Source organism: Elephas maximus, chromosome 7 (genome assembly GCF_024166365.1).
Source record: "Elephas maximus indicus isolate mEleMax1 chromosome 7, mEleMax1 primary haplotype, whole genome shotgun sequence".
Taxonomy (NCBI): domain Eukaryota; kingdom Metazoa; phylum Chordata; class Mammalia; order Proboscidea; family Elephantidae; genus Elephas; species Elephas maximus.
In genome coordinates this window covers 89,258,091-89,379,986 of record NC_064825.1, presented here as the reverse complement: position 1 = coordinate 89,379,986, position 121,896 = coordinate 89,258,091, and the positions used below count along the sequence as shown (strand labels likewise).

At 41.7% G+C, this 121,896-nt stretch overlaps 2 protein-coding genes across 4 annotated transcripts; both read right to left on the bottom strand.

Moving 5' to 3' along the window:
• Window positions 1-1,656: 1,656 nt before the first annotated feature.
• Window positions 1,657-37,796, bottom strand: NAT10 (N-acetyltransferase 10). Of its 3 annotated transcripts, none has more exons than XM_049890868.1 (29): window positions 36,687-37,796; window positions 34,521-34,643; window positions 34,244-34,335; window positions 30,816-31,038; window positions 28,963-29,085; window positions 27,939-28,000; window positions 26,041-26,155; window positions 25,837-25,944; window positions 22,516-22,649; window positions 20,875-20,968; window positions 20,646-20,744; window positions 17,568-17,704; window positions 16,783-16,907; window positions 16,214-16,364; window positions 15,844-15,940; window positions 14,872-14,988; window positions 13,893-13,994; window positions 13,722-13,796; window positions 12,988-13,104; window positions 11,716-11,849; window positions 11,451-11,499; window positions 10,097-10,193; window positions 9,911-10,021; window positions 8,814-8,986; window positions 8,152-8,271; window positions 7,673-7,771; window positions 6,973-7,046; window positions 5,704-5,787; window positions 1,657-3,409 (listed from the first exon to the last, which is right to left on the bottom strand). In XM_049890868.1, the coding sequence occupies exons 2-29, from the start codon at window positions 34,626-34,628 to the stop codon at window positions 3,298-3,300; spliced, it is 3,132 nt and encodes a 1,043-aa protein (XP_049746825.1). In that variant the 5' UTR covers window positions 34,629-34,643; window positions 36,687-37,796; the 3' UTR covers window positions 1,657-3,297. The 3 variants fall into 3 exon arrangements, with proteins under 3 accessions (XP_049746825.1, XP_049746826.1, XP_049746827.1); XM_049890869.1 differs by having other exon boundaries at window positions 30,816-30,987; XM_049890870.1 differs by lacking the exons at window positions 34,521-34,643; window positions 36,687-37,796 and having other exon boundaries at window positions 30,816-34,158; window positions 34,244-34,262.
• Window positions 37,797-41,505: 3,709 nt separating this feature from the next.
• CAPRIN1 (cell cycle associated protein 1) lies at window positions 41,506-80,107 on the bottom strand. The gene is made up of 19 exons (XM_049890872.1): window positions 79,919-80,107; window positions 79,171-79,380; window positions 63,411-63,473; window positions 63,214-63,300; window positions 60,067-60,305; window positions 59,895-59,977; window positions 56,669-56,806; window positions 55,439-55,491; window positions 55,275-55,361; window positions 54,272-54,427; window positions 54,076-54,184; window positions 52,440-52,501; window positions 51,770-51,880; window positions 51,402-51,551; window positions 49,671-49,821; window positions 48,400-48,594; window positions 47,836-47,936; window positions 47,361-47,424; window positions 41,506-45,820 (listed from the first exon to the last, which is right to left on the bottom strand). The coding sequence occupies exons 2-19, from the start codon at window positions 79,378-79,380 to the stop codon at window positions 45,756-45,758; spliced, it is 2,124 nt and encodes a 707-aa protein (XP_049746829.1). The 5' UTR covers window positions 79,919-80,107; the 3' UTR covers window positions 41,506-45,755.
• Window positions 80,108-121,896: the final 41,789 nt, after the last annotated feature.

Here is a 121,896-nt window from a genome sequence, read left to right as displayed (position 1 = left end):
TTCTCCTGGTACTTTTGCTTTCTGCCTGCTGCCTGTTGCCCTCCCCCGCCGTCCTGCTAGCAGACACCAGGATCTTCACAGCTTTATCTCAGAGGAACCGGCAACAGCACTGCAGAAAGCCTCCAGCCTTTCCTGTGCAGGCCCCCTACCCTCTTTGCAGAATCCATGTTTAACTGATTGTTTATAGAACCAAGGGCACACACAGCTCCACCTCCCTTGTCCCCGCTGTGTGAAATCGCCTATTCAGGCCAGAGGGGACCCCAGCCCTGCCCCCTCCTCCAGCCTGCAGACCGGCTGCCGGTGTGGTAATGGCCTTGGATAATGAGTCTACATTTTTCCAAGGTGACGGTCACTTATTTCTTCCCCTCCCCCATCAGCAGCCCCCTTTGTGTCAGTCTCCTGGTCACTCAGGGTCCTCTGGGGCTGCCGGGGCCAGATGAGCAGTGGACGCACTGAAGCAAGCCAGCATTTACCCTCTCCTGGCTGGGGGGCGGGGGGAGGGAGACTATTTAGGAATCTTCTTTGTTCGGCTCCTTCACCCTCTTCCCCGTCCTGGGGACAGCATTCATACCCGGCCTGTCTGAATTCATTTCACAAGTGAGATTTCCTGAGCCAGCCGAGCCTTACAGATGTCACCGTGTCTGGGGACCAGATGGCGAGGTCTGGGGGAGGCCATCCTTCTTCAGGTTTGGAGAACACAAGCCCATCAGGACACAAAATGAAGAGACCTGTTTAGGAACACTGCAAATTAAAGGGCCAGGGCTGCACACAGTAGGTGAAATACTAGCTTCCTTTCTGTGGGTAGATGGAAAGAGTCCTAAAAGAGCCTCGTCCAAGGATACTTAGCTCTGAAATCGAGTCAGACAGCCCTGACTGTAGAGGGCAGGTTTTTTGCCGCCCACATGGGACTCTTGTTCTAGCTCAGGTTGTGGCTTTAGGACAAAGCCAGTCCTTATTCAGGTAAGGCTCAGAGCTCACGTATAACCGAGCAGCTCTCTTGGCTATACTCTAATGAGAGCGCCCCAGAAGCAAGAGAGATTTGTGGGCCATTTGCTGTATGCCAAGTACTAGCCTAAACTCTTAGGTGCCCTGGGGCACAGTCCTGGCAGTCTGCTCCCGTAAAGATTACAGCCTAGGAAACCGTTTGGGGCAGTTCTGTCACATAGGGTCACTGAGTCACAATCAACTCACCGACATACAGTGGTCAAAGCTCTTTAACAGTCTAAAAAAAAGCAAAAAACAGTGTACACCACTTAATTCCCAGTGTCCCTGTGAGGTAGGTATTATTACCACCATTCACTTTTTACAGATGTGGCATGGAGGGCAGGTGACCTTGCCCAAGGTCACACTGAGGGTCAGGGCAGATCCAGCACAAACCAGGGAGTCTCGTTTCAGAGCCCTTTACCTTCCACCCTAGAACAGAACCCCTTTGGGCCTAGACACTGAACAAAGGGCCAACCAGCTGGACCCACATCTTCATCTGTGGGACAATGTGGTTGGATTATCTTTGATACTATCCAGCTCTGACCACGTGAGATTCTGACTTTGGGTTTTGATGACATTCTCCTAAGAAAATTCTCATCTGAAAGGCAAGCTCAGGCATGCCCCACCGCACACCGCCCCCACGCCCCCGCCCCCAAAAGATCAAAGGTTATTTCCAGCTCCCTCTCAGCAAACGTCCCTGCAGATCCAGGCAATGCTCAGGCCCTGACAGTCTTGGGGACCAGGCACAGCCGTCCAAGGCAAAGCCCTCCAAGGCACAGGCAGGCAGGATCTGCTCCTCTCCTTTGAAGAAGAGTCCTGGGAGTTGTGCGTTTACTATCTTCGGTCCAGGAGCTCCTCTTCCTTCCCCATTCTTACACTAGGAACCCGGAGCGCGTATCAGGATTGGGGAAAGATGCTATAGACTGAGGATTCTTTGGCTTCAGAGAAGACCATCCATTAATCCAAGAGCAAAAAGCCAAGGCCGATTAGTAAGCAATGTCACCACATGAATCTTGAAAGATAGAGTACAAGCTGAAGACTGAGGCAGCCAGACTGACAAAGATGGTCACCCACTCACACAGCTGTGGCAGGGACAGGGCAGATGGAAACGAGCACAACTGTGCGGGCTCCCACCTTGTACTTTTCTAGCACTTACATGACCTGGATGGAACATTCCTCTAGAAACCAGCAGGACCTTCAGGATCATGATTTCAATAACATGGCATGGAATTTGGGACTGAAAACTGGATACCACCAAACAAATGTAATGAAGTATGTGTGACACCACCAGATAATTCCTGCCCCCAACAAATGGAAGGGACCAAATGACCTGGCAGGAGCTAGGGAGGAAACGAGTCACAGAAGCTAGCTGGCTCCCAGCCGCCACACCAAGCCACTCTCAGTGGCTGCCACTTTCCCACTGGGTTCGTGGTTGGTCAGCCCTAGCCACACTGCCCACCCTTGGCCTTGATGCCAACACTGTCCAAATTCTATCTGGCAGCCGAGATTCACCAGATGAAACAAGGTACAACTTCCACATCCGTGGATTTAATGAGCCCACAGGCAGTTGGTCTTCCCTGGGTGTTTATTTAAAATAGATTCTCTATCCCTCCTTCAGCCCTGCTAGCCAAAGGGGCCTTTCCCAGCATTTGTTTCCAAGCTGATGGAGTAACAGGTCTTGGGGACTCAGATGTCACAGCCTACTTCAATTAAGGCCCAGGCTCTTCTGGGACATGGGGCAGCGGGCCTGCTGGAGCCAGGAGGGGATGGACACAGCATCAGCAGATGATGTGCACTCCGGCAACAGTGGCCGCCATGGCCGCCTGGCTAGAAGAGTTGCTGCTGCTGCTCCAGGCTGCAGGGTCAGTTTGTTTGTCATCAAGTCCATGATGAGAGACCCAACAGTCCATCAGCAGCCCCCTGAGCATCACCAGAAAGCTGTGCACTTAAGGGTAGGAGGAGGGACAATGGTTGGCATGGGAATGAGCCAGAAAAGCTGGGCCTGGAGCAAAATATTAACTAATGGTGCCACTGGTAGGAGAGGAGAGACAGATCCTTGGCAGTGCTAGAGGAGTCTGCCCAACCCACTGAGTCCTAGGCAGACCACTCCCTCCGGGAGTGACATTGCCTTAAGCTGAGCTCGGCCCACTCAAGGATGTGCCCGTAAACTGAATTCATGGCCAGCTTCCTGGTTTGATGGGGGCCCTGGCTGCTCTTAACCATCAGGCCACGACCCACTCCACTCAGGGACAGTTCAGGAAGCCAGGCTATCTCCTTAGGAGTATGCCGACTGATGTTCAAGTTTTATCTCCACTATTTCTTCCGCTTCAGTTTCATATCTTTTTTGTTCTTTGTATCTCTGTTTTTCTTCAACTTTTTGATCTGTTTGGGTTCTTGTTTGGCTTCCAACTTCCTTTTCTTGTCGCTGGAGAAAAAAACAGGAGTAGAAAGAGAGAGGATGAAAAATGCAGAGATCAAAAACATCTTTCAGGCTACTTTGCTTTGTCTGAAAAGTCAGTATTTCCATCACCTACAACTTGAGGTGAAACTGAACCAGACAAATGTCATCTGCACGCCTATTAAGTGCCAAGCATTGTGCTGGGTCCAGTTCCTGCCCTCACCCAGCTCTCAGTCTGGAGGAACAAATCTCTATCTTACACCTGAAATCTGAGTTCTCTCCAAAGTACTGTGCATTCCCCTCACCCAAGACCTCAAGAAAAACCTGAAGCATCACAGAGAAGAGTCCTTCCCACCACCCTGACCACTCAGGGCTGCCCTAGAAACCAGACATATTATTCCAATGATCCTGAAGACAGCGCCTTCTACAAAGCATGAGACGCCAAGGAAAACCTGGCAATGCTTTCTGTTGTACTGCTGTTTTTATTATTTTTCCTAAATGAACAGAAGAAACACAAAGGAAGAGCAACTCAGGTTACACATTTCAGGTGGCCATTGGATTCCAACACTAGGAGTCTCTCAGCAGGTGGCCACATTCCTTTCCCCCTTAGAGGTTAAAGATTCTCTCCAATGGCCTTTTGCTCTGGGAACAAATACCTCCCTGTGAGAGGGTGAAGAGTTCAGTCCAGAGGCGATTAACAAATCCCATGAATAAAATAACCTCTCAGAAAAAACAAGGACTCAAAGAATAAGGACAGATATTAGTGCTTTTGCCTCAAAAACCGCAAACTTTCACATCTACTCAGAGCCTTCAGGTATAGGAACTACCACACGTGCTGGTTTCCATTCAGGAGGCTCCTCACTGGCAGCAACAGTCAAAGGAATAGCTGGGAAGACCAAGCTCTGGAAAGAGTACGGAACTGGGCCATCTCAACACCAGTCAAAGCCACCATGTTCCAGATTGTAGCCACCACGGGCCCTGTGCTGCATTAACCAGTCTACAGACCACAAATCAGAACACACTGACGATGGCCCTTTGCGTCACTTCAGAGAGCATCTATGACACGAGGCAAGCACCGAGGCTGGAACTTTCAAGATCCTGCAGTGGCTCATGGAGTGTCCAGAAGAGAATATCTGTGTGGTTCCTACAGTCACAAAATTTCTTCTTTCCAATAAGCTCTTCAGGAGACCCTGTTGGTAACTAGGACAATGCCAAGAACTCACCCTGCCCACCAACCCCTAAGCCAGCTATGGAAGCCTCAGCTCCAGGGGCTCAAGAGCCTCTTTCCAGGGAAAGCGTCAATGAACCATTCTGATCCACAAATTTACCTCTCTGCAAATAACAAGCTTAAGTGAAAGTTTTCAGAGAGGGCGGCCCCCAAGACCTTTTCAGAAGGTTTGGAAGGTCAGAACTATTTTCATAATCCGAAGACATTATTACCTTTAAAACTTTCATTCTCTCACAAATGTGCAGAGTCCCCGAGGCTATGAGATGAGTGATGGCACAACCAACCGAATGTAGAGGCAGACATGCAAATCCAACAGCCTTTGATGCAGCCAGGCAGTAAAGGGATTTGCAAGTATGTAGCTGAAACAGTGCCACTCTTCTCATTAAAATTTTTATGAACAACAAAGAGCCATGAGTCTATATAATGGTTAATTCTGCATATTTTTTAAGTTTCTCAATTTTTAATTTCTAATATGGAAAACAGAAATAGATATAACCCACATAAACAAAAGCTTGTTGGAGTCCTCAATAATTTTTAAGAGTATAAAGAAACTCCAAGAGCAGAAACGTCGAGAGCTGCTGGCTAAGAAGGATAGTGTAAAACAATGGCTTTGAGTTGGACAAGCCTTGGTTCCGATCCTGGCTCCACCTCCTACTGGCTGTCTGATCCTCAGACAAGTCATTTAACTGCTTAGAGCCTTGGTTCCTTCATCTTCAAAGTGATGGTAACTAATGGCCACCTCCTGGTGCTGTTCTGAGGATGGGACGGGACAGCACACGGAAGGCACACAGGGACGTGCTCAGTAGATGGTGGCTCGCAGACAATTCTCTCAAACCCGCACTGACAGACCCAAGGCCCCACATGTCTGGTCAGTGTGTGAAAGGCAGAGGCCCAGGCCTAAGTGATGGTCCTGCCTGACCTGTGGGAGACATGCTGCAAAAGCAGAGAGCTGGGGACCCTAAAAGGAAGAGACCGTGACTTTTGTTTCAAAGCTTCTGCTCCACCGTCCTACTTCCTAGTAACATTGCCTCAGAGAAGCAGAGAAGCTGGAAGGCCTCTCCTGTCAGATGTACAGCAGACTTGAGGCCCTCACCTCTTCAGGCTGACAATGGAGGCATTCTGCCCAGCTTTGTTCAAAACTTCATTCCACTCTTCGTCATCCCCACGGATTATGTATCTAAAAAAAGAAGGGAAATATCAAAGCCTGTGTGAAAGAAGAGGGAAGTGTCTAAAAGAAACAAAACATAACAACATTCTTATCAGACACTTCCTGCCATGAAGGCCTGCCTGGGCGAACCATGTCAGCGTTTGAAGAGCAGAAGGAACACAGGCTGGTGGAATGGTTGAGAGATATGTGTCTTAGCTCTAGGTCACAGGACAGAAACTTCACAGGAGCGAGGATGGTCACCAGGACAGCCAGCAGGAAGTGAGAGGGCAGTTGTGTACAGAGGCATTAACGCCCACCAAAGCAGCCTTCAGCCACCACCCCCCACCCCCCACCAATCTCCTTGCTCACGCCTACCTCCAGGCCTTTGCCCACATGCCCCCTGAATCATGCCCCTACCCTGCCTCTTTCTGATCTAGCAACTCCGGTAAGTCAAGATTTTAAAACTGCAAAGCTGAGGGCAGACACTGGAGCTCACTGCCCCAACCAAGGACCTCCTCGGACACCTCCGCCTCACTTGTCCAACAACAGTCATCACTAACGACCTACTGAAAGAGGCTCAGAGGCCACTCATTCTGGAGCTATTACTCACATCAATCCATGGGGGTCGGGGGACAAAGACAGTTCAGAGCCAGGGTTTTTTCTTCTTCAAAAAAATTCACACACAAAAGCCAAATATAGAAAAACCAAAACCAAACCCATTGCCACCCAGTCTATCTGTGACCATTAAAAGTGGGTGCCCGTTCACTCAGCACCCCCTTTCCCAAGGGACCCCTGAGGCATGAGTGTGGAACCCTAACGATCTTGGGAACACAATGTGAAAATCCAAGTGGCAGAGTTGATTATTCCAATTCTAGGAAAACCAAGTCCTCCAAAATCATGCAAACAGTGAACTAGGAAGTTTTTAGCTGTTAAAAACCAAAAAACCAAACCCAGTGCAGTCGAGTCAATTCCGACTCATAGCAACCCTATGGGACAGAGTAGAACTGGCCTGTAGAGTTTCTAAGGAGCATCTGGCGGATTCGAACTGCCAACCTTTTGGTTAGCAGCCATAGCACTTAAACCACTATGCCACCAGGGTTTCGTGCTTCTAAAACCAATCCCATGAAACACAGCTTCCAGGAAACCCAGGATGTGGATAAGAAGACAGCTGCAGACAGATCTGAAGCCAAGGCCGAGCACCGGAAGGGGCCTTACTCAGAGAGGTCCATGTTCTTCAGCTTTCCCACTTCTTTCTTATGTTTCTCCTGGAACTCCTTTGCTGCTTCATCCTATGGTCAAGGACCCCATTGACAGAGTAAGTCAAACAGTGAACCAAAACACAGAAAAAAGTGTGGAGGGGAGTGGGCACAGAGTTTAACAATGACAATAAAACATTCCCTTCTCTTCAGTTTACCCTCAAAACCACTGTAAACCAGACCAGTTGCCATGGAGTTGATTCTGACCCGTGGTGGCCCCGTGTGTCAGAGCAGAACTGTGCCCCACAGGGTTTCCAATGGCTGTGAACCCTGGAAGCAGATCACCAGGACTTTCTCCCACGGCGCCTCTGGATGGATTCAAACCACCAACATCTCAGTTAGTAGCTGGGGGTTTAACCATGTGTGCCACCCAGGAACTCCATCAAAATCATTATAGGCAGCTCTTATTGTTTTAAAGTATAGAAGCATGTAAAAAATGCACCTGGAAAAGTCTAAAGGACGAAGAGAATGCTGACAGCACTGCACTCCCACACAGGGCAGGGGGACAGAGAACCCGCAGTGACGTCCCCGGAGCATGATGCCCACTCAGACCTCTGAACACCACTCAGCTCCGTCCGTGCAGAGGACAGGCTGCATCCACAAGCCAAAACTGACTGAGGGGCCCGCTGGGATTCTCAAGGCCTACGGCAGGATCGTACCAGGTCATCAGTCAGTGTCTTCATTGTCGGCTCCATGACCACATCCTTCACGGCCACCATCTGCTCCTCAATGGCCTTTTCTTGCACTTCACTAAAGAGCTACAAAAGACAGGGCCAGGAAGCAGAAGATGAAGGAGAAGCAGGGGCCCAGTCACTCCTTGCCGGGTCATTTAGTGTCTTAAAGGGAAGTGTGCATTCTAAATACACAAAGCACCGCTCTACATCATCTATGAGGGCACGCATTCATAGTAAAAGAATAAATGCACGGACTGGACACACATCAAATTCCTAACGGTGGGGGCCTCTGGGAGAACACAGAACATTACGGATACAGGTGAAGTCCCCTATTCTGGGGGGACGTGACTGTGTGTGAAGATCTGAAGCAAGTATGGCAACTGCTAACATCTGTTCATCTCAGGGGCCGGAGTTTATTATATTATTTAAAGCAGACCAAGATCCTGCCCTCAGGCAGGAGTTACCTTCACGACTTTGCGTATGATCCGGTTGAAAAGTCCCATCAGCTGGCCCGACGGCAGGTCAATCTCCTTCTCCAGCTGGTCCACAGACTTATGCTGCAGGCCAACCCCCAACAGAAGGGCCTGGAGGGTGAGAACCTGCTGCAGCGGCCGCCAGGACAGGCTTCCCCCATCAAGGGGTACTCAGAACCAGTTATTCTCTTTTGACCACAGCTATCTGGTACAAAACAAACTGGCACTGCCTATTTTGGAATCTTCTCTTTTATCCTGTTACTGAAAATACCAAGAAAGGTTCCCACTTACTGAGACCCACGAACTAACTTCTTTTATCCTCACAAATACCTGCTTCGCAACGACATTAAGAGTTCAGCGTGTTTCTGACCCTCTACTAAAGGATCGGAATAAGTATCAAGGCAACGTGGTGGGGTGGAAAGGATATGGACTCAAACTGCAGCTCTCCCACTCACTCACGTGTGGCTGGGGCACATTACTCGACTTCAGACCCCAGGTTTCCTTATCTGTAAAACAGGCAGACCACTACCCACCTAAAACTGTTAGAAATTAAACACACAGCACAAAATTGTGAAAAAGCACCTAATCCAACGAACACCAGCTCCACAAACACCAGCTTCTCTATTCCTCCACATAAGCACCAGATAACCTACCGACTGGGCAGCAGACAGGGACAGGTCCCCCAGCTGGTTCAGGAAGTACATCCGTGAGATGGCTGGGATCATGTCCATGATGAGATGGTAGTCCACCATGTTCCGAGAATACATCTCCAGCCTCTTCAGGTCATAGGGGAGGAAAAGCGCCTCCAGCTCCTCCCGCCTCAGGGCTAGACACACAACACTGGTTAGCCTGACACCCCAGGGCCTGACGGGATGCATGACATTGCGCACATAACAGCCCCCCAGACGGTACCTTAAAAACTGCCCCTACACAGGGCGTTCATCCAAAGGAGGGCAGCACGGCAGCCGTCAGGCCTGCCCGGCGATCTAACAACCCCGCCCCGCAGCACACCACCCCATCCCTGCCAAAGGGGGAGGCAGCTCTGGGCACACAGGGAGAGGGACAGCTGGCATGTGACCCTTCCTCAGAGCTCTCGCACCAACACATCAGACAAAGGAAAGGATGCCCATGCTCCAGGGTCAGAGGAACACCACGGTACTTTTCCCCACTGGGCCACTTCTCCTCAGGACCCAGCTTCACGGAGACCGTGTGTGCTCTACAGAGCTCCAGAATCACAGATTTTCCCACCAAAATATAACTGCAAAAATACATGCACGCACACAGACAGCAACACAAAGAAACCCACGTTGTAAATACTAATAATCCCTAACACGTTTGTTTGTACTTAAATATTCAAACACAGTGTACACGCCCAGGCCACTTCGTGTGGCCACAGACAGCTGGCATCTCCTTACTACAGTTTCACAGATGAGAAACCGAGCCTCAGAGATTCAGTGAGTCACCCAAGATCACAGGGTTTAAATGGGTTCCAAAATGAACCACCTTTTTGAACTTATTTAACATCTCTGAACTCAAATCACATCCCCCAAGGCTTGTCATGAAGAAGGGACACGGGTGACAGCGCATCTCGGGCCAGGTCTGAGCCACCGCAGGGGGCTGATGAGCAGGACGTGGTCAGTGAAGGGGCAGGACCAGAACCAGGTCCAGCACTCTGCCTAGAACACCAGGCCTGCCTTTCGTAGAACCAAGCCACCACCAAGGCCTCCACCACAATGCCTAGCCAGCTCACCTGGCTGGGCCGGTTTCCCAATATTCCTGTTCTGAATGATGTTCAGAGCCAGCGCAGGAGAGAAGGTGCTGAACTGGTAGGAAAGCAAGGACAGGAAGCGCCTTCGGAAATCTGTCAGTAGAACCACGCAGAGTTAGAGGTCTGGTGACCGCACCCATCACCACGCATCCCCCACTCCTCGGTCACCTTTCCAAAAGGCCGAGAGCCAGGCTCCCTGGTCAGTCTCGTCCTCTTCGGTCAGTGTCTTCAGCATGATGCAGGAGTGTTCTCCGGTCAGGTCATTCTGGGAAACACACATTCCTAACTGGCACCAAAAAGCCCCTTCTGTGAAAGCTCCCTCACTGGGAAAGGGCAAGCGTGCCGAGAAGGTAGGCTCAGGTTCCACAGCCTCTCAGCTGGAGACACGCCCTTCACAGGACAGCCCTCATCTTCACACTCCCACTGACTCACTTCAGACACCCTGCAGCTTCCTTAAAGGTGCTACAGAAACGCCATGTAGCTACTCTCATCTTCAGGGCGGGACTTTTGCCCTGGACCCAATGAAGGAGCCAACACGGATCCCAACTCTGGCCACTTAGCTCCATCTTCTCCTATCCCAGCCCAAACCACCATATCTTCTCTCACCCATTGTCCCACTGGTCTCCTTGCCACCACTCTTATGCCACGACACCCATGTCTACCCAGGAGCCACAGGGTCTCTCCTGTGTCCCCACCTACACCCCTCTGCCCCTTCCATGAACCACCCCTCTCCCTCCGAAGGACTCCCCCCACTGGCCTTTTGTTCCCTTCAGTTCACCAAGTTCATTTCCACCTCAGGTCCTTACATGTGCTGCCCCCTCTGCCTGGAAATGCTCTTTTCCTCAAGACTGTCACATGGCGGGTTCATTCTGATCATCCAAGTCGTGGTTTGAAGGGTCACCCCCTCAGAAGCTCAATCATCTTGTAATTTTCGTGTTTTTTCTTCATGGCACATATCACTATCCATTCGTTCACCTCTGTCGTGTACTTCCGCCCGTGAGGAAATAAGCTCACGGTTTACCTTGCTCACTGCCTGATTCACTGCAGGTGCTAAATATTTTTTTAATGAACTGCAAGTCACATGACTCTTACGTTCCTTCAATAATCCTCTGTGGATCTCTGTCATCCACATATTTATATCCCTTCTTCAGATACTAACCAGTCCGCACAACTGACCTCCTTGCCTAAATCCACCTTTTTACAAATTCAAGAGAAGCCTCCAGGCCCCAAGATTCCAGAATCTCATGAACAAATGAGTGCATGTGCTCCTTGCCACTCTGTAAGGAAGCACCAAGCCCGGCACACACCAAGCACGCGTTACCCAGTTGTGGAACAGATGTGTGGTCAGGTGGTCTTTCATTGAGGATGGGTATTTGGGTGTCCATCAGAATAACCCTCTTCAGAGGCACAGGAGCCATTCCTGCTTGGAGCAGCGCAGGAGAGAGGCGCCAGTGCTCCATGTAAGGGCAGACCTATCAGCAACCGTAATTGCAAACCCTCCTCTGCCAGACGCCTCACTCACCGGGGTCTGCCTCAGATACACAGGAACAAATCCAGCTCGTTTCCAGAACCTGCGAAGATGCAAACAGAGTAGGTCACTGTATGTGCCTTTGGGAGGGGCTGGCAGGTAAAGATGACAAGGCCCAGGAGGAACAGGCAGTCAACAGAGAGCTGACAGACACACCAGCTAGAAAGGGAGCCCCAGACACAGGTCACAGAACTCTTCTTTTTCACGACACCAGTGCCAAGGGGTGGAGCCAGGGGGAGAAGGGCTAGCAGGCACTTACTTGAGGAGCCTGGGGGTCAGGCCATAGGAAACACCCAGGTAGTCCAGGCGCTCGGCAGGCCTCTCATTCAGCTTGAGGAGTAAGGGAGGCAGGTCCTTCCGCGGAGTGATGACCTCTTCCAACAAGCTGACGGCCTGGGAGATGCCAAGGAGAGAACACAGTTCACTCAGCAGGGGGTGAGGATGGTTAGGGACAATCTCAAGCACCCGTGCCACACCAGGCTCTGAACTAAACACAGCAAAAATCCAGCAGTTCCTTGGTTTGTACCCGTGTTTTTAACAATGTGAGTCAAGGTCCCTGGGCGGTACAAAAACCAAAAGGTTGGCAGTTCAAACCCATTCAGTGGCTCTGTGAAGAAAGAGGCCCTGATGATCTCCTTCAGTAAAGATTACAGCCGAGAAAACCCTATAGGACAGTTCTACTGTGTAACACAAGGGTCTCCTGAGTCACAAATCGGCAACAAAAATGTGAGTCAAGTGGCCACTGCCAATAATACCAAACACCTAAACACTCATGAAATGACGCTGCTCTGGCTGTGGAACGCAGGAAAATGGCTACACAGCCGAGAAAAGCTTCATAGATTCCCAAAGAGGCAGAGGTAGGGTTCTGAGGATGGAATCTGAAGATCCAGCATTAAGTCCGGTTTCTGTCCCCCGACAGCTCCGTGACCTTGGGAAGTGGCAAAGCTCTGAGCCTGAACTTAAATATAAGCCCCCTCCTCTCTCCCAAACAGGCACATTGTGAGAATCAAACGAAAGAATGCATGTGAAAAGCTGCCCCACTGTCACAGCTACCAGAGCTCTCCATTCCTATACCATCATCCTGTCTACCCGCCCAAGGAAAACAACCCCTTACTAATGACAGAACTGCCTCAGTCTGGGCCTCTGACTAAAAAGGGGAGTGACTGTGGCAGTGGCTTTCAGAGTCAGGTGAGCATCAGAATCGCTCGGGGGCTTGTTAACACAGACTGCTGGGCGCCACCCTACAGTTCCTGATTCAACAGGTTTGGAAAGAAGTTCAAGAACTTGCATCTTCAACATGTTTCCAGGGGACGCTGGGGATGCTGATCTGGGGCCACACTTTGAGAGCCACTGGTCTAGGGATCTCAGCTTAAGGGCTAGGCTGGAAAAAGGACAGCTTCCCCCGAATGGGAGGAAACCTGCTACTGCTCAGAGGGTCCAGGCCACAGGACAGTTCTTTCTGATGCTCCTCAAGACAGAGAATGAGCCTCCCAAGAGCCAGGAAACACGAGTTTTGCCAAAAGACACTTACCTCGCTACTTATGGTGCGAATTTCTTGTGACGTCTCAATGACTTTCTCCTCAAGACAAGGGAATTTGCCTTCATAGTACATCTGCAGCAGCTGCAGGGCTCGACTGCCATAACCCATCTATGAGCAAACGTGGAGGGAAGCAAGCAAAGGCAGAGAGATGCTCTGAGTCTGCCTCAGCCATTTCTGCTCCCCTAGATTACTTCTAGAAAGCCTTCACTCCATGTCAAACTGCACTTGGCAAAGAGAACTGATGAAATCTCTCAATGATGTCAAAGCAGAGACCTCAAAATGGAAAGTAGTGTGACCCCAGCTCTTACACTTGTCCAGCCCAGCAAGAAGAGCCTATTTGGCACTCGAGGGCAAGGATGGCTGGTTGAGCTTTCTGGTTCATCTATCAGCAAGCCCCAAAGAGGAACAGTTTCTGTGCCTCTGTCAGGAACTCAGGTTTGTACACCTGACTCCTCAGTGGGGATTTCCAAGACATAGAGAGTAACTATGGAAGGTAGGTCTGGCTCACAAGTCCCCTGTTCTCACAAAGGAAAAGTGTCTGCACCATCATCCTCTCCACCCACCCACCCACCCCGGCCGAATTCTCCATGGCAGAGAAGTGCCTGCTTGCTCCTCAACAGGCTTCCTGGTCAGACAACAGAGTGTGGCTGCCCCCAAGAGCTGACAGCATGATAGCGGAAGCTAATGATGGCATGCCCAGTTCAAGAGGCATGAGGACACGTTACCCCTTGATAATCTGGGTGAACGGCGATGCGAACAACCCTTCCACCAGAAAGACCACCGAAGTCTGGGTCTTGGAACTGTGTGGGAGACATAAGCCAGTAACTTAGCATCACAAAGCATCCTCTGACACCGCCAGCTTCACTGACTCAGGCAGGCCTGGGAAAGGGCGTCACCTGTTCTGACACCGTCCACGGGATCAGGTCCCCCGAAGCCTTCTTGCCTCGAGACAAACTGCTCAGGATGGACTGGCGTGAGATCTCCCCTTCGAGGCACACCTGCGGGGGAAGCAGGGCAGTGCAGACCCCAAGGTGGCTCCAGAGCAGATTTCGTCCCCGTTTTGGTTTTTCTCTGACTAGGTGGCTGTTTCCACCAGCCTTCAGGCTTAACCCTGTAAATGACCCATCCATTCCAACAGAGGTCCCCTTACTAGGTCTTGTGGGGATCCTGACCACTGGTTACTAACAAGGCAGAACACTGCCGTCCTCCTGGCCCAAAGCGTGAAAGCCTACATTGTGCCTCTGTGCCCAAGTGGGATGCCCGGAGGCTCACGCAGCTCTGCAGAGTGGAGGTTCATAGTAACTTACACGTCCAATGGGGGAGAGGTCAAACAATTTACAGTACTGCATATATATCAAACACCGTGCAGCCTTTCAAAATTACGTAGATAATATTTTATAAACTTTTTTAAAAAAAAGGAAGATTATAAAACACTATGCACCCATATTTGTTAAAATATATATATATAGAAAAGCATAAATACATGTATGACTATACTTAAAAGTAGGATTCTAGGTGTTAAAAAATTGTTTTTTCTCAACTTTACCTTCTAATTTTACAATAATCACGTATTGCTTTTTTAACAAAGGGATGAAAACAAACCAATACAAAAGTTCTGTTTGTGCGAAGAGCTGTTAAGTCAAAATTAAGAGTGGCCAGTTCTGATTTTAACCATCAATGAACAGTGGGGCTTTGGGTTTCTGTTGGTGGTGGTTTCCTTCAGCATACCCTAATCACCTGCCTAGATAATCCCAGCCACATGGCTTCAAGCCAGGTATTGACAGCTGCCCATCCCACCCTGAAGTTACTGTCATTAATCCTTTATGCATAAGTGGGTCCCAAAATCAATGCCACAAGGAGGCCCTGCTTCTGTACCTGGATGACGGCCAGCACCTCTGGCAGGGCATTCTGGGTGGGGGGCACAGGAGGCAGAAGGCAGAAGAGGTGGTGGGCAGGTGCATCTGAGAGCATCTGGAGGTCATTGGGAGAGTTCTGTGGGGCACAAACGCCGGTCAGTGAGAACCTTCTCTTGTCCTTTGGATGATGCAAGAGGCTGGATTGAGACTCATCTGACACCTGGAGGACCGCCTTCCCCGAAACCAACTGATGAGCTGGAGCCCAGCAAAGCGCCTTTCTACTACCTTGGCAAGCCTGGGATTCTTCATACTTGCTTAAGCGGGACTTAGCCTCAAATGCTACTGTCATCTCACCACGGGGCTGAGGCTGCAGTGGTAGAAGAGAGCATCTTACTTAGCACTGCTCATTTCACAGCCGGGAATGGAACTTTGTCCAGATAAGAGGCTGCTATTTCAGGAAAAGCTGTCACCACTTCTAACACCAACTCCTTAGCCTCCCGCTAAAGGCTGTTCATAAAAATGCTACTTGAACACTCAAAAAGTACCCTTTCCAACATGCCCTTTAGTTTTCCAGAGTTTTAGATACTCTAAACCATCAAACTCGTTGTTCTTTAAAAAAGACTTAGAGGCCCAAAGCTGGTCTCGGGCCACGCAGCATCATGGGGTTGTGACTGATGTAGCTCAGTCTAATGGTTTAGTGGACAGGCAAGAAATGCAAGGATGCCAGGAGGGGACAAAACTTCACAGTCTGTACAGCTAACACACACAGAACCACATGCAGGAGTTCCCTGCTCTGTACGCAAAGCTGGAAGCCCCAGACAAGCCGAAACAACAGGAAACGCAACCCCTCCAGCCAGGTCACAGCCCTCGCTGTAATTACAATCTTCAAGTCCCAACCAGCAGGTAACGCAAGATGTGAAAGCAAGTAAAAGGGGACTGCCACGTGCGGGAGCTCACAGCTGAAATTCACCCAAGGGTGAGCTGCAGTTACCTTGTAGTGAGAAGCCACGTACAGGGCCATAAGCCGTTGGAGGAAGACTTCGGAGGCCTTGTGGTAGCAAAAGAGGGTATCTCTATTAACAAAGTAGCTGGGTCTAGAGTTAAGCAATCAAAACAAACCAGAGAAATTCCGAAACAGGACATAGCATTTCCAGTGGTCACCAGGATGTGTGGGCTTCCCTCAGCTTTGGAGGAGCACAGTGTCCTAAGCAGAAAAATGACACTGGGGCAGGAAGAAATGGGAAACTGAAAAGGTTTGACTCTCCCCTTTGTCTTATGGGACAAAGGGCAAACCCCTTTTGTTTAATGCTTTCATCGCTCCTCTCCCTTCCGCAGGGCAAGTCAGACTCAGAGGAGGATACAGTTCACAGGCTTCAGGCAAGGGGCAGCCTGAGATGATCCGAGTAATGTTGAGACAGTCCAGGCACAACACGTCATTGAGCCACTTCTCCACCGCATCCCCAGGGGCATATCGGATTGACTCCTGGAGGGAAACCTCATGCAGCATTCGCACTGTTCCACACACACACACACACACACACACACACACACACACACACAGAGGGGAAACAATTATTAAGTATGTATTGTCTAAACTATTCCAGTTTATCTCTGTCACATGGCACCCAGATAAATACAGCTCCAAAGTATAAACAGGGCAGTTTCAGACTGTTTCAGTAGATGTGCAACATGTTACCAACCCCACAGGGACCTCACTAAGTCAACGCAACCACACCTAGAGACAGTGACAAACATGGGCTTGCAGCCCCTGTAAGAAAAGCTACTTCTCCTACTGGGGACTCAGCCTTTGTGCCTGATGGGGGGAAGGTTTGGTACCACCCGCTGCGTCATGAGGGGCAGCAAGGGTCCAGCAGGAGTCTGAGGGGACTTGCTGTGAATGGCAGGGCCCAGTTCAGAGGTCAGGGGGTACCTGATGCCAGTCTGGCTGTTGTCGTGGTCTTGTTCTCAGCCGTTGTGCTGACCTGGCTCTGGGCACTCTGTTGGCGAAGCTGCTGAATTAGCTTGAGGGACAGTGACCGGCCAGTGCCCTCATAGCTAGGAGTAAAGGCAAAGGTAATCAGGCACCAGGTCCCAAATCCACTCTCCAGGAGGGGACAGAGCCTCCGTTCTCATCCTGCTGACACACCAGACTCCTGCTCCCCAAGGATAGCCTTGCCCATCTGAGGACTACCAGCACAGCACACACAGGCCCTATGAGGTAAGGCGGTGTGGAGCCTCGGCTCAGATTTCTCCTTTTGCTTACTGGATTTTTTTTTCTTTCTAATTTTCTATAGCAAACATGAACTAATTATTTCAAATCAAAAAAGATTTTGTGCTACTATAAGCCTGCTTCCTTACGTTAATTAGTTACTTAAACACTGTATTTTCACATAACTCTAAGATACAAGACATTGGTACTGTTGCCATCCACATATGTTAAAAAACTTGAATGCGGCCTAAAGACAGAAGGAGAGACATTCAGCACATGGGTTACGAAACTTTTGGTCTTATGTTGCCCATTTCATGTCAGGCCAGAGGCAAATTACAATTTATTATGAAGAGGCAGGCTCCTATTTGCAGAAGGCCCAGGAGAGACTGAAGCCACCCCAAAGAAGGGTTCCAACTTGCCTTCCCCAGCCAGGCCATATTCATTACATGCCACCTAATCTGTACTAACCAACCATGGGATCAACAGCTCTTGCCAGAGGGCCTTACCCATTGATGGTGGATGCCATGAAAACGAGGTATGGGCCAAGCAGGCTTTTTACCAGGGGGAGGGGGATCGCAGCTGCTTCATCGATCACAACAAGTTCAGCCTGGCCCAGTTTCACAGCATCTGCAGGGTGTATATACTGCAGGGAGGAAAAGTTTAGATCATTAGCTTGGCCAACAAACAGCATGTCTGTGACTACTGGTGACTCATCATAAAGCCTCTCTCTTTCCTCCCTCTCCCCTTTCCCATTTCTTCTTTCTCCCATTCCTCTTTTCCATTTTTCCTTGCCAGGGCAAAATGGAATGGGCTTGGAGTTAGACACCAGAGTCAATCAGAGTTCAACCACTTATTGTGTGACCCTGGAAAGGTCACTTCATCTCAGAGAGCCTTGGATTCCTCTTTTGTACAACGGAGGACATACCTATCTTATGGTTGCTACTAGAGAAAAAAACAAGGTAAATACAGTCATGTGCCACATACCATCCGTTTGGGCAATGTCCATCTGTATATACACTATGGTCCCATAAGATTTTTTTTAAAAAAAGGGGAAGCAGTTCTTTTATTATTTCCTCCTAATGACTTTAAAGACTCTAAACCCAGAATCTTGCAGCACTGGACCACAGGTGGGACACAAGCAGGGAAGGCAGAAGACAAGGTTCTGGGCGCAGGCACAGGCTCTTGGGCTTTGTCAGGAGGGCAGGCAGGCAGACAGGCGGCAGCAGCGCCCTGCAGAGCCAGGGATGCTCCTGTTCCTCAGACAGGTATAACAGCTGGCGGGGTGGGGCGCGCTTGGCTTCCTCCTCACACACTTTCTCTTGCTCCGCTCCCGGAGGCTGCTGCCCACTCCTCCAGCAGATCCAGCAGCAGCAGCGGCAAAGGGGACAACTGGAAGGAGGCTCCCACAAGGTTTTAATATAAAAGGCTTTACAGGGGTTGGTTCATGACTACAGGTTTTACGTAAGTCGGACGTTCTTAACCCAGGGATTGCCTATGTATAACACGGTCCTCACACAACAGCCACATCACATGACATCCTATTTCACAAAACGTATCATGGACGTTAAGTGACACATGACTCTATATAAAAATGCTTTGCCCAATGGCTGGCTTTAGTGTAGCTAGATGGTTGCTCCCTTTCCTTTCCCTCTTCTTTATCCTCTCTCATGTTTCTCCTCAACCTCAGATTAGCTGCTGGTGAAGACTTGGGAAACAAAAACTCAACAAAACAAAAAATGCTGGCATTAAGGTAAATCAGTACAAACACTTGAAGGGGCAATTTGACAAAATCCAGGAAAGCTGGAAATCTGCATATCCTAAAACCAAACAATTCCACTTCTAGAAATATAGAAACAATCTGTAGTATATTTATCTAGTGCTTACAAGTCAATCAACTAGATCTACAAACTTCAATCTGGACAAATCTTGAAAACAAAATTTTGACTAAAAAAAGGCAAGCTGGAGAAAGGCAAGTATGGTATGTTACCATTTACAGATACATAATTAGTAAGAATATAAACAAATGGATTGGAAGAAACACATCAATCTCAAAATGGCAGCGACCTATGAGAAGAGAGAGAAGGAATGCGACAGGGTAGGGTACAAGACGGACTTCAACTGCATCTGTGACACTTTAGCTCTTTAAAACAAAAATTAAATGAGTTTTTAAAATATGAAACGAATACAGCAAAATGTCAACATTTCTTAAATCTGAGTGTTGGGTGCCTGGTGTTATACTGGTCTCTGCACCGTGCATTTGAAATATTTTGCTACAAGTAAGATTTTTTAACTGCTTTGCTAGAAATTGATGCATCAGGGAGGCAGCAGCCTCACTCATTTCTTGAAGCAAGATACATATCCTCAATAGGGCCCCACATCTTGGATACTGATGGGGGAAAAACTAAACAAGCACCTGACAAAAGCAGCAGAGAGCAGCCGTCTAGGCGAGGCACTGCAGACTTTAATCTAATATTCTTCTGTTTTTCAATCTCCAGCAAGAAGAAAGAGGCCCCAAAGGGACACAAATGGTGCCTCATAAAGTAAGGTCACCTCCTCTCTGTTTAAACTCCAGTCTAGAAACAAAAGGACTCTGGTAATACGAGAGGCCATTTGATTACAAATCCAAGGAGGAGAGAGGGCTGAGCCAGGGCATTTCAGGCAAGTGTTTTCCTTCTTCATTTTGTATATTTTTCTTGCGTTTTAACAGGTCTCCGTATTCTCGTTGGCCTCACCCCCACATCTCCTTTCAGCTGAGAAAATCAGGCAAAAGTGGGAAGAAATGTACAGAATGAAGAGATTCTAGAAAGAGACCTTGAAGGAGATTAAAATAAAAAAAAAAAAAAAGGAAGATTCTTAAGGTCAAGGGCATAGACATTCAGCATTATTTTTAATTTGGACTCCTTGACAGGCACATCCACATTTAAATTGTGAGGGCAGAAACTGCCAAGTTCCCATGGCCTACTTCCCACCCAATCCGAATCCAAAAATAATCAATGAACCCACTCCAAGGGCACACAGTTCTCAGTCCCTTCTGCAGGCCTGTCACACTGATGCCTCTTTTACAGATTTAACCAAATGGAGCCTTTGGACAAGTACAGACCGTTCAGGCTTACACAGCACTGGAGATTTACAGAGCTTTCAGCAAAAAAAAGCAAAGCACTGTTTAAAAAGGAAAATGGGCCACTGGCTGAAGCACAAATTCAGAGAATATTTTGCAAAGCTTTTTTTTCTTTTAAATGGCGAGGTTAATGTTCTAGTTATAGACAAACCACTTTAGAACTTTCAGTAACAAAGCAAAACTACAACTGATGTGAGAACAATGCCTTTTAAAAAAAAAAAGCTAATCAGCACACTCACAATCCCACTTATTCGATTTTAGAGGGACAACCTTTTAGCCTGGCTACGTGCATTTCTAGTTTGCTTGAAAGGTTTTCTTTAGGAGAGGCTGAAAATCAGCAAGAGGTCTAAAGGAAACCAACAACACTCTCTAAAGGGCATGAACTTACATGGGACATAACATCTTAGAACCACTTAAATACAGCAGGACGCAGGTCCACACCACAGGGCGGCAGAGCAAGCCTCACCTGAATAGTCTGCCTGTGTTCCCGGAACACGTTCACTCTGATGACTGCTTTGTTAAATTCAGGGTTTAACGACTGAACAATCTCATAATCCAGGTGCTCCTGAAGGGCAGAGAGTCAAAACAATGACAAGCTTTAGAACCTAAATATTAAGAAAAGTAAGAAGGCTCTCTAAAGATTTCACCTGGATTTAAACCCAGCACTGAATCCAAGTAAGATCCTCGTGTCCTACCTGATACTGCAGGGCATCAAATCCTTTAAATACAAATTCAAACAGAGTGTGGAGATTGTCAGGGCTTGGGGAGGTTACAAAGACATTGGAGTACCTACAAAAGAAAAGGAGGATTTTTAAGAAATTAAAAATAAATAAATAAAAGTCTGCTCCCTTCAAGCAGAGCAGTGGGATGCAGGCCCCAAATTCTCATAAAAAGACTAGACTTAATGGTCTGACTGAGACTAGAAGGACCCCGGTGGTCATGGCTTCCAGACCTTCTGTTAGCCCAAGACAGGAACCATTCCCAAAGCCAACTCTTCACACAAGGATTGGACTGGACAATGGGATAGAACAAGATGCTGGTGAAGAGTGAGCTTGTTGGATCAAGTAGACACTTGAGACTATGCTGGCATCTCCTATTTGGAGGGGAGATGAGAGGGCGGAGGGGGTCAGAAGCTGGCGGAATGGACACAAAAAAAGAGTGGAGGGAAGGAGCAGGCTGTCTCATCAGGGGGAGAGCAATTAGAAGTATATAGCAAGGAGTATATAAATTTTTGTATGAAAGACTGACATGATTTGTAAACTTTCACTTAAAGCACAATAAAAATTAAAAAAAAAAAAGTCTGCTCTCTTCACACAGGTTAACCTGAGATAATGGCAGGAAATAAAGTCAAGGTATCTTCTGAGGAGAAAAAGTAAAGTAACTCCAGACCTCCCTATATTTTTCTTCCCAAAGAAACATGTTAACAACTTGAAGGCAGCAAGTCCCAGCAATTAGCTTCTGATAACTGTCAAAGCAGATTGCAGAGAGGAGCTGAGGGGGCAACTCCCTCAGTCTGCCCTGCTGGCAGGCTGCTCACCAATCCAGGGCCCTGTTACAAGAGCGACTGCTTCACAGTCATCGCCAGCTATGTCAAGAGGGTTTCAAACCAGGGAGCCAGAGAGCTCAGTGGGTCCGGAGGCCGAGGCCACAGCTCCACGTCCAGACGATCCATGTTAAGTGTAAAGGACTGCTAATGGCTAAGAGGCTAAGTGGTAGCTACTTCACTGGAGTAGCAGAAAGAACAAAGAACACACTCAGCTCTACTTGTGGGGGACCTTGGGTAAGTGACTGGAGCTCCCTGATCCTAGACTGATCCACCTACAAAATGCTCACAGAGCTATTAGGAGCAGCGAGGGAGATAATGCATACAGAAGGAATTACTATATCTACAAAGTTGGAAGCACGTACATTTATCGATAGGTGTGTAAATCTGCCCAGGGCAAAGAACAGAGAGTAACAGCACACTCAAAGGCAGCTTGTGAGAAGAAAACAAGGCCTTCTATATTGATCAAAATGATTAAGATGTCAAATTTGTACTTTTCTCAGTCCACAAAGCTGATTGCATACCTTCTTATCCTCTGAGAGTTTTAACATTTCTTAACCCATTTCTTTGCTTTTGTGTGTGTCTGTGTATGTACACACACATATCTGTGCATACTTAGGGTGGGGTGGGAGAAACAGTGTTGCTGTTTCCAAGTAGGAACCTGAGACCCAGAAAAATCACACAGCGAGCCCAGTCAGTCAGGAACCGTCTTCCAGTCTCCTGACCGCTAGCCCTGCACACTGCCCCCCTCAGAGCCCAGAGTTTCTAAAGGTGGGGAACTGGACCCCCTTACCCAAATGCCACAGCCCCAGCAATGGCCAATCCCAGGGCCGCAGATTTTCCCCTTCCTCGGGCAGCTGTGAGCGCAACGGTACTCCTCAGGGTCTTTTCAGAGATCCCTTCAATGAATTTCAAGATGGCTTTGGCCTATAAAAAAGAGAAACGCTGTTAGGTGAGCCCTGAGAAAGGCTCGTTTCAGCCATTTCTCACCATTTCTCAGCACTGTCGCTGTGGAGAAGTGAGGTTGAGGCCAAGGCTAATTAAAGGAGGCGATTCTTACAGGCCAGGAAGCAGTGGTCAGTATTGGATTTCCCAATCCCCTGGTGATAGCATCTCAATCTCAAGGCTTTAAATACCCATATATGCTGAAAACACCCAAATTTCCATCTCGAGTCCAGGCCTCTTCCCCTGCACACCAGACTTGTATATACATCCACTGCTTTCTGTACATCTCCACATGGATGTCTAACAGATATCGCAAACTCAAACGAATGTCTAATGTTCCCGCAAACCTTCTCCACCTTCCCCATCTCAGTTAACTCTGTTCCACTGCTTAGGCCGAAAGCTCCTGTGTTATCCCCATGCCTCGTTCATCAGCAAATGAGGTTGATACGACCTTCAAAACACACAAAATCCTACCACCATTCCTCACCATCTCCTCCTCTCCCACTTTGGCCAAAGCCACCAGCCTGTCTCGTGTCAGTTATCATGGCAGCCTAATTAGCCTTCCTGCCTCCACTCTTGTTTCCCTACAGTCTATGCCCAATACTACAGTCACGACGATTCTTTAAAAACCAGGCCTGGCGATCCCTCTGGCAGCCGTGCTGAGAAGAGACTACCAGCATAAAACCCTCCACCGGCCCCGTCTCTCGCTACATGGCCTGCACAGCCCTGTGCTGTCTGACCACCATCCTCTCTGCCGCCTCAGCTCCTCCTATCCATCCCCCCACCCCCCCACCCCCTCGCTCTGTTTCAGTCCCATCAGCCTCCTTGCTAGCCCTGGAGCACACGAGGAACACTTCTACCTCAGGCCTACGTGCCTGCTGTTCCTTCCACCTGCAACATCTTCCCTCCCCAGAGAGCCACATGGCTGAGCTCCTCACCTCCTTCAAATTTTTGCTCAAATATCACCTTCGAAGTCAGCCTTCCCTGACTGCTGTCTAAAACAGCAGTGTCTCAGTTTCATCTTGGGACTCTCCTATCCCTCTCTGCTGCTTTCTCCTTTTCTCCACTGTACACACCTCCTTCCACTACACCATGTAATTGACTTGTTCACTTTATTCCCCGCTTGTTTACTGCTGGAGCCTGGTGCCTGGCACCTAGAAGGGAAAGCAAATGCCAGTGGCACCGAGTGAGAGGCTGAGCCACAGTACTGCTCAGGGGCCAAGTTGTGCCCCCTCCTGGGAAGAGGCCTTTGAGACTGGGAAGGCGGCCAGATAGTCCATCCTGGCTTGTTGGGTCCTGAAGAAATTAAGTTGCCCCACTCGCCTAGGCAGTGACAGTCAGAAGACACTGAAGAGATGCAGCCCAGAGCGGATGGAAAGGAAGGAAAGGGAGAAGCTGCAGGAAGCCAGAGTCTCTCCAGATGGAAACACTCAAAGGGATCCAAGTCCTACTTGTCTTAACTTGGCCTTTATGGAACACTGTATTTCACCCTTTTGTTTGTTGCTTAGAGTAGGGAAGTTATAAACTCTGATAAACTATATCTGAAAAAACTCACTGATGTCACAGAAGGATACCACATATGAACTAAATTTCCTAAAATAAAAAGTCAATACAGAAAAGACAAGCAACCCAAATAAAACATGGGCAGAAGAGCAGATTAGTTCATACACCCAAAAAATACAGATGGCCAACAATTACATGAAAACAGTACCTGGCTCTCTCATATTTAAGGATACATAAAACAACAATGTTATGTTCTCACACTAGATTGGTGAAGGTTTAGAAGTTTAATAGTACCCAGCATTGGCAAGGCTGCAAGGAAAAAGGCATTTTTTTCATGCATTGTTGGCAGTTCCAGACTGGTGGGACACTCACTTTAATGTAGTCACTCTCTGATCCAGCAATTCCTGGACACTTATGCTAGATACACTGCCCAAGTGTCCAGATATGTACCTGTAAGAACGTCCTAACAGCGCTGTTTGTAACAGCAAAAAAAGCTGGCATCACTCCAAATGTCCGCTAGGGGACCAGTTACACCCTACACACTGTGGCCTCTTCGCATGTTTAAAAAATATCCATTTATAGGCATAGAAAAAGATTCAGAAGGATAAACAGTAAGCTGTTAATAGTAGTTATCTCCAAGGAGTGAAACTGCCAAGTGGAAACGTCACAGTTTTCCATTTTTTCCTTTTGTACTTACTACTTTTTGTTGTTGTTGTTGTTAAACCACAGGCCATTTATTAGTTTTATAATAATACTACTAGCATTACAGGTTCTTCTCCTCTTCTCTCACCCCTCTCTTCTCTGGTGATGAAGAGAGCCCCAGAAAATAATTTAAAGCAGCCTAGGGACCGCAGCCTGACTACATCGAGAGCTGTGTAGCTGGTGATTATGTTTCCACATGAAACGGGAAACCAGCCTGTTGAGAGTCAGCCCCGAGTGCGACGTGTCACTACAGCTGTTTTCCATCATGAGAGCAGAGCCCCAGAGCCCAGAGGCCTGTGCTACTCATCTGGCTGAAGCTGGACCAGAACCCTGAACACACCTAGCAGCCTCAACAGCCTCTGAGCCGTGCCCAGTCAGGTCCTGTTATGGCCCAGGAACCAGAGAGGCTGAGCTTACCAGCACCTGCCACCTCAGGTGAACACTGAAAGGCATCCTGGAAGCTCCCACCCAGCCTGCTGCTGCTCCCAAAGACCAGGTACTGACCACCACTGAGGGCCCTCATGTGACCTCACATGGGGACTGGGGCAAGTACAGGAAGCCTCAAAATCTCACTTCTGTAAAAGTCACAATCAACTGGGGTTTAACATGTATCTTTATGTCATCAAAGTTTATCTGAGACTAGGGCATACTAATATATCACTTTCTCTTAGGAAAAATGCTGATGGGGTTCCTCTCCAAAATTAATCCACGTCTCCCTGACCCTCAGCATCCTGAGCTGTTAAGTTGAGGTGGGGTGGAGGTCTTTCCTGGAATTCTGTGAATCCAGACAACACTGAGGAGCCCTACTATTGCCGGGCAGGCATGAGCGCAAGCAAAAGAAAGGGGCCCTTTCCCCAGGCAGGATCCAAGTCTTGTCTTCACTTGGCTTCTGCTGCTTTCTGCCTGCTGCGTTTTACTTGTGTTGTCAGTACTGGGGATGAGGAGTTCTGAACACCACCCTCACCTGGTCTAGGGTCTTGCAGCAGTCCACAAGCACACCCACAGGCTGGGTGTCCTGCAAACTCTCCTTCAACTCCTTCAGCTCCAGATCAGAGGGCCCGAGACTCTCATCCTACCAGAGAGAAGAGAAAGAGAGGGTTTGCCACAGGAGCATCAACACAGCAAACACAGCCTCCCCCAGATTCCTGGGCCTCTGAGACAGACTCACCGGAGTCTGTGGAGGTAGTGCCTCAATGCTGGCGATGTGGGAGGACAGGGGCAGAATGTTGAGCTGGTCATCGATGACAAGACACTTCTTACAAGAGGCCAGAGACAGAATAAACCTGAGGAGCAAAACCACCGTAATGAGGTGTGGATGAAGGGGGGCAGCAGTGTCTACACAAGAAGGGTGTTTGTTTTTCTTCAAGAAAATCATTTGGCCCCATATGACTAAGAAAGCCAGCATGAGGAGTGAGAGATGACTCAGCCTCCTCTGTAATGAACGTGCTTCATAAAGCAAACAAGAAAACCAAAAACTCCTCACAAGAGACTGATTACAAGCCTTCCTGCTACACACAACCGCCTCAGTTCTCGAAGTCACTTGGCCCTTCCCACATCCTCCCAGGCTCACCCTTTAACACTAAGGTGTCTCATTTTGCTGTTGTTAGCAACCGTTGAGTTGGTTCCAACTCATAGCGACCCTATGTACAACAGAACAAAACACTGCCTGGTGCTGTCTCAGGCCATCCTTATATGGGGAACTCCAAACCCAATGGCCACCAGTGACATGGGGAAATAAACACACAAATGGATTTACCTTCTATCCCATGGAGAAAAAAACAAGTAAAAGGGAGAAGGGGAGAGGAAAACCCCCTTCGGAAATATAATACAAATGTTCTCACCTGTAGAAAAAGGCGTGTTTGGATGTAAAATTCAAACATCCTCCCACAGCTGCAAAAAAAAGTCTCACCGGCTACTTCCACAGGCTTCTGTTCTATTCAGCAGCACATGGCTTCTCCTTTGGTCTACTCAACCCACTGAGTTAAAGTATCAGATTATTAAAATTAGAAAAAGCTCTAAGGTTCATTGAGATCAGGGTTTCCAAACCTTAGAACTACTGACATTTTGGACCAGATAATTCTTTGTTGTGGAGGAGGAGGCGGCTGTGCTGTAGCATTGTAGGCTGTTTAGCAGCATCTCTGGCCTCTACCCACCAGATGCCTCTAGCACCCCCCAGCCCCGGCCCTCCCGCCACTACCCCAGCCATAACAATCAAAATTTCTCCAGACACTGCCACATGTCCCTACGGGGCGAAATCACTCTGGTTGAGAACCACTGATCTAGGCCACAGTTTCTTAAGGTACTGGGGTACTGGCTCTGTGGTCAATTAAAACTGGGTAATAGTCAGTTAAACAGGTCTCTGCCTCTGCAACGCTTTTCAGAAGCTACAAGAGGATAATGAAACTCTTCATAAAGGAAAAACAGTAGCAGCGTTTCCTAAAGGTATTTGACTAGAACACCCTTTTGTAACAAGGTCCCTCTTAAAACACTAGTGTTCTGTGAAACACATTTCAGGAAGCAGAGCTTGAAACAAATCCCCCCTTTAAAAGGTAAGCAAGCTAAGAGCAGGGAGGTAAAGCGACTTAGTTAAGGCCTATGAACTAGCCAGCACCAGAACTAAGACAGAAAGATCTAGGTCTCTGGTTCCAACTTTCCACTCCATCTCACCCCTTCCAGCTAGCTTCCCAACTACTGCTGTCAAGAATCCCACCACTTTGGACTCCTGTACCACCTTCCTCACACAAAAACAAAGCTTTCAGTTGGATCCAAGACGAAAATATTCCTCCCACTATGGCTGATGGCACAGTGATTAAGCACTCGGCTGCTAACCAGGAGGTTGATGGTTCAAACCCACCAGCTGCTCTGCAGGAGACAGATGTGGCAGTCTGTTTCCATAAAGATTTACAGCCTTGGAAGCCCTATGGGGAAGTTCTACCCTGTCCTATAGGGTCGTTAAGAGTCAGAATCAACTCAACGGCAACGAGTTTGGCTTTTTTTTTTTTTTTTTTCATGGCTCCCCCACAATTGTAAGGGACTGAGAAGTATGCCACAGACCTAGAGACCTACCGCTCATTAAATCTTCCCACCACATCCTGATGGGCCTCAGTTCTGTATCTTGAATGCACGTCCTAAAAAAGCAAGGCGATACCCGTGAGCATCCAAACAGTGCTAAGGCTCAGGTTACAAACATGAAGATGTTCTGTCAAGCAACCCCGGGAGAAAGGGGATGTCAGAGATGCTGCTGGAAACAAAATCCACTCCTACACACCATGCTGTGCTAACACAGCCAAAAACCATTTGCTGGAACTGGGAGCAGAAACATCCATCGGGGGGAACAGCAGGTGCAGAGGCCCCGAGGTGACAGCAAGCAGGGCGTAACTGAGGAACTTCAAGGAGGCCAGAGTATGAGTGATGGTAGAGGTGGTAGTGATAGGAAGCAGCCACTGAGATGTGAGGAAAGTCCATCTCATCAGATGAATGCAGCTCATGAAACCTTGAGCCCAGTTCTAACGCCACTGCCAAGCGGCTGGGCCATGGGCATGACCCAACACCTGCTTCTCAGAGCACAAATGTGGCAGGGATGATGGAGTCAGCAGACAAGCTCCCCATCAGGGGAGACATGCCGACCTCTAACCATGTCCTCAAAGTGGCCCTTGCTTTGGGAGAAAGCTATTTCTCCCAGAGTCAAAGTTCTCTCTTGCCGAACAGGGAGTGGAACTGCCAAATGTTTCTTCATTATCCATTAAGATGAGGGTCAGCGCAGAAGTTTGCACAGGGTCTCTCTTTTTGCAATAAATACAATGCAGAACACCATTCTAGAAAATCTAACTGTATAAAAGCTGCATCATATCTGAATCTCACTGGTGTCGGATTTGCAAATGCCTGAATGCAAATGAGAAATTCAGATTGTAGGCAGGCTTGGTGCCACCGATACTCATCTGCAGTGACTTTATGATTACCTGCAGTCAGTGAGCTCCAAGTCCAGAGACTGTACTGACTGCCCAACAGCAGTTCTTACAAGAAAGTGGCCTGCCACAAAAATACACATTGACTTGAACCTCCACAGTTAACTTAAAAAACAGACACTTACCATGGTCATCGTGTACAACTGCCTGAGTGAATTCATGGTCCGCAGGAGGATGACCACCAGCCCACCGCCTTCTACTGTTTCTACAGTCCTGGCCAGCAAGTTTGGAGTTAAGGCTTCAAAGTCCTAGAAAACGGAGGCCTTAGAAAGGGCTGGTCATGCATATGGTACCCCCCAGGGACATCAAAACAAGGACATGATGATAAAGTAAAAAGAGGGCTTCAGTGCACAAAAGAAGACCACGTCTTCTCACCCGCCAACTGACCAGGACACACAGAAAACACATTCATGGCCCTTAGTCAGGGGCACTACAGAAGACAGCCTAGCCCTTGAGTACAGGTGTGCCTGGTTTTATATGTCAAAAATGTTTCTACTCAACTCCGATAAAATCCTACTTGGAAACAAGTCCTCCAAGTCCATCATGGACTCAACACTTGAATTTCAGATACATCCCACGTGCATTTTCTGACATGTGCATAGATCTACCATGTTTGACAAAACTATACCACATGTGGGAGCAACTGCTTAAAGGAGCCCATCACTGAGGTAACAGCTAAGGGCAATGAGTAAATACTTCCCACCAATCAGTGATCAGACCACATTTCCCTGGATGAAAATGAGGAGGCAAATATTCTCTTTCCTGGCCTGGGGGGCGCGGTGTGCAAGCCAGCACTGTACCAGACAACTCAGGAATAAAACACTGGAACTTCTAGTCATAATTTACCCCCTCATTTCTTAATTTGTATTTTGCAAAGGTATGTTTTATAATTTACATAATCATGAATACATTAGTACATATATACAACACACACAAAAAAAATTTTAGGGTTTATCTTTAATTTTTTTGGTCTTTTTTGTGGAGGGTTAGGTGTCAAAGTAGGAGCCCTAGTGGTACAACAGCTAAAGGCTCAACTGCTAACCAAAAGTTTGGTGTTTAAACCCACCTAGCAGTTGCAGACCTGGCAACCTGCTCCCATAAAGATAACAAGCTAGAAAACCCAATGGGGCAGTTCTATTCTGTCACATGGGGTCACTGTGAGTCAAAGATGGACTCAAAGCCACCTAACAACAAAAGGTGTCAAAGAATAAAACAAATGCGACCAGAGCTGAAAACAAGGACTAATGCAAAGCTTCCTCAGTTAACTTGCCAGGCCAGAGAATACTCACCAGTGTATGTACTCTTAAGGACAAGAAAGTGAGTGTGGGGGAGTGGGAATGCCCTAACAGTTATGCTAATGAAGCACTCTGGATAGGCCATTTGCATCCACAGGTGTGTACCCAGTTGATTAAAACAAATTCCACTGCTCATTGGTCAGGAGTCTTTGGTTAGGTCCAGTAAGGGTCTGGGGTCCTAGGGTCACTTAAAGCTCAGTCCCTGCTTTATCAACTTCAGCTGGCTAGAACCAGTTCTGATAAAACTTACACCATGTTTAGTATCTCCAGGAAAAAGCCCTGGTGGTACAGTGGTTAAGCTCAGCTGCCTAACCGAAAGGTCGGTGGTTCAAACCCACCAGCCGCTCTGCAGGAGAAAGATGTAGCAGTCTGTTCCCATAAAGATTTACAGCCTCAGAAACCCCGTGGGGCAGTTCTACTCTGTCTTATAGGGTCACTATGAGCCAGAATTGGCTCAGCAAGAGTGGGTCTGGTTTTGGTTTTCAGTATCTCCAGACAAGTGCTGCCTTAAATACAATGTTTTGCTTTCATATAGAAGTAAGTGATCAAGTATCCTTTGGAAAAGTAGCCAAGTCTTCCATTAATAATGCTGCGGACGGGGATGTGCAACCTTTCACCTTCCTGTACCACCTGAGTGTTCTGGGTCCACCTGCTGGTCCCACAGGCTGAAGGAGGTCACCCACCTGGAGGACACACATGCCAAAGGTATTGCCCAGGATCTTGTGGGTCTCGTTGTAGTAGCAGTAGCGAATGTTTGTGGCTGCTACAAAGAGTTCGAAGGGGTCATCTTGCTTTATGCTCAGTGTCCCATTCTTTATTTTCTTCTGCAGCTGTCGCATCCTTTTCTTCCGGTGGCTGCAATCATCCCCATCCCATAAGAGCCAGTTAGCCAGAGGGGCTGGAGAGCTGGGGACAGGGTAAAGCCTCAATGATCACCCAAATAGACCTTCAGAGCTAGTGGGGAACTTGGAAACTGTGAGGCCAATTCCCTCACATGAAAGCTGAAGAGATATTACAGCAGAAAGGTTACGAAGATGGGCTTCAGAGTGAACAGTGACGTGTCCGTGTGTAAACTCTACTGTTATGCTCTGTGACCTTGGGCAAATGTTTCACTTTAAAAGAGGAGCAATGGGAGTATCTAAACCTCACAGCATTTGGCCAGAGCCACAGCTTGAAACCAAACCTAGGTAGCCTTGTTTCCTGACTCTCAAGCCAGTGCTTCCACTACACCATGCTGCTCCCCAGAGGGCTTGGGAAAAGCAGAGAGATGATGGAGTCCTTTAAGAATGAAGATCTTTTCTGAATACATTCATCTCTTTCCTGACTCAGACTGTGGAAGTAAGTCCTCAAGGGCAGCTCTGACCTTGATAGCACTGACAGAAGATACAAGTCTGCAAAGGAATTGGTGAGCCTCTCAGAAATCCCTGAAGGTTTTATTTCGATTTTTCTCTTAAAAACCCTGAATCTCCAACTGTTATTTACCTTTTTCTTTTACAGGAGGAGAGAATAAGAGTGCTCTAGAATTAAGGATTATCACTGATCAGAACTTTACCATAATTTTCTAACTTAATAGCCAGAACCAAGGCTCTGCACACCCTGGGCCTTCACTTCTTCATCTGTGAACCAAGGCAGTCAGTGAATTCATCTCTACCATCCCTTCTGGCTCGCACCTGAAGTCCACGACTTAGAAGGCAGCATCAGCTTTACCACGATGCACTGCCAGCTCAAGGACCTGACAGTAATGGCGTGGGAAGGCCACAACAGAAGAGACCCTTCAAAGTAAAATCAGCGGGTTAAATTCGAAAGGCAAGTCTGCCCAGGGAACTGTGAACTGCCTACTTCTGCACCCATCTCACATTTACCAAGGGGTCACTAGTGAGAATCAGAAGCCTGAGGAGCATTAAATTCTGTCAACAAGCGAGAGGCATTATTCTCCATTTATAGTAAAGGTGCTCGCGTGCCCAAGTTGGAAAGACTACATACCACAAAAAAACAAATCATGTTTTAAAACTATGTATCAGTGATAGACACAGAAATGCTAACAGTGCCTGGGTGCTGAGATTACAGGTTATTTTATTTTCATCTTTGTGATTTTTCTGTATTTTTCATATTTTCTACAATGTGACATTTATATTTGTTTTACAGAAAAATTATTTACTCAAAATCTGGTTTATTTTAGGCAGAGTCAGATTTCTTTCAAGCTGGAGGATAGGCACTAGCCAAGTTCAGCCTTTAGTGCCAATTAAAATCAAAATAATTTTAGAGTCTGTTAACAACACACTCAAATCAACACATACGAACTGAGTTATCTACTATAAACATGCTAGAGCATTTGAAAGTATAGAAACAAAAGGACAAGCAGGAGAGGCCTCCTAACTAATGGAGCTTACCACCTGGGCATAAAAGCCCAGTACAGAGGCAACTACATCCCAAGGCAGAGTGTCACCAGCATCATATGAGGAGGGCAAGTACAAAAGAGGGTACAGGAGCCATCAGGTATGACTGAGGGGCCTAGGAAAAGCTTCCTAGGGGAGGCAGGCCCTGAAAATTGGGGAGGATTTCAGTAGGGAACACAGAGAGGAGAAAGGGGCATTCCAAGCAGAGTAGACAGCAAGAGCTAAGACACAGAGTTGAGCCAGAGCACAGGGTCTGAAGCTCTAAGGTGGCAATTCCAGGATGTGAAACGGAGAAGACGATAAAAGAAGAGATGAGGAATGCATATTTAAGGTGTGTTAAATATGGGCAACTGACTAGTCACAAAGGGAGTACAGAAGCTGGGAGAGCAATCAGAGCAGGAGACAGACACACATTTGGGAATAAAGGAGGGTGAAGAGGGCCACAGCTAAGTTTAGGGACAGAGATAAGATCGAGGGAAAGCGAAGAGCTTGGAAAGGTGGTCTGATCGTCACAGAGGTCAAGAAAGAAGACTGTTTCTGAGGTGGACACATGGTGAGTTACAACTCAAGGACTAGCACTAGCCCCCGTCCCACCCAAAACTCCTCATACAGGGTTGTAGGTAGAGATACCAGGTCCTTTCATTGAGAATCTGGAAGAAAGCCAATTTCCAGATGTTGGGGCCTGTCAGATGTAAAACTCAAGTGCTGTTTCTGCCATGGGGACAACGGAAAACAGCCTGTCTGCAGTGAGAAAGAATGGAGCAGATATGTAAAGAGAAGCAGAGATGACAGACTAAGAACTGGGAACATCAGCAAGCACTCTGGCTCTAAATCACCTGAGGTGGAGGTGAAATTATACTCTTTTGGGTTTCATGGACTATTCCCTATATACTTCAGTAAACTTCCTTTGTGCCTAAGCGTGTTTGTGTGGGAGGTCTGATACTTACAATCAAAAGTCTTGATTACTACAACTTCAAAAAATGAGACAATAGCCAGCTGTCACAGACAGCAGTGAACTGTTAGAGGAAGAAGACAGGAGACAAGTTTTTGCATCAGGCACCACTCGAAGAGCACAGCTTGATCACAGTGGTAGAAGCAGAAGGCAGACAGTAACAGGAGTGGCTAGGAAGTGTAAAAGGCTTCTGTCTTAAGGTGTTTAGCAACAAAAATGAGAAAATACTAGCCTGAGGACAAGGCTGGATATGCAGCTAATCATTTCGAGAATGGGGAAAGCTGAGGCATGCTTATATGAAAAAGAAAAAAGTTAAAAAGGTGTATAGAGTGGTCAGAAGAAAGAAGATAGAAGTCTGAGAGGTGACAGAAGAGATCCAGAGTAGATAAAGGGGTATGTTTCAGACATGGGGAGGCAAATCCTTCTCAGACAAAAAAAAAAAGGGAAGAATGAAAACAGAGTAGGGAAAGGCAATTGAAATAATTTGCATAACATGGGCTTGGTCAGCTTAGACAAGTAGAAAGCAAAACTGTGTGCAGAGAACATGGCAATGGGCTGGGGACCCAAAGAGCAGGAAAATGATGCGAAACTTACTGCCAAGAATAAAGAAGGGATGTCAGTTCTATTTATTTCTCCATTTGGAAGTGTCCTCAGAGATAGCACCTCCACTAATGATCCCTAAAAAACCATCGAGGAATCATTTCCTGGCACTTAACGGGCAGGAATTTTAAGCGGGGTAAGACACACAAAGGGCCAAGCTTACCTGCTAAACCCCAGCTCTTTCTTATAACACCACAGTACTGAGGGACGAGCCTTCACAGTTGCTTTGGACAACATGTGATGGAGTATCACCACCTGCCAAAGAAAGAAGTTACAGAATCTCAGAACCAAAAGAGAGTATTCATCATTTCCAAAAAACAAAGGAAGGTTCCCATTAGGCATTTTACTTAAAGAAAACCAGCTCGAGGGGCCTTAATGTCACTATAGGCTGAAACCCCAGAGGGACACAAAGTAACACAGGTGTGTTTACCAAGTCTTACCTGATCCTTTCCTCGATCCCCGACTACAACAAAAAGAGACCTCTGCCGCTCAGCTACCCCATTCTCAATGAGAATCCGGATTCGGTTATCTACCTTCTTCCGATGCATGGCGAAAGGCTGTCACTAAAACGGACAGAATGGAAACACAAATGGATGTGAACGCCAGATTCTGGATTAGGAACGTTAACTGGCTTCCTCCTGTGGGGCTCAGGGGCTGTGCTAGGCATATGTATAAGTTTCATCTTACTTAATTCTCAAAACAGTGGCATAGGGAAGAAATCAGCCTCACGTTGAAAATTAGGAAACTGAGGTTTGGGAGGTGAAGAAAACACTTCTTCAGCCTAGGAAGTCGGCAGGGAAACTGGAATTCACAACTCTACTGAGAAGTTAAAAAAATCGGAAACTTAAACATCAAAAAATATGTATATGTAGGAGAACGACTTAAATGTATAATGGTATATCCATGAAATAATAACGGGCAGTTATTCCAAAAACTACCTAAAAATATTATATAGATGCTTAGAGAAAACAACACAGCAAGAGAAAGTATGATACTTTTTTTTTATATACATATATATACAATATACAGAGAAAAAAAAAACTGTATAAAAATGCCACAATGTTGTTATTTCCAGATGGTGGGATTGCAAGTGATTTTTATTTGTTCTTTTGGTTTTTTAATTCATGTTATTAACAAAATTAGGAGAAAAAAAGCAAAGACTATTTCTGTGATGAAATGTGTTTCACTGTTTCTTCAAGAGAGGGAAAACCTAATAAAGACTCATACAAACAAATCTCTAAAGTTAAGTGATTATACAAAAAAAAAAACTGCACAATTACTATAATAAGTACACCAAAGAGACATCAAGAAATCAATTCTATTACTGCAATATAAAGGTAAACATAATACACTTCTTAAAACTTACAATTCCTGCTGCATTCTAAGTGTTGTTGGGTACCACTGAGTCAATTCCAACTCATAGCAACCCCATGTGACAGAGCAGAACTGCCCCATAGGGTTTTCTACGCTGTAATCTTTATGAGAGCAGAGGTCTTTCTGCTGAGGAGCTGCTGGGTGGGTTTGAACTGCCAACTTTTCAGTTAGCAGTTGACCACTTAACCTAAACCTTAACCTTAACCATACCTTAAGTGTCCCCTGTAGCCTCCCAATCCAAGTATAAATCTTTAGCAGCTCTGTCTTTACTAGAAAACACTATGTCACCACCAACAGTCCCTGCTTTATCAGGAAAGATTCAAGTATAAAGAATTCAAGCATCACAAGGCAGACAAGTGATGGAGACAGAATCACACTCAGGTATGCCTGACTTCAAAGCCCGAGCTCTTTCCTGTTCACCACTTTGTCCTGCTTGGAGATCTTGTGTTGAGGGCCACAAAAAGATTCCACAAAACTCAGTCAACACCTCATTACAGAGGACTGCTTTTTGCTCTAGTTGCTGTGCTTCAGAAGCAGTACCAGATAAGGTCCTTAGCTTCAAGGTACTTTCATTCTCCTTGGAGAAGGTATTTAAGAGAAAGAGATGAGAGACAACTGAAGACACATAAAATAAGATGTAAAAATAATAGCTACAGCCAGCGGTCTGATGAAGGAGAGATTAGTGTGGATGGAGTTGCCATGGAAGGCTTAACGAACAAGGAGGGCCTTGAAGTAGAGGAACGATGATTATTTCTCCTTCACTCATCTATCGTTTAACAAATACAGATGACACACCAGTCTAGAAGTACTAGTAAACAATCTTGAATGTGACTACTGAAAAAATGATATAAAGAACAAGCGGAGTAGCAAAGGGCGCGAAATCAACAGACCGCCTCAGTTCAACGTCCAGCGCTGCAACTAGGAACTGTTGGAACGCTCCGCGGAGGGCGAAGTGCTGTCACCCACCTACCTCGCTCCTCCAGCTAATGATCCCTTAAGGATAGGATTCTAGCAGCGCTGCCTCCCCACCCCCACCCTCGAGCGACAATCAGCCCGCCCGAGAGTGGCTACACTTTGGGGAAGAAGGGATCCTGTCATCTGGAAGCGCCCGATGGTCGGCGTTGGCCGATGCTCGGATACAGGCTTCGTCCTCGGGACGGTTCTCTCCCGGCTGCGGGAGGACACGGACGCCGACCTCGGCACCCCTCCCCAACCTTCCCGTGATGGGGTACCTGAGGCTGCAGCCCAGAGGATCCTAGTCAGCGGCGAAGCGGAAGCACGTGAGAGCAGTGCAGCCCCAGAAGTGAGGAGGGTTAGCGGATGCCCGGCCGCCTGCTCTCGGATGTCAAGAGCGACGAACATTCAGCTCAGGCGTTGGAAGGCAGTAAAAGCACGCGAGGTAACACGCGGAGAGCGAAAGGGACCTTCCTCGAACCCTGTCGCAGAGTGATGACGTCAGAAACCAGCGAGACGCTTCTGCCACGCAACTCCCGCTTTGCAGTTTGGGCCACTTCTCGCGATAGCTGTGGTGCCGAGGCAACTTGTGTCTTTAGTGTGTCATTCCTAACTAAACCAAAAAAAATCTGTTGCTGTCGAGTGATTCTGATTCATACAGACACTACAGGGCCGAGTAGAACCGCCCCATGGGTTTCCTAAGCTAATCTTTACAGAAGCAAACCGCCACATCTTTCTCCCACGGGGCGGCTGATGGGTTCAAGTCTCCAACCTTTCCGTTAGCGGCCAAGAGCTTTAACCACTGTACCACCATGGCGCCTTATACCCTAGCTACTAAGGGCAAAACACAGATGTGAAATTTAGATTTATCTTCCGCATCCCAAAGCATGTCGTTGTGCTGGGGCTAGTGTGGGTGTCCTGACACGGTTGGGTGCAGCACCCGCTTCTTGTGACCCAGGGTTTCACTGTTAACCTCATTGTGCGAGACGACTGGCTCCAAAAATATGTGCACCATTTTTTGATCCCCTTATTTCACCTCCCATTGTGACGTGAGATACGGAAACTCATTGATTTCACCTGATCCTCCCTCTACCCCGCAATATTGACACCTTGTGGAACCGTCTGGAATTCGTAGTTTTCCATCCATTACAGCTGCTATACTTTGCACGCTTTCCTTAGAACTCAAACTGGCCCTCAAATGACGCGATTCCTCTGAAAGCCAGCTCTGGGGGTATTCCGTTGTACAATTACTTTCCCCAGGCAAACTCGTTGAAGCCCTTGACTCAAAGTGCCTCCAACACATATTCTGTACTTTTACATTTTTGTCTTCGTCAGATTACTCAACTTCAGTTACACATATCCAACTGCTTGGATACTTCAAACTCATAATGTACAAATAAATTCATTTTCCCCCCTCATCCCTGTAAACCCCTTCCCCAACCACCCACACCCCTAACTCTTCATGTATTTGTGGCCACCACTCATCTAGTCCAACTCCGTTATCAAACTCTTTTCTAATCAATTGTCAGTATGCCAGATACTATTTTGTCCACGAGATAGTGACCAAAATGTCCCCGCCCCACCCCATACTAGGTTTACATGGTCCTACTTTTAAATGCTATTAACCAAGTACCAAGTAAAATGCGAGATTCTGCAGAGGGGCAAGAAAGGCCCCCAAGATGGTGACAACGGAGCAAAAGACCTCAATGAATAAAGGAGCCCCAAGAATATTTGAGTGAAAAGCCTTCAAGGCTTAACAGACATATGACAAAGGCCAAGATGGGAAAAATCTTAACAATGCAGCCAGTGCAGCCACAGTCCAGTGAGCAAAAGGGAAAAGGGCAGAAAATTAGGCCACATAATACAAGGCTTTCTTGAACACAGATCGAGAACTTATTCTAGATTTGATGGAAAACCACTGGCGTTCAGGGAGCAGGTGTGACAAGACCTAATTAGCCCTCTTTTAAAAAGCTTGCTCTGGCTGTGGTATAAAAACTACACTACAGAAGGGTAAAAGTAGGAGCAGGGAGAACCAGAACCATTTTAAGTTATTGCAGTTATCTGTTCTAGGATGGTAATGCTGTCTGGCAGTCACAAGTGCTACATGACACCCCATGTATTTTAAAGGTAGAACCATGTGCTTTTGATGGCAGATTAGATACAGGGTATGAGAAAATCAGTTTCAATCTGACATCCTCGAACATTCTGATCAAGATGTTGACTCTGGAGTTCAGGGCCTAGAAATATTTAGAAGTTGCTAAAATGCTAACGAATTCAAAGCCATGGGATTGGATGACATCACCTAGACAAGTCTGACAACCCAGACGTTAAGAATTCAAAGGATAATGAGCAGTGGCCAGGTTTGAGGCAATTTGTAGAATCCATTCACCCCACCCTACCCATTTGTGTTATAAGCATCTCACATGGGCTTCACTGCAACAGCCTCCCTACAACTCCTACCCATACACTCAGTTCTCAACACTACACCATGTTTTTTAACGGCAATTTTATTAGGTAACCCATCAACTTCCCACCCGCCACAGCTTAAAAACCTTCGTTTCCAATTGTTAAGCGACAAAACTTAACATGGAATGTAAAACATAAAGCCCCGATTGCAGGCCTTACCTGTTTCTCCAGCCTGTTTATAATCTTTACTTTCTTTCCACTTGGGCCAAGTAGCCTTCCCAGTCACTGGAGATAAGACCTTTGGACATGTTCTTCTCTTCCCCTCTTTGCTTAGTTTATTACATCTCTCCTTCAAGTCTTAGCTCAATTATCCCTTTCGACCAAGTCTTTCCTGATCATTTTAACATTGTGGTCTGTAATGTCATGGCCTTCACATCTATCATAAACCATTTTTTGTGTCACCAGTATCTCTGAGCAGGAACCACCGTGATTTTGTCCACTCAATGTCTAGCACTGAGCCTGACTGGCAAATAGATAGCCAAAATTGTTTAAGTCTTAGTGGTTCATTACAAAAGTTCCCGAATATAAACACTAGAAAGAAAACCAGTACTTAGAAAAAAGGAATATACTAAAAACTTGACCACATCAGGGACAAATCCCTGATCTTTCACAGCCTACACTCAAAAAGCAGGCTGCTACGTGGACTGGATTGGGCTTCAGAACAGTTTAAGAAGATATTAAAATCCTGACTGAGAGAATGTAGTAGGAGCCTAACTTTCTCTTGAGACTAGGCTACCAAACAGATTTCTTTAATCCTTTTCTTCCCCCCTCAAAAGTAATATTACTTCTTAAGACATTTGCTGGTTGGTTGGTATACACAATTGAAACAGCCCTCTCTCAAGGACAATAAGGAATCAGATTTTAACATGATTTAATGTAATGCGCGAGTCCTGGTGGTGCAGTGGTTAACAGCTCGGCAGCTAACCAAAAGGTCGGCAGTTTGAATCTACCGGACGCTCTTTGGGAACAGTATGAGGCTGTTCTACTCTGTCCTATGGGGTTGCTAGGAGTTGGAATCAACTTGATGGCCAACAGGTTTGGTTTTATATGGGGGGTTTAATCTAATGTGATTTAAAAAATTGACTAGTTTTTTCCAATACTTCTGCAGAATTCAAAATGTGAAAAGACACAGAGATGAGTCTTAACAACTTAAAATCATTTTCCTAAGCTTTCTTTCCTTTTCCATTCTATATAAGGGAAAAGCTCAAGGGCAATACTGATTCTTTACAATTTATAGTTTTTAAAACAAAGTGCTTAGTAAGAACTCAAGTGGCATGTGGATCAGGAGCTTAAAGATGAAGTAAAAGGTTTGAAGTTAGTGCTTACCTGCATCCCATTTTCCCTAATACTGATATGTTCTTGAAAAAATAGTAAACAACCCAAAAAATGTTAAGACACTTAGGAGGCCACCTGCTCCACTACCTTCTACATTTTATGAATTGGTTGTCAACTGCATCTCAGTTAATGAGCCTTCTGAGAAGCAGCCCACATTCTCTTGTCTCCTCTAAATGGGAAAAGTCTCCATGCAAAAGAGCTGCATGTGTAAGAAGACAAAAGAACTATATATGCTAATACATTTTAAGGGTATTTAGTTTAATAACAAGATATATTAACTGGAAAAAAAAACTTATATTCTTAGGAATATTAAACAAAAACCAAACCCATTGCCTTCAAGTCGATTCCAATTCATAGCGACTCTACAGGACACAGTAGGACTCCTCCAGAGTTTCCAAGGAGTGCCAGGTGGGTCCGAACTGCCAACCTTTTGGTTAGCAGCTGTAGCTCTTAACCACTACGCCACCAAGGTTTAGGATCTGGAAATAAAACGGTCCTAACCAAGATAAATGATGACGTCCTATCCTAAATTTTAAAAAAGAAATTCATTACCCATGTGAGATGATTGATACTGTGCGTCTATAAAAGTCTTCTGTATGGGGAGTCTTACTACAAGAAGAAGCTACACAGACATGTGTGACAATTACTCCCTTACAATTCTGCTAAAATATGTATTTGATCAAACAAAGGCTCTCTGCATCTAGGATGAGCACTCACATATTATAAAGGACACTTAATACCAAGACTCACATCTTGATGAGATAAAAAGTTCTCTGCTCCATAATGAGGCACTTCTTTAAAAAATATAGTCTGAATTGAGACATAAAAGCTTTACATTTAGACTATGATGACAGAATGCAAAAAAAGTATACTATTTGAAAAAGAACACTTCTTTTAAAAATTCACATAGAAATAAATCAATTAGCTACTAAACTTTTACACATTCACATCTTCACTAAGGTACAGAAGTTTGAAAGCTGGAAGGAATTTCTTCCCATCCCACCTTGAAACTGATTCATAAAGAACGTCACTATATGAAGAACTTATTTACTTCAACTTTGTAATGTTAAATGTAATTATTTTCTACACAGACAATTAGCATAACATCAACTAGAGATTACCTACTAAACTACAAATATTTTATCCGCCCCCCTAAAATACAGCTAATACATGGTTGTGGTACATCCCAGGCAGATGTCATATAAAGCACGCAAGGGGAGGTGCTAGCAAAAGAAATACTCATTTACAAAAGTAAACAGAAAACCCTTCCAATATGATGTACCACAACCACACAAGAAAAGTCAAGAACTTATTTTATTTTAAAATAAACATTGAAAGATCTGCCCCCAACTCCCCTACAAAACTTTTGAATGTGGAACGTTCAACAGCCTATCATTTTAATAGGGTATAAAACCAGCAGAAACTCCAGTAGTCTAATGGTGAGTATATGAGAATAGTTTTGTCTTTTTAAAGAAGCTAGAAATGGAAAACCATTCCATGCTCATGGATTGAAAGACAACAATACTACCAAAAAATCTACAGATATAATGAAATCCTGATCCAAATCCCAACAACATCCTCTAATTGGAAAAACTAATCTCCAATTTTATATGGAAAGGGAGGAGGCCTTGAATAGCTAAAGCAACACTGAAGAACGAAGTAGGAGGCCTCACACTTCCAGAACTCAAAATTTACAGCCAAGGTAATCAGAACAGCCTGGTACTGTTTCCACGACAGACACACAGACCAAGAGAAGAGAAATGAGAACCCAGAAGTAAATTCACTCATCTATTGGTAGCTGATCTTCAACAAAGGGTCAAAGTCTTTTTAACAGGGGAAGAACAGCCTCTTCAACAAATGGTGCTGGCAAAGCTGGATACCCATATGCAGAAAAATGAATCAGGGTCCACACCTCACATCATGCACAAAAACTAAGTCAAAATAGATTAAAGACCTAAATGTTAAAGCTAAAACTGTTTAAAGTTCCTGGAAGATAACAGGGTCAAAGCTAAGAGACCTACTTTTCAGCATAGTTTATCAAACAAAACTAAAAATGCAAGAATGACAGAAAATAAATTAGGTAATTGTGACCTCCTAAAAATTAAATATTTATGTTCATCAAAAGGCTTTACCAAGAGTAAAAAAAGAACCTACAGACTGGGAAAAAAAATTTGGTAACGACGTATCTAAAATACATAGAAAACTTCAACAATTCAACAACAAAAAGACAAACAATTCAATCAAAAAATGGGCAAAGGACACGGACACTTCGCCAAAAAGGAAGTTCAGGTTCCAACAAATACATGAAAGGATGATCGCTATAATTAGCCATTTAAAATGCAAATCAAAACTACAACGAGATACCATCTCACCCCTGCAAAAATGGCAATTATCAAAAAAACAGAAAACAACAAATGCTGGCAAGGTTGTAGGGGGATTATAACACTCTTATACATTGCTGGTGAGGCTGGAAAATGGTACAATCACTATGGAAAACAGTATGGCACTTCTTCAAAAAGCTAGAAAGAGAAATACCTTATGATCCAGCAATCCTACTCCTAGGTATATATCCTAGAGATATAAAAGCAGTAACAGGAATAGACATAAGCACACACATATTCACTGCAGTATTATTCACAATAGCAAAATGATGGAACCAATGTAAGTACCCATCAACGGATGGATGGATAAACAAACTATGGTGCATACATACAATGGAATACTTCACAACTATAATGAGGTGTCCAAGAAACATAACATGGATGAATCTAGAGGACATCAGGCGAGTGAAATAAGTCAATCACAAAAAGAGAAATATTGTATGGTCCCACTATTATAAAAAGTCAAGAATAGATATACACACGGAAGCAAAGTTCTTTGATGGTTACCAAGGATGGGAAGGAGAGGGAGGGGGAATCGTTTTCTAGATAGTAGACACTTGTTACATGTGGTGATAGGAAAGGCAATCCCAAATATGGATGAAGTCAGCACAACTTGACCAAAGTAAATAAGGACACCAAGAGGTACACAGGAAAAAGGGACAATTTTGGTAAATGCCATAACATATACAATTTTACAACAGTAAAAACAACCAAAAAATATGGACGCATGTATGTGTACAGGAAGGCATATGCAAGTAAGTGTAGGTGCATATATAGGTGTATCTGTAAGCATATGTATACACACGTTTGTGTGTGCTGCATATATATCCACATATATAAAAAACCACATATGGGGCACAGTTACAGAGGCTTCCTAGACACATCTGAACAATTCACAAGAATGGTTTACTGGCATAACATAATTCACGAAGATAATGTTCTACATCCTAGCTTGGTGAGCAGCATCTGGGGTCTTAAAAACTTGTGAGTGGCCATCTAAAATACAACTATTGGTCTCTACTCGTGTGGTGCAAAAGAGAATGAAAGAAATCAAAAGCTCAAAGAATAAAACTAGTCCACGGGACTAACAGCCCACACGAAGAACAACCTCTTCTAATCTGAGACCAGAAGAACTAGATGGAGCCCAGCTACCACGACTCACCGTTCTGACGAAGGACACAATATAAGGTCCCAGACAGAATGGGAGAAAAATGTAGATCAAAACTCAAATTTCTAAAAAACACCAGACCTACTGGACTGATAAGAGAATAGAGGAACCCCCAAGACTATCACCCTAAGATACCCTTTGAACTTGGAATTTAACAATATCACCCGTGAGTAATGTGCTCCCTTCAACAATTAACTCTATGAGACCAAGCGGTCAACAAATCACCCAAAAGCAAAGATGAGAAAATGAGGAGAAGGGAAGCTAGGTCAACAGAAACAGAACAAACAGAATGGAAAAAATGCGAATGTCGACACACTGTAAAAACTGTAACCAATGGCACGGAACAATCTGTATAAAAATTCTTAAAGGGAAACCTAATTTGCTGTGTAAACTTTCACCTAAAACACAGTATTATTAAAACAAAATAGCTGAGCATCTACTGGGAAAAATCCTTAGCTAAAGGCTGAAAATAAAATTCAATTTCTGCACAGAAAATAACATTATCTTAGTAGCCTTTCCTTCATAGATGGGATTCACTCTCCACGAAGTCCAAAGGGGATTCAACAAAAGCAGCATCAAGTTCATAGGCACACAGAACTAGTGCTCAAACTGCTAGCACAAATTCCAACACAGTACATAAAACTAAACTACTGAACTGTCCATCTTCATCAAACCCGTGATTCTCTCTATGCATCTAAGGAAAAAAATGACCACTTTGAATCTGAATGCCTCCACAAGAAAAGAATTCAATTAGGGTTAAATTAGAGAAAAGATAATAAGCACAAGTACTACAGGAAAAAAAAAAAAAAACAGAAATAGCTGCTAGAAATAACCATAAAATTTGTGACACTAACAATGCATGGGGGTAAATCACATAAGCTGCTAGCTGTTGAACACCAGTGTTTCAAGATACAACTTTTATAAACATGTTTTATTTGTTTTGCTTATACCATCAGAACTGAAACTACTGACTTGTCATTTCCCTAAAACAGGGAAACCAATCTAAAACATACTGGTGCTTTTCAAAAGATAGCAATTTAAAAGGGTGGTAGCAGCAGGCATTTGATATCTCTTTCTTTTAAAAACCTTCAGGCTGCAGGAAAGACATGTGACCAAAAGGGTTATGATTATCCATCAGAGATTTTCATCAGTACCTGTACCAATTTAGGTGACATAACAGCAAGATTCAAGGATTAGTGACAGACAATGTGCATGTCATAAGGAATGATATAAAGTACCAATCCTTACAAAAGTCATTGTCAAAGAAACTGTTAAGTGTTCAAAAGGTATCTAAATACTTCACATTAAATACAGAAGAGGCCATCCAGATTATATCCCATATTTGTTGCATATTTTTCAAAAAGTGCCAATCAAAGCCTCATTTTGCATTTTGGCTTTGTCTTATACAATACCAGCTGTTAAAAAGCAATTTACATGTTTCTGTTTTTAACCACAGTCGTTTGGCCAGATGATGAATAGTGCAGTGTCAAAGCTGGGAGCCAGCCTTATGTGTGTGATTAAGGGCCCATGCATAATTTGGTATGCATCTAAATGTCTAGCGCTCCAATTTAACTGGAAAAGTTCCTTCCATCTTCCTTTCATAGGAAATGTTTTAGTTTTGTCAATTACCACTGAGCAACACTAGGGCTGATTTGTAGACTTTATCCAATGTCAAAAAAGTCAATCTTGCTTTTTCCACTTCTACTATGGAGATATTATCACCCTGTAAGGTGTATGTTTTACTCCTAAGCAAGGGTGAGGTGTTTAAGACTCAAGATGACGCTTAGGACAGAACATGCAGAGTAAAAATAGTTTCCTTCCATATCCAGGTAATATAAAGCTGACAATTGTAGTAGTCCTGTCTTTATGGGATGAAAACAGTCCCTTTACAATAAGTTTCCTGAAAGGGAGAACAAATAGATAATAACTCTTCTGGTAACATTATGGTACACTGGCCAGTGTGTTTTTGGCGATTAAACATAATCCTGTGAATCAGATTAATTCACTTGCTGAGTGTTCATTTGCGGCATCCCTCTGTTGGGTCTTGGGGGCCCTCCACGACCTAGAAGACAAAAATGGCATTTGGTTTTTCTTTCAAATATTACTTGTTTTGCCTTCAAGCAGATTTTCATCTGAAGTCAAGAAGCATGTGGGCAGCCTGTCACCACATTATTAGGTTTAAGAAGTCAATTCTTCAGTGTTCAAGTTTCACCTGTCCTGGAAGTTGTCATGCGTAAATTTGCTCATGTTCTCTACTAAAAGAAGAGTAGAACTAATGGAGTATTCCACCAGTACTCATTCATTCATTCATTCAACAAGTATTTATTGAGTGCCTACTATGTGCCAGGCACTGTCATCAGGCGTTGGGAATAGATACAGCAGTGAAGACAGACAAAGTACCTGCTCTCATGGAGCTTACATTCTAGTGTACACTCTAGCTTACATTTCAGTAGTAACACCATACTATCAAAATTAATAAAAGCACCAGAATGAAAACAGACCTTATTATCTAAACTGTTAAAAAGAAACTACATAACATTCAAAATTGTATAATGACTTGTAACAGATAAAATAACTTTTTACATGCTGTTAAAACAGATTTTTCGCTATCAGTTAACTCAACTTTCATAGAATATGCTACAAGGTGGGAAAGAACATAACCTACATTCACATGCAAGTATTCTTTGATACTTCAAGTCAGTAATTCCGAAGTGATCCATTTAATTAAAAAAAAAAAAATGCACCTTTTTGCTGATCAATTTCTCCTGGTATTCAAATCAAAATACTTTGTAATTCCTCCTTAATATACATTGTATACATGTTATGGCCAATATCTAGAGGAATTCTGTTCAATAATTAACTGCCCACAAATCAGAGAACCATTTAGAACTTTAGATTATGAAATGCTAGCTCTGTTAAGTAGGTTAACTTCGTTCCCAAATAGGAAGTAGTTTTCCTACCTCAAAAGGTAAACAAAACAAAGCAAAAAGCTCTAAAAGACTACAACTTTTAATTATGGTTCAATAAGTTAGTTAGGAAGCTGGGAATTTTGTTTACAAGTGAGAAATAACTTGATACTTATATCACTAATAATAATCTAAAAAGCAATGAAATTTCAATTTGTTCTATCACTTCTAAATGGTTCTCTAAATATAACTACACCTTATCTGGCCATTAATGGGTTTCTGGCCCTAAAATATGCATGTTTCAAAAATGAAAGAGGAATAATAAATTTATATAAATGTTCATTCTCATTCCAAAAATGTCTTACAAAAATGTTTAAGTACTTCCTAAAAACATTTAGCAGGTTTCTGGACCTGAAAAATAATTTCCTGTTGGAAAAACACTTTTTCTGACAAGAAGAAAATGTTTTAGTTTTCAAGACAGTTTATATAGTAACAGGGAAAATCATTCAAAAAATTAAAATTTGGGTTCGAGATTAAGTTTTAGAAACAGATCATTTCATTTTATCCCTAAGCAACAAATGTGGAAAGGATAAATGTACTCCTAACATGTAACCTACATGCAGACTATGAACAGCTCTTCCAAGGCCAGAACAGAAGCTCCAGTTAGGAGCTAGGATCACCACCACAAAATATTACCTCGTGGGGCTCCCCGTGGTCCACTCTGCCCAGAGCCTCGCTTGAAATTCTGCTGATATCCATCCTAAAAGACAAACTAGTTAGTACTGAAAAGAAAACCTTATTTTTTTTTGAAAGCTTACCCATCTATCTCTATTCTTAAGAGTTACACTTACAGAATATAGAATCATTCTTCCTTAATCTCCCAGACATTTCAGTTTATTACAGATAAAAAGCTATTAATTGTACTTCTATTATGCTTATGAACATTTATTTTTCTGCTATTAAAAAAAAAAATTGCTGTTTAAGACTTCATTATGAGTACCTACTGAGTGCTAAGAAAAGGAAAAGCCATCATTTCCCACAACAAAATATCATGTAAAAGGTACAAATTTAGTCCCAAGTTACTTCACGTAACTGAGGTCCATCATGCAACATCATTCTTGTTCATTAGAGTATGCAGGTTAGATTTATATTTTAAAACTGCTTCACCTACCCGCTGATAGCCAGAGTAGTCCCGGGGAGCACTGAATTGAGACTGCGTATAACCACTGTTTGGAGTGTTAGAGAACGATGGACGGTAACCATCATATCCTCCTAAAATTTAGGACAAGAAAATAATTTTCTTATCTTCACAAAGATATTGTGCTTTTTAATTAGTAAGCAAAGGAAGAACCGAAAAATTTTTAAGTCATGCTCATTATCCAAATTAATCTGTGATTTCCTATCCTGAGCCAATCTTTATAAATTTCTGAGTACTATCTTAGAAAATAAAATTTTCACCTAACCATGTACACATCAAGAAAAAAAAATTAAACCAACCAACAGAAAATACAACCCCTATCCCCCAGAGGACAGCAGTAGATGTTTGACCCTAAATAAACTTACCCCCAATATTATCATATAAGCAACTATTACAACATACCAAAAATACTTAGGTTATACGTAAGAGACTAAGGCAGAGATACCTATCTTTCCCCAACATAGTTCTATTTATTTTGCAAATCAGAAAAGAAATTGAAATAGTAAAAGGTCATCAAACTTGATTTTTTTTTTTTACCTCTGAATCCATTGGCAGGGCCTCGGTATCCATTCATCAACCCTCTAGCACCACGGGAGCCTCCACGAGATACACCACGGCTATTGTAATAGGGCTGATTGCTACGTGGAAATCCAGTGTTCTGCTGGGGAGGCTGCTGGTGGTTACCAGTCACTTGGTGGGGCTGGTCCTGGGAACCATGGTAAGTGCCAACCACTACAAGAAAAAAAAAAAAATATATATATATACACACACACACACACACACACGCAGCTCGCTATTATTTTTATTTGTTCTCTCACTCTTTCTGATTAAGAAATGTATCATTCATATATATGTATATATATATACTAAAAAAAAAGAAAAAAACCAAACTTGTTGCTGTTGAGTCAATGCTGACTCACAGTGACCCTATGGGACAGAGTAAAACTGCCTCACGAGGTTTCCAAGGAGAAACTGGTGGATTTGAACTGCTGGCCTTCTGGCTAGCAGCCAAACTCTTTAAAGTCCTCAAAATTTAATTCTGTCTTTAAAGAAATGTATTAACAATAAGGAAAGTGACACACTAATGAAGCCCCTATCTTTCTCATACTCATACATCAAACTAAAGGGGGATAAAATTACCTAACGACATCAAACTTCCGAAAGGATGACAGACTATTATCTATTTCCAAACAAATGAATTCAAAGGCTATAAGCAATTTTACACCTTCTTCCCCCCAAGGGAGGAGATTTGGCAATATCTGGAGACGTGTCTAGTTGTCACAACTGAAAGCGTGCCACTAGTGTCTAATGAGCCCTGTTGGTGCACAGGTTAAGCACTTGGCTGCTAACCTAGAGGTTAGCAGTTCAAACATACCCAGTCAACCATATGCAACCACCTTGAGATTTTTGCAGGTTTTACTAATTGTGAGTACCGTGCCAACTCCTCATTACTTCTTGCCCGACTTCCTGCCAGGTATCATGTTGGCAAGCTTGAATCAATTAGCAACTAAAAGTATACGTACTTCAAATAACAAATTTAATTCCACTAAAAATACACAATGAAACAAGGGTATTATAGAAAGTTACTGGCCCAAAGAAGATGGGTATAAGGCCTCCAAAACATACATAATTCATATACAGTTAAGTATGAACTTGATTTAACTCAGGATCAGCAATGAAAAATTCCTATATTCTACTAAAAACAAAAATAACTCTTGGACACGGCCACTCTAATGTCTAAATAGTCTTCACACTGTCACTAACTGCTGGAATGCAAGTAGCCAATAAAATGACAGTGATTTTCCTACCCGTTTGAAGCTGCTCCTGCTGAAGCTCTGTTTGTTCTACTTGGTGAGGTTGGCTGGAAAAGCTCTGGTTATAACTGGCCTGGTACTGATTTTGCTGCTTTAAAGTTTCTGGTTCATTAACAGGAGGAACTGGGGCATTCATATTGAACACCTGTAAGTGAATAAAATAAATGATTAGTTCATCCCTACGTTTCACATAGCAGACAGCAATACTGGTTTTACTACAAACATAAAAAGCATCTCAAAAATCTGAAACACAGCATCACCAAAAAAATTCCCCAATTAATGCACTTGAATGTGGGAAACAATACATACCACACAACCCAAAACAGCAATTAACAAACAGTATAACAGTATGTTGTGAAATAAAGTCAGAATTAAAAATCTTAAAAAAAAAAAAGACTAAAAGAAAACCAAAAATACAGCAATAAGTGGCATTAGAAATATTATGCATACGAGAAATCTTTTTAAAAGATGCATACTCCTCATACAATACCACTTACAAAAATTTATTCTATCAAGAACACCAAAGACACAAGGAAAATATTAGCCCCAGAGACATACAGAGCCACATAAACCAGAGACTCCATCAGCCTGAGACCAGAACTAGATGATGTCCAGCTACCACAAATGACTGCCCTGACAGGGAACACAACAGACAGTCCCTAATGGACCAGGAAAAAAGTGGAGTATAGAACTCAAATTCTAGTAAAAAGACCAGACTTAACGATCTGAGACTGAAGGGATCCCAGAAGACATGACCCCCGGACTCCCTGTTAACCCAAAACTAAAACCATTCTCGAAGCCAACTCTTCAGAAAAAGATCGACTGGCCTGTAAAACATAAAATGATACTCGCGAAGAGTATGCTTCTTAGATCATATAGACACGAGACTAAATGCACAGCTCCTGTCTAGACATGAGATAAGAAGGCAGAAAGGGATAGGAGTTGGTCTGAATGGACACGGGAAATTCAGGGTGGAAAGGAGGAGTGTGCTGTCACATTACACGGAGAGCAACTAGGGTCACAGAGTATGAACTTTTGTATGAGAAACTGAACTGTAAACTTTCGCTTAAAGCACAAACAAAAAAAGTAATAATTCTAAATACTTTTGAGTTAAATATTTTCATTGAAATTTAAAGTTATATTTTAAGTAACTCTATGAGCTTTCTTCTGAGCATAGACTTAGCTATAGTTCTGTAATTTTGATATGTAATGTTCACACTATCATTATTTTCTAGAAAGCTTGCAATTTAGAGATGCTTATCGAAGAATCAAAGTTAAAGTATCCTAACATCTAAAATTTACTTTAAAATCAGTAAAATTGAGCAAATATGGAAAAATGTAAATAATTGTTAAATCTAGGTAATGATTATATGAATGTTATTCTACTTTTCTGTGTATTTATAATTTTAGTAAGCAACAAAAAAGGTGAAAACTCTGAAACAAGATGACGCAGGACAACATAGTGAACCTAAGTTGCTATCACTGAACTGTACCTGTGACGAATGTTTTGTTGCTTATATATGTACTATAATTAAAACAAAAAAACAACACAGGTACGTAACTCGTAAGACTCAGATTTTTCTCTGGGACCTGGAATAGCCAGTCTATGTTCCATTAAATCAAGCACAAAGTTAAATCAAGACTTTTTGTTCAGAATCTAGCATGATGCACCATATATACTAAAACCCCACCGGCACTTCTTATCAGTTGAATTAATTCGCTTACCGTCTGCATGGATTGGAATGGAGCTGCATTTACATTGATCCCACTGCTGTGTAAAGGCTTGCTTGTCCCAGCCTGGAAAACCTGGGGCTGAGACGCAGCAGGAAGAGATGATGATGCTGTAGTCTGGTCTGTATTTAAAGAGATTGTTGCCTAAACAAAGCGAACAGATGCACTTGAGTGGTAAACTATACTCAGCCAAGCCTACAATTCCTAAATATATTTACATATACAACTATTTCATGAAAGCAAATATTGCAGTGCACGAGTTAGGTCATAAATAAGAGTTACTATATTAACAGTAATTTACCTCTGCCCAATTCATGATTAAGTGCCTCATCCCATTTATAGGACCTGGTAACAGAACTTGCCTGAATCTGGTCAATTGGCTCCTTTTGTGGTCGTTGCTCTGAAGCATGAGAAGGCTGGTACAAGGGCTGAGATGATGTGTATCCCTCACTTGTAGATGAAACCAAAGGAACCTTGACAGAAATAAAGAAATTAATGCTTCTTTTTGTTTATGAAATAGACTTTTAAAAAAGAAACAAGCTAGTTTTGCAGTGTATATTTTCACCAAAAAATAAACACGCCAACTCTAACACAGATAAGGCTAAGAAACAGATACACTTGTTAAACACGAGAATTCAGAGACTGTAAAACTGAACTACAAAAGACATATATTTTAAAGCTCAAAATTAAAGTCCTTCACAACTGCTTATAAAATGGCAATATCTGCACTAAATTTTAGAATCATGGTGTCTAAAACATGTCTTCTGAAATTTTCAGTTTGGAATTTAAAAAAAGTTCTTCCTACATTATAATAAAGAATTAAAACCCAAGAATTTAGGAGAAAAATATGAAGGTCACCAAAAAAAAAAAAAAAACATGAACATGGGATGAAAGGCTGATAGCTCCCCATACCAAAAAATTTGTAACAGAAGCCTTGGAGAAGTGATCAAATTTGTACCTCACTTTCATACACCAACTAAGAAAGAGAACTAATTAAAAACAAACCTAAAAAAAATTTTACATCACCCTTACCTGGGTAGCTTCTGGTTGTACAGAAACTTGATTCGGTTGAGCAAGTCTAGATTCAGAATGAACTACAAAATTGACAAAAAATAGTTATACAAAAATCAAATATCTTAAGCAATATCTAAATACCTTTTACTTGGATGCTAAAGGCTGATTTCTATAGCCATAATAAATATTTTAGCGATCATGAAAATAAATTGGGAAATTTAAGTAAGATTTTGACTATCAAGTGGGTATTTGGTTTACTGGGGAGTGATTTATTCGTCAACACTCACAATTGCTTTGGTTTTGTGTTCTGCAAGGGTAAAGTAAAATGTGAAAAAGTACTAAGAGGTATAGGATATAATCGACAAGAATCAGTGCCAGTATCATCAATAAGAAAGAACCTTTTGAAGCAAAAAGTATAAAGGAGAATTACTCTTACTCAAGCTCTTAGATAATATTCAGTTAATATTTTAACATTATTCAAATAAAATTTCAAATGTTTCCACAGGAAAATAATTAAAAGCATAAATATATCTTTAAAAAGGCCTACTACTGTCAACTCCCACTATGTTTGCTTCAAAAAGGCCTACTACTGTCAACTCCCACTATGTTTGCTTCACCATGATTAAATAATATAAAATATAGGATCTTTGGTCAGTCATTGAGAAATTACCCATTTCTGTTGGAAAGCCTAATGAACTTGGCATTACCTGAATCATCTAAGTTCTTATAGGTTGTCTCAGTACTACATGTATTGACTTTGGCACAACTTTAACAGCTCAGAAAATGAACACTATTGATTTTCTAGACTCCTATCTAGAAGGTCTAACCTTGATGTTTAACTCTTAGTAGAGATATGAGATCCCTTTTATTTTAAAGGGATCCTAACTATTCAACATTAAAGGTGTTACTTTATATAGTTCCACTTTTTTGCCATTACTGTTGACATGTTCTAGTAAAAAAACCAAGATTCTAAATCACTAATGGTCCTAGAGAGAAGGTCCACTTAACCAATGCAAGGCATTAACTCTATTTAGTACTGCTACTTCAAATAATGGTGTTTAAGACCAGTAAGAGTTTGGAACTGCAACTGTCTTCTGGTCTCTCTCCTCCCCTTTCCTCTTAAGCATTCCCTAACCTACTCTGTTATTGCATTTCCTTTTTACTTAGGTTCAAGGGAACACAAGGTGGGCTTCTAGGGTACTACTGATGTCTGGGTGTTGATGTGTTCAGTTTGTAAAAACTCACTGAGCTGTATACTTGTATGAACTTTTCTGTATGTCTACATTCCAATAAATAATTATAAAAAATAAAATTATAAAAATACAGTTAAGGAGGGAGAGAGCTGGCTGACTCATTAGGGGGAGAGTAAATGGGAGTATGTAGTAAGGCTTGTATATAGGCTTAGGTGTGACAGACTGACTTGATTTATAAACTTTCATTTAAAGCACAATAAAAACTATTTTAAAAAAATACAGTTAAAATTCGTATTACAGAAAACACAATATACCATTTCTTACTAAATTAAAAGATACAAGATTCAAAAGTTAAGCAAGCTTTAAAAGAAAAAATTAATTTTTACACACTTCATAATACCTGAAAGCACTGGCCCTATACTTTATTAATCAATATAATATAAAAATGTACCATTACTAACCTGGAGGACAAACCAGCTGGGGTATGTCCATGTTTTGTGTAGGATTCATGGGTTGTGCAGATACAATGGCAGGATCAAGTGTCTGGTTTTCAAAATCCAACATTGAATCCTGCAAATTAAGTTAGGATATAACGAATTTAAGTCAAATGTAAACTCTTAAACCTTCTGTTATAGTCTTTGACTAAAATGTACCTACTTGTATGAAATTATAGGGACCCTGCATTTGCGCCATAAGGTCTTGTACTCGCTGTCTTCTCACAAGGGGATCTGCCTGAGCCACTGGAGTCAAAGAGTGGGGCTCCGGTACTGAAGGAGATGCAGCCTGTGGTTGCTGCTGGAGTGAATTTACCACCTAACATGGGAGAGGACATAATGGGGGAGTGTTTTAGTACAAGTGACTTGGTCAAAGCTAACTGTTCCAATAATTAACTGGTAGCAATCAGTTAACTAAGAAGCCCTGGTAGTACAACAGTTAAGCTGAAAAGTTGGTGTTTGAACACACCAGCCGCTCCATGGGAGAAAAGACCCGGGCAATCTGTTCCCATAAAAATTACAGCATAGAAAACTCTACGGAGCAATTTTATCGTCAAACAGGATTGCTATGAGTCAAAAGTGACTCATCGGCACCTACCAACAACCGATCGGTTAACTGGAAATCAAAGAGAATTATGATGGGGGCTAGTGAACCAGATAAGAACCTGAAAAAGGATAATGTCCATAAAGAGACAAAATTACAACACACCAAACAGCATACAGGTGAAGGAAGAATATAAGATGACACCCCACATATCCCCTGAAGGCCCACCCATTCCAATAAGTAGGCCTTTCTGAGGGCTATCCACGTGGGATCCCAGATTTTTTATAGAGAAACCTAATGTCAATAACAAATTATACACTTCAGTAGACAGATTAACCCATAGATAACTGGGCACAAAATAATTTCTGTAATCAAATCAGCAAAGTGATTCTATTAAACATCCATAAACCAAAACCAAAAAAACTTAATCACTACACTACCAGGGTTTCCATTAAACATCCATAGGAATAAATAAACTTTTAAATACAACAGATTTAATAATGAGTTTATTATAAAAGTAATGCAAAAAATACTAACAATCTTAATTGGTTCTCAGGAGAGATCAAAATAAAAAAAGATAAAAACATCAAGCTTACAACACAAAGAACTAGAGCACTCTTACCTCCACTGTTTCGACTGTCCACTCATCTACCTGCTCCTTTTCACCACTGCTGAACTGTGTTTCTGCCATAAATTGTCTATTTACATACTGTAAAACAAAGTAAATGTTTGAGACCTCTTTATGAAAAGTAGAAAGGGAAAAGTGGCATTAAATAAAAATTATACCTCTGTTGATTCAACTTCACTTTGTTCAGTGTATTCTTCTGCTGGCTCAGGCTCTAAGAGGTAAAAACATGCAAAAAAAAAAGGAAGAAAGAAATCTTTTTAATGTTGGCAAATTCAACTTAAGACTTCAACTGAGTAAGTTATCATCGCAGTCTAAATTTATTTAAAAAGTTATAGTTATCAGTAAATTTCTACATTTTACCACCCTTACAATAACGTATTTAGAAAGAGACTTATCATTTACTCCAGAATAAATTACTTTAGTTCCAACAGTAGTTATTCTGGATCAGGTATAATGCAAATAAAGAGCTACTAAGCTAAAACCTCTCTTTTAAGTAAGAGGGTAAAGCAGCATACAGATTAAAATCTTCCTTCACTTGGTAAAAGTGGTGAAGAGGACAAAAAAAGACTGTTTAAGTTGATCTGCAACCCTAACTTCCACTAACATATAATCTTCCCTTGTAGGGTCAACCTGTTAGCTAACGCTTACAAAGCGCTTACCATGTGCCAAGCACTATACAAGCATTTCACATATTATTTCCTGATTTGCTCTGCTCAATAATCCTATGAGAAAGGTTCTATTATCCCAGGTACAGAAAAGTTTAGTCATTTACCCAAAGTTACATAGCTATTAAGTAAAAGTTCCAAGCGTTGAATTCAGGCAGTCTATGATTCTAGAATCTATGCATTTATACCATTACAAAATTTATGTTACAACAATACTCCCACTGCACTTAGAATTTTACTCATCACCTTAAGAGACATCAAAAAGTACTCAGTAAATGCTCACCGTTATGTTATTAGTGCTGTGCTAGGTGTTAAGATCCCTTTCTATTGAGGATCTTCCAGTAATAAAAATGTGTACTATTCACCCCATACACTGGCACAGTAAACAGCAATTAAGTGAGGCCACAGTCAGTCAAAAATCTATTTGAAAAGCCTTGTAACGACTCACCTTCATGCATACTCAAGATCAGTAATAACAGCGGCAAGAGAAACAGGATTTTCTAACAGTGATCAAGACCAGTAAGATAAATGACTGATATCAAATATTTCTGAGAATTCATCTTTTCGTGTTTCATCTTAATATTCTGTCACACCTAGAGTTTCTTTAAAAATCTGAGTGTGTGTATGTAATAACTAAGTAAGTCTACATCTTAAGCTTGTGACAAAGGAGCATAAAACCAAGCCCCTAATTAAACTAAAGCTCATATCCATCTAAGTACTCACCAGCTTCAGCTACCTGGTCTTCAGCTATAGGTGCTGAGGCCACCTCTTCTTCCTCACATAATCCATTTTGGTGGTTGTGGGTACTGTCAAAGTAGTTTGACTGAAAAACACGCTCAACAATTTCCTTAAGAGCTTTATCTAAAAAATAAAATAAGAGTATAAATTATAATGTTAGGACACGTGGCTTGAAAGTCAACATTCTACAAAACATTGTGGTAAGATTAAAAAACAAAACAAAACCCTCGACTGTTAATAAAACACACATAAAAACATTAAATTATCACCAAGAACAGAAATTCATTACAAAATGATAAGCAGCAAGGAAAATTTATTCATGTTAATCTGTTACCAAAGATGTGCTTTGAGCAAATTAATTCAAAGAAGCTGACAGTTAACACTTATTCGTTTGATGAGTATTTATTCAGCATCTATCATAAGCTAGGCAACATGCTAGGCACTGGGAATATAAAAAGGTAAGTAAAAAGACAGTATCTGCCTTCACTAAGCTTATAGCCTAGTAGACAAGAGTTATCAAATACAAAAACAATAAAGTTACATGTGTGAAAATCACTACAGAGAGCTACAGAGGATTGTGCCTACACTTAAGGAGACAGCAGGGAGGCTTTCCTGGGGGAAGTTTTGCAAGTGCTAAAATCTAGAAGATCAGTAGTAGAGCGGAAGGAAGTGCTTGAAGGCAGAGGCAACAGCATTTGCAATGGCCTGAACAAAAGAAGGGTATCACATATAAGAAAATCAAAGTAAGCCACTGTGGCTGAACACAAAGCATAGGGAAAGAAGAAGCTGGAGCAACTGGTAAGGGCCAGACCACAAAAAGCCCTAGAGTTAAGGACAACTGTTTTAATCCAAAACGCAATATGCAGTCATAAAAGGACTTTAAAGAGGGTAGGAGAACGTTCTCAGTTAGGAGACCTCATTAGACAAGAGAAAGGCAGGAAAAAAGGAGAAAAAGTAGACAAATTTTAAAAATACTTAAAAAGCAAACAAAATCGTCAGACTATGCTTGACTAAAAATTATGGATGAATGTGTGTGTCAATGTGTGTGGAGAGAGTAACTGTCATTTTCCTGGCCTGCACAGTAGATGGATAGCAGGGTTACTCTCCGAAGGGGCACTACACAGAAAAATATAATTTCAGGCATCGTATTATCTTCAAAATACTGTAAAACTTATCCTATTAACAACACACTACTATCAAATAAAATAACTTTATGAATGCTGTACATTTCATGTTTTCCTTCACTCACACTTCAGAAGCTCATGCCTAAGAATCATTTGTTTTCAAAAACTTATGAATGAAAACTGAATGGAAATAACACTAATTTGTTTTAGTACTTTCCCTTAGCTATAAAGATGTCACGTTCCTAAAATGTGGAGCCAAGATCAGATAGAAAACCAGAAACAAGCTACAAGCTTAAATGTTTACCCCTTGTTACTTCAATGCTTGTGAAAATTTCATCAAGTTTGACTGAAAACTACTTTTTTGAGCTTACGAATCTATCCACAATTACCTTCCAATCAAACCTCAAATGGTGAGTTCAGTACACATTTCTAGCAAAACTAAGATTTCTGACAAAGAAATACAGACCACAAAAGCCAACAAACTATGAAAATGATTTCTCACAAGACACAAAATGATTTGCACTTCGTATGTGATTTATCCATTTAAGACAAATATATTTCAAATTGTATCATGCATTTTGCCAATTAAAGCTTAACATCCAATTTATTTTCAAATAGCACAAAATAAGAAATAACAGTATTAAAATCTATTTTCCTAATTCAACCTTAAAAAGGCTGTGACAAGAACCTATTCCCTGATTTGTTAAACCCATTAATCCTGCTACCATCAAGTTGATTCCGACTCATAGAGACCCTAGAGAACAGAGTAGGACTGCCCCATACCCACATGGTTTCCAAGCAGTACCTGGTAAATTTGAACTGCCGACCTTTTGGTTCGTAGCTATAGCTTTTAACCACTACGCCACCAAGGTTTCCTAACCAAAAAACCCACTGCTGTCAAGTTGATCCTGACTCACAGCGACCCTACAGGACAGAGTAGAACTGCCTCATCAAGTTTCCAAGAAGCACCTGGCAGACTCAAACTGCTGACCTTTTGGTTCACACTTAAGCACTACGCCACCAGAAAACCCAAAATTCCTGATTTACTGGAGTGCCAAAACGTATTACCTGCCACTGAGTCAGTCCCCGACTCATGGACACTCCATGTGCAATGCTGTGATCCACAAGGTTTTCATCTGCTAATTTTTGGCAACAGATCAGCAGGCCCTTCTTCCTTGACTGTCTTAGTCTGGAAGAAGCCCATTAACTCATCGCCCCCCACCCCGCCTTTTTTTAATCAACATACGGTTGCGTATTTCACGTTAAAGAGCTCTAATACAGAAAACTGGAATAGGTATCAGCTGTCTTAGGATTTAGAAAAACTGAAGGCCCCCAGATTAGCAGAAGTCTAAAAAAAAGACTAAGGCAAAAGCCAGTCCATATCTACTACCAGGAGTCCCTGGGTGGTACAGGTAACACACTCAGCTGCTAACTCAAAGGCTGGAAGTTAGAACCTACCCACAGGTGCCTCAGAGAAAGGCTTGGTGATCCCCCTCTGAAAAATCAGCCACTGAAAACCTTATGGAACACACTCTACTCTGGCACGCATGGGCTCACCATGAGTCAAAATCAACTTGATGGTGCCTGGCTGCTGGTTATCTAGTACCAGTAACTCTGGTAAGTCAATTTGGTGCTATTTGTCCACTTCAAGCAGAGTAAGCTATACAATGAAACCTGTGAGAGTCGGAACAACGGGACTGCCTTGTTTTTGAGTCTTGTTAAGTTTTCCACCTTTGATAGGGTGCAGTCTTACACTTTTCTATCACTATTAGTAGAAAACATTTTTGTTTTCCTTCTGGGACAAGTTTCCGCCTTACACAAGTTCCAGCTTTCGCAAATTTTACTGTATATAAACCCATGTTAAATTAACACTCTCACCTTCACCAATTTTTGGTTGGTTGTTGGTATTTTGATTTGCATACAACATACAGACAGGTGGGGATAAGATACTAAAATGAAATAGACCAAAATATAAACAGTAGATGAATTTATACACTTTTAAACTTTCTTCAATTAACATCACTTTTAAACAGGAAAACTATTTTTAAGATTCTTAGTTATAAAATCAAAGTATCAATGATACTCACAGGTTGTGCCACACACAGATTTTTCTTTGCCTTCCAGCAAGTCCCACAGGTGAACAGAGGCATGTTCATACTGCTCATTCAATCTTGTAAAAATAATCAAATAGGTAATTATCTTTTCAGTTGTCAATTTAAGGTGGTATTTAGAAATTACTATTATCAAGTATCTCTATACCTCAAGCTCATGTCCCGTTCAGGGTCCACTAACTTATAGAATTCATCCAACAATGACAATTCGTCTTCAGACAATATCGGCACTCCATTCAAACCTTGTTTCAAGTCAGTTCGCACATCCTCATCTCCCAATTTGTCCAAAACGTACTGCAGCTCAAGTACAGTTTTTAAACGTTTCTGTTCAGCTTCTTCTCGCATAAGCTGTTCCCGACGTGCTGTCTTCTTTATTGTTTTTTGAATCTAAAAAATGAATACAAAGATAAGACACCAAAGTGAGATTTATAAAACTCCTTTAGTTCAATTTCAGATAGGGTGTAAATAAGACAGATTTCACTGAGTTAGCTGTGGCCCTCTTACACAAGATGATGATTCCCAACTTATAAAAGAAGTTTTAAGAACATGATCCATTTTAAGCAGTTTTTATAAATTCAGAACATACCTTTCCCTTGAAGGTATTACACGACTGAAAAGTTACAGATGAAATGATGTTTTTGGGTCTTGCTTTAAAATAATCCAGCAGACACGGGGTGCAAGGGAGTAGATACAGGTATAGATGAAATATGACTGGCCATGAGATAACTAGGTATGGTACATGAGAGTTCATTATATCCTTTTCTCTAGTTTTCTACGTTTGAAAATTTCCATAACAGTATAAAAACCATAAATTAAAAGAATTATTTTATAAATGCTAACCTAATAAAGAGAAACCCAACCATAACCACAATGAAATTTTACCTGTTAGTATCTCCCTCAATAGGAAATGGTCCAAAGTTTTAACTTAAATACTTAATACTGGCTCTCAAGGAGATGCTGAAACCTACCACTGGCCCCCTCTCTCCAAACAATCCATGGCTGCTATAATAAAGGTAATTCAACATACTGGAAATAAAAACTAAATTTTTTTTTTTTTAAATGAGAAAGAGAATGCTGGTCGAGAAAAAGGAGATTGCAGCAAAAGATACAGAAAAGCCACGAATGAATGTATTTTTCTCACTATTTTCTTCCCTGGAAAGGTGGAAGGGAGAGCACATCAGCCAAATTCCAAATATTTCTTTCTTGCTTTCTCATGTCAAACACCAAGAGTGTGGAGACAAAGAAAAGTCAGTCTTTCCAACAGCCAAGGAAGTGTTTTCCTTCCCACCTTATCCTAGCCTCACTGGGATGAAGTGAAACAGAGAAAACTGAGACTGAGACATATGATGAAACTTACACTAAAGGGAGAAATGGGGAAGGGAGACCTAGATCTGAGAGGAATGATTAAGGCTAAAATAACAAGGAAAATCTATAATGGCAGCAGAAAGAGTAATAGAATAGATTATATCTTAATAATAAATGGCAAGTGAATAGTATTCATGAGCAGGGAAATGAAATCACTCTAAGCTAGGATGGTCAGGGAAGTGTTAAAGAAGTGACATATACTCCTAAAATGGATAAGCTTTAATCTTGGAGACAGAAGGGCAGCTTAAGGGTAGGAAGGGCTTTATACATAGCTGGAAGCAGAAAACCAAAAAAACACTACAGGAAGAAAGGCAGAAATATGAAAGAAGTCAGGAAATCAAAAGAAGTAAGATAATAAAGTCACTTTGGATGAAGTGACCAGTACCAGTAGGGAAGAAGGTCAAACCTAGAAAAGGTAGAGGAGCTGGACTGAAGCTCTTCAATGCAAAAACAAAAAAAATGTGTTTAAATACTGTGGAAAGCCCCCCAGAGGATCAGAGTTAAATAAAAGAACTGCCAACGAAGTTAAAAATCCAGAGAAAAGTTGCTGAAAAAAGAAGCAAAGGATGTACAATAATTTCATTTACGGTGACAGTAGCATCAGAATTAGATGCTGTACTAAATTGTATAGAAATTTTGCTTCCTATGACCCATATTTTAAAAAAAGAAAGAAACTGGGCAGAGTTCATCAAGCCTGAGGCTCTGACCCAATATAAGTGGAACAAATCCCTACCTGGGTATGAATTAAATTTCCTTTTCTCCATTTTTAGGCAAATCATCAAGTTTTTCAATCTTTAATTAAATATAATAAGTAACAGCAATTTAAATGCTTGAAATATTATCAGTTACACATCAAAACTGTTTGAAGCACAAACTTATGAGGGAGGTACTTTAAATATTAGAAAACTGAGAGAAGTAATTCATCCAAGGTCATACGACCTTTTACTAAGTGAAAGTGGCAGAATCAGAATTTAAATCTAAGCAGTCTTGTTTCAAAGTCACAATGCTTATCTCTGTGCTATACTGTCTCTGATCATATAAAATTGCTTTGTCTATTCATTTCACCAAATCAGAGGCAACTTTACATTTCGATGTTAGCCTTTCTCCAAATAAGAGACACTTATTCAAAAGACTGAAAGTAGCATTGGTGGTGCAAGGGTTAAGCACTCTGCTAACCAAAAGGCTGGGGGTTCGAAAGCACCCAGCAATTCTGTGGAAGAAAGATCTGGCAGTCTGCCCCCATAAAGATTACAGCCTAGAAAACCCTCAGAGGCAGTTCTTATCTGTCACATGGGGGTCAGTATGAGTTGAAATTGATGCAACTGCATCTAATAACATTCAGAAGGTTAATTTTCTGGACGCAACTTTCAGCAAGTTATTTGAAATTATTTTTAATTTTCCTCCTGTTCCCAAAGGCTTTTTTGTCACATCAAAAAGTATCTGGGAAATATCCACCAGTTTGTTAGATCAAGAGTTAATAAAGTGCAATATATCAGCCTGCCATATCCCTTAAAGTTCCTAATGAAGAGGGGTCACCAATTATAAAGACAAGCCTTTTTACTCTGTTAATGGAATTGTAAGACAGTCATCTGGCATAAAGGAATATATGGAAAATAAACACCCACCAACTTAATACATATATCTTTGCACAGCTCATTTTTTAAACCAATGAAATCTTCATGGTAACTATTATACATCTATCATATCTGAAACTCTGTCCTTTTAAAAGACACCTTTCAGATGTGACATTAAGCTTTACAAGAATTGGAAGGCATTTTAGATATAACTGAGTCCAATTCTCACTTTTCAGGTAATTTAACTGAGGTGCAGAGAGCTTACCAATGGTAATGCAGACTAAAACCCAAAGAAACAACAAAACTTTCCCTAAATTTTTAATACTGCATTAACACATATACCATCTTTTACTTACATCTTGACTTAATGCCATGAAACTCCTCTGCAATTCTTTTGCAAATTCCAAGTTATTTGTGACTTCCTGGTACTTAGATACTGCATCCTAAAGTAATAAAGACAGAACCCAATTATTACTGTAAGCACTACCACAAAATTAATATTCTTATTTAAAATGGTGAGCATAAAATCTCTAATAAAATATAACATCTTTACCAACTGATCTTGATTAAGCCTTTCCCCTTTGTTCATTCGTTCCTGGTAATCATCAAGCTTGCCCTAGTTTTAAAGAAAAAAAAAAGAATTATAATCCACATTGACAGTATACACCAGTTTAACCATCCTAATATGACAAAACTCACACAATTCTCAAAGTTTGTCTCAATTTTTTCCTCAAATATACTTTTTAGACATACTCCAGTTAATTAGCACATTAAAATACCTCAGTAAGTTTCATTAATAGTGAACTAAGAAATTAATTTTAATACTCCAAACATGCTGAATGATACCAAATATTGTAAACCAATGACACAACGTCGCTTATTCTTTACGTCTCGCAGAAAAGGTATGCATCAGATGGGCAAGTCACATGTTCCCACGTATATGGGTGAGGGCCACACCTTGCTGAGATTCTGTTTATTCCCCAAGTGAACATATCAGGTATTTGCAAAGTGCTAAATTTTATAAAACAGAAGTAGACAATAATCTTTAATCTATTAACACCAAGGAAAGGGTAACCATTGTGAAAGATGGGCAAAAACAAATTCAAACACTAGCTCTGCACAAGTTTATAAAATATAGCCCCCACCTCACAAGAATTCACGTGACTAGGTGGTATAAAAAGTTTGTTTTTCCTGAACAAAACCACGAACATATAGTCTTTATGCACCTCCTCATCCATTATTCTTAAACAACATGAGATACTGTCAGGCTACCCACTCCCCTATGGGCAGTACACCAGGCAGGTTTTGCTTTACTTTCTCACAAATGTCGTTAAATGTACAGTGAATAGAAGTAGAAAATTAACCTCTGCTTTAAGGTCATTTTTTTCCTAAGATAAAGAGGTTTCCCAGGCTACTACTATCAGATAAGACCCAAAGGGCAAGATATTCAGGTAAGGCAACACATTCAAGAGTTTAATTATTGCTGTTAACGGCTGTGGGGGGATGCCAAATAAGTAGAAACCTAAATTAAGGGTAAAAAAAGTTAAACCAAGCCAATAAATTGTAAACATACATAGTTCCTTATCCTTACCGATAATTCACGAAAGAAACAAAATACAAACGAATGTTGTCATAAAGGGCATGCAGAGTCACAGAAAGAAGTTAAAAAGCAATGCTAGCATAGTTCCTTTTAGGTCAAATGATCCATTTTCTGCTTACATGACCATTCTACCCTAAACTGAAAAGTCTATCACAATTTCTTATTCATATTGGAGGTAAATAAAACCAAGATAACCATTAAAGGCTGATGAAAGTATCCAATTTTAGTCTTAGGTGAACTATTTCACACCATCAACAAGCCTCCAGCTGAACAGGAGGTATAAAGTGCAAGTCTATTTCTTGAAAAAAACCAAGTTTTTTTTTACACTGATCTGGCAGCCCTAACCCAAGTACAAAAGATCTGCTCAATGACCTCCGAACATTCTGAAGAGCAACAAAGTACATTTCATTCACTTACTAGGCGTTTTTTCTTTTAGTAACTAAAAAACTAAATTTTAAGATTTGCTTTTAATTTATAACTTAGAATACTCCAAAATACTACAGTCAGAATTCCTTTATTTACAATTTACTGATAATAGAAGATCTGTGGACAGAAGAAACCCCACTGCCATCATCGATTCCAACTCACAGCAACCCTACAGGATAGAGTAGACCTGCCTCATAAAGTTTCCAAAGCTGTAATCCATACGCAAGCAGACATCTTTCCCCCACGGAGCTTCTGGTGGGTTCGAGCTGCCAACCTTTCACAGTTAGCGGCTGAGTGCTTTAACCACTGTGCCACCAGGGCTCCTAATGGGGGGAGGCTCTAAAATTCAGTGGTAGTACCATTAAAATTCTTGACTGGCATAGAAAAACTACTATAGCTTATAAAAAAAAAAATACCTTGCATTTATTGTATTTCCCTTTTTTCCCCTATATTACACGCTTTTCAAAAAAAAATTCATCAATATACAGTAAGCATACATGGAGCCCTGGTGGCACAATACTTAAGTGCTCAGCAGCTAAACTGAAAGGCCAGCAGTTCAAACCCACAAGTGGCTCTGTGGGAGAAAAAACCATCTGCTCCCATAAAGATCAGGGCCAAGGAAACGTACAGGGCAGTCCTAAACTGTCCTATACAGTTTGTTATGAGTCGGAATCGATCTGATGGCACACAACAAGCATACTGTATATCCTCCATGGGTTAGTTTTACATACCTTATCTTACTGCTGTTACTTAACGTCTTAAGAACTTAAAACATACATGCCAATCAAAATAGATATTACATCCAGTTCCTAAAAACATGCCTGTGAAATATATGAATATAAATCTGAAAAGATAAAACAAAAACAAAAAAAAATGCTAAGATTGGCAGAATTATGGTGGATCTTTTTTCCTTTTGCCTTGTATACTTAAATACTCTGTAATGAACACAGTTTGTATAACAAAAACAACTAGAATTCCAGATTTCAGGATATTATCAAGACTTTCACCTATAATAATCCTTGTGTATGAACACCATCCTAGAATAGAAAAGCTCTAGTTTTTTATACAACAGCAAAGTTAGTATTTATCCAACACACATTAAAAAAAAAAAAAAAACCCCAATGGCAAATTACATTTCCCATGCTCATCTAAAGACTTCACCAAAAGGGCAAAAAGATTACCTACAGACTAGGAAAAAGTTTTTAGCTATGACATTTCCAATCAGCCCCTGGTCTCTAAAATCTACATGATGATGCAAAAACTCAACTATAAAAAGACAAATAACCCAACTAAAAAACGGGCAAAAGATATGAACAGACAATTCACTAAAGACGACATTCAGGTCGCTAACAGATACATGAGGAAATGTCCACAATCATTAGCCATTACTAGAGAAATGCAAATCTACAATGAGATTCCATCTCACTCCAACAAGGCTGGCATTAATCCAAAAAGCACAAAATAATAAATGTTGGAGAGGTTGTGGAGAGATTGGAACACTTATACACTGCTGGTGGGACTGTAAAATGGTACAACCACTTTGAAAATCAATTTGGCACTTCCTTAAAAAGCTAGAAATAGAACTACCATATGATCCAGCAATCCCACTCCTTGGAATATATCCTAGAGAAATAAGAGTATTTACAGGAACAGATATGCATACCCATGTTCACTGCAGCACTGTTTACGACTGCAAAAAGACAGAAGCAACCAAGGTGCCCATCAACCGATGAATGGATAAATCAATTATGGTATATTCACACAACGGAATACTACGCCTCGATAAAGAACAGTGAGGGATCTGTGAAACACTTCGTAACGTGGAGGAATCTGGAAGTGAAATTAGTCAGTTGCAAAAGGACAAATATTATAAAAGACCATTATTACAAGAACTCAAGAAATAGTTTAAACAGAGAAGAAATGGTTACGAGAGGGGGGAGGGAGGGTAATAGATATGAACTACATTAGATGAAGGGAAAGACAACACACAATACAGGAGAGATCAGCACAATTGGGCTAAATCAAAAGCAAGGAAGTTTCCTGAATAAACTGAATGCTTCGAATGCCAGCTTGGCAGGGGTGGGAGTTTGAAGACCATGGTTTCAGAGGACATCTAAGTCAACTGGCGTAATAAAACCTATTCAGAAAACATTCTGCATCCCACTTTGGAGAGCGGCATCTGGGGTCTCAAACACTAGCAAGCATCCATCTAAGATGCAACAATTGGTCTCAACCCACCTGGACCAAAGAAGAATGAAGAACACCAAGGATACAAGGTAATTACGAGCCCAAGAGACACAAAGGGCCATGTAAACCAGAGACTACATCAGCCTGAGACCAGAAGAACTAGATGGTGCCCGGCTACACCAATGACTGCCCTGACAGGGAACACAACAGAGAATCCCTGAGGGAGCAGGAGAGCAGTGGGATGCAGACCCCCAATTCTCGTAAGAAGACCAGACTTAATGGTCTGACTGAGACTAGAAGGACCCCAGTGGTCATGGCCCCCAGACCTCCTGTTGCCCCAGGACAAGAACCTTTGCCAAAGCCAACTCTTCATACACGGATTGGACTGGACAATGGGATAGAACAAGATGCTGGTAAAGAATGAGCTTCTTGGATCAAGCAGACACCTGAGACTATGTTGGCATCTCCTACCTGGAGGGCAGATGAGAGGGCAGGGGGGTTAGAAGCTGATGGAATGGACACGGAAAGAAGAGAGTGGAGGGAAGGAGCAGGCTGTCTCATTAGGGGCAGAGCAATTAGAAGTATATAGCAAGGTGTATATAAATTTTTATATGAGAGACTGACAAGATTTGTAAACTTTCACTTAAAGCGCTATAAAAATTTTTTAAAAAATAAAAAATTACATTTCCCAAAGATGGCTACATCTGTGGTCCCAAATTCTCTTCAACAATGTGACCTAGGCACTCCCCCCATTAAGAACTAGGCCAATTCCCCTGCCCTTGTATCTGTATGGGCTTACGATTTCTTCAATCAACAGTGTACAGTGGAACGGATGCAGTATGACTTCCAAGGCAGAGTCATGACAAGAACACATCTCTGCCTTGTTTGTTTCCTACTGAAACATTAGCACTGAGAGTTCACAGCCATCATATAAAGTCCAATTACCCTGAGGTAGCCATGCTGTGAGGAAGCCAAGTCACATGGAGAGGCCACATGTTGAAGAGCTCTGAGTAAGTGAGCCTTCGTCTTCCCAGCTGAGGCCCCAACCATCATGGAGCAGAAACCAAGCCCACTTTGTGCCCTGTCTGAACCCCTGACCCATGACAATCCTGTGTGCAACGGCACAAAACACTGCCTGGTGTCCATGGAATCTGAGCAGAGATCTGTTAGCCAAGTCCCCACACCAAGTATTATCAGCATCAGGTGGGAACTTGTTAAAAATGTAAATCCTAAGACCTACTGAAAGAGAAACTCTACAGGTGAAGCCCAGCAATTGGTGCTTTAACAACCACTCTGGGTGATTCTAATAATGCATAAGCTTGATCAACAATGATCAGATCAAATACACTGTGTCACGGATTGAATTATGCCTCCCAAAAAATGTGTGTATCAATTTGGTTGGGCCACGATTTCCAGTACTGTGTGGTACTGTCCTCCATTTTGTAATTGTAATTTTATGTTAAAGAGGATTACTGTGGGACTGTAATATCCTTACTAAGGTCACATCCCTGGATCCAATGTAAAGGCAGTTTCCCTGGAGTGTGGCCTGCACCGGCTTTTATCCTGTAAGAGATAAAAGGAGATGAATGCAAGCAGAGAGTGGGGGGCCTCATACCAACAAGATAGCAGTGCTGGGAGCAGAGCGTGACCTTTGGACCCAGGGTCCCCCAGGGAAATGCTCCTAGTCCGGGGAAGGATCGATGAGAAGGCCAACAGAGAGAGAAAGCCTTCCTCTGGAACTGATGCCCTGAATTTGGACTCGTAGCCTACTAGACTGTGAGAGAATAAATTTCTCTTTGCTAAAGCCATCCAATTGTGGTATTTGTTATAGCAGCACTAGATGACTAAGACACTTTGTAATGCCCTTATCATAATGAGTCTAGTAAAACCTGAAAATAAGAAATTATTCTGAGTCAAACATCTGATAAAAAATTTTGGGCCTTAAAACTATTACATGGCAGCCTCAGTTTGGAAATAAGCTGTCTAAAGGTTTAGCTTTAAACAAGTCAGAAAACTTGTCGAATGGTAGTTTGGTTTCTAGACCAACTTGTAAGTCTACTTAACCTAGTAACTTTAAGGAAAAGCAAAGATCTATTTATGACCTGAACACTCTCTAGGATGCTGTTAGGAAAACAGCAACTTTTTTCCAGGAGGGAAAGGTGACCACCGCTCATTCATCAATACTTTTTGTTAAGTCTTGCATGGTGGGCTGAAGCCTCAGAAGTTTAGAGTGTTTTACTAGTAAACTCAATGAATGCCAAAATTTGTACTAGAACCCGAAAGTCTCTTAGGACAATAAATTGATCTAATTTTCTACTTTTCAAAACAAAGGTACCTTGCCATAGCTTGCAATCCCAGCTCACTCCTGAGTAGTATTTCACGATAAGGAAAAGGATATGGTACCCACATTTGATCTCAATCTCTGAAAAAGTTGTTGTCAGGTGCCCTCAAGTCGGTTCCAACTCACAGCAACCCTATGAACAACAGAACAAAACATTGCCTGATCCTGCGCCATCCTCACAATCACAGTTATACTTGAGCCCATGGTTGCAGCTACTGTGTCAATCTATCTCGTTGAAGGTCTTCCTTTCTTTTTTGCTGACCCTCTACTTCACCAGGCATGTTGTCCTTCTCCAGGGACTGATCCCTCCTCTGAAACAATATTATCAAAGTGGCTTCATCCCTATTGTCATATTCTATTTAAATCTGCTCCCGCAAGTCGATTCCAACTCACAGCAACCCTACAGGACAGAGTAGAACTGCCCCATAGAGTTTCCAAGGCTGTAAATCCTTAGGGAAGTAGGCTGCCACATCTTTCTCCAGCACAGCAGCTGGTGGGTTCAAACCACCAACGATTTGGTTACCAGTTGAGTGCTTAAACACTGTGTTACCAGGGCTCCTTAAATTAAGAAAATTATCCATTTGCAGATAAAATTTGCAAGATGAACTAAGTCAATATATTAAAAAAGACTTGCTTATCTCACTGACTCATCTAACATTAACAAATGGGAGGAAAAGGGATCCAGACAGTTTTGTTCTTCCCTTACTTATCACATAGCTCTTCTTTAAACTAACATATATACCCAAAACCAAACCCACTGCTGTCAAGTCGATTCTGACTCACAATGAACTTATAGGACAGAGTAGAACTTCCCCATAGGGTTTCCAAGGTTGTAAATTTTTACGGAAGTAGACTGCCTCATCTTTCTCCCCACTGCTGGGTTCAAACCACCAACCTTTTGGTTAGCAGCCAAGTGCTTTAATCACTGCACCACCAGGCCTCCTTTCTATTACCTTGAAACTCAAGGTAGGGCCTCTTTTTCTACTACTAAGCATCCTAAGGTATATAGTAAAAACCCACTTATACCCATTCGTCAGCAAGATGAAAATCAGGCCATTTCTCTGAAGGGGAACCAGGGGTAGAGGTTTAAGTGACTGTACCTGTTGTTGCTGCATGCCACTGAGTCGATTCCAACTCCTAGTGACCCTATAGGACAGAGTAGAAATGCCCTATAGGGTTTCCTAGGCTGTAACCTTTACAGGATCAGATGGCCAAATCTTTTCTCCTGCAGAGCCACTGGTGGGTTTGAGTCATTGACCTTTTGGTTAGCAACCAAGTGCTTACTCGCTGCACCACCAGGCTCCTTTACCTAGTAGATGTCCAAAGACTAGTCATGTGGCACTGGGAAAAAATTACCCCAACAAGCATTGTCCAGTCCCACTCTTGCAGCTCTATCTCCTGTTCCTTTGTTGCTTATAATTGACAGTACTCACTATGTGACATGCAAATCTAAACTACCAGATAGCCAGCCCTACTACACACCTGTCTCCCTAACAATACCACGTTAGATTCCTACCATTGCTACATTTGATTTCTGCCTCTGTTTTCCTCCCTCCAAAGTATTATCATGCTGCTGAATCACAGTACATCTAGGTTTTCCATTCTTCCCAGATTCTTTCATCACCACCAAAGCTGCTTTATCGAAATGTGCAGCACTATGAGAAACCCCTGGTGGCGTCCTGGTTAAGACGTATGGCTGCTAACCAAAAGGTCAGCAGTTCAAATCCACCAGGTGCTCCTTGGAAACTCTATGGGGCAGTTCTGCTCTGTCCTATAGGGTTGCTGAGTCAGAATCGATGGCATTTGGTAAGGTTTAGTTAGGAGTACTGAAAATCTACAGAAAGACAAATGAGAGGCCTCTTTTCCTCTCAACTTCCCATCTCTTCAGTGGTCTTTCTAGGTATTATTTCAAGTTCCTTATCTCTACATTCCCCACTCTTCACCCAAAAACATCAGTTGCAACTTTGGCAGCTGTCTCCGATTCACCCCAGACAGTTCAACTGAGAATCAAAAGCTAGTAAAAATCACAGAAGACAGTAAAGGTAATCAGCAAAAATTTTACAATTGAGTACAGTCCATAAATGATCCATAACTGCTACCTTGAGATACAGGAAGCATGCTCATATATAGCAAAGTCTATCTTGTTCACAAAACAAAATATGTATTAAACAACGGGGACGGAGGGGGTGTTACCCTAACATCAAGAACCTAAGAGTTGTCCAACAATGAAACAGTCTTTCATTGAGAAATGAACATCCTACCAGGTCCTAGAAAACGAGTTACAGCAGAAACTGAACACCTGTCAGGAATGCTGGATTTACGAACGCTAATGGTAAAAGTTGGAGAAACTCATTAACAACCTGCGATATGCAAACAACACAACCTTACTTGGAGCACTTACCGATGAAAATCAAAGACTATGGCCTTCAGTGTGGATTATACCTCAACATAAAGAAAACAAAAACCTTCACAATTGGACCAATAAGCAACATCACTGACAACAACAAACAAAATATTAACGTCGTCAAAGATTTCATTTTACTTAGATCCACAATCAACACCCAAGCAAGCAGCAGTCGAGCAATCAAATGGCGTATTGCAACGGGCAAATGTGCTGCAAAAGACTTTTCTAAAGTGTTCAGAAGCAAAGATGTCACTTTGAGAACTAAGGTGCACCTGACCCAAGCCACATTTTCAACTGCCTCATATGCATACAAAAGCTAGAAAATGAATTAGGAAGATTGAAAAACTGATGCCTTTGCGTTACGGTGTTAGTGAGGAATACTGAGGATACCATGGACTGCCAGAGGAAAGAACAAGTCTGTCTCGGAAAAAGTACAACCACAGTGCTCCTTTTAAGACTCTGGACTTCATCTCACATACTTTGGACACGTTATCAGGAGGGACTAGTCCCTGGAGGAGTACATCATGCTTGGTAAGGTAGCAGGTCAGCGAAAAAGAGGAAAACCTTCAACGAGATGGACTAACACAGTGGCTGCAACAAAGAGCTCAAACACAGCAATGGCTGGGAGCATGGCGCAGGACTAGGCACTGTTTCTTCTGTTATACATAGATAGGGTCACTATGAGTTAGAAACTACTCGACTGCGCCTAACAATAGTAAAAGGGCGTTTAGTTAGACGTTATCTAAGGTTCTATTATAAAGTAATTTTGAAGCAGGAAGTAATCAGGAGTTTAACTTGACAAAACTTTTGTCCAATTAAAAAAAAAAGATAAACTATAGAAGTCCCTATTGCGTCACACGCTTAAATTATGCAGTTATCAATGAACGAATGGAAGCAACTGACTCTTAACTAGAAAGAGTTCTAGCACCACCTACTTTGAATTATATTCTTAAAAAGTCTAAAGCTTGTTGTATTTTAAAAAAAAAAAAAATTCAAATGATCATAGATAATCTTAAAAAACCCAAAACCCGTTGCTGTCGAGTTGATTTCAACTCACAGCGACCCTATAGGACAGAGTAGAACTGCCCTGTAGGGTTTCCAAGGAGCAACTTCGTGGATTCAAACTGCCGATCTCTTGGTTAGCAGCAGTAGCTCTTAACCACTACACCACCAAGGGTTTCCCATAATCTTAAAGGGTGTCTTAAATCATTAGTTGCTTAACCAGCCTACTCCTTAGGATGGGTCCTGTACAATGGAACGATTATACGCTGCCTTAGGAATTCAATGTAAGAAGGCATAGGACGTAATTTAAAATGGAAACCAATAGGTTTTTTTCAAATGGTTAATGTATGTTTTAGTTGTTTGTTTATTTAACAGTATTAGTTGAGGGAAATGCAATTAAATTTCTAATAATTTACAACTGGTCTAATACCAAGAACTATGTCCTCCTTCCTAACAAGTGCTAACTCTTCAGAAATCTTGCTTATACTACACAAATTTTAAAACAAGAGTATTGCACTTGCCCATTCATCAACTTTATTTACTTCAAAAAAGTAACATTTCAAGTAACAAAGTTCCCCCCCTCATGGGGGGAACTTTAGGGTTCTGTTGTGAAGTTACAAACATATCTATATAAAATATTTATCTAGCACACACCATGTGCGAGGCACAACAGAGTGATCTTACTAACAGTCCTTGCCCTCAAGGAGTTTACCACCAATTTAGAAAAACGCAGATAAGAACATAAGGCAATACATGAACCATCGACTACATCAACCTGAGACCAGAAGAACTAGATGGTGCCCAGCTACAACCCATGACTGCCCTGACAGGGAACACAACAGAGAACGCCTGTGGGAGCAGGAGAGCAGTGGGATGCAGACCCCAAATTCTCGTAAGAAGACCAGACTTAATGGTCTGACTGAGACTGGAAGGACCCCTGTGATCATGGCCCCCAGACCTTCTGTTGCCCCAAGACAGGAACCATTCCCGAAGCCAACTCTTCATACACGGATTAGACTGGACAGTGGGCTGGAGAGGGATGCTGGTGAGGAGTGAGCTTCTTGGATCAGGTGGACAATTGAGACTATGTTGGCATCTCCTGCCTGGAAGGGAGATGAGAGGGTGGAGGGGTTAGAAGCTGGCGAAAAGGACATGAAAAGATAGAGTAGAAGGAGAGAGCAGGCTGTCTCATTAGGGGGAGAGTAACTGGGAGTGTGAAGCAAGGTATACATGGGTTTTTGTGTGAGAGACTGACTTGATTTGTAAACATTCACTTAAAGTACAATAAAAATTACTTAAAATAAAAAACATAAGGCAATACAAAAATGTCAATAGGTACTGACAATAGATAATTCACGAAGTTAGAGGAAGCAGACACTAGTTGAGTATGGTCAATAAACAGTCTTTTCCTTTCCTCGGAAGTGTGAATTTTTAACTCTGCCCTGCGAAGTCTCTTTCACCCATGTTTTTACACTCATTTTATCCAACAGCAGCACTAGTATAGCTAGTGGGAGAAACAAGAAATGAGCTGAAGTCAAGAAATTTACAGATCCCGCTTTGGCTGAATTTCTCTTTTGCTACTCCCCTCATTCTCTATTGCATTCATACCATTGATTTCCCCCAGAAAAAAAAAAATCAATTACTGAAAAATATCCAGGAGTTTGGAATACAAAAATGAAGATGGAAAGTCTGTCACACCTCCTCCTTTTCTCTACTAGTAATGCTCTTCCCAAATTTTTCTGGCTTATGGCGTACTAAACTTTCGTAGAAACTAGCATATGTGCATTTGGGGCTTACCTAAGCATAAAAAAAACCTTCAGAGTTTAAACTTAAAAAGTTCATTTCATTACAATACGATGTCCCAAAGACACCTGATAGAATAGGACTTTACCTGTACTGCTACTCTTAGGACCATAACCTGGACAGCCCTCAAACACAAAGTAACAATGAGACATTGCTAACAATCTAATACGGAAAAATTGAAAACCGTTTTCTTTTGCATTCAGCTTTTTAAAATAGAGAAATTAAAAATTAAGGGTCTGAAGCAAAAGATTTAACTTGGTTCTACATGATCAGCTTAAATATGAAAAATTACATTCACGTTGCAGAGCATTAAAAATTCTAATTATTCCCATAAAACATTACAAGAGACCTTGGATATCACCCATTCTACCCGCTTCATTATTACATGAGCATATCAATTTTCTCTTCTGGAAAATGAACTCACTTAATTCTAAGATACTTTTAAGCTCTTAAAAATCTTGGATTCTTTAACAGTATGGTAATAAAATTAAGGCTGTGATAATATTGCTATATTTAACGCTGAATAAATAAAAATATTTATTTTTTAAAAAAGATGAAACATACTAATCTTACTTTTAAAAAAAAAAAATCTTACTTTTAGCTAGCCTTAAATATAAACTAAGAAACTTATAAAATTATGGCAAACTGTATGCTTATCTGTAAATCATACAAAGTGCATTCTAATTCAAATATCTACCAAATAGGAAGCATAAAAATAATTATAATTTGCCCAATTTAAACAACCCACTGATTTTAATATTCAGGATTCTATTCTCACCTCAGAAAAAAGTACCCAGATTATCTCATGAGGGAATTGTTAATTTACACAATTCACAACTTTTCCTTGTTAAATTCAGATTTTAAATACTCCCCGTCATACACACACACAAAGCAGAGGAAAACAGATTAAGCGTTATAGCTTTTTTCCCCATGACAAAGTGAATACTGAACAAAATAATCTTGTCCTCTGCAATGCAGAGGAATAGTCCTTGCAACCAATGGAAAAGCTAACACACCAGAAATCCTAAATGCCAAGAAAAACTTCAAATGCTAGCCCAAGAAAAGATTTACTTTTATAAAATAGTTAAGAATGTTTTTATTTCTTAACTCTTAACACCAAAATACTGCAATGAAAATTCTAAGCAAGGTACACTGCAAAGCTCTGGAAAGAACAAATGTTATCCTCTCTCACAACTACTGCATCCTTTTTCAGAATATTAAGTGAAAGATATATACAGCATAAAAAATAGAGACTTCAGGGAATAGTATGAAAAGTACTATATTTTGGCTATCAGTTCTGGTCACATATTGGTTACAAAGCTGTCAGGCTGTTTTGCCTTGAGCAAGAGAACACTGGTTAATCTTTTACCTACCAAAGTCGCTAGAGTCTAAATCTACAGTATTTATACAAACTAGGCAGTTAATCACTCAACTCAGTATTTGTACTTTTAGTCAGAGTTAAAAGATTTGTAAATGGAGTTTTACACTTGACTATCTTTATTATAACTGCATTTCTCTTCGCTAAGCACTCATGTTGTCTTTATAAGCACAAACTTCAAAAAACCACCAAGCCACTTACTTGCATTACATAATACGATCATATTTCAATGTTAAGCATATTCATTCTCACTGACCAAACCCTTAGCTTTCCTCTAGTAGCTCAAATTATGACAAAATTAACAACTTTAAAAAATAAAACACAATAAAATTGTTTCAATTCTTTATGTCTTAATATAAGTGATACTACATATCTACTATTAATTTTTGGCAAGATACTTGATTTTAGAATCTGTGGAAAAGGCATTTTGGTCCAGAAGGCTCCAATACGATCAGGTCAAGACTGAAATACAGCTCAAATATAAGACTTCAGGAACAGGAAATCCAGTGGTAAACTGCACCTTACTTTACTCCATTCATGTTTCTAAAAAGGTTCAAACCTGATTTGTAAAGCAAATTTTAGGCGCATTAGAAATGCTCACTCACTGCTGAAAAATGAATCAAAGCTAAATCCTTTCACACAGTAAATCATCATCTAGATACTGAAAAAAATTCAACTTAAACTAGAAACCAGATGTGCTTAATTTAGGAAAACACAAATACCCTGAGTTTCTCAAGAAGTAAAATGTATCATTCGAATAACACAGGTCACAACATTAGTACAGCCAACCCATTTTAACAAGTAGGTAGCTTAGTCTCCGGCTTATCAAAAAACCTCACTTAACTGTGACTTGACCTTTTCCCTGATGTCTAACACCCAAAATAGAGAAGGCAGAAATAAAGATATGAAATACATTTGTTACTTTGTGCAATTTGTTAAATCTTCTTCAGTCTATAATCTGTGTAATAATAAGTCCATTAGTCTCCCCTCAATATGAGTGGTACAGGTACCAATGTACAGTAATACACACATAAATGTGAGTGAACTGTCATGGTTCAGGCCCTCATGAGGCTTATAAACTTACTTCTATTTTTTCCAATACACTTCAACACTGGAATCTAAGAGTATCTCACAATTAGATTAGCTGTGTATCAATATCTGACTTTATCTTAGCCCTTATGAAGTATTAGTTTCCAATCATTAAAATATAAATGCCTATATTAAAATGTCTACATTTAAATATGACATCATTCATATTTATTTTCTGATTCCTATCCTAGACAAAAATGGAGTTTTCCTAGAAATTCTGAAAATTAAAGTATTTAAACATCAACCAGTTTGACAGCACTGTTTAGTGTTAGAGAAATTTTAAATACCCACGTTAGTCTCAATTCCAAACAGGGTAAGCAAAAACTGAATCACGTGGCACTCAGAAGACACTGGCATTGGGCATGCTTATTTTATTCTATATCTGAATATAGCTACCTTACATCCGAAATACTTCTGTCAATTTACTGATATTAATAAATTACCCCAATCACTTAAAACAAAACACTATTGTTTATTAATACAAAGGATTGGAAAAATTGAGAAATCTCCTAATTAGTCCATCTCTCAACTTCAAATAGTCCAAGAAATTCAATTAAAATTCCCTATGTTCAATACTGAAGGTGAAACTGGTAAGTATCAAATCTAAATGTTTGTTTCAAAACTCTTCAAAAATGTACATCAGTAAATAAGCAATTACAGCCATTAAGGCCTAAATATCACCAGTTATCTCCAACTTATTTTCCACAAACCAAATTTTAGTCCAAAAGTCACTATCTCAACATCTTAAATACCACTATTAAGTGGCTAGCTAAATATTTTAAGATTTGATTTCTGCAAAATTCAAGATGTTAAACAATAAACATGTACTAGGGGCAGACAAGCAGAAGTTATCCCACCAAAGTTACATTTTTTAAGGTAAAAGGCAAAAGTTAACATAATATTCAGACATAATCACTTCATATTTTGTGCTATCGGTTTGTTCACTTCCCACCTTCAAACTTGCTCAAGGCTGAATTATTCCCTCGGCCCAGGGCCTTTATACACACACACGTACGTCTCAGAGATGGTACACTGTCTGTGCTGAAAGCGTGGAACAAAAGACCGACTTCAAGATTTATCTTACCGTGTGTCCTAGAACGACTGACTATTGAATCCAAAAACGTTGTGGGTGTGGCTCGATGGGGGGGGGGGTCCGAGGGAGGCCTTCGGGGCGGCTGCCTGGCCTCAGCCCTCCCCCCTCTGCTTTCGCTTTGTGCTCACAATGCAGCTCCTGTAAAGCGCTTCCCTCTCCCCGCAGCCGCCGCCATGTTAGACGCTCTCTCCATGTGCCCAGAGACCTAGCGATCGCCTCAGTCTAACCCCGACCCTCCCCACCGAGTCTCAATCTTTGCAGTCTCCCCTCACCCCATTTTAAAATCCCCTAGGAACAAAAAAAAAAAAAATCACTGCAGAAATTCACCTCGAGTTCGCGTGGGGCGAAAGGTTCAGAGGGCACCCAGACAATTGAAACAAAGACAGAAACGTAGAGAAACCCCTGAGATTGGAGGTAGGAACAGCAAACAAACCCACTCAAAATGAGCCTACGGGAACAGCAATTCTAGTTTAAGGTTCTAAATACACTGCACTCTCAGGGAAGAAGAAAGGACACTGAGTAAGCGGAGTGGCCAGACCCCACGGCCGACAGCACAGGCCCCCCCCCCGCCCCCCGCCCCACGAGGCAGTCGGTTGGGCCCGGAGCCCCCCACCCAGGCCTCTTCACTCCTCCCGCTGGCCTCGCTAACGGACACAAGGAAACACCCAGTTAAGTCCTAGTTACACGCCCCCACCCATAACCATCCCACTCCCAAAGACCGGAAAGCTGGACCCACAGCAGGATGAGCAATCGAGGCCTAGGGGGCACCGCCGCCTCCGGGTCAGGTGACAAGCACCTCCTCTAAGACCCGTTTTCTGGGCACGAAACTGTTTACGGTGGTTACGGTGGGGAGGAAGGCGAGTGTAAGGGAACAGAGTGCTAGCGATGGGAAGAAGTGAAAGCTACCGCGATCTGGGTGGGCCCTGCCCGCTGGAGGAAGCGCCGAAGCCGGCCCGCATCGAACCCTCCCTTCCCCGCTAACTCTGGCACCTTTTTCTTCTCCAAGTTCCGGAGTTTCTTGTCGATCACCCCGAGAATCTGCTTCATGGCCTCGGTCTGGACAGCGCCGGTGCCGCTTACGGGGTGCTGAGACGCCGGCGCCGCTGCCCCGGCCCCTGCCTCGCTCCCGGAGGAACCCGACGGGAGTGGCGGTCCGGACGACTTGCTGCCGCTTCCGCTGTGGCTGGTGGCCGAAGGCATCTTTAGACCGTGAGAGAAGAAAAAGCGGGAGGAAAGAAAAGAGCGGCGAGTCAGGAGACGGACGGGGCGAGACGCGGGACAAAACGCGCAGCGGGCGGGAGGCTGCGCGAGCGGGTGGGGGAGGGGGCGGCGCGCGCCGCGAGGGCAGGAAGAGCCGGCGAGCGCGCGCGCGACCCGCCAGCCGGGCGCCCCGGGCCGCGCGCCGCCCCCTCCCCCCGCCGCCGCCAGGTGGGCCTGCCCGCCCGGGGCCACCGAGGCTCGCGCCGGGGGCGGGGCCTGGCGGCGCTAGCTGCCAACGGTCAGTGCAACGGTCCCCGCCGGGGCGGGCCGGGAACTCGTCGCCTTCTGAGAAAGGGAGGCAAGGGAAAGGTAGGGGCTAAGAGGCTGAGAAGGAGCGGAGAAAGCACTGGAAATGGCCGGGGGAGGGGAGACTTGGGGAGCAAGCCCCTCGCGAAGCTCCAGTCGATCCTGAGGTAAAGGACACTCAGGCGCAGCGGCCCTCTTCCGTTTCAGCGCTTCGTCCTGGGGTGGCGCTCACCGTGCGCGAGCAGAAGCCGCTGGAGTTCCCGAGTGGGCGGCTGAGGGGGCAAGGGTGGCGGTGCGTTCTGGGCAGTGTTGTGCGCTCCGTGGGCGTAGGCCGCTTCGCCCTGTCCCCGCTGCACCGAGAGCCGCTGCTAGTGAGGCGGAGAGCCGGGAGCGGGAGGGACTTAGCCAGCCTTCTGAGGCGGAGGGGGCGGGAGAAGCAGCTGGCGGGGGCCTTCGCGGCCGCTTGGGCTGCCCGACCCGAACGCCTGTCTGGCGGGGCCCGCCCGGTTTCCTCCCTGCCGGCCCCAAGCCCCTGCCCTGGTGGGCTGCAACTTCTCGCTGGTCAGGACGGCCCCGGGGAGGCTGATGGAGCGGCGTCTCGATTTTTTAGCGAAAACGAAGCTAGGGTCCTTCAGGCGAAGTCGCTTGACGCCCAAACGGGGACAATAGGTGTCAAGCAGCTGGATCTGGAGTTGGCGACTGCCCTGTGAAGCGCCCTTATTTTGGGGGGGAGGGGGCAAAGATTTCTGCAAGTAAGGGGTGCGTGGGGTGGGTGGTGCAGTCTCAGCCTCTAGAATTCCTTCTGTATGCAGAGCAAGCAAACTCCCACACCCCAAAAGATCTTTTGAGAATAGACCTAACTCGCCGCTCCCCCACAAAACAATCACAGTAGAAGAAGCTGGTATAAACATGATTGGTGACTTTTGTAAAGTCTTAAAACTTCAGGCTCATTAAAAATAATATTCAGCCACCCTAAGATGATATTTGTCCAATAACAACAATAACAACAAAAAAAAAAAACCATTGTTCTGACCCTATAGGACCGAGTAGAACTGCCCCCCATAGGGGTTCCAAGTCTGTAAATGTTTACAGAAGCTGACTGCCCCATTTTTCTCCCACATTCATCTGATAGGCCTGATTATTACCAATTACTGGCTTTTTTTTCCCTTTTGTTGTAGATTTACCCAAAACATGTGAGAGTGTTGAATGAAATATGTAGGTGCAGGTATATGTAGATACATAGACATAAATATTTTTTTCTCCATGAGAATTATTCCAGCCTTGTAATTAACCTATAGTGGGGTATGGACCCCAGAGCAGAAAAGGAGAAACCAAGTGTAGGAAGAAAATGTAGTAAAAGATAATTAGTGGAAAATTCAGCAACATAATATTGTCTGACAAGAGTAAATGACCAATTTATAATGTAAATTCCATGAAAAGGTTTTTAGAACAGGATTCTACCCGAACCACTATTCCTTGGGGGAATAAAATGAATAATACTGTCTGGCAACTGTTCATCCCTAGGGAGCCTGGAGAAACACAACAGCAGCCTCTGGTCTAACATATTCCAGTTAGCTACAAAGTCTTTATTAAAATATTTATTGAGCACCTTACAGTGCTAGGTGTAGTGGACAAAGCAAATACCTATATTCTCATGGAGTTTACATTTTAGGTGGGGGCAAGATTAAACATGCAATGAGATAGTGAAGTGGTAGAAAAATAAAAACAAGTTGGTCAATAGAAGCCTCATGGAGTGGCATTTGAGCCAAGACCAGAAGGAAGTGAGGGAGGAGGCCAATAATTATCTTGGAAGAATTTCCTAGGTAGAGGGAATACCAAGTGCCAAGATCTGAGAGTGAGCTTGGCGAGTTTAAGAGAACAGTGAGGTTGCAAGAAGGTCTAGAGCAGAGTAGAAGATGAGGTCAAAGACATAAACGGGGACCAGTGCTATAGGGACTGATGGGCCATTTTAAGGGCTTTAGTTTTTGCTGAGTGAAATGGGGAGTCACACCATGCATAGTTTCAAGCAGAGGAGTCACATGATCAACATCTGTTTTAAAGAAATTGCTCTTCTGCTGTCTAAAAAATTTACTGTGAATGTGCATTGGGGGTGGAGGAGAGGGCAAGAACAGAGTTTGGGATTCTGACTCATGGCAACCCCATGTGTGCAGAGTAGAACTGCTCTGTAGGGTTTTCAAGGCTGTGACCTTTTAGAAGCAGATCGCCAGGGCACTTAACAATTTGCACCACCCAGGGACCAGTTACCCTTTGCTGTCGATTCCAACTTGTAGCGACCCTATAGGACAAAGTGGAACCGCCCCATAGAGTTTCTGAGGAGCAGCTGGTGGATTACAACTACCAGCCTTCTTGCTTAGCAGCCGTAACTTGCCTTAGCTCTTAACAACTGCACCACCAGGGCTCCATTAGGAGGCTATTAAAATAATCCAGCCCGTGGATGGTGGTGGCCAGGGTCAAGGTATAATCAGGAAGGTAGTGACAAATGTCTGGATTTTTTATCCAGTGCGATAGTAAGAGATATCAGAGTTGACCTACGATTATTCAAAGATTTAAGCACTTACACTGTGTTTAACAATATTCTAAGCATTATACTAGGCCTACCCACTGCTGTGGAGTTGATTCTGAGTCATAGTGACCTAGAGAATAGAAAAGTTTATAATCCTTTAGCTCCTTGCAATTGAAAGTGTGCTCAGTCCAGTCGTTATGGGTATCACTTGGGAGTTTGTTAGAAATGCAGACTTTCAAGCCCCACCCAAATGTACTGAATTAATTTGCGTTTCAACAAGATCCTCAGGTGAGTTATATACATATGAAAGTTTGAAAAGTCACTTCTTTAGTTCTCAGAACTTGACTAATGTCTTTGAGATCTGATATGAAATAATATAGCAGGCAAATTCTCCCCACACCTACAGAATCAAACTATCAGATTGGAGCCCAGCAATCTGGTTTTAACAAGCCCTCTGGGTGATTCTAACGTGTACTAAAGTATGAAAACCACTGATTTTGGAGACCTCTAATAGTTCAGGTTCGTGTTGAAGAAGGCTTGTGACAGGTGTGCCAAGGAAAGACAGAAACAACCTTTACCTGGCACATTGCCCAATAGTTAACCAAGTATAAAGATTCATTGTCAGCTAAATTAGGCCCTTTTTTAAGGAAAACAGTGGTGAGAGGGGAGCAAGACAGATGAGTCAACATATGACAAAGATTCACATTTCAAGTCCATCTCACAGCCCATCAGAATAGGCTAGCTTATACAGCAATAACAATTCTGAAATCTGTGTTTTAAAAAAGGGGACTGCAAACAGTGGCCGTCTATTTTTCTAAATAAAGTTTATTGGGATACAGCCGTGTCCATTCATTTACATATTTTCTATGCCTGCTTTCCTGCCATAACAAAGCAGAGTTGAGTAGTGGTGACAGACAGTATGACCTTGTTGTTAGGTGCTGTGGAGTTGCTTCTAACACATAGTGACCTACATACACCATCCTCGCTTCTAAGGAGCATTCTGTCTGTATTTCTTCCAAGACAAGAGTTGTTCATTTTTTTAACAGTCCATGGTATATTCAGTATTCTTCACGAACACCGCAATTCAAGGGCATCAGTTCTTTTTTGGTCTTCCTTATTCATTGTCCAGCTTTCACATGCATAAGAGGTGATTGAAAGTACCATGGCTTAGGTCAGGCACACCTTAATGCTCAAAGTGATACCTTTGCTTTTGAACACTTTAGATAGGCCTTTTGCAGCGAATTTGCCCATCATTTGATTTCTTGACTGCAGCTTCCATGGCGTTGATTGTGGATCCAAGTAGAATGAAATCCTTGACAACTTTGCAATCTTTTCTCCATTTATCATGATGTTGCTTATTGGTCCAGTTGCGAGGATTTTTATTTTCTTTACGTTGATTTTTGAGGTGTAATCTATATTGAAGGCTGTGGTCTTTGATCTTCAGTAGGTGCTTCAAGTCCTCATCACTTTCAGCAAGCAAGTTGTAACATCAGCATAATGCAGGTTGTTAATGAGTCTTCCTCCAGTCCTTATGCCGTGTTCTTCTTGATACAGTCCAGCTTCTCAGGTTATTTGCTCAGCATACAAGTTGAATAAGTACAGTGAAAGGATGCAACCTCGACACACACCTTTCCTGATTTTAAACCATGCAGGATCCCCTTGTTCTGTTTGAATGACTGCTTCTTAGTCTATGCACAGGTTCCACTTGAGCACATTTAAGTATTCTGGAATTCCTATTGCTCACAATAGTATCCGTAATTTGTTAGGATCCGCATAGTCCAGTACCTTTGTATAGGCAATACAACACAGGTAGACATCTTTATGGTGTTCTCTGTTTTAGCCAAGATCCATCTGACATCAGCAATGATACCCCTTGTTCCGAATCCGGCTTGAATTTCTGGCAGTTCCTTGTCCACGTACTGCTGCAACTGCTTTTGAATGATCTTCAGCAGAATTTTACTTGCGTGTAGTATTAATGATATTATTCGATAATTTCCACATTCTCTTGGATCAGTTTACTTTGAAATGGGCACAGATATGGATCCCTTCCAGTTGGTTGGCCAGGTAGCTGTCTTTCATATTTCTTGGCGTAGACCAGTGGGCTCTTCCAACATTGCATTCATTTCTTAAAGCATCTCAATTGGTATTCCATCAGTTCTTGGAGCTTTGATACCATCGGTTCTTGGTCATGTACTACCTCCTGAAATGATTAAAAGCTGATCAATTCTTTTTGGTACAGTGACTCTATGTATTCCATCTTCTTTTGATCCTTCCTAGCTCTTTCAATATTTTGCCTGTAGGATCCTTCAGTATTGTAACTCAAGGCTTGAGTTTTTTCTTTAGTTCTTTCAGCTTGAGAAATACCAAGTGTGTTCTTCCCTTTTGGTTTTCTAACTCCAGATCTTTGCGCATTTCGTTGTAATACTTTCTACTCGAGCTGCCCATTGAAATCTTCTATTGAGCTCTCCATCATTTCTTTCATTCGCTTTAGCTCCTCTACGTGCAAGAACAAGTTTCAGAGCCTCTTCTGACATCCATTTTGGTCTTTTCTTTCTTTCCTGTCTTTTTAATGACCTTCTCCTTTCTTTGTGTATGATGTCCTTGATTTCATCCCATAACTCTCTGGTCTTTGGTCATTCGTGTTCAATGTATCAAATCTATTCTTGAGATGGATATACTCAAGGTCATATCTTGGCTCTTGGGGACTTGGTTTAATTTTCTTCAGCTTTTTTTTTTCAACTTGAACTTGCCCGTGAGTAATTGATTATCTGTTCAACAGTTAGCCCCTGGCCTGTTCTGACTGATGATATTGAACTTCTCCATCGTCTCTTTCCGCAGATATAGTCAGTTTGATACCTGTGTATTCCATCTTGTTAGTTCCACGTGTATAGTTGACATGTTGTTGAAAAAAGATATTTCCAGGGAATGGGTCGTTGGTCTTGCAAAATTCTATCACATGATCTCTGGTGGTGTTTCAATCACCAAGGCCATATTTTCCAACTACTGACCCTTTTTGTTACCAATTTTACATTCCAATCACCAGTAATTATCAATGCATCTTAATTGCGTGTTTGATCAATTTCATACCGAAGGAGTTAGTAAAAATCTTAAATTTCTTCATCATTGGCCTTAGTGGTTGATGCATAATTTTGAATAATAGTGGAATTAAGCCGTCTTCCTTGTAGGCCTATGGGTATTATCCTATCACTGACATCGTACTTCAGGATAGATCTTGAAATGTTCCTTTTTGATGATAAATGTGATTATATTCCGCTTCAGTTTGTCATTCCTGGCATAGTAGACTGTAGGATTGTCTGATTCAGAATGACGAATACCAGTTCATTTCACCTCACTACTACCTAGGATATTGATCTTCAAGCGTTCCATCTCATTTCTGGCAACTCCCAGTTTTCCTAGATTCATACTTGGTGCGTTACACATTCTGATTATTAATGGATGCTTGCAGCTGTTTATTTTGAGTCGTGTCTCATCAGCAAATGAAGGTCCAGAAAGCTTTATTCCATCCACATCATTAAGGTCAGCTCTACTTTGAGGAAGCAGCTTTTCACTACTTGTATTTTGAGTGCTTTCCAACCTGAGGGCCGCGTCTTCTGGCACTATATCAGACAGTGTTCTGCTGCCATTAATAAAGTTTTTACTGGCCAGTTTTTTTAGAACGGAAACCCTGGTGATATAGTGGTTGAGAACTACGGCTGCTAACCAAAAGGTTGGCAGTTCGAATCCACCACATGCTCCTTGGAAACTCTATGAAGCAGTTCCCTGTCCCATGGGGTCGCTATGAGTCAGAATCGACCTTACAGCAATAGGTTCAGTTTGGTTTGTTTTTTTAGAACAGATCACCAGGTCTTTCTTCTTGTCTTAGTCTGGAAGTTCTGCTGAAACCTGCCCACCATGGGCGACTGTGCTGGTATTTGAAATACTGGTGACATAGCTTCCAGCATCACAGAAACATGCAAGCCACCACAGTACGACACACTGACAGTTGAGTGGTGGAAGGTGACAGTTGTTATTGTTGTGAAGTGCCGTCAAGTTGGTTTTGACTCATAGCAACCCTATGCACAACAGAACGAAACACCGCCCAGTCCTGTGCTATCCTTACAATAGTTATTATGCTTGAGCCCATTGTTGGAGCCACTGTGTCAGTCCACCTTTTTGAGGGTCTTCCTCTTTTCTGCTGACCCTGTACTTTGCCAAGCATGATGTCCTTCTCCAGGGACTGATCCCACCTGACAACATGTCCAAAGTTTGTAAGACGCAGTCTTGGCATCCTTGCTTCCAAGGAGCATTCTGGTTGCACTTCTTCCAAGACAGATTTGTTTATTCTTTTGGAAGTCCCTGGCATATTCAATATTCTTCGCCAGCACCACAATTCTTCTTTGGTCTTCCTTATTCGTTGTCCAGCTTTCACATGTATATGATGTGATTGAACATACCATGGCTTGGGTCAGGCGCACCTTAGTTTTCAAGGTCACGGTAGTATACTATAATATGTTTAATGCTGCTACATTTTGTTTTGTTTTGTTTTGTTTTAAAGAGGCCAGAAGAGAAAAGATAGAAGAGGATACAGGACTGGCTAACCATACTCTACTCAAACTTTTGTTTCCAGAAGACTCTGAGGGAGGCAACCAGCAAGCTTGTCTTTAGGCCTTCCTTGTCTAAATCAAAAGTGACTTATACATAGGTGCTTAAAAACATTAGAAAGCATCGTAACAATGTAATAAGCATTATAGGTACACACATAATAGTGAAGTGATTTGAGAACGTTACAAAAATCATACGTAACAGTGTTCTAAAGGGTAGACATATATAAAGAAATAAAATTTAGTGTAATATACTCCAGTGAGGTACCATGACACAGCCATCAGTGGCTAAAATTTAAAAACTGAAATGGACAAGTAATGGCGAGAATGTACAACAACTGGAACTACTCAAAAAACCCATTGCCAGCTTTGACTCATGGTGACCGATGTGTTACAGAGTAGAACTGCTCCATAGGATTTTCCTGGCTGTAATCTTTATGGAAGCAGATAACCAGGCCTTTCTTTCACAGCAGCACAGCATGGGTCAGAACCGGCAATCTTTAGGTTAGTAGCTAAGGGGAAACCATTTGCATCACCCAGGGACCTTATACTTAGTGGGAGTGTAAATTGGTCCAACCACTTTAAAACACTGTTATGGGTGCTTTTTGTAATATTCTGAAATCAACTCACTATTACATATGCACTCAAAATGCTTTTTACACTAGTATGTTTTTATAATGCTTTTAAACACCTGTATATATCACTTATAATTTCTGAACTTAGAAACATGTACACTTCTATAATGCTTTGTAACCACACTATAAGTCATTAGAAAGTTGCTCTGACCTTGCAAATAGCTAATAAAAACATGTGAAGTGATTTGTAAATAACTTCCCTAAATTGGGCTGTGCACCAGCACTCTATGATAATGGAATATAATATTAATCAAATCTCTACAATTTAGCAAAATATAAATATGTCACTAAATAATTCTGATAATTTTTAATTAATTAACTTGGCCTTGAAACACATGTATTAAGCCAGAATATAAAGATGTCATGCAGTGATTCCTTAATTGGCAATAAGTCTAATCTCTATAAAATAACAAAATACAACAATGCCCTTAATTGACAATAAAGCATACCAATTATAGTTGAACATGACAGCAAGACATGATTTCTGCTCATTTTTTGCGAGAAGTCAGAAGCAAAAGGTGTCTCAGACTGTCTGTATGAAGATTGAAAGCCTGCTGAGATACTGCTCACCACTACCAAATTGGACCCTAGCTATGGATCGAAGAGTGATCAAGTCTTCTCCCTGAGACCGCTCATTAAATGTTGTTATGGATTGAATTGTGTCACCCCAAAATGTGTGTCAACTTGGCTAGGCCATGATTCCTAGTATTGTGTGATTGTCCACCATTTTGTCATCTGGTATGATTTTCCTGTGTATTGTAAATCCTACTTCTAGGCCGGATTAAGGCAGTTATGTTAGTGAGGCAGGATTCAATCTACAAGATAAGGTTGTATCTTGAGTCAGTTTCTTTTGAGATATTAAAGAAGTGAGCAGAGCGACAAGGGGACCTCATATCACCAAGAAAGTAATGCCAGGAGCAGAGTGTGTCCTTTGGACCTGGGGTCCCTGCGCTGAGAAGCTCCTAGACCAGGGAAGGATTGATGACAGGGACCTTCCTCCAAAGCCGACAGAGACAGAAAGCCTCCCCCTAACGTTGGAGCCCTGTATTTGGACTTCTAGCCTATCAGACAGTAAGAGAATAAACTTCTGTTTGTTAAAGCCATCCACTGGTGGTATTTCTGTTATAGCAGCTCTACATAACTAAGACAAAGGTAAAAGCCTGAAGTCTAAAGATTTGAGCTCTAATATTTAAACTAACTTTATAATCACTAATTCTAATTCTCCAATGCTAAATGAATGTCTTGAGGTCTTGTGTGCCTTACCATGACTACAGCAATAATCTAAATGAGTTTATGCATGACAAACCTGAGCATTTCTTTATTCTTAAGATAAAATCCTCCAGGACAAACATTACTTGCCAGTATCTACTAAAGCTGAACATTTACATGCCCTATAATGCAGAAATTCCACTTTTAGGTATATACCCAATAAAAATGCATATACAATATGTACGGGAATGTTCATAACAGTATTGTTCTTAGTAGCCAAAAATGGAAACAACCCAAATGTTTATCAATAGTGGAAAAGAAAAATAAAAGGCGAATTTATACATTGAAATTCTGTGCAGCAGTGAAAATGAACAGACCACTGCTACTAGCAACGACATGGAAGAAAATCAGAAGAGCTCCTTGGAAATGTTGCCTGAGTTGAGTTTTGGGAGTTTAAGTTTTACAAGCAGACAAAAGGGAGTAGAGGAAAGGCACTGCAGGCAGAGGGACCACTATGCTCGGAAGCACATAGAGGCAAAAAAAAGTATGGATAATTTTAGGAATCATAAGCAGTTCTATATCGTTGGAGTATTAATTGGGAGGTGGGGATGGCAGAGGGAGCTGCAGGTGATAAGACTGGCCACAGAAGCAGTGACCAGGTGGTGAAAGCTCCTTTCACCCCAGCTAAACAGCTTGAACTGTGAAAGGTCTCAGTCTTTTTATGGAAATATATTCTGCTGAAGTTCTGGTTAAAATTATAGGCCATCTTACTAGAAAAATGCACATACAAAATTGTACATACAAGTCATAGTTCCTCTGATGCTCAGCCACTGACTCCTAGTCTATGCCTCTCAGATTAAGCATTCCATCCTTGCAAGGAAAATGAGATTAAAGAGCTTTAAGCAAAACATCAGGAGCCCTGGTGGCAAAATGGTTAAGTGCTGTGCTTGGCTGCTAGCCAAAAGGTCAGTGGGTAGAACCCACCAGCCGCTCCCTGGAAGAGAGATGTGGCAGTCTGCTTTTGTAAAGCCTTGGAAACCCTATGGGGCAGTTCTGCTTTCTCCTGTAGTGTCATTATGAGTCAGAATTGACTCAGTGGCAATGGGTTTTGGGTTTAAGTAGAATATCGGCATGATCACATTTATATTTGAGAAAGATCAGTGGCTGCAATATGGAGGTTGGATTGGAAGCTGAGGCAGGGTGACCAGCAGGAACTGATTAAAATGGTAAAGAACAGATAAGGGCTTGAACTAAGACTGTGTGTGTCAGAGCAGGATTGTAAGAATATTCACAGGCAGAGACACCAAGGACTGGTGGCTGATTAGATGTGAGGATTGAAGGAGAAACTAGGTTCCGCAATTCTCCCTTGCTTCCAGCTTGAGTTAGTGGTCTGGCCACCTACCAAAGACAGGAACTAGAGCACTGGAGACATTTTGGTTAAAAATGAATTGAGGCAAAGATGTTTCTCGGAAAGGAGTAGACCACACCCTAACTGCAGAGGCTTCAAGTGCATCCTGATTGGTGTTGGGGCCTAGGCTGCTGCCCCCCACCTCCTCCCACCCCTACTCCATTTGCATTTGGGCCCTGATTTACAAAGGAATTAAGGTTTCCCCTTAGGAAATAAAAGCAGATTCTGACATCTACCAGTACTCCTTATCCATGTGTATGAACTAAAAGAGCTGTGTAAGGGAGGAGTTTCAACATTTGGGGCCCAGTCCACCATGGCTCTGAGTCATCATAGCTGAATGTAACACTTGGGAAGAAAGGTTTTTTTTTTCTTCCCTACTTCCAGAACTGAAACAATGGTGCTGCACCATCATCAAAACACTTTCACTGAGTAAGGATCACCCTGGGCTAGCTGGTGGACATTTGTGCCAGGTCATTGTAGAGAACAGCGATGCATATGGACAGAGGACTGGGTAGAGTTTGATGTTTCGACAGTCACAGCAGTCAAGGAGAACACAAGCAGATTTTCTAGTTCCATTTATTAAGACAATCTGAACCTTTGGAATCTTGGGGTTATCACACAAGGGAGGCAAGTGGAATGCTCCAAGTCATTCGATTTGAACATTGAGAGGAGTGTGACCTCATTTTGAACCCCAGGGGAGTGAAACAGGATATATTGGTTTCATCAGATTTGCATTTTTAGAAGATCATTTTGACTGCTTTATAGAAAATAGATTTGGAAGGAGCCAAATATGGATGCAGGAATACAAGAGGCCACTGTAGTCGTTGAGGCTAGAGGTGCTGGTGGCCTGAACTAGGGACTGACAGGGGATATGGAGAGAATTTAATGCATTCAAATGTATATCACATATATTTTAGAGGTAGAATAAACAGAACATGGTAATTGACTGGATATGAGGGAATGGCAAGGGGCAGAAAGAAGTCACAGATTACTACTGGGTCATTTGGGTAGACGGTGGAACCATCCCTGCAGAAGGACCAGATGGGGAACTGGGAGATTGTGGGTTCAGTTTTTTACATGTTAAAATTTGTAGAGTTTATAAGACATTCAAATGGATTTGTTAAGTAGACATGGGTCAGGTCTGGAGTTCAGAGGAAAGGTTAAACATTTATTGTGGGATCCATTCATCTCTAGATAGTAATAGAAGCTGTGAGGTGATAATAAGTGAGATCTACTGAGATATTAAAGAGAGTAGGACCTAGGACAACACCAACATTTAAAGGTTATGTAGACAGGAAGACTCAGTAGAGGAAATAGAGAAGTAAGTGAAAAAACTAAGAAGGTATAGTATTGCAGAAGTCAAAGGAAGAGGCTGTTTCAGAGAGTTGACTATGTTAACTGATTCTGAACAGTTAAAATGGAGATTGGATAATCTATTGATTTTTGCTGATGTGAGTTATATAAAAAATATTTAACAATATGGCTTGGGCACTGACCAATCAGAATTGGTGTTACCCTGATTTGGGAGCAAGGTGATGGGGACCCTTGCTGTGCCTGGCATTAGCCCTTCAGTTACTAGATGATGGGGAGGTGTGCCTCCCCTCTAGGAAGGGGCTTAAGGCAATAAGCAGGGAAGAAGTACTGGGGGCTTTGGGTGGCAGCTATTCATAAACCAGTACAAAGATATTTCAGTAATTAAAATTCAAGCATACCTGTATGACACAGTTGAATGTTATTTGTGGTTTCAGCATCAAGAGATCATCTGTGCCATTGATACGAGATTTTTCAGTGGAAATGAGGGAGCCAAAGCCAGGTTAAGTTGGTTGGGGAAGTGATTGGGGGTGGAGGGTAGAGGGAATGAATGTAGACAACTCTTCCAAGATGTTTGATTTTGGGAAAGACAGCCAACCTTGTGATAGCCAAAGTTAGAGGTGGGGAAATTGTATGTTTTTGTATGTTGGCAGAGACTTTGTTGTTGTTAAGTGCCATCAAGTCAGTTCCGACTCATAACGACCCTATAGGACAGAGTAGAACTGCACCATAGGGTTTCCAAGGAGCAGTTGGTGGTTTTGAACTGCCAACCTTCTGGTTAGCAGCTGAATTCTTAACCACTACTCCACCAGGGCGTGAGCACAGAAGGCTAGGCCTCGTTTAGAAGAAGGAATACCTCTTTAATATGAATAGGGTGGAAGGAAATAATTTTGTAGATATCGTGGCCAAAAATTAAAGGAATTACTTTCCAATAGACTTTTTCTTTTTTTCCCCGAGAAATAGGCAATGAGGGTTATTTGCTGAGAATGAGGAGGATGTAAGGGATCCAAAGTTTAATAAAAGTAGGTAGGTGTGTTGATTAGAGAAAAGTACAGAGAAAGCATATGGTTCCCTCGCTAGCCAAACACCTTCATCTCCCAGCTATACCACAAGAACATTCCATGCACTGTGTCCCAGCTCCATCCATGTCTCCCCCACTCCCACCCTCATTCCTTTTTCTACACAGTAGCTGGAATGTCCTTTTTAAAGGAAAGTTAGACTATTTGAATCAGCTGCTTAAAACTCTGCAGTGGCTTCTCATAGCCCTTGGAACAAAATCCCAAGTCCTCACTTGGGTCTATAAGGCCTTTATGATGTGGCCTCTTCATACCTTTTTCCAACCTCATCTTCTACCACTCTCTGCATCAAGTCATGCTGTCACATTGCTCTTCCTCTGACAGACCAATCACACTTCCACCCCAGGGTCTTTGCACTTGCTGTTCTCTAGAGTGTCCTCCCAGAGGCCCACATGACTTGATTTTCACCCTATTTGGTTCTCTGCTCAAATGTCACTTCCTCAGTGAGGCCTTCCCTGACCATTTCATCTAAAATGGCATCAGTATCCTCTTTCCTAGCTGTATTTTTCTTCATAACTCTTATTGTGATCTGAGATATTAAATATCCATCTGCCTATTGCCTGATACTCCCCTAGGATATAAACTCCACAAGGCCAGGACCATGGTCTGTCTTGTCCATTTTGTATCTTCAGTAACTATAAAAGCACCTGTCACAGAGTTGATGCTTAATGAATACCTGATTGATTGATGGTTGATATCAACCATCATTGGGTTTTGCCAGAGTAGGGACAAATGGACCAGATGGCAAAGTAAAAGAGGATATTTGCAAAAGACTGAATGAAATAATAGACCATTAAATCAAAGCTGAGTAAGGAATCAAAGAGAGGACTACATGGCAAGAATTAAAGGGGAGTTCTTTGAACTAGATAGTCCAAAGAAGTTGGAGAATACTCATAATGGGAACAGCTAAGCAAGCAAATTGTAATGTAAGAATTTGAGGTCAAGGAATGGGATGCTTGTATTTGAGGCTTTGGAGTTGAAACTGTTTCAAGTGGCACAAGATTCTGTATGTAACTGTGGAAGTCCATGGAAGAGGACAAAGGAGAAGATCATTGGAAATAAAGGTGGCCAAGAAATTGAGAGGCTAAGGTGTTAGCCATCATTATGGGCTTTGTAGTGACCCAGGATAAGCCTGGTACAAAGAATGAAGAGAAAGGACAAAGGCAGTATAACCACAGGGCATGGGCATCCTCAAAGGAGTAGGAATTTTTCCAAGAGGGTGAAGAAGAAGTAATGGTCTAGAAATAGTGATGGAAGGAACGGAGGACAAGGTCTGTCCTGTGGTAAGTAGATGTAAGTACAGATCCACCACCACAGAGGGCTGTTCTAAAAGAGAGCAAGTTTTAATTAAGACGAGGTATGAAGAACATTCCTAGAACGTGTGGACTATATAGTGGAATTTGCTGATCACAGAGTAGGAGTTCCAGAGGGTACACTGGAAAGCTGAGGGTGTGGGGTGGACTATAGCAGTGGAAACTGATTCAGGGACAAGGAAATATGGAATATTATGGGGATGAGGGGGTAGTGCAGTCATTCTCAAACAATGTCCATCAGAATTGAGGAGAGCTTGTTAAAACAGGTTGCTAAACCCCCCTCCAGAGTTTGTGATTAAGTAGATATGGGGTGGGACCTGAGAATTTGCATTTCTAAGAAGCACCTAATGACGTGGATGCTGCTGGTCCAGGGACCACACTTTCAGATCGCCAATGTAATGGAAGACCAGTGACCAATGTGGCAATGAAGACAGGGATGAAAGGGGAAGTGTGGATTAGTCCCAACCATCTCCTAGAGGACATCAGGCTCTGGGCTACTGAATGGAGAGCGTGGCTGCAGTCACTCTAGGTGGTATCAGTTTGACTTTAGTGGCCTCAGTACATTGAGCTCAGTACATTACAGTGTAAGGGTCTGGTCTGAATTCAAATGGCCAGTTTAGTCCCAAAGAATGTACCTTTGTTGTTAGTTGCAGTAGAGTCTATTCTGACTCCCGGCAACCCCACATATGCAGAGTAGAACTGCTCCCTGGGGTTTTCAAGACTGTGACCTTTTGGAAACACATCGCTGAGGTGCTCTTGGTATGTTTGAACTGCCAGCCTTTTGCTAATAGTCAAGTGCTTAACCATTTGCTCCACCCAGGGACTCTGAATATACCTTGGGGCCCAGAAATATTTACTATAAGGCATCCCTTTCGGGGGCCTAGCACAGAGCATTGCAACCATGTGAACTGGAGGATATTTACACGGAGTCCAGTGGAATTAGAGACCAGACCAAAGCTCTATCGCAATGAGATTGTTGTGGCTTGGGTTGTGAAGTCAGTAGTGATATCATCGTGTCTGGCTCCACTAACAAGCAGGCATAGACAGCTTGATCAGCGCAACAATGACGTAGAACTGCCTATAGCCCTCAGGTGTCAAACTTCACAGGCTGTCTCTTATAAATGAAATCACAATTATGCCCCTAATCTGGATGCTTGCAGGCCTTACTTAATTGACTAGCAAGATTCCAATCATTTCCAGGGTTTTCCCTGAAAACATTTGGAGAGCTGAAATTTGGAATAGTCTTACAAGAATAACCTCATTGAGACTTAACTAGAATTCTGGAAATATTTCTGAACCTTAACTTCAGACTCTCAGAATCTCCAAACCCTGACTTAGTTGATTTGAAGGTAGCATGGTATCCACAGATTTTGGTGTCCATGAATTTCCTTCTCCTCTAACATTTGTGATTCCTAGGGATGATTGGAAACCCTGGTGGTGTAGTGGTTAAGAGCTACAAGAATGATTACACATGTCCCTGAGTCACTCCTGGCCCTCATTTGCTGTTAGCCTGCTAGTAGAGGGAGAAGTCACGTGTGACAAGCAACAACACTAAAGTGTGAGCCAAGTTATCTTGCTAGAAGCTCAGTATGAACAGAATGCAGAAACCGCAATAGGAAAAGGAGCGGCAGTTTGAGTCGGAGCCAGCCAACTCTCTGGGAATTGCAGGTGGGACTCCCCCCCGGCACCAATGTCCTAAAGAGGTACAAAGAACTCTGGGGTTTTCCAGGGGGGTTAATGAACCAAAGTGACACTAATTTAACCTATTAAGCAAACAAACCAAACCCATTGTCATTGAGTTGATTGCGACTCATAGCGACCTTATAGGACAGAGTAGAACTGTCCCATAAGGTTTCCAAGGAACGACTGGTGGATTCAAACTGCCAACCTTTTGGTTAGCACCTGTAGCTGTTAACCACTGTGCCACCAGGGCTCCCTAATTTAACCTATTCACCCATTGCTATTGAGTTGATTCTGGCTCCGTGAAAAGCAAAAGCTAACCTCTATTTTGTTAAAAAAAAAAAAGTTGCCGTTGAGTCAATTCCGACTCATAGTGACCCTACTTTTGTTACTTCTCAAAAAGAGACTGGATTTATGTTGGGCCTGCCCCTTTAATCTGCTGTGGGAAAGAGGTGGGGCCACCCATAAATACCTGTGTGTACCTTGGCTCCGGGCTAGGGCAGGGCAAGACTTTACAGAGCTAGGCACCTACCAGGACGTGAAATGTCTGTCTAGTAAAGTCTCAGAAGGTCTAAAGACTGTAGTGCTATGTATCCTCTGGGCATGCTAAATTAACTAGAAATTAGGACAAGTACACACAGCTTGGCAACAGAATTTGAATATGCTCTCAGAGGTTCTCCACTCTGGGGTTTAGGGGATTGGGCATCCATTCATTCAAATAAATATTTATGAACATACCTCAGAATCACCAGGGGGCACTTTTGCCCCCAAAACACACGTCTTTATAAGTTTGCTTTCCACAGTCCTTCAGAGGCTATTTATTTCTTCCTAGACACTCTGTCTGAAATTTAGGTAACATAAAAAAGATGAGCGACCGTACCAGTATTCAATGACTACACATCAAACTAGATAATTTTTCCCAAGTTCCGGGTAACCTACTCTATTAAAACATCCTCAATAACTTGTCTGTAAAAATAGTTAATGAAGCAATGCTAATTGAAAGGCATATGTAGAAATACTATTGGCCGCCATTTATTGACCACCTCCTACCTGCCAAGCACTTCATACATGTTCTTATTTAATTCTCAGAATAACCCAGTGAGGTGGATGCTATTCTCCCCATTTTCCCAATTAAGAGAGAACTGAAACAAGAGGGTTTAAGTGATTTCTCCAAGATCCAGAGCTAAAATTTAGGTCAAAACTTTATTGGACCTAAACTTTAGTGGGCAAGAAAATTATTATTTTAGAAGACTGTACATTTTAAAGTAACTTCTTCCTTAGGAAACATTCTCTACCTTTATCTCCTTACCTCTGCTCCTAGTGGCAAGCTCTCCTGCACACTGAGACCCTGTCCTTTTGCACCTACTGAGATCTGTGTTTTTCAGAACCCTCACTCCCATTCTACTTCTGCTTTAAGGATGAACGCTAGGGTCTTTACCATGGTTCTAGATTTGAACCCAGCTCAGTGTCAGTCTTTAAAGACCAGGCAAACCACCCTTGTGCTTCTCCTCTTTCTCTTCCCCTCCCCACTTTCCTCTTTCCTTTGTAAATTAAGCCTCTGCTACTTCCCTAGAAAACAAATCTCATCTGACACTGAAACTTTACTTTGAGCCAAAGAAGCCTTTTAGGACTTGGAACATTAATTAGCACAGCTTGGCTTCAGAAGCTTTGGAGCTGGACATCACGCTGGACCATTTGAGCCTGAAGTTTTCTACATCTGCTCCTGGATGCTGCCTGCTCTCTCAGCTGAAACCTGCACCATGTGAAGAGGAGTTTCTGTTTAACACTGTCACTCTGAAACCCTAGCAGGCCAGACAGGTCTGGGACTGATGGTCTTTATCCAAGATGCTCTAAGCCAAGACCATCCTGGATTCTCTATGTCATAGCTCCCCAACATCACTGACATGTCATTCTCTAGGGCACAGGCCTGCTTTCTCATAGACCCAACCCTTTCATTTTCCTTTACATGATACAGAGCTGAGCCCACTGGTCTGATCTCTTTCTATTATCATGGGGAGTTTACCACAGTGGTTTATTTTTTTTTTTTTTTACCTTTTCCATTACGGGTCCTTTGTAAGGCCCACCAAAGTCTACCCTGGCATGTTTCAGTAACTTCCAATTTCAGAGTAAAAGAGTTGGAGAATTGATATTTTCCAGAAGACGACAACTCCAAGAACGTATATTGAGATGAGGTAAACCCAATGGTGGCTGGTAAATGTCTAGCAACTGGCTCTCTAAGGGAAAAAGCAAGCACATGCATGTGTATGGGGATGTATGTATATATCAAATGTATGTATATGTGTATGTATATGTATATACATGTACATTTATTATACATTTTACTGATATAAAATATGCAGTTTACAAATAATAATAAAATATACAATGCCTTTTTAAAAATTTAATACAGCCAATCGATTGTCACAGAATGCTTTTGTTGATCTTTGCCTAAGTCTCATATCCATGGTCAACCAATGGCTGCACCTGGTGAACCAGTGTAGTTCTGACTGAATATTCATTAATATTTTCTTTTATGTTAACCTGTAAGACAAAAGTGAAACAAACGAAGATGTATGTGGCAACTTCACTTATCAAAGCATGAGTAACTTCTTTGCCGAATAAGGTAATAGTTTTTTTATTAAATATTGGGAGGATGTTTCCTTAATTTTTTGTACTGTTCACAATGTAATGGTTATAGACACCACACACTTTAAAGTTAAATCTGTATTATTAACTTTTTTTCCATCACTTTCTTAAGTCTAGACAATTGGCAAAACAGTAAACAAACCCTGATTTGTATTGTTGCTGATTTCTGTGGTATAAATACTCCCACCATGGCTAATGTTAAGCTACCTATGAGATGTCACCGAACAGAGTTGGGAAGAGATGCAACTGAACCATTATATAGTATTCTCTGCTACAAAAGATGTCTTTAGGGTGTTAAAAAGCAAAGACGTCACTTTGATGACTAAGGTGCATCTGACCCAAGCCATGCAAAAGCTGGACAATGAAAAAGGAAGACCAAAGAAGAATTGACACATTCAAATTGTGGTGTTAGCAGAGAATATTGAACATATCATGTACTGCCAGAAGAACAAACAAATCTGTCTTAGAGAAAGTACAACCAGAATGCCCCTAAGAAGCGAGGACAGCAAGACTTTGTCTCGCATACTTTGGACATGTTATCAGGAAGGATCAGCCCCTGGAGAAATACATCATGCTTGGTTAAGTAGAGGGTCAGCGAAAAAGATGGATTGACCCTGTGGATGCAACAATGGGCTCAAGCATAGTAAGGATCATGAGGATGGCGCAGGACTGAACAGTGTTTCATTCTGTTGTGCACAGCATCACTATGTGTTAGAATTGACTCAACTGCTATTTATATATACGTTTGTATGTATATACATACATACATATATATAAATGTATGTATATGCCTATTCCCAGGGAGGAAACCCTGGTGGCATAGTGGTTAAGAGCTATGGTTGCTAACCAAAAGGTTGGCAGTTCAAATCCACCAGGCACTCCTTGGAAACTCTATGGGGCAGTTCTACTCTGTCCTGTAGGTTGCTATAAGTTGGAATTGACTCTAAGGCAATGTGTTTTTATCCCCAGGGATGATACTCAAAATACTTGAAGATATTTAAAAACTAGGCTTGCTTTGGGAATGACCAATCAGAAAAAAGGCTGCTCCTAAGAACTGAACAGAGTTCTGGACACTCACACATTAATCCTTTAGTTTCTGGATCATGGGGATGTCCAGGAGAGGGAAGCAGGAGAGGTGGCTATCAATCAATGATATGGAGATATTTCAGAATTTGGACCACCATGCTGGCCATGATGGGGAGCCCACATTTCCCTGTAATGCATTCATCGTGTCGTTTTATTTATCTTAGCAAAAAAAAGGCAACACATGTTTAATTTTTCAGTGCAAATTACTGTATTCACCACAGGCTAAAGAATATGTATATATATACATACACACATACATTTGAATTTATGGAAGACTAAAGATGTAAAAAAAACCCAGCACCTCACCAAATACAAACAGGAAGGAAATCAGCCTCTGTAATAAAAAAAAAAAAAAAATTTTTTTTTTTTTTCTGTAATAGGACAGGCTTAATGTAACTACAAACAAGAAAGGGTGGAAAAGGAAGAAAAAATGTGCATTAAGTTGAAGATACTGTAAAATTCGAAAGTCTAGTATCTTCACATTGCTTTATAATCACTGAGTTATTCTTAGTTCTCCACCAAATATACTGTCAGCTCTTTGAAGGTGTAGACTGTGCACTTAGGTTACACAACTCTAGAGCCCAGCACAGTGCCTAGTTCAATATTTAACAAACGATGAATACATAAATGAAACTTTAGACTCCTGGGCCTGACCTTGAAGTAGCTGTGTGACCTTGAAGGTAACTCACTCTGGTGTCAGGCTCCTTTTCTGTAAAACAAGTCTATTAAACCTTTTTGGTCCTTTCCAGCTCTAAAGCATCATAAAGAGTTTGCAAGAGTTCAAGATATGCAAGAATAAGGAAAGACTAGTGATAAAGCAAGAAAATCGCATTTTGGCAAATATGAGAGCACCTACCATATGCAAAAAGGAACCCTGGTGGCACAGCGGTTAAGTGCTTGGCTACTAACTAACCTAAAGGTTAGCACGCTCCGTGGGGGAAAGATGTGGCAGCCTGCTTCTGTAAAGATTTCAGCCTTAGAAACTCTATGGTTCAGTTCTACTCTGCCCTCTAGAGTCGCTGTGAATCGGAATCGACTAGACAGCAATGGGTTTTGGGTTTTTTATTATTATTATTATATGCAAAATGTGTAATAATTTTATAAAGTCTGCTGGGAAATGAAAAATGACTAAGCTGTTCTGTTCATGAAGAAATCACAACGTAGTAAAGACCAATACCATGATACAAGAGAGAGAATGAAATGAGTGTTGTAACAGATACACAAATAAGCCATTTCAGAAGTACAGAGGAGTGATTTATTCTAATTGCCATATTGATATAACTCCATGACATTTGTATACCAATTGTTTTCCCAAATTCCAAGATTTAATTAATAAAGATTGATATATAGTAGTAGGTGAATAAATAATTTTTTAAAGCCATTGCTGTGCCTGGCACATACTAAGTGCTTTTTTAAATGTGATTATCCCAAACCCAAAACCTTAGCAGGTCACGCAAGGCCCTTCAAGTCTCTCTTCAGCTTCCCTTTCCAGTTCTTTTTCCACACCACCTCATCTTCTCCAATCCACAGCTGACCACAGTCTAGCACATACATTGTCCCAAAGACACAAAAGCAGAAGAAATTTCAGTCCCTTTCCTCCTCGAAATAGAGCTTATTGAGAGATTTCTAATCACAAATAAGTGATCCTGGGGTTTTATGTAATTGATGAGGAAGTAAGTATGCTGCTAACCAATGTTTGTTTTGCTGCTTATGTTGCCTAGAGAAGAAGAAACATTGGCTAGAGCATCTCTATGCCTCAGAGACTTTGGACCAGCCTCTTTGGCTGCTTCCACTGGTAACTAACATTACTAGGGGCTGTCTTTACCTTTAAACACATCCCTTGAAAAAGTTCAAGTCTTTGCCATGTCACTTGCCAGCTGTGTAAACATGGGAAAGTTTCTTAACTCCTCTAACTCAGTTTTTCCGCCTATAAAATAGGGATGGCAATAAGAATGGTTTTGTTGCTGGGTACAGTCAAGTTGATTCCGACTCATAGCAACCCTATAGGACAGGGTAGAACTGCCCCATAGGGTTTCCTAGGCTATAATCTTTACGGAAGCAGATTTCCAGGTCTTTTCACCCATGGAGCCACTGGTGGGTTCAAATCACTGATCTTTGATTTAGCAACCACGCACTTAACCATTGTGCCACCAAGGCTCCTGATAATAAGAATAAAATAATAATAAAGAACCAAACCCATTGCTGTCGTGTTGATTCTGACCCATAGTGACCCTATAGGACAGTAGAACTGCTCCATAGGGTTTCTAAGGACCAGCTGGTGGATTTGAACTGCCAACATTTTGGTTAGCAGCCTTAGTGAGCTCTTAACCATTGCACCACCAAGTCTCCTTTCCATGAAGATGACAGCCTTGGAAACCCTATGGGGCATGTCCTGGATTGAATTATGTTCCCCAAAAAATGTAACAGTTTGGCTGGGGCATGGTTTTCCCCGGTATTGTGAATCATGCCTCTATGACGTTAATGAGGCAGAATGGGTGGCAATTGTGTTAGTGAGGCAGGACTCAAGTCTACAAGACTGGATTGTGTCTTGAGGCAATCTCTTGAGATATAAAAGAAGTGAGCAGAGAGACAGGAGGACCTCATACTAACCACCAAAGAAAGCAGTGCCAGTAGCAGAGCGAGTCCTTTGGACCTGGGGTCCTTGCACAGAGAAGCTCCTAGTCTGGGGGAAATTGGTGAGACGGCCAACAGAGAGAGAAAGCCTTCCCCTGGAGCTGACACCCTGAATTCGGACTTCTAGCCTACCTTACTGTGAAAAAATTAACTTCTCTTTGTTGAAGCCATCCACTTGTGGTATTTCTGTTATAGCAGCACTACATACTAAGACAGGGCACTTCTACTCTGTCCTACAGGGTCGCTCTGAGTCGGAATTGACTCCATGGCAGTGGGTTTGGTTTGGTTAGGTTATGTTTCAAGTTATTGAAAATTCAGATAAACAACAAAGGGAATTTATTGATTTACTTAACTGAAAGTGCAATAGTATCTGACGTGAGGTACATTTTGATCCAACAATCAATGATTTCAACTGAGGACCTGTTTCTCACCATATTTTTTCTTTGTCCTCTGCTGTCCTGGCATTATTCTCCAGCTTCACAAAGTGGATTCCTGGCAGCTCCAGGGTCCCTACTCTTGGTAATAAAACGATCACCAGTAGTTCAGGCCTCTAGTCCTTAAAAGCACTCCTTAGGGGAAGAGAGTCTCTTGTGGTACTCTCAAATGAAGAGAAAGGAAACTTCTCCCACAGATATCCCAGCAAATACATTGATCCATTTAGTTGTGTTAGATTTGCATTGTATGCCTATTTTGGAAAGACCAGGAGACCAAGGAGGCAGGGGTATAGTGACTGACTTCGGCTCATTACACCTCCACCCTAGAATTAGGGTTGGGGTCAATCCCACCTAAACCATACTGCTGACAATGGGAAAATGGTATTTTCCTCATAACAAAACATATGGCTATTACCAAGAAAGGAAATTTCTACCATAAACACTTTGTCCTGCCTCTCCCTCCAGGAGGTCCTACCCATTATACTAGATAGATTTCATAAGTTTTCTTGTCCTCACTCATATTCTAGCAGATTCTTCTTAGCTGGTATTCTGGCCTTATTCTCTACTGCTATTCATATAATGACTATGATGGGATGATGGGACATGGAACCATCACTGACCCTACAAATTTAAGTCTTCAACTAGTCCCAGAATAAAGGAGTCCTTTAATGAATTTGAAATAAAGCTGGAATTGTCAGTCCATCCCTACAAAACTTCAGCCACCCATATGCCCTGAAACTCAGCTTTCAAAATCTCACTGTATGTAAAGGAAGAAAAGTTAACTTTGGATTTTAGACAAGCAAAGTCTAATGGCATGGTCTTAATCTTATTGCATACCACTTTAGAGCCCTGAAAACAGGCAGCATTTTGAATTTTTACTAAGAATGTGTATGCTATTAAAAAAAATTGAGCTGCTCTTATGCTAATCTTCACAGATTTCTCTGCACACAAGGAACTTTTGTCTTTGGTTACTGACACACTTTTCTCATGCTCTATTTTTGAGTTTCAGTGCTTGCTTCTTGAAATTTTTCCAAAGAAGAGGATTAAAAAATATAACAATTAAGGACTCTCAAGAAAATAATCAAATTATACTTCTACCATTCTTATTCCTTTTAAAATTAAAACAAATGAACGTAAGCCATGTTGAATACCATTTTTAAGAGTTTTCACTCAGTCTTTTAAAGGTGAGTGCTGATTTCTGCTGCTTTCTCTGTTAACCACATCTGAAGTAGAAGACCTGAGACATAACTACCCACTGGTGACAGCATACTTTATAGTTTAAGCAAAGCATCCTAAAGGAAATAAACAGGATCTCAGGAGCTGATTGTGAAAACCTAAAAGAATGACAATATTATTACAGACCTATTTTTATATTTTAAATCTTTGAAGTTTAAGTATATAATATAGGCTATTTTTTTATATATGTATTTTTATACAAATGTTTGGCATTCCATGCTTAGGCATCTTATTACTTTGTGGGATGATCACTTTCTAATCAAGTCTAGCGAGCATGGCTTCAATGCTCTGACCATTAAAGAGTGAGGGCTTATTTGGAGTCCATATAATCATATAGGCGCATGTATCATATATGTGTGTATATGTGCATATTATGCTTGTATCTCATATACATACATATACTGTTTCTTTTTCCTTCCTGTATGCAATAACTAAGAGTTAAAGTTTTTATTTCAGTATATATTGCCTACTGAAATTGACAAATGATCAATACATACAGCTCCTTTTACTTTTTAAAATAGCTTTTTTTTTTAAAGATTAAATCATGTTGCTTTATTTTTTATTGTACTTTAGACGAAGGTTTATAGAACAAACTAGTTTCTCATTAAACAGTACACATTGTTTTATGACACTGGTTAACAACCCTATGACATGTCCACATTCTCCCTTCTCAACCTGGGTTCCCTATTACCAGCTTTCCTGTTCCCTCTTGCCTTCTATTTGTTGCCCCTGGGCTGGCATGCCCCTTTAGTCTCATTTTGTTTTATGGGCCTGTCCAATCTTTGGCTGAAGGGTGAACCTCAGGAGTGACTTCATCACTGAGCTGAAAGGGTATCCAGGGCCATGCTCTCAGCGTTTCTCTGGTCTCTGTCAGGCCAGCAAGCCTGGTCTTTCTTTGTTGAGTTAGAATTTTGTTCTACATTTTTATCCAGCTCTGTCTGGGACCCTCTATTGTGATCCCTGTCAGAGCAGTCGGTGGTGGTAGTCGGGCACCACCAAGTTGTACTGGACTCAGTCTGGTGGAGGCCATGGTTGATGTGGTCCATTAGTTAAAATAACTTAAAAAAAAAATGACATGCAATAAACCACACATATTTAAAATGTATAATTTCATAAGTTTGACATTTGTATACACCTGTGAAACCATTACCGACACTTGAGATAATGAACATACCCATCAATACCAAAACTTTTCTCATGTCCTTTTGTAATCCCCCTGTGCCCCTCCTTCCAAGCTGCCACTGATCTGTTTTCTGTTAATATAGACAAAAAATTTTATACAAATGGAGTCATACAGTACGTGCTTTTTATGTCTGCCTCTTTTCACTCAGCACAATTATTTTAAAATTCATCCATGTTGGTATATATATTAATCATTTGTTCCTTTTTATTGTTGAGTAGTAAGGAATATAGTGTTTTTTTTTTTTAATAATTTTCTTTTTGTTGTATACACAGCAAAAACATACACCAATTCAAGTTTCAACATGTACAATTCAGTATCATTGATTACATTCTTTGGGCTGTACAAACATTATCACCTTCCTTTTCCAAATTGTTCCTCTCCAGTTAACATAAACTCATTGCCTCCTAAGCTTCCTATCTGTTCTTTCAAGATGCTGTTGTCAGTTTGACCCCATACAGACAGATCTTAAAAGACCATAATGCTCAAGGCAGACATTCTTTACTAGCTAAGGTAAATGATCCTTTGGTTTTAAGAAGACTTCAGGGAATTTTTTTTTTTTTAAGGTTTAAAGATTATCTTAGGGCAATAGTTTTGGGGGTTCATTCAGCCTCCTTAGCTCCAGAAAGTCTGGATTCCATGAGATTTTCAAATTCTGTTTTGTATTTTCCTCCTTTTGATCAGGATTCTTCTACAGAATCATTGATCAAAATGTTCAATAATGGTAGCTGGGCACCATCTAGTTCTTCTAGGAATATAGAGTTTTAATTCTTAATATAAAAGTTTGTTAATTCTGATTAATCTTTTACTTTAATCTTTTGTCTATGGTAGAGGTATTTTAACTCTGCTGCAACTCTTAGGATCTTCTGTCTTATCCCGTCTACCCAGTGGTACACCTCTACCAGTGTTCCACCAGCTTCTGCAATGGGGGTGGGTGACCTTGCTCCATCACAACAAGCTTATTGCAGTCCCACTAACATTCAAGTTGATGCTCAAGAGAAGCTCATAAAATCTGGACTTCAAGACTGTCTCTACCTGACTGAGCTGAGCTACCAAGTTTAGTGGATGTGGCTGCTCTCCTAATTGCTTAGAACAGCTTTCAAGGTATTTCCTTCCTAGAGACCCAAATGGACAACACAGCAAAAGATCCTGGCTAGAGCCCAGAGAGGGCAAAACTGGGATGCATGATTAAACACTTTGTTTACCTCCTTTTCCTTCCTCCCACAATATCTCTGGGGGCAAGCTTCCCTCCCTTCTTCCTATATAGAACTCAACAGTCTAGCCCACAAGCCTGGACCTTGATAAATGAAATATGGAGGGAAAGGAAGGTATGCAATCCTCTCGTAATAGTCTGACTTGCAAAGGTAGAGTGGTGCAGAAAAATCCTATTTTTTGAGTGCCAGTGCTGGATTTCCTCTTTGCATTCTTCTGTAACACTTCTAATCTCCCTAGGCAGACAAGGGTGAAGATCATGTGCCCTGACAAGCTAAATATAAAAGCACATTAATACTTTTCAACATACTGGTATTACCTCCATTTTACTTGCTACTAAAGTGTTCGAATCAACACCCACCTAATGGAGTCCTGGGTGGTGCCAACGGTTAAATGCTTCACATTAACTGAAAGGTCAGTGGTTCAAACCCACCCAGAGGTACCTTGGAAGAAAGGCCTGATGATCTGCTTCCAAAAGGTCACAACCTTGAAAACGCTGTGGAGCGCAGCTCTACTCTGTCACACGTGGGGTCTTCATGAGTAGGAAATGACTCAATGGCAACTGGTTTTCTGGTTTTGGTACTCCGATTTACAATAAAGTTGCAGCTGATGGAGAATCAGAGACCCTCTCCCTTCCACAGTTTATCCCCTCTTCACCCAGTGGTGATAATGGCTAACATTTGCTGAAATGTTCGTATGTGTTATGGGGATGGTCTCATTTGAGTCTCACAAAAACCTTACATTGTAAATACTATTATTACACCCATTTTACTGAAAGAAAACTGAGGCTTAGAGAGGTGAGCTACTCAAGGTCATACATCTAGTAAGTGCTGGAGCCAAGACTTGAACCCAAGGAGTCTGAGGCTTGGATTTTAGCTACTAGTCTCCACTGCATCACTTTCAATCACTTTATATGCAAAGGTTAATTTCCTAGACCGAAGCAACCAACTCACTCTAACTGGGGGTGAGGTGGTTTTTCCGGTATCCTTCCTACCAACTGAAATTAATGTACAGTGAAATCTGAGTGGATCTGTTTTTGGCAAAACTACCCTGTTGCTGTTGAGTCAATTCCGATTCATGATGACTCTATGGGACAGAGTAGGGCTGCCCCATAGGGTTTCCTAGGTTGTAATCTTTATGGAAACAGAGTACCACATCTTTCTCCCATGGAGTGCTGGTGGGTTTGAACCTCCTACCTTTCAGTTAGCAGCTGAGTGCTTAACCACTGCACCACCAGGGCTCCTTATGGCAAAACTATAGGTGGCTAATTTAATAGATTTTATTGCTTCTAGATATCTTGACACTAGTAATAGACTAATTATCTTAAGTGAAGATACCAGTTTAAAGATAATCTATGTTTCAATGAGAACAATGCAACATACCTTGGCTTCTTCAAACCAAGGTATGTTGCAATTAAATTATAGATTAATAAATGATTGGTCCTACCCCTTATTTTTCCTCTGCCTTAATTTTCTCATCTATATTTTATCCTTTTTACCTAATGATTTTTTTAAGCTCCTGAAAATCCTCTTGAGAATGAGGTAAGAAGAGTTAGAAATTAATGAATGAATTAGTGAGTCACTATACTTAAAAGCATAAATAATAATAATTTAAATTTTGTATACCACTTTGTATTTTACAAAGTGGGTTTGTACATATTCTTTACCCATAAACTCTGAACTTTTCAGAAATCAATTCTGCATTCATCTTTCCATCACCAGGGCAACTGGGGTGGAGTATTCTGGGAATCACAGGTGATAAAAACCATGTGAATCCAGAGCTGCTGGGGCCATTTTTGCTGCCACATGGAAAAAGCCTGCTTGAGAACAAACCTAACCCAGAGGAAACCAAAACCAAAACGTAAAGAAAAAATGGCAACACTCCAGTAGAACAGAGAGGACATATAGCTAATGGTTAAGAGCACAAGATTTGGAGTCATCCAGATCTAAGTTCTAATCTTAGGTCTGCCGCTGAGCCATGTGACTTTGGGAAGTTATTTAATATCTCAAAGCCACAGATCCATCATCTGTAAAATGTGGCTGATAATAATACCTGCTCCCATAGGATTGCTGTGAGGATTAAATGCGATAATGTTTGTAATATGCTTCACAAATGACCCATTGCATATACTGAGACTGACTTGGAACCTCTTCCCATAGAGATTCTCTTTCCTGTGCTGGGACCTTCAAGGTCCCAGTAAGATTGAGTTGGAAACTCCCTAACATATAGCAAAAGGTCTTATCTGTCAGAAGTCTTCTAATTACTTTTAACATGTAAAGCCAAAAATAACCAGTGCCAGACTTTAATTGTGGGAAAAGAAAAGAACAATCTTTGATAAGTTTTATGCCTTTCTTAGGAAATGTAAGTCCTACGCCAGACAGCCTGAATAGACCAAAGAACCGTCCGACCATTAGCACATAAGCCAGAGGGCGGCCCCAGGAGAACCTATCACATTTTATTTATTCCCATAAATCTGAATCCAAATCACATATAGTTGCTTCTTAGAGGTTGTACAATTTAAGGTTTCCTTTTGATAAGCTAAAGGTCACTTTTACTTTGTCACATACATGGCATGGATTACTTTCAACCTTCATGCGTGGTATATGCATCCAGTCAAGCCATAAAGTGAGTAGATGCCTCTCCTCTACTTCTTTTTTTTTTTAATAATATTTTATTGTGTTTTCAGTGAAAGTTTACACAGTAAATTAGATTTCCATTTGACAGTTTCTTTTTTATACAGATTGCTCAGTGATGTTAGTTACATTTTTCCCAAGGTGTCAACATTCTCTTTAATTGCCATTTCCAATGCCCTGATTTCCTTGCTCCCTTATCTTCTCATTTTTGCTTTATTCTCTCGTCTTTCCTTTAGAGTAGCTTTTGACCTTTTGGTCTCATGTAGATGGTTCTTTAATGGGGCACCATACTCATGGGCAATATCCTCTACTTTGTGTTCCAATCTGTTATTTTGCTAAAGGTGAAAGTTGGAAACAAAGAAGGATGGGTAGTTGGAAAATTTGGCCTTGGTGATAGAAACAATGCTGGAGATCGCATGATCGACTTTTGCAAGACCAGTGACTTCTTCATTGCCAATACCTTTTTTCACCAACATAAATGGCGACTCTACACACATACCTCGCCAGATGGAATACACAGGAACCAAATCGACTACATCTGTAGAAAGAAATGATGGAAAAGGTCAATATCATCAGTCCGAACTAGGCCAGGGGCCCACTGTGGAACAGACCATCAATTGCTCGTATGCAAGTTCAAGGTGAAACTGAAGAATATCAGAGCAAGTCCATGAGAGCCGAAATACGACCTTGAGTATATCCCGCCTGAATTTAGAGACCATCTCAAGAATAGATTTGACGCGTTGAACACTAATGACTGAAGACCAGACGAGCTATGAAATGACATCAAGGACATCATCCACGAAGAAAGCAAGAGATCATTGAAAAGACAGGAAAGAAAGAAAATTCCAAGATGGATGTCAGAGGAGACTCTGAAACTTGCTCTCAAATGTCAAGCTGCTAAAGCAAAAGGAAGATATGATGAAGTAAAAGAATTGAACAGATTTCAAAGGGTGGCTTGAGAAGATAAGACGTATTATAATGAGATGTGCAAAGAGCTGGAGATAGAAAACCAAAAGGGAAGAGTACGCTCAGTGTTTCTCAAGCTGTAAGATCTGAAGAAAAAGTTTAAGCCTCCAGTTGCAATAGTGAAGGATTCTATGCGGAAAATATTAAATGCCGCAGGAACATCAAAAGAAGATGGAAGGGATACACAGGGTTACTATACCAAAAAGAATTAGTTGATGTTCACTCATTTCAAGAGGTAGTGTATGATCAGGAACCAATGGTACTGAAGGAAGAAGTCCGAGCTGCACATAAGGCATTGGTGAAAAACAAGGCTGCAGAAATTGACAGAATATCAATTGAGATGTTTCAACAAACAGATGCAGCGCTGGAAGTGCTCATTTGTCTATGCCAAGAAATTTGGAAGACAGCTACCTGGCCAACTGACTGGAAGATCTCCATATTTATGCCTATTCCCGAGAAAGGTGATCCAACCGAATGCAAAGATTATTCAACAATATCATTAATATCACATGTAAGAGCATTCAAAAGTAGCTGCAGCAGTATATTGACGGAACTGCCAGGAATTCAGGCTGGATTCAGAAGAGGACGTGGAACCAGGGATATCACTGCTGATATCAGATGGATCCTGGCTGAAAGCAGAGAATACCAGAAGGATGTTTACCTGTGTTTTATTGACTATGCAAAGGCATTCGACTGTGTGGATCATAATAAATTATGGATAATGTTGCAAAGAATGGGAATTCCAGAACACTTAATTGTGCTCATGAGGAGCCTGTACATAGATCAAGAAGCAGTCGTTCAAGTAGAACAAGGGGATACTGTGTGGTTTAAAGTCAGGAAAAGGTGTGCGTCAGGGTTGTATCCTTTCACCATACCTATTCGATCTGTATGCTGAGCAAATAATCCGAGAAGCTGGACTATGGGAAGGAGAATGGGGCATCAGGATTGGAAGAAGACTCATTAACAACCTGTGTTATGCAGATGACACAATCTTGTTTGCTGGAAGCAAACAGGACTTGAAGCACTTCCTGATGAAGATCAAAAACCACAACAGCCTTCAGTATGGATTACACCTCAACATAAAGAAAACAAAAATCCTCACAACCGGACCAATAAACCACATCATGATAAACAGAGGAAAGATTGAAGTTGTCAAGAATTTCATTTCACTTGGATCCACAATCAACACCCATGGAAGCAGCAGTCAAGAAATCGAAAGATGCTTTGCATTGGGCAAATCTGCTGCAAAGGACTTCTTTAAAGTGTTCAAAAGCAAAGATGTCACCTTGAAGACTAAGGTGCACCTGACCCAATCCATGGTATTTTCAATCAAATCATATGCATGTGAAAGCTGGACAATGAATAAGGAAGACCGAAGAAGAAGTGATGCCTTTGAATTGTGGTGTTGGCAAAGAGTATTGAATATACCACGGACTGCCAAAAGAACGAACAAATCTGTCTTGGAGGAAGTCCAACCAGAATGCTCCTTAGAAGGAAGGATGGCGAAACTGTGTCTTACATACTTTGGACGTGTTGTAAAGAGGGATCAGTTCCTGCAGAAGGACATCATGCTTGGTAAAGTGGAGGGTCAGCGAAAAAGAGGAAGACCCTCAATGAGATGGATTGACACAGTGGCTGCAACAATGGGCTCAAGAATAACAAGGATTGTAAGGATGGCAGAGGACAGGGCAGTGTTTTGTTTTGTGGCACATAGGGTCGCTATGAGTTGGAACCGACTCGTTGGCACTTAACAACAACAAAGCTTTTGACATTTTGGTCTCATGTAGATGGTTTTTTAATGGAGCACCGTATTCATGGGCAATATCCTTTACTTTGTGTGCCTATCTGTTATTTTGCTAAAAGGTGACCTCAAGGGATAGTTTTGGTTCAAGGTTTAAAAAGTATCTCAGGGTGAAGCCTCAGAAAGTCCTTTAGCCTCAACTGGTCCAGCAAGTCTGGACTTTTTAAGAATTTGAATTCTCCCGTTCTATCAGGGTCCATCTATTGTGGCCCTGATTTTTGCCTCCTCTATTTTTTTACTGGAATCATAGTTCAATTCTTTGTACCTGGGGGATTATTCTGTGAGCTTCAGGAGTTAGCCTTGTACTTTTCTCTTAATTCTGTTTTTTTTTTACCAAGTGTGAAAGCCAACTTCTTCAGTTACCTCAGTTTGTAGACCAGAGTAGAGAGAACTAAAGGAGATAACTTGAAGCCACGTGTCCTGAACGAACTGGTTTGGCAAGGCTGATAGAATCTGTGGTGACTGTCAGCAGAGGACACCAGCCCTGTTGCCTGGAAACCTCACAGTGCAGCATGTGTTGTTTGCAAAGGGACTGGCCCCTGAAAGGAGCAATTGGCTTTTGTTAATCCAGTAATTAGTATTCTCTCTCCTGACAACTACTCTGGAATAAGAAAAAAAGTCTACATTTAGTCAAACATATTGTTGCTTTTAGACAACTGACAGTAATTGTAGAGCCATGATTTAACTATTGTTCTTAATTGGCATTGAGTAGGCTCCAATTCATGGCGACCTTACAACAGAATGAAACGTTGCCTGTTCCTGCACCATCTTCATGATCACTGGTATGTTTGAATCCATTGTTGCAGCAACTTTGTGTCAATCCATCTTATTGAGGGCTTCCCTTTTTTCCATTGGCCCTCTACTTCACCAAACATGATTCTTTTCCAGCAATTGTTCTTTCCTGATGATGTGCAAAGTCATCCTTGCTTCTAAGGAACATTCTGATTGTATTTCTTCTAAGACTGATTTGTTTGTTCTTTTGGCAGTCCATAGAATATTCAATATTCTTTGCCAACACCACAACTAACTACTACCAGCTTTTGTAAAAAACGGTCAACACTCATTAAGTGTTTCCAGTTTCAGACACCATGCTTCTAATGGACTCCTTAACATCCTTGTGGAGGAAACCTTATCATTAGCCTCATCTTGCAGATGAAGAAACAGGCTCAGAGAAGTTAAGCAACTTTTCCAAGGGCACACAGCTGGTAAATTGTAGAACCAGGTTTCAGACTCTGGCCTATTTGATCCTGGAGCCCATACTCTTAACAAATGGTAAATACAGCTATTTTTACTCCACAACACAAAGCTAATGTTTGAGAAACGTAGCCTAAGTTTCAAGAGCAAGAAGCATTATTAAAAAAGCTGCCCTAACAAGTAAGATGGAACCCACGTAACTGCAAAGTAAAATTTCTAAAGTAATAATAACAATTCTGCCCTGTCCATTCCATTCTGGCCCCTTTACATAGAGCTGACCCAGTAAAAAAAAAAAAAAAAAAAAAACCATGTCAAAACCTACTGTGGACCTTGGCCTTTATCTCCATAATGCTTCAGGCCATCTTACTTTTCTACTGTTTAGATCCTTGAGCCCACGTTTTTGTCTTCCTGGTTCATTTTCCCTTCTTTTGGCTCCCTTCATTTCTGATTCTGACTCTCCACACACCTCTGACTTTACCCATTTTAAACATGCCACTTTAGTTCAAACCAGCATTCCCTTTTAGAAATGATCTTAATATTGACCTTCTAATTTTTTTAATAACTGCAGTCATAAAGAGTGCAACCTAGAAAATCCTACGGGGCAGTTCTACTCTGTCTCATGGGGTTGCTATGAGTCAAAAATGGTCTGGACGGCACCTAACAGTAACAATAACTGTAGGAAGGAACCCTGGTGGACAAATGATTAAGGGCTCCTCGGTTGAACAAAAGGTTGGTGTTGGAACCCACCCAGCAGCAATGCAGGAGAAAGACCTGGTGATCTGCTTCCCTGAAGATTACAGTCTAGAAAACCCTATGCAGCACTTCTACTCTGTCACACTGGGTTGCTATGAATCGAAATGGACTCCACACCACCTAACAACAACAGTATCTGCAGGTAAGCGAGGCCCCCTACCTCCTGCCTCAGGCTCTACCACACAGGACACACTCAGGGTCAGGAGAGGGAAAGTGGACACCATTTCACATTTGTATGAAGCTTTGTCAGTTACAGAATATTTAAAAAAGATCCTCTAACGTTTACGTAAGAAGACAGAGCAGGTATCATTTTCCCTATTAATGCCATGAACGTTTCAAGCATACAAAAAAAAATACATCGACGTCATGAAGTACAGAAACATACATGAGCATCACCCGGAAATATTTATTTTTCCCTAAAGAAATAAAATATTACAGATGACTGAACATTTCCCCGTCCATTTCATTTCCTTCTTTCCTGGAGAACACACTATCTTGGAGTTGATTTGAATCTTTCCATCCAGGTTTTAAAACTATATCTATGTATCTATTTATCTGTGTCTACATTGGGTAATACTATTTTGTTTGTTCTTAAAACTTTTGTGTAAATATACTTTATTCATCCTTTCACAACTTGCTTTCTTAGTTAAGATTTATTTTAAAATTTATCTGTTGAAACATGTATCTAAGTTCACTTATTTTACCTACTATGTAGTGTCTCTCTATGTATACATACATTATTTATTTAGTCCCTATACAAAAAAAAAAAATTATTTTTTTTTATACATATACATAATCTGTCTTGGAAGAAGAATATCCTAAATACTCCTTAGAAGCAAGGATGGCGAAACTCTGTCTCACGTTGGGCATGTTATCAGGAGGGACCAGTCCCTGGAGAAGGAAATCATGCTTGGTAAGGTAGACGGTCAGTGAAAAAGAGATGGCGGCAACAGAGGGGTCACGTATAACAATGATCGTAAGGATGGCGCAGGATCAGACAGTGTTTTGTTCTGTTGAACACAGGGTCACTATGAGTTGGAACTGACTTAAAGACAGCACTTAACAACAACAGCATACACATATTATTATTTAGTCCCCTGCTGATGGAAATTTACATAACTTTCAGTTTTTCACCATTCCAAAGATACTGCAATGACCATTTTTGCTCAGTTTTTTTTGTAGACAGGTGCCAGACTTTTTCTAGAGCAAATTCCTGAAAGTTGAATAGCTGGGTCATAGGGTATGGGCAGGTCTACATTTTAGAAGACATTGCCAATTACTATCTCAAGTGGTTGTATCAATTTACATCCCCATTATCTCAGTTTGAGAATTTCTGTTCCCCTTCATCCTTGACAAAACTTGGCACTGTCAGATGATTTGGTTTTTATCAATGTGATTGCCAAGAAATAATTTCTCATTGTTGTTTTATTATGGGTAGATTTTCTTTATTATTATAAAGTTCACTGAGGTTTTCTATTTCTTCTTGACTCAGTTTTGCTACTTTATATTTTTCAATAAAAATTTGTTTACCTTTTAGCATAAAGCTGGTTATTATATTTTCTTTTTATTTTTTACATTTACTATAATTGTGTTTCCCTTTTCATTCCTAATATTGTTTATTTATGTCTTCTCTTTATTTTAATCAATCTTACTAGAGGATTGTACACTATTATGTTAATCTTTTTTTGAAAACCAGCTTTTGGTTTTGTTAGTATTCTTTATTATTCCTTTATTTTCTAGTTCATTAAATTTTGTGTTTATGTTTAGTCTCTCTTTTTTCTCCTTCCTTGGTACATGCTCTGTGGTAATTTTGATAACTTCTTTAGTTGTATGATAACTTAATTTTTAATCTTTCTTTTTTCTAATATATGCAGTTAAGATTATACATTTTCCTTCAAAAACTACTTTGGCTGTTTTGATATTGTAGTGGCTTGGTTTTCATTCAGTTCGAAATATTTAATAATTTTATTATGTTGTTGTTTGATGCCATTGAGTCAGCTCCAACTCATAGGGACTCTGTGTAAAACAGAACAAAACACTGCCTGGTCCTGCACCATCGTCACAATCATTGCTATATTTGAACCCATCGTTGTAGCCACTGTGTCAGTTTATCTTGTTGAGGGTCTGGTCTTCCTCTATTTTGCTGACCCTCTACCTTACAAAGAATGATGTCTGTCTTTAGGGACTGCGTTCCATTTCATTTTTAACGACTTCCAATTTTCCTAGGTTCATACTTTGTACGTTCCATGTTCTGATTATTAATGGATGTTTGCAGCTGTTTCTTCTCATTTTGAGTCATGCCACATCAGCAAATGAAGGCCCCAAAAGCTTTGACTCCATTCATGTCTTTAAAGTTGACTCTACTTTGAGGAAGCAGCTCTTCTCAGTCGTATTTTGAGTGCCTTCCAAGCTGAGGGACTTGTCTTCTGGCACTGTATCAGACAGTGTTCTGCTGCTATTCATAAGGTTTTCACTAGCCAATTTTTTCAGAAGCAGACTGCCAGGTTCTTCTCCCTAGCCTATCTTAGTCTGGAAGCTCTACTGAAACCTATCTACTATGGGTGACCCCGCTGGTATTTGAAATACCGGTGGCATATACAGTACTACAAACTGACAGATGTGTTTCTTAATTGTCCATACATTTATTTAGAAAAGTGTTTTAAAATTTCAAAATAAATCAGGGCTGCAGTATGATTGGGTGGTTAGTTATGTTTTTGCCAAAAAGTTTTTATTTCTTTGTGTTGTGGTCAGAAAACATGGTCAAATGATACAAATTATTTTTCATTTTTTTTAGAGCTCTCTGTGGCCTAGTTTAGGGCCAGTTTTTGTAACTGTTCCATGTCTGCTTTAGAAGAATGTGTAATATTGAATTATTGAGCACAGAATTTTATATAAATCATTTCACTAAATTTTTTCAAATTTTAAGCATTCTTACTAATTTTCTTTTGTCTGCTTTATCTATCAGTTTCTAAAAGCAATGTGTTAAATTTTCCCAAATATGATTGGGTATCATCAATTTCTTTTTGTAATTCTGTCCATTTTTGCTGTCAATATTTTGAGACCCTCCACAGACTTGGGGACCATCTACATCAATTAGCACAACATAGTTCTTAAAAACAATGTTATACATCCTACTTTGGTGAGTAGCACCTGGGTCTTAAAAGCCTGCAAGTGACCATCTAAAACTATCAGTCTCTTTTAGTCCAGAGCAAAGGAGAGTGAAAAAAAAACCTACAGACTCAAGGGAGCAATTTGTCCGGAGGACTAATAGACCACATGAACCACAGCCTACATGGCTCCAAAACCGGAAGAACTAGATGGTGCCTGCCTACCACTATAGACCGCTATGACTGGGATTATAACAGAAGGTCCCAAACAAAGCAGGAGAAAAATGTTGAACAAAAGATCAAATTCACAAAAAAGACCAGACTTACTGGTCTGACAGAGGCTGGAGGAATCCTGAGACTATGGCCCCTGGACACCCTTCTAACTTTGAACTGAAGCCATCCCCAAAGTTCACCTTTCAGCCAAAGATTAGGCATACATATAAAACAAACAGTAACACAAGTGAGGAACGTGCTTCTTGGATCAGTCAAGTATACAAGATTAAAAAGGCAACACCTGCCCAAAAATAAAGACACGAAGGCAGGAAGGGACAGGAAAACTGGATGAGTGGAAATGGGGAAACGGGGGTGGAAAGGGGGAGAGTGCTTACACTTTTCGGGGATTGCAAACAATGTCCTAGAACAATTTGTGTATGAATTTTTGAATGAGAAAATAATTTGCTCTGTAAACTTTCACCTAAAGCACACACACACACACAGAAGAAAATAAAGTAGACTGGAGAGGAAAAAAAAAAAGTTTTTTTGAGGCCCTGTTGGTAGATATATAAAGTGTTTATAACTATCTGGTAAATTATTTATTTTATCATTACATAATGACCCTCTTTATTTCTAGTAGTACTTTTTTAAAATCTATTTTGTGTGATAATAATATAGCTATATCATATTTCTTTTAGTTAGCTTTTGTCTAAGAGTTACTTAGTTTTAGTTAGTTAATCCAATTAGGTACTTTTCATCCTTTCTAAATATTATCCCTTGAAAGGAGCAAATAGTTGTTTTGTTTTTTCCTCTTTAAAATCAATCAGAGGATCTCTGCCTTTCAACTGGTGAATTTAATCTTTTTATATGTATTATTGATGTGTGTTGGGATACTATTTCTACCATCTTATTCTGGCCTTTAAAAATTTTTTCTATTGTGTTTTAGGTGAAAGTTTACAGTGAAAATTAATTTCTCATTCAAAAATTTATACACAAATTGTTCTGTGACATTGGTTGCAATCCCCACAATGTGTCAGCACTCTTCCCCTTTCTTTTTATACTCTGGGTTCCCCATGTCCATTCACCCAGGTTTCCTGTCCCTTCCAGCTTTCTGGTCTTTGCTTTTGGGCAGCTGTTGCCCATATGGTCTCGTATACTTGATTGAACTAAGAAGCATGTTTCTCACATGTGTTATTGTTTGTTTTATATACATGCCTAATCTTTGACTGAAAGGTGAATTTCAGGAATGGCTTCAGATCTGATTTAGCAGGGTGTTCAAGGGCCATAATCTCAGAGGTTCCTCCAGTCTCTGTCAGACCAGTAAGTCTGGTCTGTTTTTGTAAATTTGAATTTTGGTCTACATTTTTCTCCTGCTCTGTCCGGTACCCTCTATTGTGATCCCTGTCAGAGTGGTCAGTGGCGGTAGTCAGGCACCATCTAGTTCTTCTGGGTTCAGGCTGATAAAGCTGTGGTTCATGCAGTCCATTAGTTCTTTGGACTAATATTTTCCTTGTGTCTTTGGTTTTCTTCATTTTCCTTTGCTCCGAACGTGATGGTACCAATAGGTGTACCTTAGATGGCTACTTGCAAGCTTTTAAGACCCCAGATGCTACTCACCAAAGTAGGATGTAGAACAATTTCTTTATAAACTATGTTATGCCAATAGACCTAGAGATCCCGCATGACCATGATCTCCAGCCCTCAGACCCAGTAACGCAGTCCCTCAAGGTGTTTGGAAGTATCTAAGAAGCTTCTATGGCTTTGCCTTCTTCAAGTTGTGCTGACTTCCCCTATATTATGTGTTGTCTTTCCTTTAACCAAAGTTAACACTAATCTATTATCTAGTTAACGATTTCCCGTCTTAACTCCTCCCCTCCCTGATCCATTTTCAGTTAGTATTTGTGTATGGTGTGAGGTATGAATGTTTCATTTTTTTACAGATGGGTACCAGTTTGGCCTGCACCATTTGTTAAAAAGACTATCTTTTCCTGATTTAATGGACTTTGGTCTTTTGTCAAAAAATCAGCTGACCATAGGTGAATGGATTTATGTCTGGGTTCTCAATTCCGTTCCACCATCAAAGATTCTTTCTGTGTGTAAATCTTTTCTTGAGTTTTTATAATAGTCATCTCATACAATATTTGTCCTTTTGTGATTGACCTATTTCACTCAGCATAACATAATGCCCTCCAGATTCATCCATGTTGTGAGATGTTTCATGGATTCATCATCGTTCTTTATCGTTGTGTAGTGTTCCATTGTGTGTACGTACCATAATTTATCCATTCATTTGTTGATGGACACTTAGGTTGTTTCTGTCTTTTTGCTATTGTGAATAATGCTGCAAAGAACATGGGTGTGTATGTGTCTATCTGTGTGATGAGTCATTTCTCTTGGATATATTCCTAGGAGTGGGATTGCCAGATCACATGATATTTCTATTTCTAGTTTTTTAAGGAAGCTCCATATCGTTTTCCAAAATGGTTGTATCATTGTACGTTCCCACCAGCACTGCATAAGAGTTCCAATTTCCCTGCTACCTCTCCAGCACTTTTTATTTTTCATTTTTTTGATTAGTGCCAGTAATGCCCGGGTGAGATGGTATCACACTGCAGCTTTGATTTGCATTTCTTTAATGGCTAATGATCACAAGCATTTCCTCCTGTGTCTATTAGCCACCTGAATGTCTTTTTTGGTGAAGTGTCTGTTCATATCCTTTGCCCATTTTTTTTTTTATTAACTTTTATTGAGCTTCAAGTGAACTTTTACAAATCAAGTCAGACTGTCGCATATAAGTTTATATACACCTTACTCCGTACTCCCACTTGCTCTCCCCTAATGAGTCAGCCCTTCCAGTCTCTCCTTTCGTGACAATTTTGCCAGCTTCCAGCTCTCTCTATCCTCCCATCCCCTCTCCAGACAGGAGATGCCAACACAGTCTCAAGTGTCCACCTGATATAATTAGCTCACTCTTCATCAGCATCTCTCTCCTACCCACTGTCCAGTCCCTTTCATGTCTGATGAGTTGTCTTTGGGAATGGTTCCTGTCCTGGGCCAACAGAAGGTTTGGGGACCATGACCGCCGGGATTCCTCTAGTCTCAGTCAGACCATTAAGTATGGTCTTTTTGTGAGAATTTGGGATCTGCATCCCACTGATCTCCTGCTCCCTCAGGGGTTCTCTGTTGTGCTCCCTGTCAGGGCAATCATCGATTGTGGCCGGGCACCAACTAGTTCTTCTGGTCTCCGGATGATGTAGGTCTCTGGTTCATGTGGCCCTTTCTGTCTCTTGGGCTCTTAGTTATCGTGTGACCTTGGTGTTCTTCATTCTCCTTTGATCCAGGTGGGTTGAGACCAATTGATGCATCTTAGATGGCCGCTTGTTAGCATTTAAGACCCCAGACCTTTGTCCATTTTTTTATTGGATTATTTTTGTTGTTGTTATGGAAGTGCTGAAGTTTTCTATAGATTTTAGAGACTAGACCCTTGTTGGATATGTCATAGCCAAAATTCTTCCCTAGTCTGTAGGGTCTCTCTTTACTCTTTTGGTGAAGTCTTTTGATGAGCACACATGTTGAATTTTTAGGAGCTTCCAGTTATCTAATTTCTCTTCTGGTGTTTGTATATTGTTAGGTATGGTTTGCATTGAATTCATGCCATGTATTAGGGCCCCTAGCAGTGTCCCTATTTTTTTTTCCATGATCTTTATCATTTTATCTTTTACATTTAGGTCACTGATCCACTTTACGTTAGTGTTTGTATATGGTGTAGAATATTTCATTTTTTTTACAGATGGACATCCAGTTTTGCCTGCACCATTTGTTAAAAGACTATCTTTTCCCTATTTAATGGACTTTGGTCCTTGGTCAAAAATCAGCTGACCATAGGTGGATGAATTTACATCTGAGTTCTCAGTTCTGTTCCACTGGTCTATGTGTCTGTCATTGTACCAGTACCAGGCTGTTTTGACTATTGTGGCTATATAGCAGTTCTGAGATCAGGTATTGTGAGGCCCCCTACTTTGTTCTTTTTCTTCAATAATGCTTTCTTTATCCAGGGCCTTTTTCCCTTTCATATAAAGTTGGTGATTAGTTTTCCATCTGGTTAAAGAATGCTGTTGGGATTTGGATTGGGATTGCATTATATCTGTAGAACAATTTGGGTAGAATTGACATTTTCACTATACTGAGACTTCTTATTCATGAGCATGGCATGTTTTTCCATTTATGTAGGTCACTTTTGGTTTCTTGCAATAGTGTTTTGTAGTTTTCTTCATATAGGTCTTTTATGTCCCTGGTTAGATTTATTCCTAAGTATTTTATCTTTTTCAGGGTTATTATAAATGGTATTGTTTCCCTGATTTCCTTTTCAAAGTCCTCTTTGTTCGTGTATAGCAGTCCAACCCATTTTTGTATGTTGATCTTGTATACTGCTCTGCTGAATCTGTTAGTTCCAGTAGTTTTCTTGTGGAATCTTTGGGGTTTTCTATGTATAGAATCATATCATCTGCAAACAGGGATAGTTTTACTTTTCTTTTCCAATTTGGATACCCTTTACTTATTTTTCTTGCTTAATTTCTCTAGCTAGGACTTCCCTCACAATGTTAAATAGGAGTGGTGATAGAGGGCATCCTTGTCTTGTTCCCATTCTCAGGGGGAATACTTTCAGTCTCTCTCCATTGTTGGCTGTTGGTTTTGTACAGATGCCCTTTATTATGTTGAGTAATTTTCCTTCTATTTTATTGAGATTTTTTTTTTTTTTAACCAGGAATGGGTGTTGGACTTTATCAAATGCCTTTTCTGCATCAACTGAGATGATCATGTGATTCTTTTCTTTTGTTCCATTTATGTGGTGGATTATGTTGATTGATTTTCTAATGTTGAACCATCCTTGTGTAACTGGTATGAATCCCACTTGGTTGTGGTGTATTAATTTTTTGATATGATATTGAATTCTATTGGCTAGAATTTTATCAAGAATTTTTGCATTATATTCATTAAAGATATTGACCTGTAATATTCTTTTTTTGTTGTGTCTTTGCCAGGTTTTGGTATCATGATTATGCTGGATTCATAGAATGAATTTGGGAGTATTCCTTCCTTTTCTATGCCCTGAAATAGTTTGTGTAGTACTGGTGTGAGCTCGTCTCTGAATGTTTGGTAGAATTCTCCTGTGATTCTGTCTGGGCCAGGGCTTTTTTTTTTTTTTTTTTCCTTAAATTACCTTTTCAATCTCTTCTCTGTCCAGATTTTCAACCTCAGTTTGTGTTAGTTTAGGTAGGTAATGTGTTTCTAGAAATTTGTCCATTTCCTCTAGGTTGTCAAATTAGTTGGCATACAATTTCTCATAGTATTCTGTTA

Coding starts and splice junctions, on each gene's coding strand:
- NAT10 (XM_049890868.1), bottom strand. CDS start 34,628: ATGCATCGGAAGAAGGTAGATAACCGAATCCGGATTCTCATTGAGAAT. Junction 22,650..25,836: donor GCTGCAAGACCCTAGACCAG/GTGAGGGTGGTG, acceptor TCTTTTTTATAG/GCCAAAGCCATCTTGAAATT. Junction 13,995..14,871: donor AGGTGCTGGCCGTCATCCAG/GTACAGAAGCAG, acceptor CTTCCCCCGCAG/GTGTGCCTCGAAGGGGAGAT.
- CAPRIN1 (XM_049890872.1), bottom strand. CDS start 79,380: ATGCCTTCGGCCACCAGCCACAGCGGAAGCGGCAGCAAGTCGTCCGGA. Junction 54,428..55,274: donor GGACAGTCGAAACAGTGGAG/GTAAGAGTGCTC, acceptor CTCCCATGTTAG/GTGGTAAATTCACTCCAGCA. Junction 47,425..47,835: donor ACTACTCTGGCTATCAGCGG/GTAGGTGAAGCA, acceptor TTTGTCTTTTAG/GATGGATATCAGCAGAATTT.